General features: G+C 39.3%; 2 protein-coding genes across 2 annotated transcripts; both read left to right on the top strand.

The window, feature by feature from the left end:
• The first annotated feature begins 18,905 nt into the window (after window positions 1–18,905).
• Window positions 18,906–31,192, top strand: EPCAM (epithelial cell adhesion molecule). The gene is made up of 9 exons (XM_004436674.3): window positions 18,906–19,162; window positions 21,590–21,697; window positions 21,979–22,219; window positions 23,069–23,134; window positions 24,508–24,571; window positions 25,406–25,507; window positions 26,513–26,713; window positions 29,041–29,085; window positions 30,723–31,192. The coding sequence occupies exons 1-9, from the start codon at window positions 19,096–19,098 to the stop codon at window positions 30,762–30,764; spliced, it is 936 nt and encodes a 311-aa protein (XP_004436731.2). The 5' UTR covers window positions 18,906–19,095; the 3' UTR covers window positions 30,765–31,192.
• A 10,373-nt stretch (window positions 31,193–41,565) lies between these two features.
• Window positions 41,566–115,572, top strand: MSH2 (mutS homolog 2). The gene is made up of 16 exons (XM_004436672.3): window positions 41,566–41,811; window positions 48,423–48,577; window positions 51,909–52,187; window positions 54,052–54,198; window positions 56,907–57,056; window positions 57,539–57,672; window positions 66,993–67,192; window positions 84,919–85,028; window positions 100,849–100,972; window positions 102,475–102,625; window positions 105,086–105,183; window positions 108,270–108,515; window positions 109,609–109,813; window positions 111,031–111,278; window positions 113,098–113,273; window positions 115,129–115,572. The coding sequence occupies exons 1-16, from the start codon at window positions 41,601–41,603 to the stop codon at window positions 115,297–115,299; spliced, it is 2,805 nt and encodes a 934-aa protein (XP_004436729.1). The 5' UTR covers window positions 41,566–41,600; the 3' UTR covers window positions 115,300–115,572.
• The last annotated feature ends 11,793 nt before the right edge of the window (window positions 115,573–127,365 follow it).

Genomic DNA, 127,365 nt, shown 5'->3' with positions numbered 1-127,365 from the left:
TAACAGTGCTGCAACTGTGTAAGTGACTCACCTCACTACCTCTTAGCTGCTAGTTGTAGTCTAGCAAGTTCTATCAGCTGCTGACCATGGAAGTGGGGGATGGTGTTTGACTGTAGATTTGCTTTCTATGGGACTTTATATCATCATCACCATCACCACCACCACCACTACTATAACCTGCTACTAGTTCACCCAATAAATGCTCCACGGATTTGGAAATGTGGTCATTCTTTACCAATTCACAAGACTTCCCTGTAGACTCCTGGAAGTTCCCTTTGTTTTTTTTTTGTTTTTTTTTTTACAGAGAACCAACAAAGGCACGACATGTCCTCCCTCCCCCCTCCTATCCACATTGTTATTTCCTTCTTTCACTTCCTTCTGCCAGTTCACGACAATAATTCTCCCTCTTACTCAGTCCTCAATGACTGCTGATCCTTAGCACTAGGACAGGGGACAGCCCAGACTCCCAGGAACGTTATCAAGCTAGATACATAATGAGTCAGAATTGTATACAGTGATGTGTGTTCAGTGATGAACCACACATACAGAGATGTGTGGTTCAGCTGGACTATGACACTTGATAACTCACTCATCCTGAGTAGGAGTACCAATGAAATTAAGTTTGTGATATTTAGTTCATTCTTCTCACACACTTTGATTTTTCTAGAGATATCTCAGGAGTCTCTATTGGGATGTACAGGTATTTCCAAAAAAGGAAGCAGTCTCAGTGTGTATTTTCCCTTTTTTATTTCCTTATCATGCGATAGTTCCCAACCAGCAACATGAGAACCCACAGCGACAGTCCTGTTTGACTCTGTCCAGTTACCAGGAGAGGGAACTTCCTCACAATTGTATATGTATACTTGGTTGCTTCAGAGATGTCATTGAACATGAACACCGTCTGAAAAAATCTCTCAGGCTTCATCAGGGCTGTTGCCTACACTGTAAATGACCCATCATAAAGACCCCACCCCTCTCTGATGCTGATAAGGCTAAGGTTAAGGTCCGTCTCTGTTTGCCACACTCTATTTTCTTCTGTATAGGCCAGAATACAATCTCTGAAACCAACCAGTTCCTCTCTCAGCTGGCTCTAAGAATACTGTATTCTTTTTACAGTGTTGAATGGTTAAATCATACACAACATAAATGCCCGATACTTATTAATGATCATGACTCAATCATTCAGGTCATTATTAAACTGAGGCTGGTCACCCCATAGCGCCTACTTTACCATATGCTTCAAGAGACAGCACTTCCACCTCCCTCTACAAAGACTGCCACCACCACTACACTCTGCGGGAGACGGCAGAAGCTCCTTGACCTTCCTACTAACTACTCAAAATTCACAGTTTAGGCCGATTTCCCATCTCCCTCCAAGAGCCTGTCAGGCTAACCCCATCGTACCTCATATTCCCACGTACCTCAGTCACTGCCAAAAGAACAAGCCTTCTAGGTTACCCAACATCGACATTGGATAATCATCCCAGTACCCTTGAGTTCATCACCTAATCTGATCCAACCCCTCCCCAAACTCTTCCACTGTGCCCTTTGCAACTCCAGATTGGTCACCATCAAACATCCTGGTAGCCTCCTCTTCTCTGAACATTGCCTCCACCTCCCGGCAGTTAGGAAACCTGGTTGCCCCTGATTACTCGTCTCCTGAGCAGCCCTCTCAGGTAGAAGTTGTTTTTACTTTTCCCCTCATATCCCAGGCACCTCAGGGCCAGGAGGTGTAGTGGATGTTCTGCTTGCCATTTCCAAACCATTTCTTTACTTTCCTTCTTCTAAACATCCAGCTCCTTTGAAGCTCCTGTTCTCATCTCCTATCCTTTCAGTTCACTTACTCAAGAGTTCCATTGTTACAGTTCTTCAACCTTGTCTGACAGCCACTTCTTCTGTCTCCTTGTCTTCACTTCCAAACTCTGCTTAGGTTCCGTGGCTCAGCATTTTCATCCCACTTCTGCAAACACCTTCCACAATAATCTTGTCCTCTCTTCTGTCATATTGGCCTGGAATCTCCCATTCTGGTTGAACCCAACTCCCTACCCTCTCAGAGCCTGCACCCAAGCAGCTGGTCATTGCTGGAGAAAATCACACAATGTAGCTTATGGATTTCACTTTGAATTGGTGACACTAAACCTCAAATGAACACTCCACACTGCCTGGCAAATACTACCAAGTTTTCCAGGCAAGTTCATTTTCCCACTCTAAAACGGCTTTCTCATTTTTTCCTCAAAATCTCCCATATTGCAAAGCTTTAAGGAAAAATAGAATGTTTACATAGCCTCAACATATCTCCCTCAGAATATTTATTATAACTCTGATGGTTTTAACATATGTCCGCAAGTTCTTTTACATTCCTCCATTTAGGAGGTGGTGCTTAAGTTCCCTCCCCTTGAGTGTGGGCTAGATATGGTGACTGACTTCAAATAAATAGAGTATGAAAAGAAAAAGGTAGCAACTTTACAGTGGGAAAACCTGGCAGATACCCCCTTATACAAGTGATCCAAGTAATCCAATGATAAAGTATCCAAGTCATAAATCATGTTGATATCATGTGCCCCCTGATATGATTTAATCAGAAGGGCATAACCCCTCTGTGGCATTCTTCTCCCAAACCCATAACCTCAGTCTACTCATGAGAAAACATCAGACAAACCCCAACTGAGGGACATTCCACAAAACTGTACTGTACAAAAGAGTACTGACCAGTACTCTTCAAAAGTGTCAAGATCATGAGAAAAAAGAAAAGACTGAGAAATTGTCACAGATTAAAGGAGACTAAGGAGATAGGACAATTAATGCAATATGGGATCTTGGATTGGATCCTGGGACAGTAAAAGATCATTAGTGGGAAAAGTGGGAAATTCCGAGTAAAATCTATAGCTTAGTTAATAATGTGCCAATGTTAAGTCCTTTATGGTTACGTAAGATGTTAACACTAGGGGAAACTGGGTAAAGGGCATGTGGGAACTCTGTACTAAATTTTGAACTCTTCCAGAGATCTAAAATTATTTCAAAATAAAAATTAAAAATAATAACTCGTGTCTCCTCATCCTCATGCCCTCCTTTCAGTTGGTGACCTCACCTCATACATCCTTGATAAAATAAAAGTTTCAGAGAAGAACTCTTTCCTTCTCCCACCACCACATTAGCCAGTACACCTGCATCTGCCTCTGTCCTTCCATTAGAATAGGAAACGTGTCCCTGTTCTTCTCAAAGGCTAACCCCTCCACTCTGGGTCCCATCTCTCCTCCCTTTCCGTTTCTCATGGGTGTCCCTTCTTCATTTATTCCTCTTCTCTCCTCCTTTATCAATCTCCCCTCTCTTCTGGAACATCACCATGTAAACATATTATCTCTCAGATTAATAAGACTCTTCCTTCAGTCCTCATGTTTCTCATCAATCCCTTGGAAAAGAGTTTGCAAGAGTTATTTGTGTTTGTTCTCTCTTCTTCTTGATTGCTATTTCCCGTCAATTTTTCTCCACACTGGCCATGATTCCACTGAAATTACCAAATCCATGGACTGTTCTATGTCATCTTACTTGATTTCTCAGCAGCATTCAGCACAGTTGACCATTAAGTGTATTTTGAAAACCCTTTCTCTTGACTTCTGTGACACCCCTTCTCCTAGCTTATTCCTACTTAATTGGCCACTGCTTTTCAATGTTCTTTCCTGGCTCCTCTTCAACTCAACCCCTAAATGATGGGGTACCTTAACTTCCGTCCTGAACCCTTCTTTGTCTCTTCCTACACTCTTTCCCTAGTTACTTCATATACTCCCTTAGCTTTAAAATACTACCTTTACGCAGATGACTCCCCTATGAATTTAGACTTACGTATGCCACATCCTACATGACATCTCTGTTGGGATGATTAATGGACCACTTGGACTTTTTCCCCCAGGTTCCTTCCTCCCCTAATCTTCCCCTTGTCGGCAAATGGCACCATCATCCTCCACTGCTACTTAAGCTAAGAACCTAAGGGTCATCTTTGATTCCGCACTTACCCTCATATCTCACATAGGCATTAGTAAGTCCTATCTGCTCTAACTCCAAAGATATATCTCTTATGTATTGATACTTCTCTCCATCTTCACTGCCACTACTCTTGTCCAAGTTAGCATAATTTCTCACCTGGACTACTGCAATAGCCTCTTAATTCACCTCCCTTCTCACACTCTGCACCCTTACAATGCATTCTCTACAAAGCACCTAGAAGTAATCTTTTTACAATGTAAGTCGTACCTGTCGCCTGCTTCTCTCCCTACCTTAGAATAAAATCCAAACTTCTTACCATTCCTTAAGGCATTGCATGAGCTGATTCCTACCCTCAAGCCCTTCCCCTCTCAATCACCAAATTCTGGTCCCATAGACCTTGTTTCTGCTCTTCTAGCATACTTTGTGTACAGTCTACATTTTTCTATCATATCTATAGCAATATTGAATTAGGTCAAATATGTTGCTGAAATCAAGGTATGCTATTATTTAAGGCAGTAGTCTTAATCAGAAGTGGTACTGCCTTCCCCAGAGGGCTACAAATATATGAAGGCCTTTTGGGGTCATCCAAATGACTGAGTGGATTGAGTGGGCAATGGCTAATTTCCGCGAAATATTTTGAAGACTATCCTATCCAAAATTTGAATAATGCCCCATGTTGAGACACCTAGCCTAAGGCATTCTTGTGTCCATGAAAAGACTGTAACAAGAATGTTTATGGTAATTTTATTCATAATAGCCCCAAACTGAAAACATCCCAGGTGTCCATCAATAGGAAAATGGATAAACAAAATGTGGCATATTCATACAATTGAATACTGCTCAGCAATAAAAGAGAACAAATTTTCAGCACATGCAACATGATGAATCTCAAAAAATCATGCTGTGCGAAAGAAGCTTTACACAAAAAATTACATATGGTTTGATTCCACTTGTATGAAAGTTCTAGTGGGACCAGCTACATAATTTCCAAGGCCCAGTACAAAATGAATATGTAAGCCCCTTGTTAAAATATGAAGAATTTCAAGATTATTACCGCAGAGCATTATACCAAGTGTGGGGTCCTTCTAAGCATGGGGTCCTAGGTGACTGCATGCTCGTGAAGCTGGCCTTGAGTGCTAGAATAGGCAAACTAATTTAAGGTGGAAGAAAATTAGAATTGGGATTGCATCTGGAAAGAGCAGGGGTTGATTGGAAAGGGAAAAATAGAACTTTCTGGAAATGATGGTTATATTTATATTGACAAGAGTCTGTATCACAGGTGTACTCATTTGTCAAACTTATTTAATATTACACCAAAATTTTTTTCTTACTGTTTTTCTGTAAAAGAAAAAAAAACTCTAAACAAACACTGATCTCTAGTTAATGATATACATACTGAAGTAGTTAGAGGAAAAATACATACTGAAGTCTGCAACTGACTTGGAAATGCATCAAAATAACAAGACAGCTAGGTTGATAGATGGATAGGTATGTGATAAAGCAAGTACAGTAAAACGTAGGATATTTCAACACTCTTCTCTCAATAATTGATAGAAATAAACACAAAATCAGAAGGAATATACAAGACCTAAACAATACCATCAACCAACTTGAACACTCCACCTAACAAAATACTTATGCTTTTCAGGTGCACATGGAATATTCACCAAGATAGATCATATACTGGGTTATAAAACAAGCCTTTGTTGTGTGTGTGTGTGAGGAAGATTAGCCCTGCGTTTACATCCATTGCCAATCCTCTTTTTGCTGAGGAAGATCAGCCCTGAGCTAACAACCGTGCCCATCTTCTTCTACTTTATATGGGACACTGCCACAGCACGGCTTGACAAGCGGTGCGTCAGTCTGCGCCCGGGATCCAGACCTGCGAATCCCCTGCAGCTGAAGTAGAGTGTGCGAACTTAACCACTACACCACCGGGCCGGCCCCTAAAACAAGTCTTAATAAATTTAGGATTGAAATCACCCAGAGTTTGTTCTCTGATTCCACTGAAATTAAACTAGAAATCAATAACAAAACGATATCTGGGGGGCTGGCCAGTGGCTTAGTGGTTAAGTGCGCACGGGCTCTGCTACGGGCAGCCCAGGTTCGGATCCTAGGCACACACCAACGCATGGCTTGTCTGGCCATGCTGAGGCAGAGTCCCACAACAGCAACTAGAAGGATGTGCAACTATGACATACAACTATCTACTGCAGCTTAGGGGAAAAAAAGGAGGAAGATTGGCAATAGATGTTAGCTCAGGGCTGGTCTTCCTCAGCAAAAAGAGGAAGATTGGCATGGATGTTAGCTCAGGATGTTTTTTTTTGTGATCTTCCTCGCAAAAAAAAAAAGGTATCTGGAAAATCTCTAAATATTTGGAAATTAAACAACACACTGCTAAATAACCTATAAGTCAGTGAAAAATCATAAGAGAAACTAGAAAATATTTTTAACTGAATGATAAATATAACACAACATATAAAAATGTGTGGAATGCAGCTAAAGATGTGCTGAGAAGGAATATTATAGGTTTAAATGCTTATGTTCTAAAAGAAGAAAAGTCTAAAATTGTCTAAGCTTTCACCTTAGGAAGTTAGAAAAAGGACAGCAAATTAAATCCAAATAAATAGAAAAAAGGAAATAATAAAAATAAGAGAGAAAACAAATGAAATAGAAAACAGACAAGCAATAGAGGAAAATTAATGAAAACAAAAACTGGTTTTTTGTAAAAAGCAATACAATTCATAAATCTCTAGCTAGATTGGTAATTTTAAAAAAAGAGAGAGAGTGGGCCGGCCCCATGGCATAGCAGTTAAGTACACGTGCTCCGCTGCGGGCGGCCTGGGTTCGGATCCCGGGCGCGCACCGACACACCGCTTGTCAGGGCATGCTGTGGCAGAGTCCCACATAAAGTGGAGGAAGATGGGCACAGATGTTAGCTCAGGGCCAGTCTTTCTCAGCAAAAAGAGGAGGATTGGCAGATGTTAGCTCAGGGCTGATCTTCCTCACACACAAAAAACAAAAACAAACAAACAAAAAGGAGCAAACTTAAAACTCCCAATGGTCCTCATTTCCTAAGTGGCAGAAAGAAGCATTCAAAAAAATTCAGATTCCAAAATCGATTCCTTTAGAGATTCCTTGGCCAAAGCAAAAAGAGAAAAAAAAAAAAGAGAGAGAGAGAGAGAAGATACAAATTACCCATAACAGGGATAAAAGAAAAGACATCTCTACACATTCTACAGATATTAAAAAGATGTAAGGGAATATTATAAACAACTTTATGCCAATAAATTGGACAATTTAGATTAAATGGAAAAAATTTCTTGAAAGACACAAATTTTTTTTTTTTTTGTGAGGAAGATCAGCCCTGAGCTAACGTCTGCCAATCCTCCTCTTTTTTTGCTGAGGAAGACTGGCCCTAGGCTAACATCCATGCCCATCTTCATCTACTTTATATGGGATGCCGCCACAGCGTGGCTTGACAAGCGGTGCGTCGGTGCGCGCCCGGGATCCGAACTGGCGAACGCCGGGCCGCTGCCACAGCGGAGCCCACACACTTAACCACTTGTGCCACTGGGCTGGCCCAAAAAGACACAAATATTAACACAGACACAAAAAGAAATAGAAAATCTAAATTGCCTTCTGTCTATTAAAACATTGAATTTGTAATTAAAAATCTTCCTACAAAGAACCTCCAGGCTCAGATGGCTTCATTAGTGAGTGCTAACAAGCATGCAAGAAGGAAACAATAAGAAATCTACAAAAACTCAGAAATTAGAGGACAGAACACCTTCCAACTCATTTTAAGAGGCCAACATTACCCAGACAAAGTGACAGCAATTAAGAAAACCGCAGATAAATATCCCCATGAACATTGTTGCAAAACTCTTTAACAAAATATTAGCAAATATAATCCCAATTTACAAGAAAAATGGTACATTATGAGCAAGTGAGATTTTTCCCAGGAATGCCAGGTTAGTTTAACATCTAAAAATCAATATAGGGGCTGGCCCTGTGGCATAGTAGTTAAGTGCGTGCACTCCGCTGCTGGCAGCCCGGGTTCGGATCCTTGGTGCGCACCAATGCACAGCTTGTCAGGCCATGCTGTGGTGGTGTCCCACATAAAGTGGAGAAAGATGGGCACAGATGTTAGCTCAGGGCCAGTCTTCTTCAGCAAAAAGAGGAGGATTGGCATGGATGTTAGCTCAGGGCTGATCTTCCTCACAAGAAAAAAAAAATCAATTTAATTTGCCATAAAAATAAAGAAAAACCATACGATTATCTCAATAGAGGTAGAAAAAGCATTTGATAAAATTTAACACCCATTTGTGATAAAAACTCTCAGGAAACTAGAAATTAAAAAAAAGTTTTTCGACCTGATAAAGGGCATCCACAATAAAACCTGAAGCTAATACAACATTTAATAGTAAACAATTGAATGCTTCCTCCCTAAGATCAGGTATAAGGCAAGGATGTCAACTTTCATCATTTCTATTCAATATCATCCTGGAGATCCGAGTCAATGCAATAAATAGGATTTAAAAGAAAGAAGTAAAGGTGACGTCAGCATCCTGGAGGAGTGAGCCTCCCCCATTGAACTCTCCCCCTCTAAGACGCAACAAAAAGGACATTCATATTCCAACAGAAGCTATTCACAGAACACAGGGGACGTCTGAGGCACCCAGGCAGCTGTATACCCAAGGATTGAGGTGCTGGAATCTCCAGAGTAAGCAGAAGGAGGTAAGAGGTGCTCCCTTCCTTCCCCAAGGACTGCGACCCAGAGACTGAGACTGCTAGGCTCTCAGAAGAGTGGGAGGGGAGGCTCACCATGTGAAAAATGGTGCTCTCCGACACCCCTCACAGCCAGAGGGAATCCCCCTATGGAGGGAGCGGAACTGTTGCAAGGGTAGTTTCAACAAGCTAGTGCCTCAGGAGAGCAGAGAGTGACACCGAGGCGAGAAACCTCTGAGATCGGGGAGGGGACAGTAAGCGCCCCTCCCCCACCTGGCCCGACTGACTGGTGTGTCAGCACAGCAGCACTTCAGCTCAGCCCCGGCCCCAGAGGCAGCAGCCCCCAGGTGCCAGGCCCGACCAGCAGCGGGGTGAGCCTGCACTCCCGCACCAGAGGCAGCAGCAGCTTAGTCCCCACCACGCGACAGCCCCAGCTGCTCCAGCTGGACCAAGCCACGGCCCCAGCTTCCCCCACTCCACCGTGTCACGGCCCCAGATCTTTTGGCTGGAACATGCCCCACCCCCAGCTCCTTCAGCTTGACTGTCCCCCCACCCCCCGGCTCCAGCTGCCTCAGCTTTGCCTGTGTGCAGGCTCCAGCTGACTTGGCGCCAGCAACTTCGGCCCACTGTGCTCCAGTTCCAGCTTCTTCGGCCCACCACGCTCCAGTTCCAGCTTCTTTGGCCCACCGCGCTCCAGTTCCAGCTTCTTTGGCCCACCGCGCTCCAGTTCCAGCTTCTTTGGCCCAGTGCACTTCAGTTCCAGCTTCTTTGGCCCTGCGGTGCTCCAGCTCCTACTTCGTTGGCCCAGTGCACCCCAGTTCCAGCTTCTTTGGCCCAGTGGCACTTCAGCTGCAGCTGCTTCAACCCACCCACACCTGAGGCCCAGCTGCTTCGGCCTAGCTGCACTCCAGCTCCAGCTGTTTCCACGCTTCCCCCCCCAGCAGCCTCCACTCAGCCACACCGCAGATCAGCCAGGGGCAGACAAGAGTGCCCACGGATTGAGGCAAGCCAGAATACACAGCCCTTGACCCCCACCCAGAGGCAGCAAGAGGAGCTGTGACCATATATTTTCACTATGAGGAAAGGTAAGCCAACACCAACAGGCACCATGCAAAAATATTTTAAATCTCCAGACCGAAAGGAAAATGACAAGCACCCAGAAGTCAACCCAGAAAGCACAGAACTGTATAACCTTAACAACAGAGAATTCAAAATAGCCGTCATAAAAAAGCTTAATGAAATACAAGAAAACACAGAAAGACAATTCAGTGAAATCAGGAGTTTCTTCACAAAAGAGATTGAAGCTATAAAAAAAAAACCAATCAGAAATCTTAGAGTTGAAAAACACAATAGAAGAGATAAAGACAAATCTGGAAGCCTTAAGCACCAGAGCTGACAATATGGAGGAAAGAATTAGCAATACTGAGGACAGCAATGCAGAAGTGCTCCACATGGAGGAGGAAAGAGAACTAAGACTAAAAAGAAATGAAGAGGGCCGGCCCCGTGGCTTAGCAGTTAAGTGCGCGCGCTCCGCTGCTGGCGGCCCGGGTTCGGATCCCGGGCATGCACCGATGCACCGCTTCTCCAGCCATGTTGAGGCCGCGTCCCGCATACAACAACTAGCAGGATGTGCAGCTATGACATACAACTATCTACTGGGGCTTTGGGGAGAAAAATAAATAAATAAACAAATAAAATTATAAAAAGAAATGAAGAATCTCTCCGAGAAATATCCAACTCAATTAGGAAATCCAGCATAAGGATTATAGGTATTCCAGAGGGAGAAGAGAGGGAAAAAGGAGCAGAGAACTTGTTCAAAGAAATAATATCTGAGAACTTCCCAAACCTGGGGAAGGAGCTGGAAATACCAGTGAATGAAATAAATAGATCACCTAAATATATCAACACGAAAAGACCTTCTCCAAGGCGTATAGTAGTAAAGCTGGCAAAAGTCAACAACAAAGCAAAAATATTAAGGGCAACTAGTCAAAAAAATAACATACAGAGCTGGCCCCATGGCTTATCAGTTAAGTGCGCGTGCTCCGCTCCTGGCGGCCCGGGTTCGGATCCCGGGCATGCACCGACGCACCGCTTCTCTGGCCATACTGAGGTCGCGTCCCACATACAGCAACTAGAAGGATGTGCAACTGTGACATACAACTATCTACTGGGACTTTGGGGAAAAAAAAGGAGGAGGATTGACAATAGATGTTAGCTCAGAGCCGGTCTTCCTCAGCAAAAAGAGAAGGATTAGCATGGATATTAGCTCAGGGCTGATCTTCTGCACCAAAAAAATAACATACAAAGGATTTCCTATCAGGTTCTCAGCCGATTTCTCGACAGAAACTTTACAGGCTAGGAGAGAGTGGAACGATATATTCAAAATTCTAAAGGACAAAAACTTTCAGCCAAGAATACTCTATCCAGCAGAAATATCCTTCAGATATGATGGAGAAATAATAACTATCCCGGATAAACAAAAGCTAAGGGAGTTCATTGCCACAAGACTCCCACTACAAGAAGTGCTCAAGAAGACCCTCATCCCTGAAGCAAAAAAGAGAAAGGGGATTCAAAGTTTTGAACGAGGAGGAAAATAGGTTAACAAAACCAGAAAAATTGCAGTCCTCTATCAAAATAGATTAGCAAACACAATTATAAAACCAAAGATCAAGGGAAGGTAAGCACCAAGCATAAATATAACCTCATCATGTTAAACACGAACTCACAACACAAGAAGGAATAAGATGTGACAACAATAACATAGAAGGGGAAGAGGAAAGGGATTGAATCGACTTAGTGTAAGGGAATAAGAGGCCATCCAAAAATGGACTATCACATCCACGAGAGTTTTTATACAAACCTCATGGTAACCTCTAACCAAATAATCAGAACAGAATCACACACGATAAAGAAAGAGAAAACTAAGAGAACCCCCACACAGAACTACCAAACTGCATTGGTAGTCCGAAACACACGGGACAAGAAACAAAAGAAATGCAAAAGAATGGGAAAAAGAGTGATAAAATAACAACAATAAGCCCCCATATATCAATAATTACCCTAAATGTAAATGGACTGAACTCTCCAATCAAAAGACACAGAGTGGTGGGATGGATTAAAAAACAAGACCCAACAATATGCTGCCTCCAGGAAACACATCTCAGCTCTCAAGACAAACACAGGCTCAGAGTGAAAGGATGGAAGACAATACTCCAAGCTAATGGCAAACAAAAGAAAACAGGTGTTGCCATACTTATATCAGACAAAGTTGACTTCAAGATAAAATAGGTAATGAGAGACAAAGAGTGGCATTATATAATGATAAAAGGGACACTCCACCAAGAAGACATATCACTTTTAAATATATATGCACCCAATACAGAAGCACCAAGGTACATAAAGCAACTATTAACAAACCTAAAAGGAGATATTAACAACAACACAAAAATAGTAGGGGAACTTAACACCCCACTCTCATCAATGGACAGATCATCCAGACAGGAAATAAATAAGGAAATAATGGACCTAAATGAAAAACTAGATGAGATGGACTTAATGGACACATACAGAGCACTCCATCCAAACACAGCAGATTACATATTCTTCTCAAGTGCACATGGAACATTCTCAAGAATAGACCACGTGTTGGGAAACAAGGTATGCTTATATAAATTTAGGAAGATTGAAATCATAACAAGCATCTTTTCAGACCAAAATGCCATGAAGTTAGAAATCAACTGCAAGGAAAAAATCAGGGAAAGTGACAAAGCTGTGGAGACTCAACAACATGCTACTAAACCACCAATGGATCATTGATGAAATTAAAGGAGAAATCAAAGCATATCTGGAGACAAATGAAAACAAAAATACACCATACCAACTCATATGGGATGCAGCAAAAGCAATCCTGAGAGGGAAACTCATAGCAATACAGGTCCACCTTAAGAAACAAGAAAAAGCCCAAATAAGCAACCTCAAACTACGCCTAACAGAATTCAAAAAAGAGGAACAAACAAAGCCTAAAGTCAGCAGAAGGAGGGAAATAATAAAAATCAGAGCAGAAATAAATGAAATTGAAATTTAAAAAACAGTAGAAAGGATCAATGAAACAAAGAGCCAGTTCTTTGAGAAGATAAACAAAATTGACAGACCCTTAGCCAGACTCATCAAGAAAAAAAGAGAGAAAGCTCAAATAAATAAAATTAGAAATGAAAAAGGAGAAATTACAACAGATACCACAGAAATACAAAAGATTATAAGAGAATACTATGAAAAACTATATGCCAACAAATTGGACAATCTAGAAGAAATGGATAAATTCCTAGACCCTTACCACCTCCCAAAACTGAATCAAGAAGAAATAGAGAACCTAAATAGACCAATCACAAGTAAAGAGATTGAAACATTAATCAAAAACTTCCCCAAAAATAAAAGTCCAGGACCAGATGGCTTCTCTGGAGAATTTTACCAAACATTCAAAGAAGACTTAATACCTTTCCTTCTCAAACTATTCCAAAAAATAGAGGAAGATGGAACACTTCCCAACACGTTCTATGAGGCCAACATCACCCTGATACCAAAGCCAGGCAAAGACAGTACTAAGAAGGAAAACTACAGACCAATATCCCTGATGAATTTAGATGCAAAAATCCTCAACAAAATATTGGCAAACCAAATACAGCAATACATTAAAAAGATCATACACCATGATCAAGTGGGATTTATACCAGGGACACAGGCATGGTTCAACATCCGTAAATCAATCAATGTGATACACCACATTAAAAAAATGAGGAATAAAAACCATATGATCATCTCAATAAATGCAGGGAAGGCTTTTGACAAGATCCAACATTCATTTATGATAAAAACTCTCAGCAAGGGGCCGGCCCTGTGGCTTGGTGGTTAAGTGCACGCGCTGCGATGCTGGTGGCCCGGGTTCGGATCCCGGGTGCACATCGAGGCACCACTTCTCCGTCCATCCTGAGGCCGAGTCCCACATACAGCAACTAGAAGGATGTGCAGCTATGACATACAACTATCTACTGGGGCTTTGGGGGGAAAAAAATAAAATCAATAAAATCTTTAAAAAAAAAAAAAAAAACTCTCAGCAAAATGTGTATAGAAGGAAAGTACCTTAACATAATAAAGGCCGTATATGACAAACCCACAGCCAACATCATACTCAATGGGGAAAAACTGAAAGCCATCCCTCTGAAAACAGGGACAAGTCAAGGGTGCCCACTCTCACCACTTTTATTCAACACAGTACTGGAGGTTCTGCCCAGAGCAATTAGGCAAGAAAAAGGAATAAAAGGAATCCAAATAGGCAATGCAAAAGTGAAACTCTTGCTGTTTGCAGATGACATGATCTTATGTATAGAAAACCCTAAAGAATCCATTGGAGAGCGGGCCCCGTGGCTTAGTGGTTAAGTGCGCACACTCCGCTACTGGCGGCCCGGGTTCAGATCCTGGGCGCGCACCGGCACACTGCTTCTCCGGCCATGCTGAGGCCGCGTCCCACATACAGCAACTAGAAGGATGTGCAGTTGTGACATGCAACTGTCTGCTTTGGGGGAAAAATTAATTAATTAATTAATTAAAAAAAAAAGAATCCGTTGGAAAACTATTAGAAATAATCAACAACTACAGCCAAGTGGCAGGGTACAAAATCAACTTACAGAAATCAGTTGCATTTCTATATACCAACAACGAACTAACAGAAAGAGAAGTCAAGAAGACAATCCCATTTACAATTGAAACAAAAAGAATAAAATATCTAGGAGTAAATTTAACCAAGGAAGCAAAAGACCTATACAATGAAAACTATAAGACATTATTGAGCGAAATCAATGATGACATAAAGAAATGGAAAAATATTCCATGCACTTGGATTGGAAGAATAAACATAGTTAAAATGTCCTTACTACCTAAAGCAGTCTACAGATTCAATGCAATCCCAATCAGAATCCCAAGGACATTCTTCACAGAAATAGAACAAAGAATACTAGCATTCATATGGGGCAAGAAAAGCCCCCGTATAGCTAAAGCAATCCTGAAAAAGAAGTACAAGGCTGGAGGCATCACAATCCCTGACTTCAAAACATACTACAGGGCCGGCCCCATGGCTTAGCAGTTAAGTGCGTGCGCTCCACTACTGGCGGCCCGGGTTCGGATCCAGGGCGAGCACAGACGCACCACTTCTCTGGCCATGCTGAGGCCGAGTCTCACATACAGCAACTAGAAGGATGTACAACTGTGACCTACAACTATCTACTGGGGCTTTGGGGAAAAAAAATAATAATAATTTAACAAAATTTGTATGAAATCTTTACACTAAAAATGACAAAACATTTTAAAGAGAAGTTAAAGTGGGATCTAAATAAATGGAGAGATAGACCATGAACATGGATTGAAAAACTCCATATAATTAAAATATCAGTTCTCCCTAAATTGTTACATAGATTCAATGTGATCCTAATAAAAATCCCAGCAGGCTTTTTGTAGAAATTGACAAGCCTATTCTAAAATTTTTATGGAAATGCAAAGGACCAAGAATAGCCAAAACAACTTTGAAAAAGAACCGCAATGTTGGAGGACTTCTACTACTCGATTTCAAGACTACTGTAATCTAGACAGTATAGTAGTGAGGCAAGAGTAGACACAGATCAACGAAACAGGAGAGTTCAGAAATAGACCCCACACACATATGGTTAACTGATTTTCGATAGGTGGCAAGGTAATCTAGTGAGAAAGGGCAGTCATTTCATTGTATGGTGCTGGAACGACTAGCCAGACATATAGGTTAAAAAAAACAACGACAACAAAACCTTGACTCTTATATACACAAAAATTAACTTGAAATGGATCATAGACTTAAATTTAAAAGCTAAAACTATAAAAGTCCTAGAAAAAAATAGTGAGGAGAAGCCAACAAGAAGTGGGATGATAGCCACATAAACGATGATGGAGAGATGTGGGGAAGGAGCCATGTAAGAGAGAAATAATTGTCTTGTATAGTAGGAAATGAACAGATACCATGTGAAATTGGGGAGGAAAAACAGCTGAAGTGGTTGCCTCTGGAGGAACAGAAATCAGGATGGGGAAGGGAGCTCTTATTTTTTATTTTAAACCTTGTAGTAGGGGCCGGCCCTGTGGCTTAGCAGTTAAGTGCACACACTCTGCTGCTGGCGGCCCGGGTTCCAATCCCGGGCACGCACCGACACACCGCTTCTCTGGCCATGCTGAGGCCGCGTCCCACATACAGCAACTAGAAGGATGTGCAACTATGACATACAACTATCTACTGGGGCTTTGGGGGAAAAATAAATAAAACAAAATAAAAAAATTAAAAATTAAACCTTGTAGTACTATTTGACTTTCATACTATGCACATGCATTTCTTTGATAAAAGTAAAATTTTACTGTATTATTTTTAATTATAATAGATATCACTTAATAAACATCTACATATTAATGTACTAAACACTGTACTAAGTGCTTATTATGTAGTACTTTATATTTTATAAAAATTTCAAGGGTAGAAAGATATGAAAAAGGGTTTAGAAGGTTTGCTTTGGAGACAAAGTTAATTTTTTAAATGACAGATATGATGCTTGATAAAAATTATACACATATGTATATATATTAAGGTGGACTCTGACTATACAGATGCAAACTATTTTTATAAACCTAGACCAAACTAAGTAATATCCCCCACTCTGCAGAGAGTACATCCTATGAAACCAGGTTCTTTAGGATAGGTGAGAAGAATTAATGAACAAGTAGAATGAATACCCAATTGTTAACAATGATTATCTAGGAGAGGGGTTTGCTGGGTAGTGGTCAAGGAGAACTTTCATTCTCTATAATGTACTTTTGTTTTCCACTAATGCATTTCTCATGAAATAACAAAAATCTTAAGAACTAGTAGCCCACTATAGTAAACATTTACACATTACTTTTTTTTTTAGCCATCTGCAAGAATAAAACGCATCCCAATTAAGGTTTCTTTAAATTTTACATATACATACACTCTCTCCCTCTAAAATCTATGTGAGGAAACTAACTGTACTATAGGATATTAACTAATTTCTTAAATAGCACCCCTAATTGTTTCTTTTTAAGGAACATGATACTAATTTTTCTCCAAAGCTGTTTATATTTGTTTTGTTTTCTTTTTATTTAGAAGTATCCCTTAACATTCAAGAGAAAGTCATAACCAAAATCACTATTCTATACTACTATGTGCTACCCATTATATCTTTTCTTAAATAGTTTCTCTCCCTTTCCATCCATTCTCTGGCTTTGATGTTGGTTTTTTAATTGGGTTCTGAATTGATGGACTGCAGGAGTTTGGTCAGAAAAATATAAATACAGTTTTTAATCTTATCACACTTCTTTCTTAGTTAAATATTATCTATCAAACTGACTACTGTAAAAATTAAAAAACAACATCTGTAGAATTTGAAAATAATATTAGGAATATACTAGGGTATAAAATCTTATAAAAACATTAAGAAATGTTCTTAAATATGGCACTACAACTACAAAAGATTCACAAAGCATAAAATGAGAGTAATTTTGAGCAGTGAATGACAAACTGAGAAGGTGTTAAAGAGCAATAAAAATAAACAATATCCTGGATGTATACTCAGATACTATGAGTCAGAGATTAGTGTGGTATTTTGTCCTTTATTTAATAATCATGTTTACTCAATTCACTTTATTGCAATGAACAATTTAATAAACAGCTGTCAAGTTATAAGAAGATGAGGTTCTTCTTGATTAGGTAACAGACTTAGACCTGGAACTGGAACATTTTGCAAATAAAGCCACAATAACCAGTTACATGATTCTTGGGAAAAGCATGTGTAGTTTGAGGGCAGGCAGTGTGCAACTTCCTGAAAACATCCAAAATGTAGAAGAGAACAAAAATCTGCTTGCTAACTTGTTCCTGATTTAAAAGTATTATTCTTTTCACTTAAACAAATTGCTGAACAGATCACAAGGTTCCCAAAGTAGGTCTAGCAACTCAGATTTACAGTGTTAATAATACTGATAGGATTTCCTTAAGAAGTCAATGATGAAATAGTTAAACAGCATATGTAATGTCCAAGTAAAATTCAATATTATACAGGAATTTACTGTAACGATGTGACTATTTACATTAATCAACTGGCAACAGGAGAGTACCACACACTTATTACTTAATAAAAGCATAATTTTTGACGATATATACTTGTAAAAATTCATCAATTTAGTTGAATCCTAAAATTGCTTTTTCACCTTTCCTCTTTTGAAAATCTTCAATGATTTCTTAAGCAAAAAAAAAGCCTTTAAAAACAGGTTATAATGATATTACAGGTAACAAAACTGACATCAAAAACAGTACTTGAATAGTTATTAAAAGCTTCGAGTCATTACAATGATTTTAAGACTGTAATAACAGCGTGATGTAATTTGAATCCATTTGCACTGAAATAAATGATTGCCCTTCGTCTCTGCTTCCCTGTACTTTCGAAGGACTCATCAACATTGTTCTCTAATATTAATCAAAACCGGAATAATCTCAGTTCCCAGCGTTTGGCTCAATGGGAACACCTTTTCTTACATCTTCAAGCAATAAAAATGCTTATAAAAAAAAGGGAAACGAATTGAGAATAATTATAAAGAACAAACGAATTTGTCATCCTCCGAAAGCCAGGGAGACCTTTTTTTTTTCTTAGTTTCAAAGGAATACAATTAAACTGCCAGGTAAAGTTTAAAGGTCTTCTTTTTCATTGTGGTTCGCACGGTTCTCCCGCTTCTCTTTGTATTCCGTTTTAGCTTCCATCTTCCTCGTCCTAGTCCCCGCATTCTTGCCTCCAGTCCCCATTTTTTCAAGATGTCAGAGTCCTGCTCCTTCAGGCAAAAAGAAGTCGCGGCCCACCGCCCTTCCTGTCCCCACCGGCCGCCGCAGGAGGAAGCACCTGCGGGAGGGGCGGGGCGCCCCGGCGCACACCTGGGGAGGGGGTGGCTCCCAACGGCCGCGCCGGGCGTGGGGGAGGGCAGCCTGCTCCGCCCCCGCCCCCAGGCGGTGACTCATCGCCGAGAACCTGCGGGCAGAGGTGAGCAGCCCCGGGGCAGGGGCCCGGAGGCGGGGCCGCCAGGTCGGGCAGGTCTGCTCCGCCACGCCGCGCGCCCAGAGTGCGCAGTCCCTCGACGAGCTCGCACCGTCGGCCCGGCCCCGGGAGCACCTTGCCGCGGTCTGCTCGACGCAGCCCGGCGCGTCCCAGGCCTCGCGCCGCTCAGCGGGCTCCCGCCGCCCCACTCCGTCAGCACGCCCGCCCGCCCGCGAGCCCCCGGCCCGCCTCGCGCCCCTCTGCTCGGCGCGCGCGCAGCATGGCGCCCCCCCAGGTCCTCGCGTTGGGGCTCCTGCTTATGGTGGCGACGGCCGCGGCTCAGAAAGGTGAGGAGCGGAGTTGTGGGGTTGGGTTGGGTGGGGCCGGGGTGGGGGTGCTGGCTCTCGGCACCCGAGACGGGCATTGTGGGGCAGGGGCGGGCGGCGCGCTCTCCCACCCGGAGCGTGGCCCGCGCGGGCTGCCCCAGACCAGGCCCTCTGTGCGACGGAGGCGGCAGGAAGGCGCCCACTCGCGCGGGCGGGAGGGAGCGGCCGGGCTCGGGCGCTCTGCACCCCTCCCTAGGGAAATGGCCCGGGGCGGACAGGGAATGGAGGGGCCGCATCCGGCGATTCTTCGTTCTCTGAGTGGGCGCGGAGGGCCCGGGGCGGCGCCCGGGCACACAACCACGCCTGGGCACACAACCACGCCTGGGCGCGCCCACCTCCCCGGGCCGGGGCGCACTTGGGTTTCTGGAGTGGCCGAAACCGGCTGCGGCCGGGAGGGGAGTCTACGACGGCGACCTGGCGGCGGGCCCCGGATGTCGGCCTCCGGCGGGGACAGGTGGCCGCGGGAAGACTGCCAGGGCCGCTACGCACCTGCGCGCGGGAGAAAGTTCTCCTGGGCCTTGACTACGAGGCGTGTGGGTGTTTCTCTCTTCCAGGGATCGTATAAGTAACGCCAGGGTTATTGTAGGGAACCTAGAAATGTCGATAAACGGTAAAAAAAAAAACCCACAATCCCACCACTTCAAGAGAATCCTATAATTAATAATTGGGTATATTTTTGTTTTACACATTGCCCTAAACACTAAACACATAGTTATGTATCTTGATTTTTGCCTCCACTTCACATTTCGAGTTTTCTGTTTCCTTTAGTCTTGAAAAACACGATTCAATAGTGACAGAACAATGTGTAGCGTGGAAGGTCGCACCATTATCTAAATGTCGGGCATGTAGTTTGATTTCACTTTTCTTCCTCTGGAATAAACCTCTTGGCTTCGATCTCTTGATTTATTTGTAAGATCGTGGCTAGTAGTGAAGTGGCAGTTGCCCAAAGCTTTCTGGAAAGGCTTTTATACCCGCACCAACAGGGCACGGGCCTAACTCATGCTTTCAAAATAATGCAGTTTAATCAACTCGTGGTTTTCTAGCTTAGGTCTGGGGTTAAATACTTAATCTTAAATTGCTTCCAAGTGATGATAGCTGCTATGGGGGGGGGGGGAATGTTCAAAAAGTCTGTACCTAATTGGTCTGTTTTAAATTTCACATCCCTTGGGCATGAAAACTGCGCTTTGAGCAGGTATAGTGTAAGATTTTACTCTATTGCTGCATAGTGCTGCATGAGATTTTAACTCCTTGAGGACAGCCACTATGCTTTCTCCTTTTGTGACCCCAATATTCAGTTTGGTGCTGGACAGATTATATAGGTGTTTCATATTATAATTTAAACAGGGAAAAGTTAAAGCCAACTTGGAATATGAAGGGTCAATATAAAAATTCTTTGGTTTGTCATACTAATTTTTATTTTTAATGATTGCACTCTTAGCTAGACAAATAAAAGGAATTAGATGGGCTTGCCAATTTGAAGTTAAAATGAAATTTTGAGAGAGTCATATAACTGTTAAACTGACATCACCACCCAGAATGGGCAGCTTAGTATCACTTTCAAAAGTGGGTACTAGGAGTTTTTTTAATTTTTTTCCCTTTTTCTCCCCAAAGCCCCATTAGATAGTTGTATGTTATAGTTGCACATCCTGCTAGTTGCTGTATGTGGGACACCGCCTCAGCATGGCCTGACAAGCCGTGGGTCCATGCGCGCCTGGGTTCCAAACCGGGCTGCCAGTAGCGAAGCGCGAGAACTTAACTGCTAAGCCACGGCCTGGGTACTAGGATTTAATTTAGTTAGGAAACCCATAGGGAGAGGTGTCCCCAAATTCAATTGAAAGTATAATTTTTCTAATATATAACATAGTCCAAGGGTTGAATATGTTCCCATTAAGCCCAAAAGCAAGAATTTCTTATTAAGAAAATGGGGTGGGAGGAGGGGAGGGAATGTGAGTTATTCGAAAATCCTAGAATTGGAATTGTTGATTTTGAGGGAAAGAGTCAGTAGCTGACAGGCAAGGGTTTATCTTAGCAGGACAGTTTATCTCAGCCATATCCCTCATCTTAGAGGGAAGGAGCTGAGACTGGGAGTATCATAAACGCAAAGCTGAATATGATGTTCAGAGGGCTCTGTTCTTGGTTTTAAAAATCAAAATGGGAATGCGTGCACCCTCGACCATGTGTCTATATAACATATATGAACTATTTAACATGGTGTCTGCCACTCATTATAGCTGAAAAATAAAACATTCAGGACCACTTTTTAAGGCTTTGTGTCCCTGTAACTTGGGCATTATTGTCAGAACATAATTTAGGTAGGACACCAGAGTTGATAGTTGGATCCACATTTTAAAAGTGGATTTGTTTTTTTTTTTTTTTTTAATTTCCTAGAATGTACCTGTGAAAACTACAAACTGACCACAAACTGCTCTACGAACACGTATGGTCAATGCCAGTGTACTTCACTTGGTACACAGAATTCCGTCATTTGCTCAAAACGTGAGTAGAGTATCCTCACTGCCTTGGAACTTTATTTTGACTTACATTTCTTTAATTGACGTGTCTTGAGTTGAGAAGTGTTTCATTGGCTCAAATCTGAATCATGTGATTTTGTCAAAATTACTTCATATCTGAAGCTTCTTATAATTTAGAAAGTGAACATGGGAACATGTAAGTCTACAATAATCTTTGGTCCTTGGAGTTTGGAGTTAAATTAAATTTTTTTCCTTAAGCATAAAACTGCAGTTATTTTTCAGTTTGACATTAAGTTTTCTTTTCAGTGGCTGCCAAGTGTTTGGTGATGAAGGCAGAGATGACTAGCTCAAAGTCTGGGAGAAGAGTGAAACCTGAGGGGGCTATCCAGCATAATGACGGGCTGTATGATCCCGACTGTGATGAGAAGGGGCTCTTTAAAGCCAAGCAGTGCAATGGCACCGCCACGTGCTGGTGTGTGAACACTGCTGGGGTCAGAAGAACCGATAAGGACACTGAAATATCTTGCTTGGAACGAGTGAGGACCTAGTAAGTTGGGCTGCCTATATTACTTGTTTTCATGCTTTTCAGATTTGTTAACTTGAGTTTTGAATATGTAAAATGATTTCGTGGTTTAAAATTCAAAAGCTAGAAAAGGGTATACTGTGAGAAGCTGCGGTTTACCTCCATAGAACTGATGTCACCAGTTTATTCCATAACCTTCCAGAGATATTTTATGAATTTACTAGCAATATATTTTTTTCTCATTTAAAAAATTTTTTCTTATAGTATCGTACTAAACATAATTTTCCTTTTATATTTTTACTTAACACTGTTCAGTATTTTAAAGTTGGATTAGTGTTAAATGTATGTGAATAATTTAAGCTCTTTATATATTTGCTCATATACTATGTTTTAAAGTGAGATAAGGTTGTCTTCGGGATTATGTAATGAAAAGGAATGGAAACACACTCAAGCTAGTTTAAGCAAAAAAGATTTTATTGGAAAGGACTAGAAATTGCAAAGTTAAAAAGCCTGAGGCAGGCACTCTCCACTTCTGTCTTCTAAAGCCTCACGGTCACTTTTCTGTTGCTCTCAGTGCCTTTTTGTCTCCTCGCTTGAGCGTGGCCCAACATGACCAGCTAGGCCTTGACTTTATGTGACCTTGAGTGTTGTTGCCACAGGATCAATGTCAGAAAGGGTGTTCTCTCCTGGATGACTTCTTTATGAACGATGTGTGAGAGCCAAGGAAGAAATTAAGGGCGTGTCTATTGCATAAATCCTTTTTATGTTAATTCTACATAATTCCACTTGGGAATTTTAGTATTATCTTATTAGGAAAATAGTGTAAAAGACTGAGTCGTTATAGTCAAGCAATACTGTGTTTTTACTTTACAGCTGGATCATCATTGAACTAAAACACAGAACAAGAGAAGAACCATATGATGTTCACAGTTTGCAGACGTAAGTGCTATTAAATGCATCATATTTGGACAGTTGGTACTCACATCTTCCATCCTACACCATTAGAAAAACTAAGACAAATCCCAATGCTTTTTCATATTTCTGAAAAATGAGATACCATAAATAATATTTTTAACTTTGAAATAGAGTTGCAAGAATAGTACAGATTCCTGTAGTGCCCTTCACTCAGATTCACCAGTGAACATTTTGCCATATTTTCTTTTCATATGTGTATGTGTGTATGCATATGTGTATGTACTTTTCTGTATCTATCTAAGCACACATAAATATTTTTTCCCAGAACCATTTGAGAGCAAGTTGTAGAGGTTTGCTTCTTTACCCCTAAATACTTTAGTGTATCTTTTTCTAAGAACAAAAGGCATTCTCTTACATAACCACTGTACAGTTATCAAATTCAGGAAATTTAATGTTATATCATATTGTGCCTGTTTTCCCAATGTTCTTTGTAGCAGTTTTTCCCCCTCTGACCCAGGACCCAGTCTAAGATCATGCGTTGCATTTACTTGTCATGACTGTTTAGTCTCTTTTAATATGGAACAGTGTCTTGGCCTTTCTTTGTCTTTCATGACATTGATATTTTTGAGGAGTATGGGCAAGTTTTATAGAATGTCCCTCAAATTTGGATTTGTCTGATGATTCCTCATAATTAAATAACAGGTTATGCATTTTTAACAGAAACATTACTTAAGTGATCTTCTGTCCTCAGTACTTCACATCAGGGTGCACATGTAAGCTTGTGCCTTTACTAGTGATATCAGCTGTGGTTAAGGTGGTGTCCACTGCGTTTCTCCACTATAGGGTTACCATTTTCCTCTTTGTAATTAATAAATATAATCTGTGGACAGTTACTTGGATATTGTGTAAATATCCTGTTTCTAATCAAACTAGAACTCAACAGTTTTAGCATCAGTGGATGAGTCTAACCTGAATCGATTATTATTATGATGGTTGCAAAATGGCATAAACTTTTTGACAAGTTTGGTGAATGGCAATTCTAGACTTTGAGCTTTCTGCTTAGTTAAAAAGTAGTACTTATTGGGGCTGGCCCGGTGGTGTAGCGGTTAAGTTCATGTGCTCTGTTTCAGCAGCCCAGGGTTTGCAGGTGCAGATCCCAGGCATGGACCTATCCACTGCTTATCAAGCCATGCTGTGGTAGCATCCATATAAAGTAGAGGAAGATGGGCACAGATGTTAGCCCAGGGCCAGTCTTCCTCAGCAAAAGGAGAAGGATTGGCATTGGATGTTAGCTCAGGGCCAATCCTACTCACCAAAAAAAAAAAAAAGTAGTGCTATCTTAATGTTGTGTAGTACAAACACTTTTTTTTAAAACACAGATTTTTAATTATTTACAGTGCACTGAAGGAGGTAATCAAAAATCGTTATCAACTGGATCCAAAATATATTGCAGATATTCTGGTAAGATTTTTTTAGTAAATGAGCTTTAGAGGAAAGTTGGTGGGGCAATATGGTTTGGGTATGATTTTTGGTAGTGGTTAAGCTGCATTTGAGTAACAGTTTAAGCCCTGAACACTTAATAATGCAAATTCCGTGTTGTTTTCCTTCCACAGCCTTTGAAAACCCCAGTTTACCCTCAGAGAAAATGTGGTATCTCTTAGTATCCCTAATACATACCAGTCTTCTTACCCTGGAAAACCTCTCTCTGATTGCTTTTGGCACCTATTGACTTGAGGATGCTACCTACTCCCATCTCTGGTTTAAGGAGCTAGTCCTTAACCAGTTAGCCCTTCCTTAACTCTTTCAACGCTGGTTGAAACATGCTTGAATAGTGTGATGGAACTCTTTTAAGGCAGAAAATTGATGTCATTTTTAAAAGACTTTTTGGAAGGAATGCACTTTTTTGCTTCCTAAAAGTAGAACATGGTAAATGCATACTGCATTTTCGATTGCATTTCTTTAGCATTTTAGTTTTAAAGTAGTTCTAACTAAATAAGGTATGTTAATATCTTTTTTAAAAATCTTTTCAGGAGAAGGAAATTCTCTATTGAAAAGAATATGTATTGTAATTATCTTTGGTTGCATTACTGTCTGATTTCCCTTGGATAGATTTAAAAACCTCCCCAAGATTTTTAAATTATTTGTGATAAACTCAATTATCCACTAATAGAAGGGAACACTGATACATGTAGGTTACAGAAAATCAGACATTGAATATTCTGATTATTGAACAATGATATTTTCATGATTTTTATTATATTAATATTAATTTGTATTTTTCAAATTTCCCCCCAGTATGAGAATGATATTATCACTATTGATCTGATGCAAAATTCTTCTCAGAAAACTCAGAATGATGTGGACATAGCTGATGTGGCTTATTATTTGGAAAAAGATGTGAGTATAATCTTCCTCATTTTATTCCTGTGTTTAGAAACATAATGTTGTATATCATACCTCAATGGATTCAAGATCTTTCATCATCTTTTTCTCCCTTACAAATCAACCATATCTCTAACTATTCTCCAGGTGATTCTCATGCTATAATTAATTTTGTCCTCCCTGTCACTCACTTGCACCTTTCTTAGACACTTTTCTTACTTGTTTGTATATTTATGGCTTTTTATCAAATTGTTCTGCCTAGAATATGTTCTCTTATAATTATCTGTTACCTCCATGGTAGTTACTTAGTTTGTGTGTATAGCCTTCCCCTATTATAATTTCCATGAATAAGAGACTATATAAGAAATGCTGTGTAACTGGTGTGATTAAAATAGTTTGTTTAGGGCCGGCCCTGTGGCTTGGTTGTTAAGTGCGCGCGCTGCGATGCTGGCGGCCCGGGTTCGGATCCCGGGTGCGCATCGAGGCACCGCTTCTCCGTTCATCCTGAGGCCGAGTCCCACGTACAGCAACTAGAAGGATGTGCAGCTACGACACACAACTATCCACTGGGGCTTTGGGGGGAAAAAATAAAATAAATAAAATCTTTAAAAAAAAAAAAAAATAAAATAAAATAAAATAGTTTGTTTAAACTTTAATATATTATAGTGAGCTGTTTTCTGATGAAATCTGAGATTTGCTTCAAAATAATCTGGCCCAGGATAAGGCTAGGGGGAGGAAGGATAGAAGGAAGAATAGATAAAAAAATAAGATTAGCCATGTGTTTATACTGTTGAATCTGGATGATAGGTGCATGGGACTTCATTATGTTATTTCTACTTCTGTATGTTTGAAAATTTCCCATAACAGTTTTTTTTAAAGTTTCAATGTGTGAGATTGTTATCACTGAAACCATAAAGATTCTTGGAGGCAGTTCTTTCAGTATGTAATTGGCATATAATTCTATGTGGCCATGGTAGCTTTTCTTTAATATTTTAAATTGCTTTTCTCTTCTCAATATAGGTTAAAGGTGAATCCTTGTTCCATTCCAGCCCAATGGACCTGAGAGTAAATGGGGAAAAACTGGATCTGGAGCCTGGTCAAACTTCAATTTACTATGTTGATGAAAAACCACCTGAATTTTCAATGCAGGGTCTACAAGCTGGTATTATTGCTGTTATTGTGGTTGTGATACTAGCAATTATTGCTGGAATTGTTGTGCTGGTGAGTATAGAAAAATAAAATTTCATTTAAGGGTGTATTCTTTCAAGAAAAGGTGACAGTATGAAAAACTACATGCATGTTCCAAAACGTATTAATGAAACAAAATCTTTATTTTTTATAATTCTCTATAGTGAATGACTCTATTGCGTTTCTGGCCCCTTTATATAAAACAGTCACTTTACGAAACAAGGATACTAATCTGAGAAAAGCTTGTACTGAGCACCTCATAGGTCAGTTACATTGCCATCAAGCAGCAAAGGACCTTCAGTTCTCCTTCTCACTGCAGACAGTGCATTGCTCCCTCCAGGATTAGTGCAAAATACCTAACTCCCAAACTGTTCAGTGAAATGGAACAACAGAACACAAATTAAGGTTAGCATAGAAAAGAGTTAAAAGTGATAAATATGAAGCAACAATTCTAAATGAAAGATTAGCAAATGGAATTCAGCTGTGCTTCAGAAGAATGTATCACTTGAACAAGCAGGGTTTATTCTAGAAATACAAGGATGCTGCAGCATCATACCAACACAACAGAATTCAGAAATAGATCTGGGGGTGTATGGGAACTTATACGTTCAGTTCACTGGAATTAATGACACTTGTCCTTCCATCTGGAAGAAAACAAAAGTTGAGATCCTATTTCATGCCGCCAGGGCTGGCCATATTGGCCCATGTTGTGTGAATGGCACGTGCTGGAGCACAGCAGTGTGAACGAGTTGGGCAGTGCACCTGTGTTCAAACAAATTCCAGATGGATCATATTTAGAAATGTTACAAAATAAAACAAGGGGCTGGCCTAGTGGCGTAGTGGTTAAGTTCACACGCTCCGCCTCGGTGGCCTGGGGTTCGCAGGTTCAGGTCCCGGGCGTGGACCTACACACTGCTCATCAAGCCACGCTGTGGCAGCGTCCCATACACAAAATGGAGGAGGCTGGGCACAGATGTTAGCTCACGGCTAATCTTCCTCACAAAAAAAAATAAAAATGAAAACAAGTCTTAAAATTAATTTAGGAAATATTTGTACAACCTTGTGGTGAAGGAAACCAAGTCAGGCAAGAAATCTGGAATCCATGAAGGAAAAGGTATATCTCTGACTTCACTGGAATTAAACATTTTGTAAGGCAAAGATCAGTGATAGGCTGGGGGAAAATATTCATGGTGCGTAAAACTAAAAAGGTTATTATACATAATATATAAAGAGTTCCTACAAATTGGTGAGGCAACGAAAGAAAGAATGGCAACAGGTGTGGCTAGGTAATTTACAGAAGAGGAATCCCAGATGGCAAATAAGCACATGAACGGTCAGTCACAGAAAGCTGCTTGTCCTGCAGAGATGAAAGCACAGGTACACAAGGAAGCGCAGGCAGGGTTACGGACTGCAGCATCGCCAGTAAGGGTGAACCCGGAAACAACCTCGGGTGTGCATCTGCAGGAGAATGGATGAGTACACTGGTGTATCCATGCTGTGGAACAAAGTGACTGTGAAAAAGAATGAGTTCATGGGGCCGGCCTGCTGGCGCAGCACTTGGGTTCGCGCGCTCGGCTTTGGCAGGCCGGGGTTCGCAGGTTCGGACCCTGGGTGCAGACCAAAGCACTGCTTGTCGAGCCATGCTGTTGGGGCGTCCTGTATAAAGTAGAGGAAGATGGGCACAGATGTTAGCCCAGGGCCAGTCTTCCTTAGCAAAAAGAGGAGGATTGGCAACAGATGCTAGCTCAGGGCTGAACTTCCTCACACACACACACAAAAAGAATCAGTTCAGTGTATAGCTTTTGATCTGGAAGGGTTCCTATGATGTTGATACAGGCTGTGCATAGGGAGAAATGATATTGCATGATCCCATTTTTTTAGACCCCCAAAACTTAGTATCTATATGTTTTTATTATATATATGTTTTAGCATAGAACAAGCTGTAGAAGAATGCACACCAGGCTATTTCATTAAAGATTATTCATTGTTTTCTCGATGCATTTTTTTGGTTTGTTTCACTGGTTGTGGTAGACTTTTTTTTTTTTTAAGTTTAGTAGAGAAATTTTGAGAAATAATGTTTATGGGTATGTTTTAAAATTAAATTTTTTCAGATAGGTGTAAAACTTTGTATGACGACAGATGGTTACTAGTCCTATCAAGGTGATCATTTCATAATGTATATATGTCAAATCACTATGTTATATGCCTGAATTAATACAACATTGTATGTCAACTCTACTTCAATAAAAAAAAAGTTGTTCTGTTAGGAATTATGTCCATTAAAAGCATATATGTCAGTGTAGACTAACTTTTTGTTTGGCTAGCAGTCCTGAAATAATAATCATTTTTCTTCCATTCAGGTTCTTTCCAGAAGGAACAGAATGGCAAAGTATGAGAAGGCTGAGGTAAGTGGATTACTTAATAAAAAGGCCCTTGTTTAATCTCTTAGTCCTGGTAATCACTGTACCTTCCTAGACACTGACATGTCTCAGTTACACTGGAGTCCCTTTAGGGTATGGTCCTTAGGGTCTTAGGGACAGTTTTACCATACGCCCTCACCTAAATTCTCCTACATGAGTTCCAGGGCAGACCAGCTTAAATTGAATTCTGCCTCATAGAATAGTGGGGTAGGAGGCCTATGATTTTTATTTTAGAAAGTGTCAAAGATTTAGTGGAATCTTTTTAGAGAGATACTCTAGTGGATTCACATTAGAGAAACTCAGTGTGACAAATGACCTGCTTTATTGCCTCTATGCCAGTGAAATAATCATTAAAAATAAACTTAATTTACACCCTTAAATCTGTTGCATACTCAACTAGTCATGCACACTAGTGTGGAAACAAAGTGTGAGATTGTTAGTGTGTTTCAGTTACTTGGATATGAACACACTTGTTCCTGAACCCTATCAATAACATTTTCAATATACCCCCCAATTTTTTGTATGTTTATGCATTTAATTATAATTGTGTATGTGCTATTTACTAATATTGTACCAAATAACACAGAAATGGAAAAGAATGTTGAAAAAAATCTAATCGAACTGGAAAGTTCTAACATTTTCTTCCCATACCATAGTCCATCATCTGGCTTACCTGTTTGGTGACCACAGGTCTAGGGGACGGATTATCCCTAAACTGAATCATAACAGAAAGTTAGAATGACAATGTAGTGTTGTGGTTAAGAGCGATATAGGGCCAGCCCAGTGGCGCAAGCAGTTAAGTGCACGTGCTCTGCTGCGGCAGCCCGGGGTTCGCCGGTTCGGATCCCGGGCGCGCACAGACGCCCTGCTTATCAAGCCATGCTGTGGCAGCGTCCCATATAACGTAGAGGAAGATGGGCACGGATGTTAGCTCAGGGCCAAGCCTCCTCAGAAAAAAGAGGAGGATTGGCATCAGACGTTAGCTCCAGGCTGATCTTCCTCACAAAAAAAAAAAAAGCGATATAGATGTGGGTTTGCCGCTTATTAGCTGGGCAAGTTATTTAACTTCTTTAAGTCTCCATGTTTTCTTATCTGTAAAATGGGGCTATTAGCACAGACCTGTTGTAAGGCTTAAACAAAGTAATCTGTGTGGTCCCGTGCTTGCCACAAAGCAGAATGTTAGCCAGCAGGAGTAGTTGTCATCATCTTGTCTCAGTTCTGCCTGTGACTAATTGTGTGATCGAGGACAAGTCACTTAATTCTGAACTTCAACTTCCACACATATAAAATTAAAAGATTGATAATAGAAAATGTATTGGTTCTTCCTAGATGTAAAAATGGTATACATTCAATAAAAATCTTATCCATTCTTAAAGCTCTAACTTAGCTGCTACTTCCCCCTGTCACCGTGGCCATCTTATCTCTAAATAGCAGTTTGATCATGCACTCAATGTGTGCTTCCTTGTAATCTGTTTTTTTCTTTTAATCTTTTAATTTAAATAAGTCTTATAAATAGAAGAGAGTCATCTTGCTTTCCTCTTTAATAGTTTTTTAAACTTTTGAGAATGAACAAAAGATTGGAAAATAATTTAAAATTTTTCTCTCTTTTCCCTCTATTTCAGGTAAAGGAGATGGGTGAGATGCATAGGGAACTCACTGCATAAGGACTGTGATTTGAAGAGTAACTATAAGAAGGAGAATTAGCAAATAGACTCAGATTACAAATGTATGAGCATGGGACAACGAGAAGATCTTTGAGGACAACTATCTTGTTAGTTAACATCGTATATTTGTAATAGTGAAACCTGTACTCAAAATATAAGCAGCTTGAAATTGACTTTACCAATCTTAAAATTTGACCACAAGTGTCATATATATGCAGATCTGATATAAAACCCAGAGCTTGGACTGCATAGTTAAAATTATTTATGCATAACATTGAAGAGTGTGCATTAAATATGCTTCCATAGTAGAGTTTGAATGACTACTATCTCATCCATTTGTGATTGAAAGCTGCCTTTCTATTTACTTTGAGTCTTGTACATATAAACTTTTTTTTATGAACTATGAAATAAAACATTTAAAAACTGAATTTCCTAACTGAATCATTGAATCAAATTTCATAGTATACACATGAGATAGCAGGTTAAGAAATGCCCTGGATGCTAACTACAAATTAGAGTTTTACATGAGTGCTTCAAGTCATGTATATTCAATGTAAAATGTGTAACCTATAATATGTAACTTCTACACTGAAAAATCAATTTTATTCTGAATGAATGTAAGGTTCTCTTAGACACAGTAGCATTTTGGCAAACACTTATACCTTGAGGCTGAATTGATGGAGAATGTTGTGAACCATGAATTTTATGGTTGGTTGAGTTGGAAGCACCAGTTTTTCAGCTGCTTACATAAGGAGTAATTATGGTACAAACACATTTTATATGAAGTTAAAGTATCCTGAAATATTTTGCTTTTGATAAGAAATGTTTAAAAACACTATGAAAAGAACAACATTAAAGAAAATATAAAAACTAAATTTAAACATTTACCTATGATTTTTTTCCCTTCTGTAGTAGGCAGAATTCTAGAATGGCCCCCAAGATTTCTTACCCTTGATGCGTATATGCCCTATATAATCCCCTCGCCTAGAGTGTGGGCAGGACCTGTGAATATGATGGGCGGTCAACTCCCAAGATTAGGTTACATTATATGGCGAAGGTAGAGGGATTTTGCAGATGTAACTAAGATTGCTAATCACTTGACTGAATTAAAAGGGAAATTACAAAAGAGGGCCTAAAGGTAAATGACAAGCAGAAACAGCAGAAGCGCTCTCCTGTTAGCCTTGAAGCAAACTGCCACATGGAGTTTCCTATCAAGAAACAGCAGGCCCACTCTGGCTGCTGAGGGCCTCAGTCCCACAACCACAGGAACTGAATTCTGCCAGTCAGTGAGCTGGAAGAGGACCTCAGCTCTAGATGAGATCACAGCCTCTGTCGACATCTTCACTGCAGTCTTGAGATACAGTTAATGCTATGCCTGGACTTTTGACCCATAGAAACTGAGATGATAAATGTTCATTGTCTTAAGATGCTAAATTTGTGGTAATTTGTTATGCAGCGATGGAAATTAATACTGCTAGTGGCAAGTAATGAGAACTTTAAAGACAATAGGAATAACACATACAAGGAACAGCCACCCCCCCAGGGCTGAGACAGAGCACCCAAAGAAGAGACGCTGTCTACTTCCCCCCAAGCCCCACACCCTTGGCTGAGATCCAGACCCCGTGGGAGGGCATTGTGCCTCACTGAAGAGCAGAGAAGTTGCTGTGGTGCTGCACTGGCAGAACTTGTTGAAAATCTGCCTTGTGGAACTTGCTGGAAATCTGCCCTCTAGGGCAGAAGTCATCAAACTACAGCTGCAGCCTGGCCCACCACCTGTTTTTATACAGTCTGGGAGCTAAGAATGGTTTTGTATTTTTAAACAGTTGGGGGAAGAGATCAAAAGAAAAATATTTCATGATATGTGAAAATTGCATGAAATAAAAATTTCAGTGTCCATAAATAAAGTTTTATTGGAGCACAGCTATACTCATTTGTTTATGTATTGTGTGTGTCTGTTTTGCACTACAATGGCAGAGTTGAGTAGACGCAACAGACCTAATGGCCGGCAAAGCCTACAATATTTACTCTGGTCCTTGACAGAAAAAGTTTGCTGACCCCTGCTCTAGGATGATGAGGGAAAGCTGTTCATAGCGAGGTGTCCTACCAGACTCCAAAGGCACACACTAAAGCTACCTGTTATAGTGAAGGTGTGGGGAGAGCTGCTCCGGAAGCTGCTGGCTGCTGTCCACTGCAGGAGCAGCAGCGTGCTGGAGAACTCCGCCACCCATGCTGCAAGAGCCAGATGCTGGAGAAACCCTGGATGCTGCAGGAGCTGGGCACTGGGGAAGCGGCCAGTGTGGCAAGGGAAACAATATCCTTTCCTCTTGCGGTGTCTCTCCAGCGCCCTCTACTGATGAAGCTTCAGATCCACTTTTACAGAGCAGGCAAAAAGGGTGAATTTGGAGCTGAGAGGCAATAAATCAATATCTTGCATACTCTTCAACTCAATGCCCTCTAGTTTCTGTCCCATCTCTTCTAAAGCCACTCTTAAGTCAACACTGACCTACTAATTGCCAATGGCCTTTTTTCCCCAGTGTTGAATCATTTGATCTCTCCACAGCTTATCACCATGATGACTGCCCCATTTCTTACCCCAGTATGTTGCTTGCAAATTTTCTTCTTTGGCTTCACTCGCATTAGTCTCCCCTGGTTGTTTTCCTCTTCTACTGACTCTGAAATACTGATGTTCCCAGGACTTATCCGTACTTCTATTTTTCCTCTCTTTTTCTTCCTGGAGGATTTCATCATTCCCTTGCCTTAGTTACTATCTAAGCCTAGAGAATAACAAAAATACCAACCCCATTTCTCTCCTTCATCCTGAGCGCTATGATAAACTGTCTATGTTCCACTTAACTACCCTTGAACGATATCCTCATCCTCCTTCACAAACCTAGTTCATCTCTTGTATTCTCAGAATCAGTTAATGGCATCATCACTGTGTACCAAGTCCCAACTTCTTTTCTCTCTCTTACCTTCTCCATTTCCTTAGTCATTAGGCTCTGTGAATCTCCCTCAGGAATAAATGCTCCTCTCATCTGCCTTCTCTTGCACATTTTCACTGATCTCTTTGCTACGAATCTATTCCCTCTCTGGCTCAAATCCCACATTGCTCCCAGAATGATTTGACTAAAGTTGATCATAGCACTTTTATACAACATAAAATCTACCTCTTCCCCCTGCCAGAGGGGCACACAAGTCCTTTCAGTCTGGCCCTGCATTGGACACAGGGCCCTTTTGGCTGTCCAGCATTCCATCCCCTCTTCAATTTGGGGAGAATTCTCCTGTGTGTGGTATTGGTGGGAGCTGGTTCTCTACCTCCCTCTGCAGAAGTTGAAGGGCAGAGATCCTTCCTCTGCTCTGAGCATCCAGGGCACAGGCACCCCCACCTAGGACTTGGAATCTTGTGATAAAAATAAGGATGAACAGTTGAGAAAACACTTATGGGCAGTGGTGGGGTGAGACCATAAGAGTGTTCCAGGGGTAGCATCCCAGCCCTCAGGCTCCTGTGGTGTCATCTAGGCTCTGCCTGGCCTTCCTTGGTTCTTGCTTCCTCTCCATTGCCAATACCCTACTCCAGAACTTTACCACTTGCCTGAATTAATGTAATTTTTGGCTTCCCTAATATCAAGCCCTCCTCTCTCCCAATCCTTTCTGTATATTATTCCCAGAACAACTAAAAGTCTAGTCACAATCTACCTAATTTCCCACTACACTCCAATACATCAAATTTTGCTGCATTCAAGATTTTCCTTCCCACTCCTCAAATGTTCCTGTTCCCCTGTCCTTTATACTTTGCTTGGGTTTGATCATGCCTTTGTTTGTGTTCTTTCTTAAGCCTGGAATACCCTCTATTTAGTCAAGGCCCAGCTTAAGATCTCCTTTTTCATGAAGGCTTTCTTAACACTTTAGCCTCAGCTCTTTTTTTTTTTTTTGTGAGGAAGATCAGCCCTGAGCTAACATCCATGCCAATCCTCCTCTTTTTGCTGAGGAAGACTGGCCCTGGGCTAACATCCGTGCCCATCTTCCTCTACTTTATATGGGACGCTGCCACAGCATGGCCTGACAAGTGGTGCATCAGTGCACACCTGGGATCCAAACCCGGGCCGCCAGCAGCGGAGCGTGCGCACTTAACCACTATGCCATGGGGCCGGCCCCTAGCCTCAGCTCTTTCTCCTTTTTTCAATATGAAGGGGATCAGGATATGCCACCCCAAAATATGCCACTTTGGCATAAGGATTATTTTGAGCTAAAGGTAATTGAGAATCAATAGATGCAGCAAGAGTTCTCTGCCCTCCCCTTATCTGCCTCAAAGCAGGGCACAAATTTCCCTTTGTGAAGGTGTTTCCCCCTGTACCAGCAAGGGAAGAGCGACTTATCACCGAAATGGAGAGCTGACACTGAGACGACTTTGCGTTAACAGACCTCACTAAAATAGCCCTTATTTTCCGTTAGTTCTCCTATATATTTCCTAGTCATTTCCCCACAATTTGTCATCTCTTGAAGCCAAAACCCTCTTTCCTTTGTTAAAAGGGTATATAAGACCCCAAGTCTAACTGCTTCTTTGAGATTTACTTCTTTTGTTGTGAACTCCTATGCACATAAATATTAATAAAAATTGTGTGCCTTTTCTCCTGTTAATCTGTCTTTCGTCAGTTTAATTCACAAGTTCACAGTTCCTGAACTTAAGAGAGTAAAGTTTTTCCTCCCCAACAAACACAACACTTTTGATAGATACAACATAATCTCACAGTTCTTTCCCATCATCCTAAAACATGTCCCCCCTACCCCTCTGAAAATTCTTCCTTTCTTATCAAACTTTTTAAAGAGAACTAGCACATCTTATTTTCAGAATGAAATCTTCAATCCATAGAGCTTCTGTTCCCCACATCAACCAACCAAAGAGCTTTCTGAAAAACCAATGATTGGGCCAGCCCTGGTGGCCTAGTGGTTAAGTTCAGCCTGCTCCACTTTGGCAGCCCTGGTTCGGTTCCTGGGCATGGACCTACACCACTCATTCGTCAGTGGCCATGCTGTGGTGGTGGCTCACATATAAAAAGAGGAAGATTGGCAACAGATGTTTGCTCAGGGTGAATCTTCCTCGGCAAAAACAAACAAACAAACAATGACTTCTTCAGATCCTTTGCCCACTTTTTTTATTTTTTTTATTTTTTTAAATTTATTTATTTCCCCCAAAGCCCCAGTAGATAGTTGTATGTCATAGTTGCACAGCCTTCTAGTTGCTGTATGTGGGACGCGGCCCCAGCATGGCTGGAGAAGCGGTGCATCGGTGCGCGCCCGGGATCCGAACCCGGGCCACCAGTAGCCAAGTGCGCGCACCTAACCGCTAAGCCATGGGGCCAGCCCCTTTGCCCACTTTTAAATTGGGTTATTTATCTTCCTATTATTGAGATGTTAGATTCTTTATATATTCTGGATACAAGTCCCTTGTTAGATATATGATTTGCAAATATTTTCTCAGAAGAACATACAGAGCATATGAAAAGATGCTCAATATCATTAGTCATTAGGGAAATGAACATCAAAACCACAATAAGATAACATTCACACCCACTAGGACGGCTAGCATCAAAAAGACAGACAGTAAGAAGTGTTGGCCAGAATGTCAAAAAGTTAGAACCCTCATACATTGCTGGTGAGAATGTAAAATGTTGCAGCCATTTTGGAAAACAGTTTGGCAGTTCCTCAAAATGTTAAACATAGTATGTTAAACATACGTGTTATAGTTTAACATAAGGATTATAGTTAAACATATATTAAAAGTATGACTCAACAGGAGGCCAGCCCAGTGGTGTAGTGGTTAAGGTTGCGCCCTCCGCTTCGACAGCCTGGGTTTTGTGGGTTTGGATCCCAGGCACCGACCTACACACTGCTCGTCCAGCTATGCTGTGGCGGCATCCACATACAAAATAGAGGAAGATTGGCACAGATGTTAGCTCAGGGACAATCTTCCTCAAGCAAAAAGAGGAAGATTAGCAACAGAGGTTAGCTCAGGGCTGATCTTCCTCACCAAAAAAATAAATAAATAAACACTAAAGAAAACAAAAGTACGACTCAACAATCCCACTTCTAGATATATATATATCCAAGAGAAATAAAAACACATGTCCACATAAGAACTTGTAAATGAACATTCATAGCAGCATTATTCATGATGGCCAAAAAGTGGAAACAATCCAAATGTCTACCAACTGATGAACGGATAAATAAAATGTGCTACAGCCATACAGTGAAATATTATTTGGTAATAAAAAGGAGTGAAGTACTGACACATGTGTCAGTATCCATGACATGGATGAACTTTAAAAACATTATGCTACAGCCAGCCTGGTGGTTAAAGTTGGGTGCTCACTGCTTCAGCGGCCCGGGCTTGCTTCCCAGTCCAGGAACCACACCACCTGTCTATCAGTTGCCATGCTGTGGCGGTGCCTCACATAGAACTAGAAGGACTTACAACTAGGATATACGACCATGCACTGGGGCTTTGGGGAGAAGGAAAGAAAAAAAAAGAAAGAGGAAGATTGGCAACAGATGTTAGCTCAGAGTGAATCTTTCCCTGCCAGAAAAACCCAAAAAACAAAAACATTATGCTAAGTGAAAGAAGCCAGTCACTAAAGGCCCTATATTGTATGATTCCATTTACATGAAATGTCCAGAAGAGGCAAATCTATAGAAAGAGAAAGTTGATTTGCGGTTGCCAGGAGCTGTCAGGAGGGGGAAAGGGGAGCGACTGTTAATGGGTAAGAGGTTTCTTTTTGGAGTGACAAAATGTTCTAAAATTAGATTGTGGTGCTGGTTATACAACTCTGTTAATATACTAAAAACCATTGTATCATATACTTTAAATGGGTTAATTGTACAGTATGTGAATTATATCTCCATAAAGCTGTTAAAAAAAAAGGATTTCTTAATACCCAACTCCAAGGGCCCTTCTTAGTACTCTCTCTGAAACTGCAGCTTGACATGGCTGACAGCACTGTACTTATTGTCATTTTTTAGTAATAGAATAATGCAACTACATTACAAAAAATTTGGAAACTAGAGTGGTGGCAAAATTAGTGTTGAATATGAATTTCTCAAGGATATATTATCATAGAAAACTGAATTAACAATAATAATTTACTTTTAAGATTAAGTTAAAGCACGTTAAAACTTACTAAACACTTTTCCATATGTGATTGCTTTAAAATCTTAATTATTATTTCTTTAAAGAGCCTCTTTGTTAGGTACATGTGCTTTTTTGCCCAATATTTATTTTGATTATAAAAAAATAGTCATTTGATAATAGTCATTATGTGAATTTTGAAAATATATGAGAAAACTAAAAACAACCACGTTGAGGTAATGATTTTATTGCATCTTATCAATCATACCATGTCTTCCAGTTATATTTGAGCAAAATTCCTCTTGCCACTTAGTTTTAGAAATTCATAGTTTCCTATGTAGGACTGGAAAATATACAATTTCTATAAGACACAACTGTTTGACATAACTTTAGAAATTCATCATAAACATTTAACCCATGCACATGGCTTAAAAAAAAAAGATACTGTTACAACAACTTAGACAAATTGATTACAAGCACATGTCAAAGTTTTATTTCAAGTTTGTCTCTAAGCAGCCTAATTTAAAGGTCCCTCTTCTCAAAGACATTTTGTAGGAAAAAAGCAGGTTAGGATCATTGTTATTAGTCTGGATACAAAGTAAAGAATCTCTGGAATCATAGCTATCTTCTAAGTCCGGTTAAAAGTCACTGTCCTCTGCCAAGGCTGATAGTCCTCTAGATGAATTTTCTAGACTTTATGCCCATTAAAGTCTACCAGAAATGGAAATAACTTCCCAAAGGAGCAGCTAATCAAACTACAAAGCTCAGGTTTGAAACACATTTTCTTTCTCAGAACAAAAGGATATACAGAAAAAGCTCCCATTCCTGCTGCTGGCCCTAAGTCCCCCTGCCCAGGAGCAACCATGGTTACCAGTTTCTTTTAACAGGCTCACACTCTGGAGATCCACCTCTATCAGCAGTGTGCTATGCCCCTAAACTGGACAAATATTCTGAAGGTGGGGCGTCTAGCACATAGCCTAGAGTGGATTTTTTTTCAATCTTGTTCATCTTTAAAGACCAGAGAAAAATCCACTGCCCTCACCTAGATTAACCCAAACCCCTCCCATGAAGCCCTCCACCTCACTCCCTGTAAACTCTGTCTTTCTCAAATTGCCTTGAGAAGCTTATATTTTGACACTCCCTGTTGCCCTTCACAGTACCTTGAATTGTCCTCTAGTATGAGTCTAGGTCCTAACTCTCCAGATAGTATCAGGGCAAGTTTGGGCATGCTCTTTATTTTTAGAATTAATAGATTCAATTGATACACAAATAAATAATTCAATGAATAAGAGAGAGACATGGTCTGAGTGGGGGAAATGTGATGATAAACAATATAAAGGCTGTTTACAAAAGAATACAAAATATTTTCAAAGCTATTATTACCTCATTTGCTCCTCACATCAACCGTGGAGGTAGGTATTATTATTAACATGCTGCCTCTCTCTGAAGTCACTCTTTAGGACATGACATAGGAAAGGGGAGAGATGGGATGACACTCAAGGCCAGGTTATCATATAGAAGCGGTTATTGTGATGCACAGCTCATTCATTTACAAACATTTCCTGCACACCTAACACGTGCCAGGCCCTATGGCACACAGAGAGTTAAGCGTACAGAACTTGAAGCAAGACTGAACACCAGGGGCCAGCCCAGTGGCGTAGCAGCTGGGTTCACACATTCTGCTTCGAGAGCCTGAGGTTCGGCAGTTTGGATCCTGGGCACAGACCTACTCACTGCTCATCAAGCCATGCTGAGGTGGCGCCCCACAAAGAAGTGCTACGACTCTACAACAATGAGATACAACTATGTTCTGGGGCTTTGGGGAGAAGAAAAAGAAAAAAGAGGAAGATTGGCAACAGATGTTAGCGCAGGGCCGGAAGGAAGGAAGGAAGGAAGGAAGGAAGGAAGGAAGAAGGAAGGAAGGAAGGAAGGAAGGAAGGAAGGAAGGAAGGAAGGAAGGAAGAAAAAGACTCAACCCCAGCTCTGTCACTTACTACTAGCTCTGTGATCTTGGGCAAGTTACTTCGTATGTCCAAGTTTCAGTTTCCTCATTGTAAAATAAGAATAACAATAGTTCCAAACTCTAGAGCTGCGAAGATTAAAACAGTAAACACACGTAAAAGTAGTCACCTGACAGTCAATAAATCCTGATGAACATTAGCCATTATTATTAGCTATAAATAAATATAAATGCCCATCCGTGTCCTTTCCAGGTGTTTAGGAAGAGAGACAGGTGAACAGATATTTCTGAAACAATGCAGAAAATATTATAATAGAGATATGAATAAGGTGGTTCTTCAGAAGATAATGCAACTAATTACACCTGGGGAGACAGGGCAGGCTTTGCTGAGGAGACATTTGGGCCTGAGGACTGAAGCATTACTAGGAGTTTGCTACACAAAAGGCAGGGAAGGGCCATTCCAGAGCAGAGGGACAAGTTAGCGAAGGAGCCACACGTGTTGAAAAGGAAGGGGAAGTTTATTGCCCCAGGTCACAGAGTTGGGGTGAGAGGACGGAGCATTACCAGCTGTGGGAGATGCAATCAGCGGCAGACAATCCAAACATTCTCTGCTTCCGAGAGTATTTGAATTTTAACATGTAGGCCAGTGGTTTCTAAACTGAGCTGAGTGTCAGGAATACCCAGGGAGCTTTTTAAAAAGATCCCAAGACCCCACCTTCAGAAATTCTAACCCATTATTGGTGGGTGGAGCCGGGGAATGCATTCGGAAAGCCCCTGGGATAATTCTGCTGCTGAATCAGGGTTTGGGGCCGCTTCCATGGGGGAAGGGCGAGCCCAACAGGAGAGTGCAATACCTTTTTAAGGCAAGTAATTGTGCAGAACGGATCTTGACCTCCTTCAGGTCTTTGCTCAACGTTTAAAAATAATTTCAACCCCGCTCATCTTTACTTTTTACCTAAACACTTACCTTCTGACAGTTGACTTACTATAAACTTACTTACTCTAAGTTTACTTACTATATTGTCTGAATTCTTTCGTTAGAATGTAAGCTGAACAAAAGCAGTGGTTTTTATTAGGGACCCTCAGATCCTAGAAAAAAGTCTGGCACACAGTAGACCACATAAACATGTTTTTGAATGAATCAATCAAAGAGTGGACAAAATGAGAGAACTTGGCTACTAGGGAGCAGTATAGAGATTGTGGAGAAGAGACCTGTAATCTTGATGTTGGCTGTTTGCTTAAAAAGGAAAAGGGAGGCAGTTGGGGAGAGAGGAGCGCAGGTTTTAAAAACTACTGGGATAGGGAAGGAAGGCAAGTTTTCTTTGTTTTCAAGTTTCTTTCTGATTTCACTCCCATACTTCCGGGCACCTAATAAACTCGAAACTCGCCGGAACGTCCCACCTAGTCGCCTGCCCTAGCTGTCGGTTCACCTGGGTTCCACGCCCGTGCAGCCGAGAAAACCCGGAGAACTGAACTCCGTTAAGGATGGGCGCCTGCCAGGGTCGGCGCGCGACCTAGGCTCAAGCATGCGCAGTAGACAGAGTCACCAGCGTGCGCGGGAAGCTGGGCCGCGTCCGTGTATGATTGGCTGCCGCGGCAGACTCCCACCCACCGAAGCGCAGCGCTGGATGCTGATTGGGTGTCGCCGCAGAGGCCGGACGCCACGCGGAGGGCGAGGGAGGGGAGGCGGGAAACAGCTTAGTGGGTGCGGGGTCGCGCAGCTTCCTCAGGCAGGCGGTGGAGAGGTTTCGAAATGGCGGTGCAGCCTAAGGAGACGCTGCAGCTGGAGAGCTTTGCCGAGGTCGGCTTCGTGCGCTTCTTCCAGGGCATGCCGGAGAAGCCGACCACCACGGTGCGCCTCTTCGACCGGGGCGACTTCTACACGGCACACGGCGAGGACGCGCTGCTGGCCGCCCGGGAGGTGTTCAAGACCCAGGGGGTGGTCAAGTATATGGGGCCGACAGGTGAGGGCGGGGACCGCGCGGGCCCGGAGGTGAGGGACCCCGTGGAGTGGGCTCCTCTCGGGAAGTGGGCGGCCGGCGGGCTCTCGGGCGAGGACGCACGGGGGCGGGGACGTTGGTAAAGTCTCGTGGGCATCGCGCTCTGCGGCCCCTGGCTGGCCAGGTGGGGCGCCCGCCCCCCGCCCCCCGGCCTGCGCTGAGTCTGTCTCTCTGCAGTTGCCCCGGATCTGAACTCATAAGGAACACGTAGGGAGCGTTCACTACGTGCCAGGCCTTTTAATACATTCTTCTATTTAATTTTCCAGCAGTCGCGCGGGTCTCTGCTCCTCGGCACCTCGGCCCCCGTGCGTCTCATCACAAACGCCAACAAACCTCTATTACAAACGCCAGTCCAGGAGTGCAATTTAGAATAGAAGGGAGTAGGGGAGACCATTTTATGTCATGAGCGTGATTTTGCCCCGCTCCATTTACACCACTGTTTCAGCGCAGAGACCTGTAGTGGACTACTATTGATAGGCAGTGTGGCCAAGTGGTCAGGACCTCACACTCTGGAGCGAGATTGCCTGGCTTCAAGTCGCCGCTCCTCCACTTAGTAGCTGTGTAACCTTGGGCTAGTCGGGTGTGTCTGTGCCTCAGCTCCGCATTCAGTGCCTTCCGTAACCCCGCGCCCTCTCTCCAGCATCATCTCTGCTTGGAAAGCTACAGACTTCTCACCCTGTGTGAGCTAGATGTTCTAGGTGTTCTTTGTGTGTGTGTGTGAGGAAGATTCGCCCTGAGCTAACATCCACTGCCAATCCCTCTCTTTTTGCTAAGGAAGATTGGCCCTGGGCTAACTTCCATGCCCATCTTTCTCTACTTGATGTGTGGGATGCTGCCACAGCCTGGCTTGATAAGCGGTGCCTTGGTCCATGCCTGGGATCCGAACCTGCAAACCCCCGGCCACTGAAGCTGGGCGACAGAACTTAACCACTACTACGCCGACCTGGCCGGCCCCTCTAGATGTTTTATGTTGATCGTTTTCCTCCCTGGCTGGGTGGTGATAATGGAAGGAGCATTTTAGGGGGAGTAAGGAGTTGTGGGTTCTGGTCCTGCCTCTGTCCCATGCAGATGGGATGTTACTGACAAAAGATGTTTCATTGATTAGACAGACATTTGAGTACTGCCATGTCAGGTAGGGTTGTAGACGCTGGGAGAACATAGATGAAAAGGCAATATCCCTGCCTTCACAGAGCTCACTCTGGAGAGGAAGGCAGAAATAATTACAATTATAGGTGAAAATCTATGGCACTGTGCTCCATAACAAGTTGTTGAAGAGGCATAGAGGCAGGATTGCTCAAGACTGAAGAGGTGGTACTTGAGGGGCTAAATTCCACGGAGGCTTGAAGGACTAGGAGGTTGCTGGGGAGGGGGCCTGAAAAGGTAGATTGGTATTGCAGGAGCAGAAAAGGGTGAGTGAGGAGAGTGGCCCCAGGTGGGTGGAGTCAGAAGATGAAAGGCTTTTTATGTTGGGCTGAGATGTTGGAATTTTATGCTGTAGGCAATGAGAGGTCTGAAGAATTCAAGTAAAGATGGAGTGCCATGTGGGATCATTTTGGCTGTAGTGTGGTGGATGGGTTAGAAGGGGCTGAGAGTAGAGGTATTGGGGAGCAGTTAAGACCAGCCAGAGAGTTATGGGTGGCTTCATAGTTAGTGATGATCTAAGTTGCTTTCCAGTTTTAAAAGTGATTATGTGACTCTGGTTATTTAAGGCTAGTGCAGTTAGCTCTCTTATCTTTGTGTTATGCAGTTTAGAATAGTTTAAGCGTTTAATATTTATTTATTTATTTTTTTGTGAGGAAGATCAGCCCTGAGCTAACATCCGTGCTAATCCTCCTCTTTTTGCTGAGGAAGACTGGCTCTGAGCTAACATCTATTGCCAATCCTCCTCCTTTTTTTTCCCCCAAAGCCCCCAGTAGATAGTTGTTTGTCATAGTTGCACATCCTTCTAGTTGCTGTATGTGGGACGCGGCCTCAGCATGGCAGGAGAAGTGGTGTGTCGGTGCGCACCCCGGATCCGAACCCGGGCTGCCAGTAGCGGAGCGTATGCACTTAACTGCTGCGCCACCTGGCCGGCCCCTAATCTGCTTTCTATCTCTAGATTTGCTTATTTTGGACATTTCATATAAATGGAATCATACAATGTATGGTCTTTTGTGACTGGCTTCTTTGACATAACAATATTTTCAAGGTTCATCTGTATTATCAGGACTTCATTTCTTTTTATTGCCAAATAATATTGCATTGTATGGATGTAACATTTTGTTCGTCCATTTGTCAATTGATGGACACTGAGTTATTTCTTGAACCCATACTTGTAATTTTGTCTACTCACTCTTTCCTATTGTGCCAGTGAAGAGATGAGCCTTTGCTGTGGCCTGGATCCCATCCCATCTTCTCAGAGATGGCTTTCTGTTGATAATTTCCTTTTCTCTGTCTGCATCATTCTGTTGGCACTTAGACTTATTTACATCCTTTAGTTACTTTTCTCTGTCTTCAACATCTAGTGATACATTATTATAATAAAGTCCTGTGAGATGGGTTAGTACGTAGCAACAATTCATAGATAAAGAATCTGAGTCACCGAAAAATAAAGTTACTTTTCTTTTGCTGTCAGAACTCAGTAGGCATCTCCTGGAAGCCTTTCTTAACTCCCATATTAGGGGTACCTGGTTAGTTGCCCCTCTTAGGTGTTCCCTGCCCTGAGACCTTCTCCCTACCCTGGACACAGCATTTATTCTACTCTTTTCCTTGTGAACCCCAGCACCTGGCACAATACCCACATGTAGCATACACTTGATAATTGTCAGCTGAATGAGGGTGGGGGCTCCAGATTATTCTTGAAGAGAAGAATCTTGTACCAACCTGCGGTTCTTCCTTCTGCTATACCCCAGGTGGAGGCTGGGTAGCTTTTTCTTCCAGTTCCCTGAATTTTACACCAGGAGGTTAAGCTTACTTCCCAGCTAGTCAGACTTAAAAGATCCAGCCAAGCTCCTCACCAGGAACGTAGAGTAGCTGCACTTCAGACACTTGTCAGTAAATAAGACTCACAGCGCACTCTCACCCAGTGTGTCACAAGAACTCCTTTGAGAGAAGTAATATCTTTGGAGGATAGCCTTGGTGGTTGGGCAACTCCTCTGTAGATTAGTAATGGAAGTAGGGGAGGCCATGGGGTGGAGGGGAATCACCTCATTTGCTTCCTCACCCCACCCACTCTTAAGAAGTCACCACTGTTGTGAGCCTGTGTTCCTGTTGAATGTGTCAATAAAAAGATTTACCAATTGGTCTGGATCGCACTACCTAGGGCCAGGCAGATAACATGGATGTGCAAAATAGTCAGGTGTAAGTAGTAGGGAGTGGTGGGGCTTGTGGATCTGAGGGTGCTTGTTCCTCCTGTGATAAGCATTTAAATTCAAATGCTTTAAAAACCCTGTGCTGGCATGGCTTACTGGATTGATGATTTAAGAGCCCTTTTAGAATTATGCTAGACTGGTGTTTTTTTCGTCTCCCCGGAATTGTTTTTGCTGAGTTGGACTTAACCTTTTGCCTTCTAAGTTAAAGGATGGTATGAAACTCAGTGTTTTTGAAACTCATTGCCGTATATATTGGAAGTCGCTGACGATATTCACTGTGACATTTATAAGTGTCTCTGGGAGAAATTCCTCTCTGCTTTTGTATTAACTCTGGTTCATTGCTTTCCTTGAGCAAGTTGGGTTTTTTTTTTTTTTTTAACATTTATTTATTTATTTATTTCCCCCAAAGCCCCAGTAGATAGTTGTATGTCATAGTTGCACATCCTTCCAGTCACTGTACGTGGGACACGGCCTCAGCATGGCCGGAGAAGCGGTGCACCTGTGCGCGCCCGGGATCCGAACCCGGGCCGCCAGCATCGGAGCGCGCGCACTTAACCGCCAAGCCACGGGGCTGGCCCAAGTTGGGTTTTTTTGATGGTGTTTCAGCATATGGATAATTTTACTTATGTGGAATTCAACTAGATGGGCTGATAGGGTGACCAATCATTCTAGTTTGCCTGGAACTGAGAGGGCTCCTGGGATGCTGGACTTTCAAGACTAACACTGGGAGAGTCTTGGGCAAAATAGGATGAGTTGGTCACCCTATGTGCTAGATAATAACGGAAATTATTTATTTATTTTTTGTGAGGCAGATCAGCCCTGAGCTAACATCCGTGCCCATCTTCCTCCACTTTATGTGGGACGCTGCCACAGCATGGCCTGACAAGCGGTGTGTCGGTGCTCGCCTGAGATCCGAACCAGGCCGCCAGCAGTGGAGCGCGCGCACTTAACCGCTACGCCACGGGGCCGGCCCCAGGAAATAATTTAAATGGGCCTGCCATTTCACTCTGAGGTTCTGATCCTGAGTGAGTGCTTGTTTGGAGATGAGTCTGCTGCAGCCTGGATAGGCCTTAGTTCCCTCATATGCCTCTGGGAATGTGAGTACAGGCCTTGCTGAATGGGATTCTACAGTAAACATAATTCTCATGCAACTTGCTTTCTAAATGCAAGCTAAAGAAACAGCAGTCTATTCAAGTCTTAAGAAAATGTGGCAGTATTGAACTAATGAGTTGAAAACTCGTGGCCTACATAGTGTTTTGCTAAAAGTTTGAATTAATTTCCTATGTTTTAAAAATTGGGAGATTTCATGAAATAATTCAGGTTTTGAGCTTCTTTTGAAAAATCTTCACAGTTGGAAACTGTGCAGAAATATCCTTGCAGTACAGCAGTGGGTTGCAGACACACTCTGACCTAGTGTGTCCAGATCCTCCTTTAACCTGATGTGTTTTCCTTGTTTTGTCACAGTTCCCACCATTCTGTATGGTCTCTTTTGAAGCCATTTGCCGTCTGTCAGCTCCTTTGGCTTTCTTTGCTCATTTGATACCTGCCTGCTCCCTGTAGATATTTGTTTACCAGTCCTGGATTATATTGTAAGGAATGTTCTAGGGAATAACCTTCGAAAGGCAAGATTTGAGCCAGTTTTCAGGATGTCTGATGGTGGGGATTCTTGTCTAGTACTTAGAACTGCTGTATTGATGTTGGAAGTATCAGCTGTGTCTTGCTGTACTTCACATGATCTGTTGGTAAATTTAGGTTGAATCTTTCATAAGATCCACAATTGTCAGAATAATCTACAAGTATATCCTGGATTACCTTTAAGTGAATAATTGGTAGTACTCATATTATATGAAAATTGAGTTTTGGTTCCATTTGATGGTGTGGGTGATTTTATTTGTTTTGTAAAGAAATTGGTATTTGCAAATCACAGTTAAGCTGAGACACTATTGTCCATCTAAGATGGGTTCTCAACCTTGGCACTATTGACATCTTGGACTGAATAATTAATTCATCGTTGTGAGGGGCTATCCTCTGCATGTTTAACAGCATCCCTGCCTCTACCCACTGATTCCATTAGTCCGTGTCCCCTCTCTTCTCCCCGTTGTGACAACCCAAATGTCTCTAGACGTTAACAAACATCCTCTAGGGGAGCAAGATCGCCCCCACTTGAGAACCAGTGATCTAAGATGAAGACCAGAAAGTTTGAAAACTCTGTGTTGGCTGGATAGGGAAAATAGATGTGCTCATACTTTATGGATGGTAATGTTAATTGACACAGCCAACTAAGGGGGATAGTCTGGCAGTATTTATCAAAATTACATATATCTTTAGATAAAATCCAGTTTTAGGGCTTTATCTTACAGATACACTCACATGTTTGGAGTATGAAGCATGTACAAGCTTGTTCATGCAGCATTGTTGTAATAGCAGAGACTGGGCACAACCTTATATGTCCATCAGTAAGAGACTAAATTATAGAACATCTGTGGAGTCACAGGATTGTTTGCTGCTGTAAATAGAAAGACGCTGATTATGTAATGATGGAACAATCTCCAAAATATATTAAAGTTAAAAGAAAAAACAATAACAAGATACAGAACAGTGTGTAGTATGCAACTATGTAAACGACGAAAAATTAATGCTTTATATTTGCTTGTGTGTGCATAGACTGTTCGGAAATATATTCTATAAACTGATAACACGTGGGTGGTGAACTGGATGTGTAGGGGACAGTGGTGAAAGGGAAGTCTCCTTTTTGCTGTACCTTTTTGAACCTTTGAATTTTCAACTATGTTACTTAGAACATTTTGAAATGAATAATGACTAATTCATTTTCATGGACCTTTTGAAAAAAATTTAATTCTGTACAAATACTGTATAGTTATATAAGACTTTTATTCAAACTTGTGAAAAACAAATTATAAGAAAGGACAAGTAAGGTTAGCTGTATATGTGTATTTACCCATTCTTTTATCTTTGTATCTTCTCAGTTTTTTATTTTGATGCGTAAGCTCCGCAGGAGCAGCAGGCTGTGTCTATTCGCCATTTTATACCCTTCACCTACCAAAGTCCCTAGGACATGTAATAGGTGCTTGATAAACAGCGTATTGAATGAATGAATTACTGAGAGAACAACTAGCTTGGAGGGGAAGCATTGTGTTAGGTACTTAACACTTACTACTTCAAATCCTCAAATCTATAACATGTATTTTTAATGTTTTTCTGTAGGAGCAAAGACTCTGGAGAGCGTTGTGCTTAGTAAAATGAATTTTGAGTCTTTTGTAAAAGATCTTCTTCTAGTTCGTCAATATAGAGTTGAAGTTTTTAAGAACAGAGCTGGAAATAAAGCCTCCAAGGAGAATGATTGGTATTTGGCATTTAAGGTAATTATCTTCCTTTTTAATTTAGTTCTTAAAGAGTAGAAAAAATAAAAATGCAAGAGAATTCTATTCTGTGCTTTAATATTTTAACTAGGTTGTGATAGTAAAATGCTTTGAGAAACTTTAATATTCTTTTAGCATGTAGTTTTTTTTGTGTGTGTGAGGCACATGAGCCCTGAGCTAACATCCATGCCAGTCCTCCTCTTTTTGCTGAGGAAGACTGGCCCCGGGCTAACATCTGTGCCTATCTTCCTCCACTTTATATGGGACACCGCCACGACATGGCCTGTCAAGCAGTGTGTCAGTGCACGCCAGGGATCTGAACCCAGGCTGCCAGCAGCGGAGTGTGCGCGCTTAACCGCTACGCCACGGGTCCGGCCCCTAGCATGTAGTTTTTAAAATCACAGTTTAATAGCAATTCAGAAATTCAGTAGATCCTTACTATGAGTATGAATACTCTGACATTTGTCACTATCCCTGAAACCTAAATAATAGCCTTTACATGTAGTTGAATACTAGCATTAAACAAGGATTTGATTTTACTGTTTTTGAGGTTATATCATACAGGTTTATAACATCCCAAATATCTCATTTATACACATTTGTAATGTGTTTGTATCTTTGTATGTGCCTTTCTTTTCCATTAGATTGTAATTTTTTGTAAGTGTGGAACTTGGTTTAATGGTGATCATGTTCCTTGCTGTGCCTAGGAAGGCTTATTGATATGCATGCTTCTAATGCCTTCATGGAGATAGTACTGCTATTTTGTTTTATTCAATGACTGTCTTCATTATTAGTCTGTAAGGTCGTGTTTTTGTTTGTTCATACACAATACCCGTACAGAGGAGGTTCTCAATAAATACTGGAGTAAATTAATGGTTAAAATGTTGTTGGGGTGGTGAGATTGATTTTTGAAAGGGAATAAATGTGTGGTAAGGGGGACAGTACTCTGGGCTTGTCATCAACAGTTTTTATTTCTTTTCTCCTCTGTCCCTCTGGGTGACCTTGGCAGATTTCCTAACTTTCTCCTGTATTTGTTTCTCCATGAACAGTAAAATTAGAAGGTTTTTTTTTTTTTTTTGGTGAGGAAGACTAGCCGTGAGCTAACATCTGTTGCCAATCCTCCTCTTTTTGCTGAGGAAGATTGGCCCTGGGCTAACATCTGTGCCCATCTTCCTCTATTTTGTGTGAGACGCCTGCCACAGCATGGCTTAATAAGTGGTAGGTCCACACCCAGGATCTGAACCCGGGCCACTGAAGCAGAGGACGTGAACTTAACCACTATGCCACTGGGCCGGCCCCAAGAAGGTTTTTAAGATGCGTTCTGACTTGAAAGTCCTTTGAGTTTTTTCTGGTGCGGTTTAATACAATATTTAAACATTTGATGTTGGTGCTGCCTTAAGTATAATATTCTTCAGTCTTCGTTCCATGTTGCCCGCCTCCTTGTAAATGGAGACATTTACTGAAGATTATATCTGGAAAGATATAGCATTCTCCATTATGGAGTTTCCTGGGAATTTTCTTTGCTACCTTGACTGAGAAAGTGAGACTTAGAATTTTTAGCTTATGTCTTGAAAGATTTTAATAGGAAATTGAGGGTACCATAAAGTGATATTTTCTATCTCATCCTTCACAGAACTCAATTAGTAACAACACCAAAATGTGGAATCATAAGTTCAAGCGATTACCATGATTATCAGCCCATCACACCTCACTCCTCTATGTCATATCAGAATCCTTCAGGATGAATTCTTTTTAACTTCTACCTTTTAGGTCAGGGGAAAAAAATCTTCATATGTGTATCTTTATCAGGTTAAAAAGGTGGTATCTTCATCCTGACGTTTTAAGAAGTTCGGATCTAAAACTGCTGAAACGGATTTATCTTTCCATTTTTTAGCTTATTGATTTTATTATAAAGTATTAGTGATATTTGAAGTAGTTGATCTCTATCATTGATTTCTTTCCCATGTTCTCAGTAATAATGTTCAGAGCAGGAAAGGACCTTAGATACCATCTAGTTCAGAGATTAGTGGTCTTATCATTTTCAAGGACCCTCAAGAACCCAATTTTTAAAGATGTGTTCCGTAAACCTGTGCGTGTAAATCCAAAGCATGTGTGTGAAAATACAATGTTTACGTTTCTGATTGAGTCAGTACTTTTTTATTTGAAAATTAGATAACACTATTTTTCCATTTCTTTTTTTTTTTTTTTTTTGGTGAGGAAGATCAGCCCTGAGCTAATATCCACGCCAATCCTCTTTTTGCTGAGGAAGACTGGCCCTGAGCTAACATCCCTGCCGATTTTCCTCCACTTTATGTGGGATGCCGCCACAGCGTGACCTGACAGACGGTGCGTAGGTGCGTGCCTGGGATCCGAACCCCAGGCTGCCAGCAGCAGAGTGCACGCACTTAACCACTACGCCACGGGGCAGGCCCTCCATTTCATTTTTGATCCAGGTTTTACTCAACAGTCCATCGTTGTAGGATTTTCAGAACCATATTATGAAAAGACAAATAGTTATGATTATAATGCTAAAAACATTCAAGAACTATTGGTGGCTACTGGTTGCTTCAATTTGTCTGTCACTGTGCTCCTTTGGACTATGTGTGACTGTCTCATATTCCGTGCCATAGTCCATCACTTGCCCCAGAAATGCCTCATATTAACAGCAACCTGTCAGCTTCTGATCAGGTTGAAGTATGTAGTGTCACCCACTGACTTGACACAGGTTCAGCCAAAAGCAAAGAATCGTGACCCTTTAGTTAGCTTGGGCAGTCTTAAAGAGAGATTTGTAATCTTTTTGAAATAGTGAAAATAGGTCAAGGACCCTTTATTTGGAAATCACTGATCTAGAACAATCTCTGCGTTTTACAGATAAATATATTGATATAGAGAGGTGACTTTCCCAGCTCAATTTTTAAGCTAATAATGCTAGCTTTTCTATGTAGTATAGCTACTCAGTGAAAATACTAATAGGTACAACCAATAGGTAGTTTGGGTAGAAATTAAAACATACCGTTGATAGGATTATCTCTTTGGGTACCTTAATGATTGTGTGTATATAAACCCAGCAGCCAAATTTCAAACTGAAAATCGCTTTTGACACAATTACTTTTAGACGTGTCCAAGTGTTTTGAAAATAATTGGAAAAGTAGGGAGGATACTTTGTAGAAAATGTGGTAATAATAATTGGAGTATATGGTTATAAGCAATTATTTTTTTGTAAGAAAACATTTTGTTAATAAAAATCATCAAGGTTGGGTAATTTTTGTTTGCTAGTAAGATTTTAAAGTATGTTCAACAGTTTCTTAAAATTTCGCTTTTTTTTGCTTAGGCTTCTCCAGGTAATCTTGCTCAGTTTGAAGACATTCTTTTTGGTAACAATGATATGTCAGCTTCCATTGGTGTTGTGGGTGTTAAAATGTCTACGGTTGATGGTCAAAGACAGGTCGGAGTTGGGTATGTTGACTCCGTACAGAGGAAGCTGGGACTGTGTGAGTTCCCTGATAATGATCAGTTCTCCAATCTGGAGGCTCTCCTGATTCAGATTGGACCAAAAGAATGTGTTTTACCAGGAGGAGAGACTGCTGGAGACATGGGAAAACTGAGACAGGTAAGGGAATCAAGTCTAGTGATAGAGGAGAATCCAAGCCTAGAAAAACCTGTCTAATTAACATGATAGTGTTTTATTTAAGGAAAAAATAAAAGTAAAAATTTTTTTTTTTTGTGAGGAAGATTGGCTCTGAGCTAACACCTGTTGCCAGTCTTCCTCTTTTTTTTTTTTTTTGCTTGAAGAAGGAAGATTAGCCCTGTTAACATCTGTGCCAGTCTTCCTCTGTTTTGTATGTGGGTCCTTGCCACAGCGTGGCTTAATAAGTCGTGTACGTCTGTGCCCAAGTGGTGTGGGTCTGCACCGGGGATCCGAACCTGTGAACCTGGGCCACCAAAGCAGAGTGCGCTGGACTTAATTACTATGCCATGGGCCGGCCCCAAAATTTTATGTGTCTAATTATAATAATGTTTTATTTTGAGGAATCTCTTGGTGTTTATCTTTCACAGAAACTTTGTATCTTTAACAGGACTTCAGAACAAGCTATTTCTTGTTTAAGACTTGTTCTGCCTCAGATCTTCCCTCCCTCCCTCCTTCCCTTTCTTCCTTCCACAGCATGCCCTCTTTTTTTTTTTTTTTAATTTTTTTTGTGGGGGAGATCAGCCCTGAGCTAACATCCATGCCCATCTTCCTCCACTTTATGTGGGACGCTGCCACAGCATAGCCTGACAAGCAGTGTGGCCATGCGTGCCCGGGATCCAAACCTGGGCCGCCAGCAGCGGAGCGCACGCGCACTTAACCGCTATGCCACGGGGCCGGCCCCAGCATGCCCTCTTAAAGAGATCACAATTGATAAAAGGACTGCTTTCACAGTTGCGGAGAGAGGTGCTTTAGGGCCATTAAAAAAAAACCCTATTTAGCATGGATTTATCAAATAAATAAGATGCAATTCTTCAGGATTAGTTTTTGATAGTTTGAGTGGAACTTGAACCTCTTATTTCACTGATTCTTTTATTTTAACAAAATTCTGATTGTGCCATTTGTGTAAGTATATGGTTTATTTAGCTATTTAAGGGATGTTGTATCCCCCAAGGATTCTTTTCTTTCTGTGGGTTTCAAATACCATAAGAACTCCTTGAGATAACATCCATGCCAATCCTCCTCTTTTTTTTGTTTTGCTGAGGAAGACTGGCCCTGGGCTAACATCCATGCCCATCTTCCTCTACTTTATATGGGACGCCATCACAGCATGGCCTGACAAGCGGTGCATCGGTGCTCGCCCGGGATCCAAACCCGGGCCGCTAGCAGCGGAGCGTGCGCACTTAACCGCTGCGCCACGGGGCCGGCCCCCACAAGTATTATTCTTTTATTTATTTATTTATTTTTATTTATTTTTTTGTGAGGAAGATCAGCCCTGAGCTAACATTTGTGCTAATCCTCCTCTTTTTGCTGAGGAAGACCGGCTCTGAGCTAACATCTATTGCCAATCCTCCTTTTTTTCCCCCCAAAGCCCCAGTAGATAGTTATATGTCATAGTTGCACATCCTTCTAGTTGCTGTATGTAGGATGCGGCCTCAGCATGGCCAGAGAAGTGGTGCGTGGGTGTGTGCCCGGGATCCGAACCCGGGCCGCCAGTAGCGGAGCACTCTCACTTAACTGCTAAGCCACGGGGCCAGCACCACAAGTATTATTCTATTCAGAGGTTTTGCTGTTGGGACTATTTTTTGAAAGCTTTATGTGAACATAATTTTAAATTCCCATGAAAATTTAGTTTATAGATTTTAAAAATACCTGTTAATATGTATGTGTTACCAGTGTCTTGCATGTTGTATAAAAACTTAATGTGGATTAATAATTTGTCACTTTATATTTGTCAATGATAGTTTTCCTTTTCTCATAGTAATTTAAAATATTTCTTGTAAAATAGGTTATTCAGAGAGGAGGAATTCTGATCACGGAAAGAAAAAGAACTGACTTTAACACAAAAGATATTTATCAGGACCTCAACCGGTTGTTGAAAGGCAAAAAGGGAGAACAGGTGAATAGTGCTGTCTTGCCGGAAATGGAGAATCAGGTATGTGGACTACAAATGTGAATTTATTCTTAAACTATAATAGTGACTTTTCAGAAGGCTACTTCTATCATATATATCTCAAAGCCTAAACTGTGGCTCACTGATATTAAGCTTATTTTATCTATGATGAAGCTTCTGAAAAACTCAAGGAATAACTAGAAAAATTTAAACATAACCTTAGATATAATGTCACAGCATATATCCCTGGGGTGAGGGAGGGTTTTATTGGTTTCACATGAAAGAGCCTGATTACTATTGCTTAAATAGGTGAGATGGCATAGTGGTTGTAGGGGAGAAAAGACCTACCAAAGCTTTATAATGTACAAGCTGTGGGGTCTTTAATAAATTATTCACCTTTTTTTTTTTTCCCCCCAAAGCCCCAGTAGATAGTTGTATGTCATAGTTGCACATCCTTCTTAGTTGCTGTATGTGGGATGCGGCCTCAGCATGGCCAGAGAAGCAGTGCGTCGGTGCATGCCCAGGATCTGAACCCGGGCCGCCAGCAGTGGAGCATGTGCACTTAACCCCTAAGCCACGGGGCCAGCCCCTAATTATTCACCTTTCTGAGGCAGTTTCATTATCTGTTAAATAAAGTTAAAAATACCTGTCTTAAAGGATTATTGTGGGGATTGGGGAGTAATAAGGGTGAAAGTATATATAGCACATAATAATTGCATAATAAATATTACATTTAAACAGTTTGGCTCAAAAATTGGCACTGGTTATGTATGGTCAGTGGTAGAAATGAACAGTGTAAGTTTTTATGGGATTTTCGGTGGTTGAGGTTTATCTTTGAAGTGAGTATGCTTGAGACACGTATTTTTATGGTAAAATATTGGAAACTCTTGACAGGATATTGGTGGATCACTGATAAGTAAATTGAAAAATTCTGTTGTATATTTAAGACAGAACAAACTTAACTTCTTATAATTTTCAAAGTAGATTTCAAACTAGAATGAACTGAGACTCTTATGACTGTCATGATTTTGCAGTGATTGCTTATCACGTAATAGTTTAATCCTTATAAACTAAGTTTATCTGTTTTACTTTTTTGTGTATGACATAATCAAAAACCAATATGTATGAGCAGTAATCCCAATATTAGAGAAACTTATCTCTGTTGAAAATAGAAGAAGCTTTTAGGACTACTGAAAAGTGTGTTTTTTTGTGCCTGGTGGTGAGATAGCAGGAAATTCTTGTGACAGCCTTACACATTTGTTAGAGTTTGCAAGGGCAGATAGATGACTATGTTATCAATTAGGAAAAAAAGTACACTCATAGTGAATCTAGTATCAAGTATATTGTTTTTTGTTTTTTTTTTTTAAAGATTTTATTTATTTTATTTTTCCCCCCAAAGCCCCAGTGGGTAGTTGTATGTCGTAGCTGCACATCCTTCTAGTTGCTGTATGTGGGACTCGGCCTCAGGATGAACGGAGAAGTGGTGCCTCGATGCGCACCCGGGATCCGAACCCGGGCCACCAGCATCGCAGCGCGCGCACTTAACCACCAAGCCACAGGGCCGGCCCTCAAGTATATTGTAATAAGTAGAATTCGTCATTGAGTTATCAGTTTGATGTCCTGAACTTTTTTTTTTTTTGCTGGGAAAGATTTGCCCTGAGCCAACATCTGTTGGCAATCTTCCTTTTTTTTTTTTCTGAGGAAGATTGTCCCTGAGCTAACATGTGTGCCAATCTTCCTCTATTTTGTGTGTGGGTCACCATATGGCTGACGAGTGGTGTAGGTCCAAGCCAGGGATCCGAACCCGTGAACCCGGGCCACTGAAGCAGAGTGCGCCAAACCTAACCACTAGGCCACAGGGCCTGTTTTTGAACTTTTTTCTCTTCCCTCCCCAGATCCCCAGTGCATAGTTGTATATTCTAGTTGTAAGTCCTTCTAGTTCTTCTGTGTGAGCCGCTGCCACAGCGTGGCTTACTGACAGACAAGTAGTATGGTTCCATGACTGGGAAGCGAACCCAGGCTGCCAAAGCGGTGAGAGTGCTGAACTTTAACTCCTAGGCCATCAGGGCTGGCTCTGATGTCCTGGACTTCTTATTTTATGTTACAGTGAAAACATAGGCAATTTATTTAAACTTATTATTATTTAAATATACATGTAGAAAGGGCCTATATCATACGTGTATAACTTGAGTTTTTATAAATTGCAAATACCCACATAACCAGCATCCATGAAACAGAATAGTACTAGGACCTTAAAGACCCTTTTTATGCTTCCTTCCAGTCATTACCCCCACCAGGGGTAAGCCTGGTTCTTACCTCTGATGGTGTAGATTAGTTTGGCCTATTTTTGTGGTTTATATAAATGGAATCATATCGTTTATGCTTTTTTGTGTCTCTTTTGTTTAGTGTCGTGTTTGTGAGATTTATCCATATTGTTGTGTGTTGTTGTGGATTGTTTGTGCTTATATCTATTGTTGTGTAGTATTCCATAATATGAACATGCCAGATTTTATCCTTGGTGGGCATTTGAGTACTTTTGGCTATGATAAATAGTGCTATTAGGGTAAATTTTCACTTTCTAAAAATCTTTTTCTAATCCTAAGAGATTTACTTAAACTTTGATTTTTCTTGGTTTGGATTGGTAAGGAACGCCAAGAAAAATGATAGTGTTCAGAATTTATTTTCATTTTGCCATTTGTTTTTTAGAATTCTGGTGATAGCAATCTTTTATTTTAAATTCTTAATTTTAGGTTGCGGTTTCATCATTGTCTGCAGTAATCAAGTTTTTAGAACTCTTATCAGATGATTCAAACTTTGGTCAGTTTGAACTGACTACTTTTGACTTCAGCCAGTACATGAAATTGGATATTGCAGCAGTCAGAGCCCTTAACCTTTTTCAGGTAAAAAAAAAAAATACATGGATTAAAAATACTGAGTGGTTAAAAAATGTTTCCTTTGATATGTACTGAAGAATCTTATTAAGGAGCTTAAATATTTTGAAATATTGTTATATTTAGAATAGATAAGTAGTTGTGAATTACTATGTTTTTCTAGTTGCAAGTTATATAAATAGTATTTGTCCTGGCTTTATGAATAATTTTGTATATTAACAGCAGTTTTTAAAAATTTCTAAGAAGTTATGTCTAAAACTGCAGTCATTATAAAGTGGTTTTGGTTTGGGGAAGAATATACAGCAGAAAAGACAGATTAACAGGTTGAAAGTTTGATTTTAGGAAGAGGAACTTTTGTGCAAATTTCTCATTTAATATTTGAAGAATATTAAGTGTTCTTGTTCCCAAAATTATTTAATTATCTTGCATGGCATAGTAAGGTTTTCACTAATGAGTGTGCCATTCTTTCTATTTTATTTTTTGTTTACCAGGGTTCTGTTGAAGATACCACTGGCTCTCAGTCTCTGGCTGCATTGCTGAATAAGTGCAAAACCCCTCAAGGACAAAGACTGGTTAACCAGTGGATTAAGCAGCCACTCATGGACAAGAACAGAATAGAAGAGAGGTATATTACTAGCATACACTTTTATAAGCTGTGGGTAACTCCATATGATTATACCACTTACTTTAATATGCAAATTTGCACCTCTGTTTTAAGCATCTAACTGCACAGAGAGCTATGTAGTAATAGAGTAGTAATGATTTCGATTAAGTAACTTATTTTCTTAACTATGGTTTTTTCACTATAAAAAAGTAAAATTTTATTAGAGAGATGGTGGGGATATTGTTTAGGAGCATGAACTTTTGGGAACCAGAGTACCTTGGTTCAAATCATGGCCCTACCACTTACTAGCTGTGTTATCTTGGGCGAGTTACTCAACCTCCGTGTCGCAGTTTCTTCTTCTTCTTTTTTTTTTTTGGTGAGGAAGATCAACCCTGAGCTGACGTCCCTGCCAATCCTCCTCTTTTTGCTGAGGAAGACGGGCCCTGGGCTAACATCCGTGCCCATCCTCCTCTGCTTTATATGAGATGTCGCCACAGCATGGCCTGACAAGCAGTGCATCGGTGCGTGCCCAGGATCCGAACCTGGGCCGCCATCAGAGGAAGTGCGCGCACTTAACCACTACGCCATGGGGCTGGCCCCATCTTCACTTTTAAAATGACAATAATAACACACCTACTTCATAGGGTTGTTATGAGGATTAGATGATTTAATGTGTGTAAAGTACATTGAACAAGGTGTGGCACATAGGAAGCACTTACTCTTCATTATTCTGTGAAGGATTTAAGGCAGCCTAAACATATATTTCAGAAAATCTTTAAAATTGAGGAAATAAAAGAAAAAGTTATATAATCCTGCCACCTTAATATGATTAGCATTTGGGTGTGTTTTATTTGTATCTTTTGTTTTAGAAACAAGTTTTAAAACTTTCAAATGAAGTATAATATACATAAGAGCACAGATCCTAAGTGTGCAGCTTGATGGATTTTCACAAAGGGAACACATCAGTGTAACAACACACAAGTCAGAAAACAACATAACTAGCATCCCGGAAACGCCCCTCGATTTTCCTGCTAGTTATTACCTCTCCTCACTCCAGGAGTAATCACTGTCCTTCTAACATCACAGATTAGTTTTGCCTGTTTTTGAACTTTATATAAATGGAATCATTTTATGTAGTGCACTATGTTAGTCTTTTTAAACGTAGTTGTAATCCTAATATAGTTTTGTGTCCTAGTTTTTCCCCACTTATGCTTATATTATAATTAACGTTTTTTAGTATTGCTATATTATCTTCATATTCAGCGTTTTCAGTAAGTATATAATATTTTATTGAATGGATATACTTTAATTTACTTTACCTTTCTCAACAATTATGTTATTTCTAATGACCTTATTGTGTACCTGATGTTTTCCATTTGGCACATTAAGATTCATTGCCAGAATGGGTAAAAGAGGTTCAGTGTTTTTATGGCTTTAATGTTGTCAAATAATTCCAGAATTTATTGCATACCTGCTGAATACTCATGGTATACAAAACCATAATGATCTCTTGACTTTTTGGGAAGATGCCAGACAAACATAAAATAATGATCAGTATTGTTAAGACACCCTGCAAATAATTACCAAGCTAACTATTGATCCTGTGGGTTCTAAAGAGCCTTACAATAAAAATAACTCATGAGGTTAGTGAATTGTGGATATGCCAATATTTTATTGAAAATGCGGAAGTTGAAATGCTAAGGTAACTTTCTGAAACCAAGTTTGGGAAAGAAGAGTAGGATTTAGTAACTTAAAATAAGAAATAGGAAGGATTGGATATTTGCAAGTAATTAAGGCAGTTTACCGGTTTTAATTTTAATTATTTGTGAATAAGTAACTACATTTATATGTGTCAAAATTCAGACAGAACAGAAGGATATACAGTGATAAGTCTCCTACTCTTGTCCCCCAATTCCCAGCACCCCTTCCTCAGGGCCTCTATGTTGTACAGCTCAGGGAGACATTTCTTACTGTACTCTATGTGAATTGCCACCACTGCCTGGGGAGCAGCTGATCTTAGCAGTTTCCTTTGTATCCTTCCTTGGAAAGTCTGTGCCTAAACAAGCAAAAATTTATGTTTATTCTCTCATCTTTTAGTTTTTAGCCTTTTTTTTTTTTTTAAAGAAATACTGGGTAATTGAAATAACTCTCAAGCTGTAGGTCATTGGTTCTATTTTTAACTTTGGGCTTGTGGAAACAGAGAAAGTGTCAGTGGTCCCCTTCTGCCTTAACAACTAGGACATGCGTGTATTTATACCCTCAGAAACCTCAGATGTCATTTATATATTATTACCAGAGTAACAAGTTATTTAGAAGGCCGGATATCAAAATCAGATTTTCTTTTAGTTAGAGGGTAAATAAAGGTTACTTTCACAGGACATAGCATTAATTTCCAAAGTCTGGTGGTCTTACAAGGCTTATTTATTAGAAATAATGTTTGTGAAGTTGGCTTTATGACTCAGGATATCTGCTTTTCTGCTCCTGTAGGATAAGAGGAGAATATTTTCTCCTTTTTATCTTGGTGAGAATTTTTTTTTTTTTTTACCACCAAGTAGGAAGGCCCTTGGTTTTCAAGGCCAAATGCTGAAATTCCACAGAGTAGAAAGAAAAAGTTATACTTCTTAGGCAGGCTTTTGTTTGCCCTGTCTCCCTGTTTTGATTGCCCTTTCTCAACTCTGTATGCTGTGATAGCTCGTGCTTCCTTCCTAGTTTACGCCTTCTTGGGGTTCTCAGGGCAAATCTATGATCTCCCTCTCTAAGCATTTAGGATTGATCTTTCTTCAGGGTTACACATCCACTCAAATTTTTCTGTTTGTTTTTTTTTGGTAAGGAAGATTAGCCGTGAGCTAACATCTATTGCCAATCCTCCTCTTTTTGCTGAGGATGATCGGCCCTGCACTAACATCCATGCTCATCTTCCTCTACTTTATATGTGGGATGCTCCCCCAGCATGGCTTGATAAGCAGTGCGTAGGTCCGCGCCTGGGATCCAAACCCGTGAACCCTGGGCCGCTGAAGCAGAACGCACAAACTTAACCACTATGCCACCGGGTCAGCCCCGTTTTTCTCTTTCTTACTGTCATTGTTTTGTGGTAATTTCCCAGAAGGCAAGAGAATGAAAATCTCTTTACTCCACCCTCTTGCACTTGTAAGGAGTTAAAGTATGTAGCTATGGGGTGAATTCTGTTAAGGAAAGCAAAGCTTTTTCTTTTTCTTCTGTTTTTATTAGAGCCAACATAGGGACAGGCATGCCTAGATCTTTGAGTTTGGTGCATACATCTTGTCAAGGACTGTAGCCCATTGATAGATTCAGGAATAATGATGAAAATGAGATTACTTTTAAATTATTGTCAAGCGATTAGGAGGAGGATGGTGATAAGACTAGTATTTACTTTGTGCCTGGCACTTTGCTAAGCGTCTCGCATTCATCAGCTGTAATGCAGTAGCTACTGGATTTAAAGCCAGGCCAGCCTGACTCCAGAGCCCGTGCCCCTTAATTGCTGTACTGTATTTATTGCTTCCGTCAATTCTATTTAATTTGATCCAAATTGGATTTTATCATCAGAAAGGAAACATTATTTTGGCTTTTATTAAAGTTATATCCATGGAATCGCTTTATCTATTAGGCTGCTCATCTTTCCATTCACTAAAATCTATTTGCACTGAGATGACAAATACTTTTTAGCTAATGGCTTAAATACTGTATCTCCAATGAGAATGATATGTTATTACCTTTTAGGAGTGAGTTTTTAGGTATTTCTTCCTTTTCGTACTGTATCTACCAATCAAATTAGAAGTCATAAGAACTCAGTCCATATTACTTTTTTTTCAGTTATTTTCTGATAGGTCCCAAAAGTCCTCGTGTTTGCACATACACTAGTACTGTTACTTTTAATCTTTTAGGGTTTTTTTTGTTTTTCGTCTTTCCGTAGATTCATCTGAAGCCTTGGTAATTTTCCAATATTTCTTCTAAGTTAGAATTCTCTAAAGAACATCGAATATATATTAGCATATGAAATAGTTCACTCTTAAATGAAGTGGCTGGTGAAATAATTTGCATATGTTGAATTTGGTATTCTTATTGCTTTCTAGTGTAAAATTTTATTTCTTTTTATATAAACATTTATATATTAATATAAATTAATTTTATATAAATTAATATATTAAAATTAATATACATTAATATTTATGTTTATATAAAATTTAGTATGATTAATGTAGCAGTCTTATTAGAAACCAGTCTCCAAATAAAAGTATGGCTCCTATAAATTTAGAGATGGTGGTGGTGCTTATGTGATAGTATATCATGCTTTTTGAGGCAGTATACTCCTAGACTAATTTCCAGGTTATATTATCCTTTTGTACCAGGATATCTTTAGTTAGTAGTCCATATTCTGTGGAAGTGGAGGTCTGGAGGTTATATAATGAGTGCACTTTCTTTAAAGTAGTGAAGCATTGCTGTAGCTTCTGAGGAAGAACAGGAAGAAAGCGTTCACTCCACTGCTTTCCCACCACTTCTGAATCAAGTTTAGTGGAGACTCTTTTATTCTGGTCTCCGGGCTGATCTGCTATCCCCTTTGAATTTCATTTGACTTCCTATCCAGCCTGCACTGCAAAGGCAACTGTTTTTCCAGTGCTTTCATGGAGACCATAGAATTTCTTGCCCAGTTGGCCCTTTGTCATACGGGCCCCTCTCCTTAGCTTTCTTTCTCAGTTGAAAGTTGCTGGAGAAGGTCACACAGTGCTGATTGGGCCCATTGTACTTTCAAGCTATCTAGCTTTCAGTGCCACCTGGTATTACTTTTATTACATGACTCATTATGGTGACCAGTCCAAAATTTTTTACTTTACCTGAAAGCCTTCAGCTCCCTCTGCCTCTAAGCATGATCTCCTCTAAGCATGATCTCCTCTAATCCTTACAATCTTAAAATGTATCTGTATTTTCAGTCTTTTACTTCCTGGCTCTTTCTCAGAAGAAGAAATAATGCTTTTTCCTTTCCAAAGCCAACCTTTCCATTTTACCTCTGGTTATAGTTTATTCTTTTCCTTCGTTGCTTCTTTTTTCTTACAGTGCATCCTGTACTTTGCTCCTTTCAAGACTCTGCTGTTGCCTCCTCTTCCCTCCCTTCCCAAAATCCTATCTCTGTAAATCCCAACTATTCAGAATATAGGCATATGAAATACCCCAAGATGGTTTCCCAGCTACCATCGGAATTCCTTGCTTTTATCCATATCAATTTCATTGCATTTTGTATTTCATTTGTTACTCAGCACTAGCTGTAAGATGGAACATGTCCTTCTCCACTAGATTGAATATTCCTTGACAGCATGTTTCTTTCTTTTATATCTTGCCATACCTTCTCTTCTTTTTCAATCTTCTCAGGCCTAGCAGAATATCTGCTACTTAATGTATCAAATGAATGATTCTGACTGCATTAAACCATGTGAAGAACAAATAAAGAAGAGACTCAAAAACTTGTAATTGCAATTCCTTAGGTACCAGATTTGTTCTCAGCTGTATAAATATGTTGTCATGAAATTCCAATCAACTGTTCCTACATTGAGAAATCAGAGATGCTAGTTTTTTTTTTTTTTTTTTTTTTGTGTGAGGGAGATCAGCCCTGAGCTAACATCTGTGCTAATCCTCCTCTTTTTGCTGAGGAAGACCGGCTCTGAGCTAACATCTATTGCCAATCCTCCTCCTTTTTTTCTTCCCCAAAGCCCCAATAGATAGTTGTATGTCATAGTTGTACATCCTTCTAGTTGCTGTATGTGGGACGCGGCCTCAGCATGGCCGGAGAAGCGGTGCGTCGGTGCGTGCCCGGTGTCCGAACCCGGGCCGCCAGTAGCGGAGCGCACGCACTTAACCACTAAGCCACCGGGCCAGCCCAGAGATGCTAGTTTGAAAGAAAGGACAGAATGTTGATTTTAAGAATACCAAAACTTTCATGATTAATTTCATGATTTATTCTGTTGGAATTTTAGACACTGACCCTAAAGAATTATCTTGTATTCCAGTCAGTTTGCAAATTAATGTATCAAATTGTGTATAGCTGAGTAATTTTATTGAGTGGGATTGGCAAGTATACTATGTTATGCCAACAGTAACTTTTGGTACTTCTAAAATTGTGATGTAAAAGTGGCATTGTCATGGAAACAGCAGAGCAGTCTTTTTAAAAAATTTTCTGTTATCCAGAACATAAACTGACACTGTAATTATTTCTGAGATGGTGTACTGAATAGACTTGTGAAATTAGCAGTTTATTAGGCTTTTAATGATAACCGGACCAAAGACTGAGGGGGCTGTGTATATGTTACCTTGTGATATGTGTTTTAAAAGCTTTTTCATTCCCTTGCTGTTTTACTTCTTAATTCTCTTATTGGAACTTTATCCTCTTGAACAATGTTGATACTTATGATTCATTCTCTGGCCAATTTGAGAGGAAACAGTGATGATACTTGGAACGGGAAGGGAAGAAGCATAGGAAGCATCTTGATCAGAAATAACTTCTCTATGGATTCCTACCATTTACCTGAGAGTGGCCTAAGAATATAGATTTTTTAGGGAAAGAAGAGAAGAAGAAAGATGAGGGGGGGATGGGTCAGCCGGCATCTGGTTTCTTTCATCCTTTCTTCAACCCTTACACCTCTCTCCCTTCTTGCCCATGAGAATTCAGGGATTTCTTGTGATTGTGAGGATTCAGACTTTTCTCATAGTGTTGTATGCGTAAGAATCTCTTGGGAAGCTCATTGAAATTTCACAGCTGGGCTCCACCCCCCCCGGGAATTCTGTATTATCCACCTCCAAGTAACTTGATGCCGGTGATCTTGGAGCAAACTTGGAGAAGCCCAAGTACAGCCAGATGCTTAGCTAGGAAGGCCCAAATTTGCTTTATTGGATTCTGTGGCTGGGCTGCATCCATTGCTCATTTTTGTTTTGTTTTGCTTTTTAAATCGAGAGTATATGCCATAGAAATCTTTTCTGGATCAGTAAATGCCTAGATTATACGTGATGTTTGTTTATAGCCCCAGTGACTGGTTCATAATACAGACTTGTATTTTTTCCCACTAATCTGGCATTTGCTGTAACAAATATATCTACTGCCAGCTGCCTAGATATTATCTTGACATTCTATAGAGTTTTAGTTATTTTTCTCTTTATTTTCATCTTTTAAAAAGTGGATTTTTATTCAAGTGGCTTTGAACCAGTGGTTCTCAACCTGGGGCAGTTTTTCCCTCCAGGGGACATTTGGCAGTGTCTGAAGACGTTGTTGGTCATCACACTGGAGAGAGTATAAGTGGATAGAAGCCAAGGATGCTGTTGACCACCACAGAACAGCTAGATGAACAGACAATCATCTAGCCTAAATGTCAATATTGCCAAGGTTGAGAAATCCTACTTTAAATATGTATATGGTGGTTACGTGATGACTCTGAGGGCAGCATATTTTTTCCCTCATATAACATGTTGGATGAACATTTTGATGATGCAAGAATTGTAATTGCTGATGGAGAGACCAGTAAATAGTTAAGAGGTTTAGGAAGAAAATTTGTTTCCTTTCCCTGTTCCTGTGTAATTTGAGGGTTAATTTACTGCTCATATAGTTTACAAATATGAGGAAAATGGTTGCTTATCTGATAGCCGTCTCAACCTGGGACGATTTGCTGTGCCCATTGTCATTTTCCCTACCTTTGATTCTTAAAATTGACCTTTCAACTATTACTTCAATAACGTCTACTACACTGGTTTTCAGACTCCAAGCTGTGACCGAGTAATGGGTTGTGAAATTAGTGTAATGGGTAATAACAAGCATTTTTTTTGGTTTTTTTTGTGAGGAAGATCAGCCCTGAGCTAACATCCGTACCAATCCTCCTCTTTTTGCTGAGGAAGATTGGCCCTGGGCTAACATCTGTGCCTATCTTCCTCTACTTTATATGGGACACTGCCACAGCATGGCCTGACAAGCGGTGCCTCGGTGCGCTCCCGGGATCCCTAGGGCGCCAGCAGCAGAGCGCGCTCACTTAACCGCTACGCCACAGGGCCGGCCCCTTTGAAAAGTTAAATACAGTGAAAAAATAAGAGTGCATCACATATATTAAGAGTAAGTGTTGCTTTGTGACACTTATATTTTGTAGGGCGGGAAATTTCTTTTCTCTACTATCCTTTTAGATTATCTGGCTGGGGCCCTGTAAATTGAACTGACAAAAGACAGATTAACAAGAGAAAAACATAAGTTTATGCTTACACATGGGAACACTCAGAGATGAGTAATTCCACGGTTGGTTAGCATTTGGGCTTACATAGCATTTTAGCAAAGGAGCAATAAATTTTTAGAGAATGACAAGACAGAGGAAAAGGACTTTGAGTTCCTAGGGCTGCAAATTGTGGGAAGCCACATATTTGGGAAACTAGTGGTAGATAAAGGCTAGCTAGTCAAGTTTGTTATGTAGATTCCTCTGGCTGATAAGGGTCTAAAGTTGTCTCTGGTGGTTAACTTTTGTCCTTCCTGGTGAAGAAGGGAGGGGGGAATCTTTGTAAGTTTTTGTCCTGCTTTTATGCAAATAGGGAGAAGGCAGAGCTTTTCTTTTTTCTGCTGCTTCTCAATAGTCTTCAACTCAAAATATTCCTTCTGCCAAAGTGGCATGTTTTGAGGTGGCATGGTCTGCCGCCTACAATGTCTGTGAGTGTGCGTGCTGGGTCGTGATGTAAAAACGTATTTCTTCCTGTGGATTACAGGGAAAAAAATGGAAAGCCACTGATACCAGTAAATTGCAAAAACAATATGAACTGCATATTTTACAGTTCTTGAAACAGGCTGAGATTATATTTATTGACTTTGGGAAGCAATAAACTTATTTCAGTTAGAAATTTTTGGCTTTGTACTGTCATGAGGTAATTTTAGGATGCATTCTGAAAATTTATAAGACCGTCTGATGGAATAAGTATTGGATTTGGCAACATTCTTGAACTGTAATTCTGTTTCATTAAAGATCATTATTTACATGTGCAATAATAATGTGTTAGTAACAACATGTCCCAGTAATGAAATTCTTCTATTTAAGAAATGTCAATTTGATGAAAGTCAAACAAAATTGGGTATATTTCAGTATCTTATGATACCACTTAACTAAACATTAATTTGGTTATTAATTAATCAGAAGCTGCTTACATCACAATGTTATGGAGCTTTCCATCCTCTATAGAAAGCTGACATTTCAGAATAGATTAAGCTCCTTACATGAAATTTTTGAGTTCATTTAGTCGAGACTTATGTACTTGTTTGACAGATTTTAATTTTATACAAAAATATATAAGGTTAATTCTACTGTAATTTATTTCAGATTAAATTTGGTGGAAGCTTTTGTAGAAGATGCAGAGTTGAGGCAGAGTTTGCAAGAAGATTTACTTCGTCGATTCCCAGATCTTAACCGACTTGCCAAGAAATTTCAAAGACAAGCAGCAAACTTACAAGATTGCTATCGACTCTATCAGGGTATAAATCAACTCCCTAATGTTATACAGGCTCTGGAAAAATATGAAGGTAACAAACTGATTTTGTTTTTGTTTTCCTTCACTCTTAACATACTTAGCAAATGTGCTAAAAGTTGGTCTTGGTGACTTACTCTTTAAGTTTGTCTAATAACAGGTTTGTGTTGACCTATAGCTACACTGCAGAAGCTAGGAGTCATGAGACAACTTGGAATTTTTGCTTTTTAGAAATGGATGTTAGGATTACTGGGTTTTTAATAGGTTTATTGCACTAACACTGGCAGTTGAACAGGGTTCAATTGCTAAGAAGACTCACAGGACCCAGAATGACAGTGCTTACAAATCTACAGTTTATTACAGGAAAAGGACACAATCTAGCAGCAGCACTGATGAGGATATGCATCACAGCCAAAGGCTGTCATAGCAAGGAGGCAAAGAGGTGAGGTGCAGGTTCCTATTGTCCTTCGTTTTGAAAAGTCTGTGGTGAGGTGCACTTTCTCTCCTGGATCGGGGACCACCAGTGTGTGCAGAGCACCTTGGAACCAGGGAGCCTGAAATGGAGTCTTGGCTGGGCTTTTTTATATTTTGCTGGCCTTGTGGGCACATTCTTGTTCTATAATGAGCTTCTATACACTGCCCTCTGGGAGGCCTCCCTGAGACCAGGTGCAAATCATCAATCACAGAAAACAATGCTGACAAGCTGAAAAAACCTTCCTGAATATCCTCGGACCCATGATTACAAAACAGCACAATTAGTATGTTTCATGCCTTGATCAGGGCTCATTGCCCTGCAGGAACTTTAGGAAAACAGTACAAGCTAATTCTAGGCCTGCTGGTTAACCTTTCTGGCATACCTGTGAAAGTAAGTTAAGACAAAGGGTCTTGGTGCTCTCTAACAGTGGAAGTCACAGTGAAGTTACCAGAATAAAGTGCGCAAAGTCACATATAAGTTAATTAACAGTAAAGTTAATATACTATTGGTGGATAAAATCAACTTGCTCTGACAAGCGTGGTTTTGAACTTTAAGTGAACATAAGTTTCTACAACAAATATTTTAGTAATAATAGAATTATATGTCTAATACATAAAGCATTTTAAGTTTCAGAGTTGAAAATGAATATCCCTTAGAACTATTAAAACAAACCTTTCAATATTATGAGAAAGTTTTATCCTTTTGCAGACAGACTTAAAGAAACTCAACTCTAGGATGACAGGATGCAAAATACGTATAGATTTAATTTAAATTTTGTGGTAATCTTTTCCCTTATTTACCTAGCACAGTGTAAAAGATGGCTAAGTGCTTATCTTCTCAAAGTACCAGTGTATAAAAGTATTCCCATTATAGTCAAGGTTCCTCGTTAGCCTGATGAGACTTAAATGCCCTTGCATTTAGTTCCACTAAAGTGGAATTAAAGAAAATGGGTCTTTTTCCTGTTTCCATACTTCTGTAGTGTGGCTTATGCACCCATTTACCCTCCTTATGCCTCAATTTCCCCATCTTATAAATGAAGATGATCTTCTCTGTTTTTCTGATTCCATATCTTCTGGCCATTCCAAGAGGACCAACTGGAAACACAAGAGGATTGACTGGTATTAGGAGTATAATCAGGGTATAATTATGGAGATGGGCTCTCTAAACAATTCAATCTTACCATTATATCAGCTGTTTTGAACCTCTTCTCTCCATCTCTTCCCTCACATAGTAAATAAATATTTTTATATTTCCCTGAGAAAGGACTGGTATTGAGTTAGGAACTCCCTTAATTTTCTTTTTCCTTTTTTTTTTTTTTTTGGTAAGGTAGACTGGCCCTGAGCTAACATCTGTGCCCATCTTCCTCTATTTTGTATGTGGGACACCACCACAGTATGGCTTGATGAGCGGTGTCTAGGTCCGTGCCCGGGATCTGAATCTGTGAACCCCTGGCTGCCGAAGTGGAGCATGTGAACTTTAAGCAGAGGGCACAAACTTAACCACTGTGCCAGTGGGCCAGCCCCTGGAACTCCCTTAATTTTCTGTCCCCATGTCCCCACCCCCACTCCTTTACTTCTTATCCCCCACTTCCCTTTAATCTCTCTATTGGCTCTTTACCACAAAGTATTTTAAAAATAATTCACATCTATTCTTTTTTTTAAGAAAAGACATCCTTATCCCTTTGTTCTCTTCTTGTGCCACCTGTATCTCTCTCCCTCTTTCCATGCCCAGGCAAGTTTCTGCAAGCCTACATTTCCATCTTTCATTTGCTTGACTGGCTTCCAGCCCTGACCACAGTACTGAAAGGGCGTTTACTGGGTGACTGACGTGTTGCTAAATCCAGTGAACATGGTCTAGTTCTTATCTTACTGGGTTTCACTGCTGAGGTGGACAGTCTTTTTTTTTCTTCCAATTTTATTGAGATATAATTGACGTATAACATTGTATTCATTTAAGGTGTATAACATGATGACTTAATATTTGTATATATTGTGAAATGATCACCACAGTAAGTCTAGTTAACATCCATCACTATACATAGTTGCAAATTTTTTTTTCTTGTGGTCAGAACTTGTAGATCTACTGTCTTAGCAGCTTTCAAATATACAATGCAGTGTTTTTAACTATAGTCACATGCTGTACTTTACATCCCCAGAACTTATTTATCTCGTAACTGGAACTTTGTATCTTTTGACCACCTTCATCCATTTCTCTCACCCCCAATCCCCCACCTTTGGCAGTCACCAGTCTGTTCTATGAGTTTGGTTTTATTAGATTCCACATGTAAGTGAGATCATACTCACTTCTTTGTGTATTTGTCTCCTCTGTCTGACTTATTTCACTTAGCATAAAACCCTCAGAGTTCATCCATGTTGTCACAAATGGTAGAATTTCCTTCTTTTTTATGGCTGAATAATATTCTGATATATATGTATATACATACATACATATATATATCACATCTTTATACATTCATCCATTGATGGACACTTAGGTTGTTTCTGTTTCTTGGCTGTTGTAAAGAATGCTGCAGTGAACATGGGAGTGCAGATAATCTCTTCAAGATAGCAATTCCATTTCCTTCAAATAGATACCCAGAAGTGGAATTGCTGGATCATATCCTTCTATTTGCCTTTCTCTTAAGTGTCCCTCCACCTGCCTCCCACAAATCTATTTTTGACTATCTTTTCACTCAATATCAGGAACTTTAATGCTGGGATTCTTGAATAAATTCTTGGAAGCCTCCTGAAAGTTTATGCAAAATTTTGAGTGTATATATTTTTTCTGGGAAAAGGATCTGTAATTTTCATCAGATATCCAAAAGCATAGGTAAACTCACCCCACCTTCCATCGCCCCTCAAAAAAAAAAAGGTAAGAAATACTGCTCTGCATGTTTTTTGGGTAATCTTTCTCACTCCCTGGGATAAGCATGGAAGTTAGAAATTGGGATTGAGAGTAGCTTGGCTCTCTTCCTCAACCCTACTGCAAATGGGTAGCCTAATGTATTTGATGAGACTTGCAACAAGTCAGTAATTCTTTACTTTTTTGGTCTAACGCTTAAGTTATATAGACCTGTGAGAGGTTATAACATTACCTACATCAAATGCTTTGCGTTGTCAGTTTGGCAGCTGATGTCCAAAGTTAGATATTTGAAGTCACTCAGCCTAGAAAATATTAAAGGAGGAAAACTGTTCCAGGTGTTGTGGTGCCAAGAGCTGTGTTCTTTTCTTTCTGTAACATGGAACATTGGAGACTCTAGGGATGCCCTGGTTATTGCGAACCTAACTGACCTCTCAAGTTTTAAAAAAAACAACAGTATGGCATTTTGCAGAGTTCATCATAGCTCCTTAACCTACTGCTCTCATAGAGAAAGCCAAGAGTGGGGCTGATTTATGAAGGAAATAAACCAAATGCACTATCTTTAAAAGCAAAATCACAACTTAAAAGTTTTTTTTAATATATTAGTATATTGCTAGAAATTGAGTGTGTTCTCTTGACATCTTGTGATGTTTTTGGTTTTTGATAACTTTAGATTTAACGATATTGTAATGTTATTCCTGAAAAAAGAAGATTAAGTAAATTCAGAGACAGCAGAGGGCAGCAACAGTGTAGAAAGTAGATTTGCGTCAAGTGGTAAAAGCTCTACTCTAAATCATCTTTCTCCTGTCAGAAATAGCTATTTGAAAAATACACCTCACCTCCTTTATTCCTCATTTCTTTTAAAATTAAAAAGTTGAGGTGGGCCGGTGCGGTGGCTTAGTGGTTAGGTGTGTGCGCTCCGCTACTGGCGGCCCGGGTTCGGATCCCGGGCGCACACCGATGCACCACTTCTCTGGCTGTGCTGAGGCCGCGTCCCACATACAGCAACTAGAAGGATGTGCAGCTATGACATACAACTATCTACTGGGGCTTTGGGGGAGGGGGGGGAAGGAGGAGGATTGTCAATAGATGTTAGCTGAGAGCTGGTCTTCCTCAGCAAAAAAGAGGAGGATTAGCATGGATGTTAGCTCAGGGCTGATCTTCCTCACAAAAAAAAAAAAAAAAAGTTGAGGCATAAAATAATGGTATTCTGCATTTAGGACAAATTTCTTTTTTTTTTTTTTAATTTTTTGTTTATTGCAGTAACATTGGTTTATAACATTGTAAAAATTTCCGGTGTACATCATTATACTTCTATTTCTGCATAGATTACATCATGTTCACCACCAAAATACTAATTAAGGACAAATTTCTGATAGTGCTTAAAATAACTACGCTAAATATCTAGATTATTTTGTTGATTAATTTTATTGTAACAGCTATCATACTGAGATACTTAACCCTTCCCTCTCCCCATATCCAATTAATCATTTGTTTCTGTTTTAATATACTTCTTTTTTTTTTTTTTTTTTTTTTTCATTTTAATTTTTTGGTTTATTGCAGTAACATTGGTTTATAACATTGCAAAAATTTCAGGTGTACATGATTGTACTTCTATTTCTGCATGGACTACATCATGTTCACCACCAAAATACTAATTACAACCCATCACCACACACACGTACCGAATTATCCCTTTCACCCTCCTCCCTCTCCCCTTGCCCTCTGGTAACCACCAATCCAATCTCTGTCCCTATGTGTTTGTTTATTGTTGTTATTATCTACTACTTAATGAAGGAAATCATACGGTATTTGGCCTTCTCCCTCTGACTTATTTCACTTTGCATTATACCCTCAATGTCCATCCATGTTGTCACAAATGGCTGGATTTAAATCGTTTCTTATGGCTGAGTAGTATTCCATTGTGTATATATACCACAGCTTCTTTATCCATTCGTCCCTTGATGGGCACTTAGGTTGCTTCCAAGTCTTGGCTATCGTGAATAAGGCTGCAATGAACACAGGGGTGCATGTACCTTTGCAAATTGGTGTTTTCAAGTTCTTTGGATAAATACCCAACAGTGGAATAGCTGGATCATATGGTAGTTCTATCGTTGATTTTTGAGGAATCTCCATACTGTTTTCCATAGTGGCTGCACCAGTTTGCACTCCCACCAGCAGTGTATGAGAGTTCCCTTCTCTCCACATCCTCTCCAACACATGTTGTTTCCTGTCTTGTTAATTATAGCCATTCTGACGGGCGTGAGGTGATATCTCATTGTAGTTTTGATTTGCATTTCCCTGATAGTTAGTGATTTTGAACATCTTTTCATGTGTCTGTTGGCCATCTGTATATCTTCTTTGGAGAAATGTCTGTTCAGGTCTCTTGCCCATTTTTAATTGGGTTGGTAGTTTTTTTGTTGTTGAGATGCATGAGTTCTTTATATATTTTGGAGATTAAGCCCTTATCAGATGTATGGTTTGCAAATATCTTCTCCCAATTGTTAGGTTGTCTTTTCGTTTTGTTGATGGTTTCCTTTGCTGTGCAGAAGCTTTTTAGTTTGATGTAGTCCCATTTGTTTCTTTTTTCTATTGTTTCTCTTGCCCGGTCAGATGTGGTGTTTGAAAAGATGTTGCTAAGACCGATGTCGAAGAGCGTACTGCCTATGTTTTCTTCTAGAACTTTCACAGTTTCAGGTCTTACATTCAAGTCTTTAATCCATTTGGAGTTAATTTTTGTGTATGGTGTAAGGTAAGGATCTACGTTCATTTTTGCATATGGCTATCCAGTTTTCCCAACACCATTTGTTGAAGCGACTTTCTTTTCCCCATTGTATGTTCTTGGCTCCTTTGTCAAAGATTAGCTGTCCATAGATGTGTGGGTTTATTTCTGGGCTTTCGATTCTATTCCATTGATCTGTGTGTCTGTTTTTGTGCCAGTACCATGCTGTTTTGGTGACTATAGCTTTGTAGTATATTTTGAAATCAGGGAGTGTGATACCTCCAGCTTTGTTCTTTTTTCTCAGGATTCCTTTAGCTATTTGGGGTCTTTTGTTGTTCCATATGAATTTTAGGATTCTTTGTTCTATTTCTGTGAAAAATGTTGTTGGAACTTTGATAGGGATTGCATTGAATCTATAGATGGCTTTGGCTAGTTTCCCTCCCCTGGTCTGTGTATCCTCTTCAGTAAACCCAAAGTAATCTTTCTTGGCACATCTGATCGTGTCATTTCTTCTCCTTCAGTTCAGAACACATTAATTGCTTTCCTTAACTTACAAGAAAAAGCCCTATTCCTTTGCACGAGCTGGCTGCTGCTTCCCTGCTCAGCTGCCCCTATATTCGTTCACTTTCTGCCTCAGTGCAGTAGTTTCAGTCTCCAGACATGCTCTGCCCTTTTATGCTTTTGTGCATGTTTTTTCTGTCTTAAATATCCTTTACTACCTTGTCCATGTGATGAACCCCTACTGATATTTCCAAGATTGAGCTCAGATGTCACTCTTTCTGGGAAGCCTTCTCTGGCCTTCTCATGCAGACTTAGAGGTTTCTTTCTCTGGTTTCTATAGCACCTTGTGCTTATGTCCCTTGCTTTTTTAACCCTAAATAACATAGTAAGTTAGTCTAATAAATAATCACATTTTTGGGGCTGGCGCCATGGCTTAGCGGTTAAGTGCACGCGCTCTGCTACTGGCGGCCCGGGTTCGGATCGTGGGTGCGCACCGACGCACCACTTGTCTGGCCACACTGAGGCAGCGACCCACATACAGCAACTAGAAGGATGTGCAGCTATGACATACAACTATCTACTGGGGCTTTGGGGATAAAAAGGGAAAAAAACCCCAAAAAACCAAAATAATCACATTTTTTATTTGATTACTTAGTTTCCTTCTAAATAGAAGATAAGAATATAAAAGCAATTAATTTGGCATTTCTGGAAAGGAATCTGCTTTACTAATTTAGCACTTTTTAAACTTTAGCCTGTGAAGCTACTATTTAAGATTTGGTTGGATTTTGTATTTTGGAAATATTTTCTTTAAATTTCATCTGTCAGTTTATAAAAGCAACATAAATTATAGGTAATTATCATAGCATCCAAAGATAATCATTATTAATATTTTGGTATATGTTGTTTCAGTCTTGAAACAAAATTATATAGTTAGTTCTGCTATAACACTTGTTTTAAAAACGTAGATCTGTTCCAGTGTGGTTGATATGTTAGGGAACAATGTGAACATAATGTGAATTTTGCATTGCTTATGCACAGTTTTGTCTGTAGGAAACAGTAGGTGAAAGCAGAAAACTGCCCCCAGCTGAACTGAGCAGTGTAGGAATACACAGAATGTATAAAGACACAACATGCACATGCATCTCAGATGGCTGCCAGTGACCTCAGTGCACTGTGTGATATGCACCACCGTCATTCACATCTGGCGTTGCAACTTTGCACCCCATTTCAGACAACTCATCGTTTCACAATAACTCACAAGCTGCAGCCCTACAGAAGTCCACCTCCACGAGCAAACCTTAGGTCTTTTGCAAGGGAAAGTGCATTATTTATTGTAGTGTTTATGTATTTCTTGACCATTTAGTTTCACATATGTAAAACTGTGCAGCTGTTTTTATTAGATTCCTATCTTTTTTTTTTAATGTGTCACTGATGAAATTTCTGAGTGTTGTGCCCTAACCTCATTTTTCTCATAAACTCTGTGGTTTTATTGCACAATTGTGCATAGTGCTGTGGTTTGTAGGGATACTTATCTTGCGTTATAAAAGTACTGGCTGTATGCAAAAGTGTGATAGAATATATTGGTGAGGTAAACATGTATATAGTACTAATTGTCACTTGCCATAATTTAACATCTATCGTTTGACATTATTTTAATTAAAGATTATTCAGGGGCTGGCCTGGCAGCAGAGCAGTTGGGTTCGCATGTTCTGCTTCGGCGGCCCGGGGTTCACTGGTTCGGATCCTGGGCACGGACCTGCTCGCCGCTGCTCAGGCGGTGCTGGGGTTGCGTCCCACGTAGGAGAGCTACAACTCTACAACTATGTACTAGGGCTTTGGGGAGAAAAAAGAAAAAGAGAAAGATTGGCAACAGAAGTTAGTACAGGGCCAATCTTCCTCAAAAAAAAAAAAAAGATTATTCATTATTCTTTATAACTTATATTTAACTAACATCTACTGTTGTTTTAAAGTTCCGGGAAATTGAAACTTCAAAGGTTTGTGTACCTCTCTGGCGTTTTTATTTTATTTTATTTTATTTATTTGCTTTTTGTGGAAGATTATCCCTGAGCTAACATCTGTTCCCACTCCTCCTCTTTTTGCTGAGGAAGATTGGCCCTGGGCTAACATCCGTGCCCATCTTCCTCTACTTTATATGGGACGCCGCCACAGCATGGCTTGACAAGCGGTGGGTCAGTGTGTGCATGGGATCCGAACCTGCGAACCCCGGGCCACTGCAGTGGAGCGTGTGCACTTAACCGCTGTGCCACCAAGCCAGCCCCATTGATTTTGTTTTTTTTCCTGTTGGTAGATTCCTAAAACTAGAATTTCTGGGCCATGCTATGCATTTTTTTTCTTTTAATAATGAAAGTAATAATGTAAATGTCAACACCCAGTTTAGCTCTGGAAGAGTAACTACTTTTAATTTTTCTTTTTAATCCTTCTAGACTTTTCCCCTCTGGTCTGCATTTTAACAGCAAATTATATATTGACAAATTACTTTTCCAGGAAGGTTGTACTAATTTACAGTTCCAATCATAAGGTTTACAAGAAAATTTCTTTGCATCCTCACACCACTATTCGCTTTTTATTTTGGTGGTTAGTTGGTACATTTTGTTGGAACTGTTTAGTGGGATCTGGGTACAGGGTCATTTGAATGGAGTGACAGAGACGTGGCAATAAATATGACCATTGGCCCAAGAATATAATTGTAACGTGAAATCTTTTATCATTGAAGATGAAGATTGAAGATAGTGAAAGTGATGATCTAAGTAGTAATGGGAAGAGAGGAAAGAAGACATTTAAATTATGGTCTACCAAAAGATAAGATGAAAAAATTGCTATAAAGTGATGGGTGAGAGGAAGGACGAATAATCTTATGAAGTTGGGACTAACACGGGTATAAAATGGTAGTCAGAAGCAGTGGAATCAGAAGGAAAAGCATAGAAAAGAAAAGTACTGTTTTGTCAGAATGACACTAGCAGTAAAGGAAAATGAGGGGTGGTGTCAGAGAAAGTATTACTTGCAGATGGGGGAAGCAGGGCGAGTGGCTGTGCTTAACAAAGGGGATGACATGACCAGAGAATCTGAAAAGAGAGGTTGAGTAAAGGAAGCGAGCAAGGGCCATAGGGAAGGGTAAGAGGCCAATACTATAGAGTGGCTGACAGCAGCGAAGGAATAACAGGCAGCTTGTGTTGAAGGTCATTATTCAGAGTGATTGAATTATTTTTGTTTTTACTATGATTCACCTACACTTCTACTGTGGGCCTCTTTGCTAATTTGTTGGATCCAGTCTGGTATTTGTGTGAATACTGTAAACTTTCATTAGTGATATATTACCAGTCTTTTTTCTGCTTACATGGATTTTTAAATCTATTTCATAAATAGAAGGGTCAGATCAAGTTTAATTATACTTAATAAAACATCTAGATTGGAATTAATAATACAAAGAATTTACATAAAATTAGTCAAGAGAATGTGAACACAGAATAAATTGTTTAAAATCTTTGGTAATCAGAACTCATGTCCTTTTATTACTGACTACCAAAATATTTCATAGAATGAAAACTGTTGGGGTCAGCCCCGTGGCCTAGTGGTTAAGTTCAGTGTGCTCTGCTGTGGCGTCCCGGGTTTGGTTCCTGGACGCAGACCTACACCACTCAGTTGGCAGCCATGCTGCAGCGGTGACCCACATACAAAATAGAGGAACATTGGCACAGGTGTTAGTTAAGGGTGAATCTTCCTCAAGCAAAAAGAGGAAGATTGGCAATGGATGTTAGCTCAGGGCAGATCTTTCTCAGCAAAAAAAAAAAATGTTAATACTAACTTTATAATTAATTTAGACTTCAGGTTGATTTTCTCAGTCATATAGACTATTTGGAAAGTCAGATTCAGCAGACTTGTGACTAGTACCAGGTGTTGGATCTGATGTTAGTGTCAGGAGGGCATGTGCAAGGAGGTGCCTCATAGCTGCTATCCAGAACTATCCTATAGTTCATTCTGATTTTAGTGTTCATTGCTCATTTAACCTGATTAGAAAGTCTTAGTGTCTTTTTCTTACTTATTTGGCCAGTCATTTCTAATTACTTGTCACTTATTTTAAATAAAATGTAAGAGGACCGGCCCCATGGCTTAGCGGTTAAGTGGGCGCACTCCGCTACTGGTGGCCTGGGTTTGGATCCCAGGCACTCACCGACGCACCGCTTGTCTGGCCATGCTGAGGCCACGTCCCACATACAGCAACTAGAAGGATGTGCAACTATGACATACAACTATCTACGGGGGCTTTGGGGAGAAAAAAAAAGGGGGGTAAATAAAATGTAAGTGATTTGAGAGAGAAGACAGTTACCAGTAATTTAAGTGCAGTTACAGTCAATTTACCTAGCAACCTCAACTTTGCTAGACATAGATAGGTCTAGGAGAGGCTTCTTTTGAGGTGGGAATTGGGGGTCTGTGGCATAGTTGGTGGCTGCCGGTGGTGGATAAGGCATTGCAAGCACAGATGCCTAAAGGGGCCCAGCAGGTTAAAGATAACAAGAAGCAGAATGGTGGGCTAATATTCTGATGAGCTAGGGACCTCACGGTCTGACTGAGGTGGACTGCTGCTAGTCAGACCATCAAATTATCACCTTATGGGAATTCTGACCAGGGATTTCCCATATGATCCTGCGTTTCAATGTCTAATCTGAATTCCTCTCTCTGAACTCTTAGTGTTCTCTATCTTAGTAAATGGCCCCATCATCTACTCATCACTTTTGACTTCTTTCCTCTCTGTCATTGCATTCCCTCCATCACCAAGTCCTGTTGATATCACATCATAAGTATTCTTCACCTTGGACACCTTTCCATTCCCACTGCCAGCTATAAGCAGTCCAAGCTGTAATCATTTCTTACCTGAACTACTGTCAGCCTCCTATTGCTCTTGCTGCCTCTTGTATTGGCTCCCTCTAACCCATTCTCTTTGCTCCAGCCAACTGTCTCTCTCAAATATAGATATAAATGTGTCATTAGCCTGCTTAAAACCCTGCAGCGGTTTTTCACTGTCTTCAGGATTAAAGTCTAAACTGGTTTAAAAGGCCCCTCATAAATTGTTGCCTCTGCCTATCTCTTTACCCTTTCCTTCCTAGTACTCATTGCCAGTGTTTCTCAGACTTTTTTGACCATGACCCACAATATGAAATACATTTTCATTGTGACTTAGTGCATACCCGTGGGTGTGTATACAGATATACACTGTATATCTAAAAACTGAAATAATTATATAATAAATTCTATAAAACTAAAACAATAGACAATACTTACTACTATGTACTTTGACATTTTCTGTTTTATTTCATTGAAAAATGCTAAGATTTACTAACTTTTATGATGGAGAAAGGTCTGCAAATGCAATTTGTTTTTTTGCATCAATCCAAGTGAACTTGAGCATCCACCAGATATCACATACACTGCACACTTTCATCTCCAGGCCTTTGTAAGTGCTATTCCTTTAGACTCAGACATCTATCCCTTTCTGTCTCACCCAGCTTTGTTCTCATCTTTGAATTTCACCTTAAAAGTCATTTCTTTGGGAAAGCCTACCTTGTTCCTACATTTGGGTACATTCCTGCCCTGGTTGTGTGTTTGCAAAGTACCCTATATTTCCCTGTCACTGTATTTTTATACCTTCTTTATAATTAGTTTTTTAGTGGCTGTGTCGTCCCCTCCCTCCCCCAAGAGTGTACAGCATATGCATGAGGAATGAGTGTTTGGTCCAGTCCAATTTCTGACATGTAGTAGTCACTCAGTAACTTCTTTTGGGAGAAAGAAAAGGTACCACTTAATGTAGGAGAGAGAGTGTGAATTAACATTCGAAAGAGGAAACTGAAAATTAAGCAGTGTAAGAATGGGAAACTACTTACTGATGAATGGTTGTGCCAGGAGTTCAAGATGCTTTGTCTTCCCATTGTTATTTAAGAGATCCTGAAAGCTTTCAGTGTTCTGTATTTTACTTGAGTCTCTATACTAATAAAGGCCCGTTAGCAAAAATTGATTAATTCATTGCTTATATCATAACAAAGGACTAGTATCCAAAGGCTGTTACAGAAGATAAGGAAATAGAAGCAGAAATAGCAGGAAGGTTCAGCAAATACTTGGAGTACTCACCATGTTCCTGACACTGCTAGTTGCTGAGGCTGTGATAGGACGCAAAAGCAAAGCTCGTCTTTGCCCTCAAAGAGCGAGGGAAACATATTAAACAAGTAATTACACAAATAAAAATATAATTTTAAAAAATTGAGATGTAATTGACATATAACATCATATTAGTTTCAAGTATACAGCATAATGATTCTATAGTTATATATATTGTGAAATGATCACCACAATAAGTCTTGTTAACATCCATCACCATACATAGTTAGAAATTTTTTTTTCTTGAGAACTTTTAAGATTTACTCTTAGCAACTTTAAATATACAATACAGTATTATTAACTACAGTCACCATTTTGTACGCTGAATACTCCAAAAATATAATTTTGACAGATTTTATAAAAAGAAAATTCTGAAGTGGTATATCAAGAAAGTACAACATTTTATTTTTTGGTAATGCACACGCCAAAGCAGTTTTCATTGATATTTTTGCCATTTGCAAATTAACCTTTCTAAATTCACTAAAGACAGTCTCCTTAGTATTTCTCTTAATCTGTGAATAAGTGGCATGAACATAGGTAAGACGGCGAAAATAAATCTCAGAATTAGTGTTAATAAACCAGTTTAGGTTTAGATTTAGAAGCTGGCCTGGGCAGCATTCCAGGAGTATATCTTAATGAACCACTTAATGCTTGATAGACTTAATGTGCTATCCTGAAATTTGTTCTAATTTTTATCATTGTAAATGACGATGAAGCATTTAATGGTGATTAAATTATGCTCTAGGTGGTTATAGAAATGTAGGTACTTAAGCTTATTAACCTAAACATTGCAACAGTTTATGAGACACACAGCGTTCTTAAAAATGAATTCTTCAAGGAGTTATAAATGAATCTTTAGGGGCTGACAATGAATCTGGAGTATTTACAAATATTATTTAATGACTTGATTACTTGGAAATTTTAATGCATTTAAGAAGCTAACAGTTATTTCCCTGTGTGATCTCTAGTATCTTTGCTGGATGAGTGTTGTGTATATCAAAGCTAATGACCAGTGATCGATAGATTCATCAGTCCCTTGCTCCCTTCCTTCATAAAGTCATTCATTCAACAAATAGTTATTGATTACCTGCTTTGTGCCAGGCATTGTTCTTGGAGTTATAATGGTAGATATGACAGCTAAGGTCCGTCTTCTTATGGAGGTTCTGTAATAGTGGAATGGTAGAGGGAGACAGACAGTAAAATAAATGAGCAAGAATTTCAAATAGAATAAATACAGTAAAGAAAGCAGAATATATTGATGTGATAGAGTGACTTGGCTTAGAGCCAGGGAGACACTAGGTCCGGTGGACCGGTGGTCTGGTGGTCAAGGAAGGCCTCTCTAAGGAATTGCTGTCTAGGATGAAACTTGAATGATGAGAGGGAGCCTACTGTTAAGATCTGCGAGGAGGCTAGTGGGACCAGCTAGTGCATGTGCCTAAGGCTGGCATGGGCTTGACTTGTTGAAGGAGTGAAGGAAAGCTAGGGTGGTCAAACATAGAGAGAGAGAATCAGGGCAATGTTGATAGGAGTGGAGGCCAGAGAGGCAAGGTCTAGAGGGTTTTAACATTTTTTGTCCTGTGGACCTTTTGGTTTCTAATGAGACCTGTGAACTCCTCAGAATAGTGTTTTTATTATTTTTTTGTATGTGTGAGGAAGATCAGCCCTGAGCTAACATCCATGCCAGTCCTCCTCTTGTTGCTGAGGAAGACTGGCCCTGGGCTAGCATCCGTGCCTATCTTCCTCTACTTTATGTGGGACACCACCACAGCATGGCCTGACAAGTGGCGCCTCGGTGCACGCCCGGGATCCGAACCCAGGTCGCCAGCAGCGGAGCGCACGCACTTAACTGCTACGCCACAGGGCCTGGCCCCCAGAATAGTGTTTTTAAATGCGTAAAATAAAACAGAGTTACAAAGGAAACCAGTTATATTGAAATACATATACCAAAATATAAAACAAATTCTTGATAAATGTCCTTTTTATTAATGCAATAAATAACATGATTTGAATGAAGCTCTACTACCTTCTTTAATTTTGAACTAATGTGAGTTTAAGTGATGTTTCATTATCCCCAAAAACTATGATATGAAAATATATCTGGGATTTTGATTGGTGACAAAGACAGAGATACTGGTATTACTACTGTGGTTTGTTGACTGCGTTAATAATGGAAGGAAATGCTAGATTCCAGTTAGAGGTTAGGGAAAATGAAGATGGAATTTACTTCTCTTTTATGTTTATGTACTATTCTGAATTCTTCTATGTTTATGTACTATACTACCTCAGACCCCCAAGAATCTGGGGTCCTTGGGTTAAGACCCTGGGATAGATCTTGTAGGGCTTTCTAGGCTGAGGTAACTAGTAGAGAATGGAATTTATCAAAACCCAAGTGGTGCCCATCAGTTGAGGAATGGATAAATAAAATGTGGTGTATCCATACAATGGAACATTATTTGTCAATAAAAATGAATGAAGTGGTCATGCATGGTACAACATGCATGAACGAAGCTTGAAAACATTATAGTAAGAGTAAGAAGGCAGTCACAATATCCTATGATTCATTTATATGAAATGTCCAGAATAGTCAAATCTATAGATACAGAAAGTGGATTAATGGTTGCTTAGGCTTGGAGGAGAGGCAGGAGGTTGGAGGGAAATGGAAAGTTTCTGCTAATGGGCACAGAATTTCTTGTTTCTGTTGGGGGGCAATGACAGTGTTCTAAAATTGATTGTGGCGATGGTTGCACAAATCTGTGACTATACTAAAAGCCATTGAATTGTACCCTTTAAAATGGAGAATTGTTTGGTATATGAGTTATAGTTCAATAAAGCTGTTATTTTTAATTAAAAACCATAATCAATTGGGAAGAAGCACCCTAGTTGGAAATTGGCAAATGAGACTCAATACAAATTACAAATAGGGGAAGGAATTTAAGATGCTAGTGAAAGCTTGGAGAATAGGGAGCAGGTGAGTGCAGAAGGGGCTTTATCGAATTTGAGAAGAGCTGCAGCAAGATGGGCCTGTGTGTTTGAGAGGCTAGAGGACATGTTGAGGATGACAGCTTCTCAAGTTTATATAGATATTGCTGAGGTAATACCACATGAGTATTCTTGGAAAATCTTACCTTCTTCAAAGTCATGTGCTAGAAACATAACAGCTTATAGAAAAAAATACGGTTAAGGTAGACCTCAAAATATATGAAAATTTTTAAATAATTACTAACAAAAGCATTAACAAACTTTAATAAAAATAGTAGCCTACAGGGGCCAGCCCGGTGGAGCACCTGTTAAGTGCGTGCCCTCCACTTCGGCGGCCTGGGGTTCGCAGGTTCAGATCCCCGGCACACACTGACGCACCGCTTGTCAAGCCATGCTGGGGTGGTGTCCCATATAAAGTAGAGGAAGATGGGCATGGATATTAGCCCAGGGCCAATCTTCCTCAGCAAAAAGGAGGAGGATTGGCGTCGGATGTTAGCTCAGGGCTGATCTTCGTCACACACACACAAAAAATAATAGCCTATGTAAATCTCCATTGCATTCGCACCTAGCACCGAGCATGAGGTGACTCTTTGCAGCCTTAAGTCTGGGGCTCTTGTTTTCTCCTTTGAGATACTCTTTGATGGCATTTGCTTCTAATAAAAGGTCAGTTTCATCAAAGTTAAAAATCTAAACCAGGGTATAGAATTCAGTCAAAAAAATTTTGAAATATGGGCAGATATTTTTGTACCCTTCATCTTTACTCAGCTTTTCCACATATCTTAACATAGTGGAAAGTACAATGGTCATTAAGCCAACTACTCTGAGGTCTTCGTATATTGCTGAGCTTACTCTTTAATTGTGTGAAAGCTTGCCCTTGATCACTTCAAAACATTAATGGGCTGGGGGAAAAAATAATGGGTGAACCAACGCCACCTCTGTGCTTTGCTGCCATCATCTCCTGATTTACCAATAGTACAGGAGCTAATGCAGAATAAAGAACCAGGCGTTGTAGCACAACAGACATTATGTGGGCAAAGTGTTGTTTATAGACTGTCTAAATAATGTTTCACACATATGTACTATTTTATAAATATGTGTAGATGCTGTTGTGATTAATAAAACATGAATTCTTATCACAATTTTGCTGACTTCATAGTAGTTTTCCATCATTTTCTCAATCAAGAGCTACTGATATTTCAGGGAAAGGTTGGGAACTATTGCTTTGGAGTGAAATGCATAGTGCTAGAGATCACTTACAAAATTCTTCCAAGGGAATTTATTGGAGATCAGAAAAAAAAATCCTTACGTTATAACCAATAATAATACATGGTAACTGTTGTTGAGCTTCTGTTAAGTGTCATGCACTATACTAAGTGTTGCGTATTGCTATCTCATTTATTCATCTTCTGGGTAGCTATTGTTATTACTCCCATTGTAATAGACAAGGAAAAGGGGGCTCAGAGTAACGTGTGCCAGATCACAAAAGCCAGTAGATAGCAGAGCTGGGATTGGCACCCAGGTCTTGGCTCATGCTTTTCACACTGCAGACTCTGTCGCCTCACTTACTCCTTCTCACAAAGTTCCCCAGCATGTACTCTTAGATAGTATCAAGCAAAGTTCCAGTGTAAATACTTGGCTTGATTTAACCTCTGGAACACTGTATTATTCATGGAAATTAGGGTATAAGGTAAGTTAGAGGTACATATTTTATTTTAATGACTTTGACTTGCGGTTATTAAATCTACAAAGAAATGCAATTCATTTAGTTCTAATTGGTCACGTTTCCGCATCTCTAGTTTCCTTATGAAGGAGATTACAGACAGGCAGGAGAGGCAGTGTTTTATAATAGGAAGCTTTAGGTGCCAGATGTCTTCCTTTCTATAAAATAAATTAAATACTAAACACATTTGAATTAAAATACCTGAGTCAATAGTCACTTTGGAGACCTGCTGCGCTATTTGTGCTTATTGGATCAAATGATGCTCATTGTCACAGCAGAATGTTTATGATCTGTAGTCTTGTGTTTTTAAAAATAGGACCTTTTTATGTATTTATTTTTCTTTTTGCTTTCTTTTAGGGAAACATCAGACATTGTTGTTGGCAGTTTTTGTGACTCCTCTTATTGATCTTCGTTCTGATTTCTCCAAGTTTCAGGAAATGATAGAAACAACTTTAGATATGGATCAGGTATGCAATATACTCTTTAATTCAAGCAGGAAAGTATTTTTTAAAAGCAAAGGCACATCAGAACACTCAGATTTCTCTTTTTAGTATTTAATTTTGGCACTTTGTGAGGCACCTTTGAGACAGCAGATGTAAGATTTAAGTGATAGATGGGAAAGGTTTTTTTTTAATAACTGATTTCAGTGGATGAAAATGAAGAAAGACTAACAGAGGAAATGAATCTGGGCATAACTGACCTGGATAAAGGAAATCTCATAAATAAAACATTTCACATATGCAGGCTGAGTTTCGTTTTATTTAATTTCAAGAGAGAAGGAATAGTATAGTCACTGAAAAAGCAGAGAGAAAAGAAGTAAATATGGAACACAAGAGAAGACACTTCTCTTTTGTTTATTTTCCATGTAGGGAAGCTCTTTGGGGGAGGAGGTTAGAATATGTGTGTATCTCCTAAATAGTTGTTGATATAAGTAAAAGTTAACCATGACTCTAAATACTGTTTTGTTCCAAATTCTTGTTGGTTGAGAACATTTAGGGTTTAAGTGATCTATATCCTCAGGTCTTTAACAATTTTAAACAGTAATTTATATATAAAGTGGGAATAGTTTCTGAAATAGTTGAAAATATGCTTATATGAATATGAATTTGAAAGCAAAATTTATGAAATGGTAAAGTTTTGTGTGTGCTAAAAGTGTTTATAGAACAGATTTAATATGATGGGGCCATTGAATGTAGTGTTTTTATTTATTTATTTATTTTTTTCCCCCAAAGCCCCAGTAGATAGTTGTATGTCATAGCTGCACATCCTTCCAGTTGCTGTATGTGGGACGCGGCCTCAGCATGGCCGGAGAAGCAGTGCGTCGGTGCGCGCCTGGGATCCAAACCCCGGCCGCCAGCAGCAGAGTGCGCGCACTGAACCGCTAAGCCACGGGGCCGGCCCTGAATGTAGTGTTTTTAAATTATGTTACTTTAAAAAAAATATTTTGAAATTTTTCCACATTAAATTTACTGTTGAAAATGAACATGCAGGGCCGCCTCATGGCTTAGCGGTTAAGAGTGCGCGCTCCGCTGCTGGCGGCCCCGGTTCAGATCCCGGGCGTGCACCAACGCACCGTTTCTCCGGCCATGCTGAGGCCGCGTCCCACATACAGCAACTAGAAGGACGTGCAACTATGACATACAACTATCTACTGGGGCTTTGGGGGAAAAATAAATAAATAGATATAATTAAAAAAAAAAAAAAGAAAAGAAAATGAACATGCATGGGCCTGCCCCGTAGCTTAGCGGTTAGGTGCGCGCGCTCCGCTGCTGGTGGCCCAGGTTCGGATCCCGGGCGCGTACCGATGCACCGCTTCTCCAGCCACGCTGAGGCTGCGTCCCACATACAGCAACTAGAAGGATGTGCAGCAGTGACATACAACTATCTACTGGGGCTTTGGCGGGGGGCTGGGGGTGGGTATGAACATGCAGGGAATATGTGCTCACATTATTCATATTAAGGTAATAGTTTGGTTTGCTAATTGTTAGATTCTTTGCATTCTTTTTTTCTTTTAAATTTTTTTGTGAGGAAGATCAGCCCTGAGCCAGCATCCATGCTAATCCTCCTCTTTTTGCTGAGGAAGACCAGCTCTGAGCTAACATCTATTGCCAATCCTCGTCCTTTTTCTCCCAAAGCCCCAGCAGATAGTTGTACGTCATGGTTGCACATCCTTCTAGTTGCTGTATGTGGGACGTGGCCTCAGCATGGCCGGAGAAGCGGTGTGTCGGTGTGCGCCCGGGATCTGAACCCAGGCCGCCAGTAGCGGAGCGCACGCACTTAACCGCTAAGCCACGGGGCCGGCCCCTCTTTGCGTTCTTTAATGACAGGATTTGTTTGAGTTAACATTTGTCTTATGTGATGTTGATTTATTTTGTTTTTACTGGATCATTAACTGAGGCTTAAGGAAGTTAAATCCCATTTACTCTGTGCTCTTTGGATTTTAGAAGTACATGAGTATGTGTTTGTATAGGTATAAATGCTTCACTTTCTGGTAATATTTTGTTAGTGATTGGGCAATCTTTTCCATTTACTTGTAGGTTAAGCAACCAAAAAATTTGCATCGTTCTCCCCTTGGTTAGGAAAACTCGTATTTTAGCTATTGTTCCCTCTGTAATGTTGCTATTAATGGAGTGATTTTAGGTGCACAACTTTTAGGTCAGTGGGAGGCAGAAATACTATTCAGAGACATCTGGACACCAAGACCATCACCACTCCCCGGCAGCTGAGGATGTGGTCTTATCAGTGATTGGGCAGAGTTGGATATTTGTAAACATTCCTTTAAATGAAAGCATAGAAGTGTAGTTCTTGATGGTTAACAAAAACTCTCACCAAAATAGGGAGGGACAGCAGGAATTGTCACTACAGGTGTACACACTTGAACCCAGAGGCCAGGCAAAGCTTTGCTGAAATTCTATAGTTGATTTTGCCCTTTATGGCAACCCTTATTCTTCTAACTTGCTATCTCTGCAATGTTATAAACCAATGTTACTGCAATAAACAAAAAATTAAAAAAAAAACAAACAAACAAAAAAAAAAAACTTGCTATCTCCTTGCCCCTTAATATTGTGGGTTTCAAACTTAAGCATATATCAGAATCACTTGGTGGGCTCCATCCCTGAAATCAGATTCTTTAGGTCTGGGGTGGGGCTGGAGAATCTGTATTTCTAACATGTACCCAAATGATGCTACTTGTCTTGAAATCTACTCATTTAATAGGGTAGGAGTGTAGTCGTCTCTCACAGTGAGAAAGACTGATTTCTTTCCAACAGTTTGTAGGCTGCCTGAAATGCTGCACTCTTGGGCAATCATTGGACAATATTTGGACAAAAATTGATTTGTATAGTTGAGAATGTTTAAGAGTTTCTTAAAATTTGTAGCTCCTCCATCAATGTACAGATCCTCTATCAAAGATCCTTCTGCAGCTATCTGGGCCATCACCTTCCTACATTCACACCTGCCCAAAAGATGCCCAATGTTCTGCCTTTTAGGACCACCCTCTTCCTCTCCTCCTCTCCTACTTTTGGACAATAAAAGCTGTCTTCCTATAATAAACAGTTTATTTTCATTATACACAGGATATTAGCTGCTACTATGATAATTACTAAAGGCAGCAGGATGATAAAATCTTGGATACTTTTACTTTATATTATGCCTTTTCATTTCCTTTCTTCCTTTCCCTCCCTCCCTCCCTTTCTATCATGCAATACTTTGACTGTATAGATCCAACCCTTGGGTTTTTTTTCTGTTTGACAGCAAATAAACCAAAACATTTCCTCACAAATGATGATGTACCATTAATGATTTAATGGGCTCTTGTTTGTGGTTTTCATTTAATGTGCTAATGGGTAGTTTTTCAAAATGATATTTAAAATACCAGAATATAAATTTTTAAGTGTTTTTCTTTATTTGATGCTTTTCTACTTATGTAACAGTATTAGAGCAAGTGAAACAAAATGATACAAAGAAGTATAGAGGCAAAGGTGACCGTCCTCAATAGTTCTCCTTCCTTTTTTTCAGATAAACAATGTTAACAGCCTGTTATGCTTCCTCCAGTTCCACTACACTAACTTACCCTGGGTTAAGGAATATTTACTGTGACTGTAAAATAGTAGTAAGTGTTAATTCTTGAATGATGCTATGGGATTAGCATGTTGTAAGAGATTTTAGAAGTGTCTGGTAAGAGTGTGGATTTTGGGAAGATAAACAGTGCAATTATATTGATATAGACTGGAAAAGAAGAGGTCATTTGTCTTAATTTCATTGGTGTCACTTTAGATATGACAAGCCCTGATTTCTTAATCTGAAAGTAGAACCTTACGTAGTTAACTTTAGGGGAGGAGAAACTTTTCTTCTACTCTTCTAGGTTTGGTGTTTGGAGGCCTGCAAATAAAACTGACAAAAAACAGATTAGCAAGAGAACAGATTTTTGAGGTCACAGAAATATGTGACTCAAAGAGGTTGTTAGAGTTTAAGGCTTACATACTATTTTAGTAGAGGAAGGGGAGGGAGAGAAAGGGCACTTAAGGGAAAGCAAATAACTTTTAGTAAGATAAATGAGCCCTTTGGAGAATAGGTGGGGGAGATATAGTTTTATCTTCCTTGGTTTTGAAACTCCCTGGGAGGGGATTTATGACAATTGAATTCTTTTGGGAGGCTCTGCTTTTAGGCAGATTAGGGAGTTCAGAAAAACAAAGTCTGTTCTCAAATGCTTTCATCTTGAAATAATTTGTATTCCACAGTGGCATATTCTGGACCCCTTCAATGTTAAGTACTATGCCAATAAGACATGAGTTGTAGGTTTCCTTTATTTTTTCCCTTCTGAATAGACCATTTGAGATTAAACTTAATATCAGTTAGGACTTTATTTTGCAGGTAACCTAAAACTCGGTACACCATGGCTCATGAAATTAAAAGTCTTAGAGATACAGCTCATTCATGCCGTCCAAAGGACCTAATTTCTTGATCTCTTCTATATTTCTTCTCTCTTTTGTGATTTTAATTTCAGCCTAAGGCCAGTTCCTCTTTTGGCCCTAGGATGGCCAACTACCAGTAGCAATTCATGCAACATTCTAAGAAGAATCCTGCAGTTTGCCGAGACCATTTAAGCAGTGATTGTGGCCAGGGAAATAGAATGTGATAACTGGCCTAAGATAACCAGGGGCAGGTTATTCCTGTAGTTGGAAGTACAGTAACAGCACTGCTGGGAAGCGGGAAGGAGGAGGGAAGAGAATAACTGTTGTATAGATCACCAGATACTGTCCTGTAACTACAGGCGTTCATGCTTTATAGTAGGATAACTGTCTTCTAAACAAATCAGATTCCTGGTTAAAACCTGTTCTAGATTCTCTAGGGAGTTGACCTAGTATAATATCTTCTTTATTCTCAGTTACAAACCTTTAAACTTGTCTCAGGTTATAAGAATTCAGCCCTTCACTTTCATTGTAGATATTTGTAATGAATTGAGGCATTTAAATTACATGACTCAGAACCACTTTGAGAAAATCTCAAGAGGCTATCAGTTGTTCGTATGATTTCTGAAAGCCTCACTCATGTTTTCCAGCTGTGCACTGTGTGATGAAGGGAGCAGTCATTGACATGAGTGGTTGTGTTAATTTTCTTTTTTTCCCTAGGCTTAGCTTTGCAATTAATGCTTCAGGTGTTTTTGTGACTGCTTTCCATAAATCTTTTAGAAAGATTTTCTATTTTTGAAGTAAGTGTAGATCAAAACCATATACCAAATGTAAATGTAGATCAAAACCAAAAAAAGGCAATGATTTTTCACAGAAAAGTAAGCAATTTCAGTTAGATTGGGTGATTCAGTGAGATGTATTAAATTTTTAAATCTTTCTATATAGTATTGATCAATACAATGACTACTTTATCATATAATATTAGTTTTCACATATAGTTATTATTGATATTTCATCTATTATTAGAAAAGTAATAATGTTAGATAAGTTTTATTGAAAATACTGGGAAAGAAAAAATTAAAATAATTTTTATAAAGCCACAATTGCACAATCCTGATACAACTATATCATTATTGTATGAGTATACGTAAGTTGTAAAGATAGTGTATATAAATGCTGTAAAATTTTTGTTCTTGGAAACGAAAAAGAAATACAAAAAAGAGGAAGTATTCATATTCTCCCGACTAGAATTATTAACTCTCAAAACATGTCAACATTTTTGCTTATAGTTATACTTCAAAAACAAAACACTCTTGTTGTAAAACTGATACCTATACAAAGCATTCAAACAAGGCAGAAAGGTAGAGAGATGAAAGTTTAAAATGTCCCCCACATCTGCCACCCAGAGATAACTGTATTAACGTTTAGTCTTATCACCGAACCAGGTTCATTTTGTGTCACACGGCCAATCATCGCGATGACAGGTTTGCAACAGAGAAAGGGTCTATTCACAAGGCAGCCAAGCGGGGAGATGGGAGAACAAATCTCAAATCTGCCTCCCCAAAAATGGGGATTAGGGACCTTTATGGGATAAGGGGGCAGGGTGGTCTGAAGTGTGGGGATAGATGATTGGAGGAGAGAAGAAGTGAGGTAATCAAGGATCTGGGCAAGCGTAGTCAAGCTTCATGGCTCTTCATTGGACGCATGTTCACAAAATGATGGCATTACCATGATCTCAGGGTGGAGTTTTTGGTTCCCTGATGTCAGGAGTTCATCTGTGGGACACCTGCACAGGCCCAGTTGGTGGGTTGGTGGTCTCAACCAGCCTGAACTGGGCAGGGGTAGACTTTTAGTTCCTGAAAAACAGCTCAGGCATCGTTACCATGGTGACCCAAGTGTCAAGGATGTTATCTGTGAGGAACCTAGTGGGAGTTGGATAATATATTACCTGAGCAGCAGAGCTACCGATGGGTGTGTGAGCAACTAAAAGCTACATAACTACATAAAAACTTTAGTTACTAGCTGCCTAATCATAAATGGCCAACTGTCCACCAGTTTCAGTCTGCTGTCTAGTATGGGCAGTATTGAGGGTTTTGAAGACAGGTGTTGAAATTTTGTGTTTTGTCCCTTAAAGTATTGTCCCACTCAAAATGCCACTAGTGCCCCCATTGAGAGACAGCTAATGATCTTTTTGTGGTTATATACAGACAGATGATAAATTAGAGAAAGGAGCTCCTACTGTAGATGTTACTTTTATTTTATTTTATTTTTGCTGAGGAAGATTCGCCCTGAGTTAACATCCGTGCCAGTCTTCCTCTATTTTTTAGTACGTGGGCCACCAGCACGACATGGCTGCTAACAGTGGTAAAGGTCTGTGCCCGGGAACCAAACCGGGGCTGCTGAAGCCAAGTGTGCTGAACGTAACCACTAGGCCACTGGGGCTGGCCCTAGATGTTACTTTTAAAAGGATTCAACTTAGTGTTTTTCAGTGTAACAGAAAAAAAATTATGGAAGGGACAGTTGAACTTCAAATGAATGATTTTTCACCACAAGAGAGGGAAAATAATCTAAAAAGAGAGGTTAAAGAAACGAAATTAGAAAAATGTGAAGCTATTGGAGATTTCTTTGAATGACATGTTTCAATTTTGGACGGTATTAATTCCCTGCTGTGAAAGTTGAGCACTTACCACTCTTCTATGTGCTTCTACCTCTCCTCATACCTCTTGGTTATTATTAATAGTTATATTTTTATATTGTCCAGGTCTAAAATATGCACAGTATGTCTGTAGCCTTAATTTCAGTTTCCAGGGTTGTGTAATGTTCGTGTTTGTATGTAAATGCATTAAGTGCTTACCATCAGTCTTTTTACCACGGCTTCTTCATTCCTGGGTTTAAAGTTTTTGATTTCACTTTTATTTGGCTGGATTTGTTTTTCAGGTGTTTTGGGTGTTTTTTTAAAGAAAGGTTGATAGATATTATAGTCCTTGAATTATTTTCATGCTTGATAAGCATATCTGTCTTTTAGCTTTATTCTCAAACAAATCTTGATTATTAAATTTGCACCTTTCCTAAACTCTGAGGGTGATACACTACTATCTTCTGACATTCAGTATTAATGAAATGTCTGTTACCACTTTGATTTACCACTACCCTCCTCCCCACCCTACATTCCAGGTGATTTCCTTTTTCTGCCTGGATGCCTGAAGAATTCTTCATTCTTGTTCTCTTTCCTTCGCTCCTTTGCCCTCTCCCTTATCTTTCCTGCTTTCACCTTCCCCCTTTCCTCTGTCTGGCCCCCTGAGCCATTACCCCTTCTTCCCTCCCCTCTTTCCACCCTTTTTCCTTCCTTCCCCCTTCTTTCTTTCTACCTGCATCCTTTTTCCCATTAGTTTTTCCACCTCCTTTTCTTCCTTTTGGTGTATTTAAAAGTTTTAAAATTAATTATAACATAATTGTCATACAATTACCAATATAATCAACACTTGTATACTCACCACAAAGTCCTGTTTGCACACATCCCTCCACAGAAATACGTGCTGTCCTGAAGTTGGTGTTTGTTATTTTAATGCGTTTCATTACCGTAATAAGTACTATTTTCTATTTCTTTTTTATTTTTATTTATTTATTTGTTTTAATTTTATTTATTTGTTTATTTTTTTCCCCCAAAGCCCCAGTAGATAGTTGTATGTCATAGCTGCACCTCCTTCTAGTTGCTGTATGTGGGACGCAGCCTCAGCGTGGCTGGAGAAGTGGTGCATCGGTGTGCACCCAGGATCCGAACCCGGGCCGCCAGCAGCGTAGCGTGTGCTCCTAACCACTAAGCCACGGGGCCAGCCCTATTTTTTATTTCTAAGCTTTATAAATAATATTGTGGTATCAGTATTTTGATTGAAATTGCATTTAACATATGGATTAACTTAGGGGAGAATTGACATTATTACAACATTGAGTCTTTCTATTCATGAACATTATTTGTATCTTTCCTTATTTTTTTCCTTTCCAATGATTATCATTTTTTAATTGAGATGAATTTTACATAAAATCAACCATTTTAAAATGTACTATTCACTGGCATTTAGTACGTTCTCACTGTTGTACAACTACCACCGCTATCTAGTTCCAAAATATTTTCATTGCCATCAGAAGAAAACACATACCCATTAGTAGTCACTCCCTTTGCTCTTTTTCCCCGGATGCTGGTGACCACTAATCTACTTTTTGTCTCTATGGACTTGCCAATTCTGGACATTTCTTATAAATGGAATCATATAATGTGTGGCCTTTTGTGACTGGCTTCTTTGACTTAGCATAACGTGTTCAAGGTTCATCCGCATTGTACCATTATCAGTGCTTCATTCCCTTTTATGGCTCAGTAATAATACGATTGTATGGGTGTACCACCTTTGGTTTATCTATTTCCTTGTTGTTGGACTTTTAGGTGGTTTCTGTCTTTTGGCTATTAGAATAGTGCTCCTATGAACAGTCACGTAAAAGTGTTTGACTACCTGTTTTCAGTTCTTTTAGGTATATACCTAGGAGTAGAATTGCTGGGTCATGTGGTAATTTTATGTATAACTTTGAGAAATCACTAAACTGTTTTTCAAAGTGGCTGCACCATTTAACATTCCCGCCAGCAAAATAGGAGGATTCCAATTTCTCCACATTGTTGCTAGTACTTGTTATTTTATGGTTTTTCTTTTAGTAGCCATCTTAGTGGATGTGGAGTGGTATTTCATTGTGGTTTTGATTTGCATTTCCCTGGTGGCTAATGACGCTGAGCATCTTTTCATGTTTGTTGACCATTTGTATATCTTTGGAGAAATGTCTGTTTAGATCCTTTGCTCATTTTTAAATTGGGTTGCTTGTCTTTTTGTTGTTGAGTTGTAAGAGTTCTGTATGTATATTCTGGATACTGGACCCTGTTTCTGGGAATTATGTATTTCTTTCTGGGTTTTTCAATTGCCAAAAGTTGTTCCTAGTGGTTACTTATTATTTTTAAAAGCACTGCTGCATTTGCAGATAAACTCCCTGTTTATTTTTAATGTAATTTGTTTGTGCCTCCCACAACACTTCTTCCTGTCCATAGTTTGTTTTTTAGAGAATCAACTTGTGACTTTTTAAATCCTCTTTTGTATCTTTGCTTTCTATTTCAATAATTTCAGTTCATATATATATAATTTTTTTTAAAATCTGTTTTTGGTCTTTTTTCAACCTCTTTAGTTGAGTGTTCACTATTTTTCCAGCCTTTTCTTTTTCAGTAAGCATTTAAGATTATACTTTTCCTTCTGTGTGTTGCTTTAGCTGAATCCATCCCATACATTTTGAGAGGTACAGTTTCTTTATTTTATTCATTTGTTCTTCACTTTGTCATTTGTTTAGGAATAATTTTTTAAATTTCCAAGCTTGGTATGTGTTAGTTTAATAGACGTTCTCCATATGCTTGAGGATCACGTGTGCTCCCTAATGTCCATTAGATAAAGCTTTAGTTGTTTTGTTCACTTTGTATGCTTGCTAATTTTTGATCTCCTGAGTAACTGAGAGAAATGTGAATTTCTCCATGTAGTTCCATCCATTTTTGCTTCATGTGCATTGAATCTTCGTCATTCTTTAGTGCCAGTATCTTAGCAATGCTTTTTTCCTTAGATTTATTTATCTGATAGTAAGAGAGTTGTGCCAGAGTCCTTTTTAGTTTTTTACATGGTATATCTTTTTCCATCCTTTGTGAGTCTTTATGGTTTAGGTAAAAAAGCTTATAGCTGGATTTTACTTATTTTTAAATTTGATCTCCTTTTTTTTAAGTGGCAATTTGGTTTTATTTCTATCAGATTGTTTTGAGATTCCTATTCTTTTTGGTTTCTCTTACCCATTCTGTCTTTCTTACTTTTATATTGATTTTGCCTTTCTCTCTGCCCATCCCCCATCCTATCACACATGTGGTAGTTTGGAAATTTTTCAGAAATTAAAAAAAAAAATGTAGGGGCCGGCCCGGTGGCGCAAGCGGTTAAGTGCGCGCGCTCCGCTGAGGCGGCCCGGGGTTTGCTGGTTCGGATCCCGGGCGCGCACCGACGCACTGCCTGGCAAGCCATGCTGTGGTGACGTCCCATATAAAGTGGAGGAAGATGGGCACAGTTGTTAGCCCAGGGCCGTCTTCCTCAGCAAAAAAAGAGGAGGATTGGCGGATGTTAGCACAGGGCTGATCTCCTCACAAAAAAAAAAAAAAAAAAGTATATACTTTAACTCATCAAAGTCAAAAGCCTATCAGTATCTTCTCACTTATCCCCAAAAAATACTAGGGTCTTAGGATACCTAAGATCAGATTACATTTCCTCATTATTGGCTGGTATTGTAGTTCTTTTTTACTCATCAGATTTCCATTCTGTACAGTCAGTGTTAAAGTTTAGATTTGCCCACATGCTTACCGGTTTCTTTGCTATTCATTCCTTCTTCCTGGATATTCTTTATTCATTCCTTCTTCCTGGATATTCTTTAGGAGTTCCTTTATTTTGGGCGTCTGTTAGTCAGGTTTTGTTTGAAAATGTCTGTATTTCCCCCTTGTTCTTGAGGGGTGTTTCCTCTGGGTGTACAGTTCCAGGTTGACGGTGTTCCTTGGTGTCTGTGAGATTGTGTTGTGCTGACCTTTGGCTTGCATTATTATCGATGTGTAGAAGTTCTGGTTCCAGATATTGATTCCTTCTATTTCTCTGTGTCCAAAAATGGGTTTCTTTTTATTTTTCCTATTTGGATTTGCTATGTTTTCTTAACTGGAGAATTTATGTCTTTAATTGGTTCTGAAAAATTATCAATCATTATCTTTTTGACTGTTGTGTTCCTTCGTTCTCTTTTTCTAGAACTGTGATTGGACGTATGTTAGACTTTTGCATTCTTTTTCTGCCATTTGTCTCTGCTGCTCTCTGTGATTACTTCATATGTTCTAATTCACTGAGCATCTCTTCAGCTGTAATATGTTATTTAGCCAGTCCATCGGGGTTTTTTTCCACCAATTATATTTTTCATTTATAAAAGTTACTTGGTTCATTTCTAACTCTGCCTAGTCTTTTTTCTGAAGTAGTATTCGTTCTTTGCTCATGTGTTCCATTCCATATTATATATCTTGAAACATTTTAAATATACTTAATATTCCATATCTAAAATTTCTTGGGTTTAAAGCTGCTCCTTGTTTGTGCTGTCTTTGTTGTTGTTGTTGACTCTTACTCTTGGCGGCTTGCTTCCTTATCTGTTACATGTGTTTAGATTATGAATTCTTGTTTAGCTATGCAAATCATACATCCCCCCAGATAAAATTTGCTTTTGCTTTTGCCGTATACCTCACAATGTAATTTACCTAGGAACACTTTTAAGTTAATTTGTCAGCCTGGAGCTTTCTAGATTTGTTAGGGCAAAGATTTAGCTGCTAAAAAAGAAACCCCAAATAAATAACAGTGGCTTAAACAAGAAGAGAGGTTTAATTTTCTGTCATAACAGTGTGGGCATAGCAGCACAGAGCTGGCAGGGCAGCCTCGCCGTCTCTGCCGCCTGGCTCCTCCCTTGCTGCTCCAGCACCTTGGGGTGTGGCCTTCATCTTCAAGGCCTGCTACCTTACCTTCATCCCAATCAACGGGAGAGGACAACAGGGGAAATGGAGCACACTTTCGGGAAATGGTACACATCATTTCTGCTCACATTCTGTGGGCCAGAATTTAGTCATATGCCCACACCTAGGTGCAAGGGAAGTTGGAAAATGTATTCTTTGTTCTTAGTAGTTATGTGTCCTACGAAAAATTGTCAGTTCTGTCGGTGTAGAAGGAGAGAGTGATGGAAATGGCCAACAACCAGCAGCCTCTTTCACTGCCAACACAAATAGCAGACATTTGAAATCCAAACCCCAGTGAAGGCGGGCTTTTAGTCACATATTGTCAAAGAGGAGATTTTGCCCCTACCTTCTCTTTCCCAGGGCCTAGGCTGATAGAGGCAGGTTTCCCTGTTGTTGCCATTTATCACGAGGTAGGTTTTTAAAATGGTCCCCCTGGCCTGGCTTTATGCTGGGCACTTTACAGGAACTCAGACCTCTGGTTTTCTGTAACTCACCTATACGTTTATTTGAAAAAATGCTTATATTTTATCTGATACTTCTAGAGTAGTGGAGTTTTTTTTTTTTTTTTAAAGATGTCTAGTATCGTCCATATTTATTTTCCCCTCTCTAGTTACTTTTATCTCTATCTCTCATGTGAATTCTCTATGATTATATTAATTTTTCTGCTATGTCAATACAGGCAATTTGATTCAACAGTATCTCTTTTCTTTGCTATGTTGTATTTATTTGTATTTTAATGCTATCATTAGAATCTAACTTCCTTTCCTCGTTCTTTTTATCTCATTTCTTGATTTCATCATCCTATGTTGGAGTTCCAAGCCTGAGTTTATTTTGTTCTGTCTCCTATATGTAGTTGCGTGTAATGGTGTGTGTGTTTCTGGTGCTGGGTGGGTGATATTGTTGGAAAGATAACTATTAGAGGTCATGTGTGGTATTTGTTAGAATACCTCAGTTCTGGGTTAGGATACTTCCTTGGGTGGTATATTTTATTATCTCAGATTATTTGGGAGGAGTGATGCATTGCTGAAGGATACCCAATTTGGTGTGTGGCCCTTAGAGTATATATTTTAGTAAGTTGGAGCCCAGTTGCTCACTTTCCCTTGTTTCACTTGGGTCTCCCCAGCAGCGCTTTCGAAACAGTATTCTCCCATCCAAGGAAGGAAAATCTAATGATACCCATTCATCTTTCTTCTCTCCAGATTTGGGATTATTAGTGAGAATTCTCAGGGTTTGTTGGCTCACTAGTGGGTTTCTGGAAGGTGGGGTGAGGATAGGAACTTGGCCTGGGTCTGCCTCACTTCTCTTAAGTTCATCGGAAGAAGCAAGTTCTGTAGCAGTGTTGATCCACCATTGTAGCGTTATTTTTACCCCTGGAATAATTGTAAGTCTTGGTCCTTGTTTCTAGATCATCTTCGTTGTCTGTTTAAATAACTGTATTATTCCGTTGATGTACCATTGTGGTTTTGCTGTAACAGATAAATCTGCAGAGATTTTATTCATTGCTGTGTTGCTTTGCTTCTGTTGCATTATTTCCTTAGATTGAATTCCTCGGAGTAGAATTGCTGTGTCAAAGAGTATAACAAATATCTGAGTCTTATTGCATATTGCTTTTTACTTTTTTAAAGGTTATAACAACTTAGATCCTCACCAGAAATGAATGAGTGTACTAATTTCACTGTAGCCTGATGAGTATTTGGTGATGGGTTTTTTTTCTTTAAAAAAAAAATAGCTGTAGAATAATATCTTAAGGTTGCTTAAATATTCATATCTTTTATTGTTATGGAGCTTTAGCATTTTCTAATGGGTTAGTTTACTACTTATTTTCTCATCTGTGAGTTGTATGGTTTTATACTTGCCCATTTAATGACTTTGATGTTTTTCTCATATATGCAAACAAGTGCCTTTATAAAAGAAAATATTACCTTTATATTTTTACATTTTGCAAAGCTAGTTTTACAAATTTTTCATGTTTTTAAAAATTAGGTTTATTCAAAAATTTAAATTTTAATACATAATTATATCTCTTATTTTGTTGGTTTAAGTTGAGAAAGTTGATAAATTTTTTTTTTGCTAGCTTTCTATAATTTTATTTTAATTCCTTATTTTTATGGTGTTCACTTGGTATGTGAAGAATGTGTGGGTAGCAATTGGGAGGAATTTATATCAATCCCACTTATTGAATTTTTAAAAATCGCCTTGTTTTAGAAAACTCATATTACACTTTTGTATATAATTCTTTTTAATAGTTCTTAATGTCTATGAGGATAAGCTTCATTCTTTTTAAAAAATATTCTTTTGCGGCTGGCCCGGTGGCATAGTGGTTAAGTTTGTGTGCTCTGCTCTGGTGGCCTGGGGTTCACGGGTTTGGACCCTGAGCACAGACCTACACACCACTCATCAAGCCATGCTGTGGTGGCGTCCCACTTACAAAATAGAGGAAGATTGGCACACGTGTTAGCTCAGGGCCAATGTTGCTCACACACACACATAAAAAATTCATAATTTGTCTCTCTAAGTTTTACTTGTTTTGTTTCAAAAAGGGATTCCTATTGGACAGTCACTCGGAATGAGTAGATCTTTTTTTTTTTTTTTAATTTATTTATTTATTTTTTTTTTTCCCCCAAGGCCCCAGTAGATTGTTGTATGTCATAGCTGCACAGCCTTCTGGTTGCTGTATGTGGGACACGGCCTCAGCATGGCTGGAGAAGCGGTGCATCAGTGCGCGCCCGGGATTCAAACCCAGGCCGCCAGCAGCGGAGCGCGTGCACTTAACCGCTAAGCCATGGGGCCGGCCCATGAGTAGATCTTAATATTTGATTTAGTTATCTCTTCATAGTTTGCCTCTTATCAGTTCGTGTAAGTCTTCTAATAAGCAGTTATCTTTATAAAAGTCCTATATAATTAAGATTTTGTTTCTAAATATTTTGTGTATATTTTTACCATTGTAAGTGAGATCTGTTATTCCTTATGATTTCTTGCTGGTTATTACTGGTAGGAATTTAGGGAAACAAAGTACTTAATAGTATGGCTTTTTTTTTTTTATTTTATTTTATTTTTTACTTTTGTGAGGAGATCAGCCCTGTGCTAACATCTGCCAATCCTCCTTTTTTTTTTGCTGAGGAAGACTGGCCCTGGGCTAACATCCGTGCCCATCTTCCTCCACTTTATATGGGACGCCGCCACAGCATGGCTTGCCAAGCAGTGCATCGGTGTGCGCCCGGGATCTGAACCAGCAAATCCCGGGCCGCCTCAGCAGAGCGCGCGCACTTAACTGCTTGTGCCACCAGGCCGGCCCCAATAGTATGTTTTTAAATCATGAGATTTTGATGAACTTTCGCTTTGAAGAAATAAAATACGGGGGGTTTTTTTGAGCTAACTTGGAGATTCCTAAGATGGATCCTTGGTTTGGGCAAAAACTACCCATTCTGTTATAGACTTTGAACATTCTTTAGTAATGTTTAGGAAAAATGTTTTGAACGTTATTTTCATTTACATTTTTTCCTGAACAATGAATGCTATTAGTGACACATGCATCATTAGCACTATGTCTATTTCATATGAAAAATTTTTGTACATCTAGAGCTCTAAGTTCCTAAATAAACAGAAATTTACATCTCTTATAAGTAATAAACTCCTTATAGTTGTGACTGAGTAACTTATGGGTAGTGAATCATTTAACTCAAAACATAGGTCAAATTTAAATTAAATAAATAAAAGAAAGTAACTTGCTTCATGATTTCCATCTTTACCTATCATTTATAAAATTGAGCTACTCTTTGTTTATAGGTGGAAAACCATGAATTCCTTGTAAAACCTTCGTTTGATCCTAATCTGAGTGAATTAAGAGAAATAATGGATGGTTTAGAAAAGAAGATGCAATCAACATTAGTAAGTGCAGCTAGAGATCTAGGTAAGAATGGGCCTTTGGAGGTCTGACTAATTCTAATGTCTACATAGTATTTGCACTAGTGCCAGACTTACTTTCCTAGAAGACATAATTGATTATGCCACTTGCTTGTTTAAAGTGCCATCCCCTTTTTCTACAGAATAAAATTACAAACACTTAAAGTTGACATACAGCATACTTTACATTTGGAACTTCACTTTCCTTTCTAGACTCATCATCTCTTACTAACTCCCCCAACCCCAGGATGACCCCACATTCCTGCCAGACAAAGCACCCAACAGGCCCCTTTGCATCATGTCTTTTATAAGACCTGATTTAAATGTCACCTCCTCTATAAGCCTAATTCTGCTATGAATAGTTCATTGATATGGCTTTGAGTTCCCATGCACTTCATTAATACCAACTTTTTTTTAATGTCTACATTCCATACTAGATTGTTAATTCTCTAATTAGTCTCACACTGTTCACACTGTTTTGTTCTGAATTTGTAAACCCTTTTGTTCTGAGTGTCTCACATGTGTGTTGAATGAATAAATAAGTCTTAGTATGTTAGAAGATGCCTCAGGGCAGTATTACTTAAACTTTTGGAGAATCTGATGACAGTTACGGATCTTCTTCCCAGAAATATGCCCATACCTGCATATACAAAAAAATTCACAAATAGTTTCCATGGAGAGTCCATATATGGACTAGATCATAGATTTAAGAATCTTTGCCTTGAAGAATATTAAAATTTACCCTTCTCGTTTCATAGCTCTCTCTACCTTCTCTCCATAGTTCCTTTTCCTACCCAGTCAAGTGAGGTCTGTCGTTAGTTGTTTGCTGTTACTGACATTCAGTAGCTATGCTGTAGCAAATCAATTTGTAGATACTATCTCTCCTAGTTTGTGGTCTAAAGATCATAGTGAAGAATGAGATGAGGAGAGGACAGACTTATAAAAACTCAAAAATATTAGTTGCATAAAGTCTAGCTTGTTTTGTGAAGTTTCCTACACTTAGAAAATATATGTCCTAGTTTTTTCTAGTTTCATTGTCAGAGTCTCAAGTTTTTGTTTGGAAAGTGTATTTGTTCACTTTAATTATACTCTGTGTCAGTTCCAGAGAAATCCCTTCGTTAACTAAAGAACCCTCATGCAGAACTCAAAGGCAGGGGCCATATCTTATCCACCCCCAGGCCTCCAACATCAGACCAGTGTGTGCTGCCCAAGGCTGGTGCTCTGCAGCCTTGGATGGATGGGTTTACCCAGATCGTGCTTCCACATCAGAAGCTACCATTAATTCGCGAGTTTAAGGATTTTATAGATAATCCTTAATTCATGCAGTTTTTGGGTGAAGTGAAGTAGGATTTGAATCTTTTCTAGTTAGATTATAATAATTTCTAGCATGCTGTCATGTAATAAAAGTATGTTTTTCACTTTTTAGATTTAATTATTTTCAACGTTTTCATTGGAAAAATGCCTACAGATATCTATGACATATGTTTTCTTTTTTTCGTGATCATGAAGGCTTAGATCCTGGAAAACAGATTAAACTGGATTCCAGCACACAGTTTGGATATTACTTTCGCGTAACGTGTAAGGAAGAAAAAGTCCTTCGTAACAATAAAAACTTCAGTACAGTAGATATCCAGAAGAATGGTGTTAAATTTACCAACAGGTTTGTAAACCTATATTACGTTGTTAAACCTTCAGTAGTTCCATGGAACTAAATTATTCTGTGATGAAATGTGAATGTTCTATGTTAAGGAAGTTTTTACCTTATTTATTGTTAATTGATATAAGGCATAAGGTAAGATTGAAGCTTTATTTTCTTACAAGAGGTTAGTCAGGTGTCCCAAGACCACTTGTTAAATAATCCTTCTCTTCCTCTCTGGCTGGAGTGGTGCTTTGGGTCTGTTTTTAAGATTATTCTTTCATATATCTCTCTCACCATTTTTTTGTCAATATGAAATAGATGGTATTACATTTATTTTATATTTTCCATATCTATTAGAATTAGTTCCCCCTCAGATCTCTGCCTTAGTTATTTTTACTTTTATTTTTTTCTTTCCTTTTTTTTTTTTTTTTTTGTGAGGAAGGTTGGCCCTGAGCTAACATCCATGCCAATCCTCCTCCTTTTTTTCCCCCAAGGCCCCAGTAGATAGTTGTATGTCATAGCTGCACATCCTTCTAGTTGCTGTATGTGGGACACGGCCTCAGCGTGGCCGGACAAGCGGTGCGTCAGTGCGCGCCCGGGATCCGAACCCGGGCTGCCAGTAGTGGAGCGCAGCACTTAACCGCTAAGCCACAGGGCCAGCCCCACGTTTATTTTTTCTAAGAAAACTTTGCTATCATTTATCAAGAAAAAAAATTCTTCTGGTATGTCAATTGGATAGATTAATTTAGGGAGATATCTACCAGCCTTAATGAGGCCACTCATTAGGTTACAGTTTTTTCTTTTTTGGATCATGTTTCACGTTGAAAAAAAATCTTACCAGTTTTTTGTGCCTTTTCCCTCGCTGATGTTAGGAAGTTCTTTAGGCAAATTATTCATAGGTGAAAAACGAATTATTTTAAAATAAAGTTTCTGTGATTGGGGCGGGGTGATTTGGTCCTTTCTCCTGTACTGTACTAGAACTTATGGCTGGCCTTACTCCCACCCCTCTTGAATATTCCCAGTACCTTACAGGTAGCTTTTTATGATCCACTTTTATCCATTTATTTAACGAGTATTTTGAGTGTCTATTATGTGCAGACATTATTCTAGGTGTTCAGACACCCCAGTGATGAAAACATTCAGTCTATTTAGTTTGTTCCTTGTAATAACTCTCTGATATAAATAGGACAGGTGTATTTCTCTCATTTTTTAGATGAAGCAGCCAAAACTCCAGTTCCCCAGGATTAGACAACTAGTAACACTAGGTACTGAAACCTAGATCTTCTGTTGCCAAATTTAGTAGTAGTTGTTTTTCCACCACACTATATCCCTGATTCTAGAAATATATGTATATTTTTGGCTTAGCTAAGACAGAACTTTTGGGGTGTTGTAATCATTGAATCATCCATTGGTTAGTTACAACATATATAAAAGAGATTGAACTGAATGACCACAGTGATTCCAAAAGTTGTGAAAAATTCGTTCATTCATACATTTTTGTCAATAAATTGAATGCTTGCTATATATCTGATTCTGATCATATAATTCTCTTTCTTAAAAAAACTCCACTGTCTATCTGTCAACCAGAAAAATCTAGTCTTTATCATGACCTACACATTCTGGTCCCTGCCCACTGCTTTTGTTTTTTGCAGCTCTTCCCTTCACGTAGCAGTCTCACCTTTATAATGGCTTTGCCTCTTGCTTTTCTTCCTGTAATTCTTTCCATTTGCCTGTCTCATACTAGTCTTTTTGTGCTACTTGCCTATGTACTGTTCTTGAGCTGTGTATGTGTATTATGCCACTGGCTAATTCCATCCACTTCACAGTTACTGCTTTGGTTGACTGATGCCCTTCTCCTTCCGATAAGTACTTCCCCCTCTTTCTCGTCTCCTCTGTGAACCCTCGTCTTTTTTAAAATTTTGTACCTTTCTTATGATACCAGTGAATATTTTTTTCTTTACTTTATTCTCATCTTTCTTCAGCATTTTTTAATTTCAACCTATAATTTTCATTTTCTCTTTAAATTACTAATTAAGATTTAGCTTTCAGACATTTTCCTTACTTTGATAACTTTCAGTATCAAAAGACAGTTATACTACAGTAAGGAGAGAAACTGTGTGATGTGTTTGTGTGTGTGTGTATGTGTATTTTAAAAGGGGTGATGGCCTCTCCTAAATAAGGATGAAAACTTATTCCACTTAAATATTTTAGAGAAGGTCACCGATCAGAATTTTACTCAAGGGAGTAATTGTTATAGCAAGAATTGTGCCAGCAGGCTATTCCAAACAGCATAAATGTTAGTACACTGAATTCCAGCCACATCTACCCCTAATGAGTTGCTAATTTTCTACTGATATTTTCATTTTAATTATTGTTTTGATGCTTTATAGGATAGATACTCTGGATATATATTTATGTAGTGCACATTACCTCCAGTAGATGTTTTAATATTTTTAATAATACCATTATCTTGATTTGCAGTAAATTGACTTCTCTCAATGAAGAGTATACCAAAAATAGAACCGAATACGAGGAAGCCCAGGATGCCATTGTTAAAGAAATTGTCAATATTTCTTCAGGTAAGTTTAATAGAACCAATAATACATTAAATATTCTGAATATGATCTGGTTGTTAGTACTAGAAAGAACATCAGGATATTTGAAGAGTGGTTTTTCAAAAAGCTCTTACTCACTGTGACTGTTTATTATGTTAGGCTACTTATAAAATAATGCATGCTGTATTGTGGTAGGAAAAGTAACTGGAAATTACTCTTGTATATAGAAAGATAAGCTAGTGCAGGCTAAGGAATGGGAATACCCTGAAAAACAAAGACGTGCAGAAAAGCACAAAACTTACTGTAGTCGTAACAAGGAAAAGAAACACCAAGGGCTACAAGGCACTAATACCTTAGATTATATATGGGCTCATACTTTCGATTATGGAAATAAATACCACTGCAAAGCAAATAGAAATTACACGAGGCAAGCCTTTTTGAGTTCTATGTGCCATTTTATAGATTTTCAGAGTCCATTCTAGAGGCACTGTTTGAGATGGTTGTCTTATAACTGAAGAGACACATGACTGAGCACTATGGTATCGCCCTTAGCATGAATGAATGTATGTTTAGCACAGGGTAGGTGCGTGATGTGTGAAGCTGGAAGGCTTTGCCTATCGTCATGTGTATTTTGACTGTAACCTTCACTGTGCCCTTTGAAAATATACCAAAGACCTATTTTAACCAAGTGATCAAAGTTGGCATCACCAATAATGGGACAAATAACATATGTATGCTTCCTGATGTGATTCACAGAGGACACAATATCATCTATGTAGTATTCTTGACAGAAATGTTTAACCTGATTATTAAGAAGAAGAAAAATTAGATAGATTGTGAGACATTCTTTTTACGGCCTGAACTCTTTAAAAATGTCAGTGTCATGGAAGCAAAAAAGGAATCTGTTCTAGGTTAAAGGAGACGTAAAGAGACAGGAAAGTCAAATGCAGTGGACAATCCTTGATTGGATCCAGGACTCAGGATTGGAGTTGGGGAATAGCTATAAAGGAATTGGCAAGGTTTAATATGAGATAATATGGTATCGGTGTCAGCATTTCTTGGCTGTGTATTGTGATTAAGTAGGAGGATGTCCTTGTTCTCAGGATATGCGTGTTGAATTATTTAGGGGTAAAAAGTCATTTAAAAACTATTCATGTATAATTCTTTAAATTGTTTTACTATTATGAATTTTCATAGTAAATCAGAAACATAAAATTTAAAGAGTTTTAATACACTCTATGTATTGGTGTTGATGAATGAGATTTGTAAAGATTACATTTTTGCTTGGTGGTATCAGATAACTGTAGCATGATAATCTTCTAGATGAATTATGTTCCTGAGCCTAAATTGCATTTTTAAGAACTCTGTAAACACTATATTCAAACTATGAGTCTTCCTCACAAAAAGTAATATTAACTGGTATTCATTAAGCACCTACTAGGTTAAAACTGCTAGGTTTTAACATTTAAATTGAAGGTTTTATATTTGGAATCACCTTGAATTTAAATGAAACCTCTTCTTGGTCTAATATACACATTATAAACTATCTTTATTTAAAAATGTAATGAAGCATTTTTGTAGTTTTCTATCTTGCTGTTAAATCAGAAAAGGTGATGCTGTTAAAAGCCAGATGATGTGATATACCATGTATAAACTTATTAATTAAGAGGCTTGTGGGTTTCTTTTTTATTATGAACCTATTCTTGTTATGTTAGAAATTTTTTGAGTTTTAAAGTAATTATAGTAAATAGTCCACTACTATTTAAGATAGGACCACCAGACAAGTCATGGCAGTAGCTTGTTTACAAACTCCTTTTGGTAGAAGTTTCTTTAAACACTTGACTACCTGCATTAGAGTGTGGGCTTTACTTAGATGGACTGAACTAAGACTGTCCTGAAGGCAGCTTTGAAGTAGCTGGTAAGAAACATGTCAATCTATGTGTTCTTAATACAGGTTTATTAATACGGCAACAGGTTTCTGTTGCTACATGATAGGGTAGTGTGAACTCTTCCCCCTTCCCCCCCTTTTTTAAATATATGTTTGGTAAAACAGGAATAAGTTTAAAAGTGGTGAAACAGAGAATTATTTGTATTTGGCCATTCATAAGTTAATTTTTATTTTCAAAACATTTTATCACTTTTATGGGGAACAAGGGAATCAAAGATGAGTCAAGTTTCCTGCCATTTTATTAAACTCATAATTTTGTGTTTTTCTAAAATTAAACGCTATTCTCTTGAATATCCCTTGAAGCTTTTTGACACATTGATGTCTGCTTGGTAGTTCTACGTGACACGTGGGTCTGTTAGACCAACCCCTCCAACCTATTAATATTTTAGAATCTATTTTGAAAATTTTCACCATTTTTATTGCCAAAACATGCTTTGCCTAGCATGTGTCAGGGACTTTTTAATGTACATAATAGCTTCTAGTTTTAATACTCTAGCAGAGAAGAATCTTGTTGAAAGTATTTTAAGTGACAATTATGGATCTAAAATTATGCTAAAATTCAACTGCATGTGGTACTGATGGAAAAAAAAGCTCAACTAAGAGTCTCACGGTCAGGTTTATACATGCATAGGCCTTGACTTAAATTAGATCTTTGTACCTGGTGTTTGCATGTTTCTTATGATAATTATGAAATGCCATTCTGGTTTCAGACTCTTAAAATTTAGAGAAAGGTGTGTCTTAAAATCGCAGGTGTGCCTCATATTACTGCCCCCTGCTTTTCTTACCTTATCAATGTATTATGAAAGCTTTTCCTTTTTAGGTTTTTTTTTTTTTAAACCTCTGCTTCATTTCTTTATAAGCAGCTGTGTGCTTTTATATTTTAGTGGATTTTGGTAAGGGAAGGCATCACACTTTCTCTATTTTTGAAATCTGTCCATAGTAGGGGCAGATATAGCAACACATTTTAGCCTCATGTTGAGTTTTAGGTGTTCCTTTCAAGTTTAGTTATGGCAAACTTCTGTTAATTTTTTTTTTTTAAGTATATAAATTAGGAAATGGATTTTGAATTCCCAAATGGGGGAGTTATATTTATTCTTCTAGCTCCTTATGTGTATTTTTTTATTATTCAATATTCCTGTGTCTATCTTCTGTTTTTATATAGGCTATGTAGAACCAATGCAGACACTCAATGATGTGTTGGCTCAGCTAGATGCTGTGGTCAGCTTTGCACATGTGTCAAATGGAGCACCTGTTCCATATGTACGACCGGTCATTTTGGAGAAAGGACAAGGAAGAATTACGTTGAAAGCATCCAGACATGCTTGTGTTGAAGTTCAAGATGAAGTTGCGTTTATTCCTAATGATGTTCACTTTGAAAAAGATAAACAGATGTTCCACATCATTACTGGTAAGAAAAAAAAACAAACCTATTTTATGGGCTTTTTTGGGTAATGTTTCCCTTTTTTTATGTTGGAGTGGAAAATATATTTAAAATCGATGAAGAAAATCCTAGTCCCTGACATTAGAAAAAGAACATGTTATTCATACTAGTTAGTAATATATTCACATTTAGATTAGAGGGACGATTTGGAAGGGAAGAAGAAACTTATGAGAGAATATTGTGTCTATGTGAAACTTCTGTTCCAGGGCTTCAGTGCATTTAAAAATGAACATCCCTTCATCCTCAAAGTTTACCTTTGAGCCAGACCTTTCAATGGTGAGGTCATTGAAGGTCAAGCAGAATTGGCTGCTGGAATGACCTCGGCTTAGGGTAGCAATTCTTTGAAAGCCATAGCACTATATTTGAAACTCGAAAAAAGTAGACTTGCTTATAGACTAACATAGGGTGTCTCAAACTCAAGTGTTTTGAGAGATCTTAACCAATTCTAGAAAACAAAAGTAGAGGTGGGGTAGGGGTCTTTGGGCAAATGTATTTGGGGAACAGTCAATGATTGTATTCTATTTCCCCAAATGGATTTTCAAGTTGTTCATATAATCTAACCCAGACAAGTAAATTGTACGTTTTCCAAAAGCCAGGGTCATGTCTTAAGGCTTTAGGTAGAGTTGAAGTGATTTGAATGATTTGACCGTACTGATCCTTTCACTAATAGCGCCATTTATTAATGAGTTTAGTTAGTTATTCAGTTAGGCCTGTTTTTCGGATTTCATGAAGTTATCCTGCAGCCAGCTCTATGAACTGTGGGAAAATGTATGGTCTTTCTAGGCCGTAGTCAAATTATAGCTAAGGTATATTTTTCATGGGTCCTCTTGATGAAGGGTGCAGTGTAGGTTTGTTTGAAGAGAAAATAGCATTACTTCAGGGAGTAGTGTGGTCAGTAACTTTGTCCACATCTTTGGGCAGTGTGTAGTTCTGCTGCTTGTATACCGGGTCATATGACCTAGGTGATTAGTCACCAATGTGCAATTTAGGGCTAGCAGTCAATTTATTATTAGGAGAAATAAATTAATAATGTTGCTTTTTGATATAATTTCTTTGATAGGCCCCAATATGGGAGGTAAATCAACATACATTCGCCAAACTGGGGTGATAGTGCTCATGGCCCAGATTGGGTGTTTTGTGCCATGTGAGTCAGCAGAAGTGACCATTGTGGACTGCATCTTGGCCCGGGTAGGGGCTGGTGACAGTCAGTTGAAAGGAGTCTCCACATTCATGGCTGAAATGTTAGAAACTGCTTCTATTCTCAGGTGAGTGCATTTACCAGTCCCCTGAAAATGGAACTGAATGTCCCCATCCTGTGTAAGAAGTACCTTTGCAGATTCATCTATAAAACATACAAGAACTTTTATCTAGTTTAATAGTTCTCCTGTGAACTTTATATATTTTATATCATCTTAAAAGGGTGATTGGTGCTAGTTGTGGAAAGCTTCTTTGACTTTTAAAGTTGTCTTCTTAAGGCTTCTGCTGGTTGTTCATCTTATAAATCTCCCCCACTACCATGCTTTTGCTTACACTGTTCACACTACCTGGAATGGTCCTTCCTTGCCCTTTACCCTAGTCCTTTCCAATCTTTAAAGGCTCTAATGACAGAAATTCTACTTCTCTGATGATTTTCCTTGTCACGTGAGCCTAAGGTCATGGGTGCTTCTCTGAACTCTTGGACATGTCTGGTTTTTATTTTAGAGGTTACTGAAATCTCTTTATTTCACTTTTTAGGAACTTCTTTGAAGGCAGGGAGGCTATGCCTTCTGTTTCTTGGTGTCTTCTAAAGTATTTTGCATATAGTACATCCTTAGTAAATTATGTGTTGATTATTTTTTGTTTGTGGGGAATTATAAAAGCAATACAAATGTTCTGTATAGTAATTAGTCAACAAGTTAATATTCATAACTTAAAAGATTAAAGAAATAAGCAAAGGTGTCAGTGGCAAGTCACAGAAAAAGAAATAAATGACCAATAAGCACATGAAGAACTGTCAAATTCTGTAATTAAAAAAATAATCTCCTCCTTATATTTGGTTAAAGATGAGAAAAGAAAAAATGCTAATATCTTGTATTGGAAGGGCTGTGGCGGTCACACAAGTTTACATGACCACCAGCCATGTATGTGGGTGTCCGTATCATCACACCCTTGTCCCATCTTCATGCAGTACTGTTTTTTAAAATTTTTAGCTGATTTGATTGGCAAGAAATGAATGGTAGCTGCTTTTAGAAATTCTTTGATTATGTGTAGTGAGATTGGTAATCTAAAAAATATTTACCATTTGTTTCCTCTTCCATCAGTTGTTCGTGACGGTGCCCATTTTTCTACTGAAGATTTAGTGCGTTTTATTGACTTTGTTGAATTTCTTTATATATTAAGATAAGCTGTTTTGTTTGTGGCACATCTCTCCCATTGTCTTCATTTTGTTTTTTGCATTACAACATTATTTTATGGGAAATTTTCATGTAATTATGTGTTTCAGGTCTGCGACCAAAGATTCTTTAATAATCATAGACGAACTGGGAAGAGGAACCTCTACCTATGATGGATTTGGGTTAGCATGGGCTATATCAGAGTACATTGCAACAAAGATCGGTGCTTTTTGCATGTTTGCAACCCATTTTCATGAACTTACTGCCTTGGCCAATCAGATACCAACTGTTAATAATCTGCATGTCACAGCATTAACTACTCAAGAGACCTTAACTATGCTTTATCAGGTGAAGAAAGGTAAGTGTATACCACTGGTGTACTGTAAATTCAGACTGTGACAATAGGAAACTTACTATTCTTGAAATCATCAGTAATTGCCTTATTCTAAGTTAGTATGAATTATTGATGTTTTTACTGAACACGTTTACCTCTTAATTCAGTTTGGAGGCAGAGACATGGACCATTATCTACATTTCTGTGTCTCGTAGTAGGACTGCTGATTCTGAAACAGTCGCAGAAAGAATTATCTATACTCTTGAATATCATTACAGAGGGATTTTGTACTACCTCCCATGGGGAGTACATTTTCTTGTCTAATTAGCTACTTGATAGTAATAATAAGTTTCTGAAGTTTCAAGGCTCTAGCTATTACTGTTTAATAAACTACTTATTGTAGTTATCTGATTGTATTTTTAAGGATGTGTTATATAAACAAGTTCATTTAAAGCTGGCGTTTACAGAAATCCTGAAATTGTTAGTAGTTATCACACGAGGAATGACTTATTTGTTGGCATTTTATTCTTTCAGGAAAGTTTGTCGTTTGTGGTTCTCACAGCTAATCAGATTACTGACTTGGTGAAATTAACATACTGTAAAGTTTTTATTACTTAAACATTTCACCAGTCATCAGAATAACTTTTTAAGATGGCTTTCTTATTTTCCATGAACACATTTTTCTGCATCAGTTGGTTGCACATTAATGAGATTTTTTTTTTTTTTTTTTTGGTTCTTTTATCCTTTGTTACTAGTGCTTCATTGGGAATCCTTTTGAGTTACTGTGTTTGCGTTATTATTATTATTTATAGAGAATATAGATGGATACTTTTAGTTGGACCTGGCATTTAGCATGAAGTTGAGGTTTTGCTTTTAAATCTTTGTATTTTGTGTGATATAGAAATGGGTTCAGAATGTAAAAAATGAAGTATGGAGAAGATAGGACTAAGTTCATCCTGTGGATGTTTATCAAACATTTGTTTCTATTTTATTTTTATTTATTTCTCTTAGTGGTGCAAGTATCCAGCTCCAGAATGCGTGGGATATATAACTAGGCTATATATAGTTGATAAATAATTAAGGCAAAAATGGAAGCTCCATAATAACTATGAGCATCATTTGTATTAAACTTTTGGAGGGAATGTCTTAAGTCAGTTTATTTTCTGCAAATGGGCATGAAGATAAGCTACCTAGTCTATAAATTTACTACTGATTTGGGTCAAATTCTGTTTTCATTTGTTTGCAGTAGTTTAGAATCAGAATCAGATTACATAAGAATGGTAAGTAACATTTGTAAGAAAAGTATTTTAAATATTTAAATATATTTGTCCAGCCAATTTTCCAGAGTCACCATCTCTAGAAAATGATGTAGGCAGATCCAGAGGATAGACCATTCACTAATAATATGAGTATATTTTGAATTAAATGCTCCTCCTAATTAGTGACAGTTTTGCGTTGATCTCTTTTTTTCTTAATACTTGAGTTTCTCCCTTATGAAATGAGAAAACCTCAGAGAGAAATTGAGTTGATTAATTTTTCTGCAGATTCAGATATTTGTCTAGGCCTTTGAGGATTATCTGTCAAGCTTTTCCTCTGCTATTTTTATTTTTTCTACTGCATTTGTCCAGGATAAAATGCAGCACTGTGTGCCAAGTCATAATCACTTTTCACTGGAGGCTTAATTAAAATTCCTTTATCTAAGTTACTCTGAAACATTTGGCTAATGTATTTGAAATAATACAAAATTAAGTTTGCTAATGACAAGGTGAGAAGGATAAGTTCCATTTACATGAATTGCCGTCTCTTCCCACCTTGCCCCTCACACCCTCCAAATTTCTTGTAGGTATCTGTGATCAAAGTTTTGGGATTCACGTTGCAGAGCTTGCTAATTTCCCTAGGCATGTAATAGAATGTGCTAAACAGAAAGCCCTGGAACTAGAGGAGTTTCAGAATATTGGAGAATCACAAGAATATGACGAAATGGAACCGGCAGCAAAGAGGTGCTATCTGGAAAGAGAGGTTTGTCAGATTGTTTTTGTAGTTATTTAACCTCTGTATTGTTACGTATATCGGGTCACCAAGATGAGTTATTTTTTCCTTAATGATCTAATGTGTATTCATTGATCATTCGTTATTGGCTTTCACTTCCATTTCTTTGCATGGCAAAGAATCCATCTGTATCGTTTTGATTTCTGCACTACGTAAATCTGCATGATCAAAGATAGCATTTCAAGTACCATATTTAAAAAGTAGGAGGATAGGAATATTAGTGTAGGTTTAAAATAAGTAATTCAAAGGAGTTGGAGATGTCCAAGCACATCTTTGATTACTTCATAAATGAACAAATTAAGTTCAGTTAAATTGCATATTTACTTGGTGCTTAGTTAAGATGATACCAAAGAAATATAGTTTCTGTCCTCTAGTTTAGAATCTAGTTAGAAATAAGAATAATGAATACATGATAGAGAATAAAATGGTGTATGACAGATGTTTACTCAGGAAAGCTCTCTGGGCAGTATGTTTCAATTCTCATGGGAGAAATTGATCTTATGTTGGGCCTTCTCTGAGTGAGGGTGAAATTTAGATGTTTGCACAGAAAGGTATAAGCATCTGCCAAAGTGTTTTTTAAAACTTAAAGGATTATTCTCTGTAATAATGAAAATAAAAGAATCATAATTCACTACTGGGTCCTGGCAACATTTACTATGGTATGCATTGTGACAGCTTCTTGTCACATTTTTAGCTATTACCCAGTGAATTTTGTTGTTGTTTTTACTGGAAGGATAGATGATTGTTAAATAATAGATGATGTGTTTTGTTTTTGAGCTTAAAAGGTATGGTTTTATCTGTTGTACCTTTACAAGCAGGAGAAATGTATTTTAACTGTTAATAGCTTTTAAGTGTGGAAGGTTGCCATCCTGAATATGAAATGGTCTTGGTATCAGCACCACAGCTAACAGTAATTTGGGATTAGATAGGCTCTTTTATGTAATCTCTGGTTTCCAATTAGAAGAGAAGCCATGTACTTCTGATAATAGTAATTACAATGTATTTTGATAAAATTTTAAGCTAAGGGAGACAATCATAGCTATTGATATTAGTCTAGATTTTATCTTTGAGAAAAAGTATACTTGTTATTTAATAGAGAAGTATGTCTTCTTTATCTTGTCATTTGGATATCTGCCTTTCACCTTTAAGGTATTTACTACCAACTAGCTCCCTGTGTGAAAAGCAGACTTTTTAGTTCTGCTTCATTTGCAATAATAAAATATTTACATAGTGCTAGCCCTTTGCCAGGCACTGCTCTAAGCACTTTATACATATTAACTCTCTTTAATTTTTACAACAGCCCTGTGAGGTTGGTAATATTATCCCCATTTTATGGATGAGGAATGTGGGTTAAGGAATTTGCCCATGGGTCACATGGCAAGTAATAACCATGTTCTTTAGAATGGCAATTACTGGGCAGTAAAATAAAAGAGAAACATCCTATGTGTACGTATGAGTATTAAATTTTCGATGACCGTGCTTTACAGTATTTGTAAACCTTGAGTTCTTTTTTCCCCAGAAGACTAAGTTTATATATCAATAATAAAAGCTGAGGGATTTGGGAACCACTAAAGTATTCAGCCCCTTTGTCATTAGCAGCTGAAAATATGCTAAATATCATTTTAATGATTTGCTATGAAGAAATATGGTCAAGTAAGGGCTGTGCTACATATTTCAGATAGTGCACATGTACAATTTAAAGAATGTTCTTTAAATATTGGGTGGCGTGTTTAGATTGAAATTTAGTGAAACAATTCACTACTATTTAATGTGACTTTAAAATATCTTTTCTAAAAGACTAATGGAATGTTCACATGTTTTTCAGCAAGGTGAAAAAATCATTCAAGAGTTTCTATCCAAGGTGAAGCAAGTGCCCTTTACTGAAATGTCAGAAGAAAACATCACAATGAAGTTAAAACAGCTGAAAGCTGAGGTGATAGCAAAGAATAATAGTTTTGTAAATGAAATCATTTCACGAATAAAGGTTACTGCGTGAAAAAATCCCACCAATGGAATGAATATAATCTTGATAAGCTATTGTCTGTAATACTTTTGTATTGTTTTATAGTAACCTTTTTTCATAGTGTTGGCAATTGATGCTCATGGATATCAACTTAAAATATTTAGTAATACTTTGTTCTACTTGAGTGCATTTTCAAGATCTTTATTTTGAAAAAATGAGAGCTGTAACTGAGGAATACTTAAATGGACGTGGGCAATAGTAGGCACTATGTTGAATTTTATAAATAAAATTATGTAGTTTATGGAATTTGATATGCATCGTATTCCTTTGTAATAGATCTTCTACACGTATTTATTCCCAAATGGTATGGAAGAAACAGTAGCCCAGAGACTTTGTAAAGGCAAAGGATCTTAAAGCTAGAAGGAATCATGGAAATCATTTTCAGTGATTGTCCACAGTGTCCATCTGTTGGCAGGAGCCAGCTTGGCTGCATACGCATTAGTCAAGGAGCTTATAAATCCAGAGTCCTCGTGTGATTCTCCACCCCTTCTGCCATTCTCCCACTCCCAGTTCGTGGTGAGACTTAAAAATCTGGATTTTAACAAAATCTTTTCAGATTGGGAACCCTGATGGTCTACTTCTCTTATTTTACAGCAAAGCGATGGAGAGATTAAGAGTTAGTGGCTGGCCCTGCTGAAAATGGGGGCGGAGAAACACAGTCTTCAATAAATGGTGATGGGATGGTGGGATATTCATACAGGAACAAAATGAAATTGGATCCCTGCTCCACATCATATATAAAAGTTAACTGCAGTGACTTTTTGACCTAAATGTACAAGGCAAAACTACCAAGCTTTTAGTGTTTGGTTTTATATAGTTCCATAGAAAATAATATAGGGAAATATTTTTATGAATATTTGGGAAATATGAAATCAGCTTTGGAAAAGATTTCTTAAGTCAAAAACAGCATCCATAAAGTTTGACACACTTAGCTATATTGAAATTAAAAACTTCTTTTCATTAAAAGGTATCACAAAGTGAAAAGATTAGATTCATAATGGGAGAACATATCGGTACCACATAAAATGTCAAAGGATTTACATCCAGAATATATAAAGAACTATAAAATCACTAAGAAGACAACCCACTTAAAAGACAAAGGATCTGAATAGATATTTTTCTAAGGAAGATATGCAAATGGCCAGTAAGCACATGAAAAGATGCAGGATGTCATCAGGAAAATGCATATTAAAACCACGGTGAGGGGCCAGCCCCATGGCTTAGCAGTTGGGTGCATGCGCTCTGCTACTGGCGGCCTGCGTTCGGATCCCAGGTGCACCGACCCACCGCTTGTCCAGCCATGCTGAGGCGGCATCCCACATACAGCAACTAGAGGGATGTGCAACTATGACATACAACTATCTACTGGGCTTTGGGGAGAAAAGGGGGAAAGAAAAGGAGGAAGATTGGTGATAGATGTTAGCTCAGGGCTGGTCTTCCTCAGCAAAAAGAGGAGGATTAGCATGGATGTTAGCTCAGGGCTGATCTTCCTCACAAATAAATAAATAAAACCACGGTGAGCTACCACTTCACACCTGTTAGGATAGCTAAAATTAGGCTAAGTGAAATAAGTCAGATGGAGAAAGACATACTGTGATTTCACTCTTGGAAGATAAATACAGACACACAGAAGAGATTGGTGGTTACCAGAGGGGAAGGAGGGTGGAGGGGAGGGCGAAAGGGGTCAAGTGGGAGATTCGAATGGTGACGGCAACTAGACTTGGTGAACACGATGTAGTCTAACAGAAGGCGAAATACAGTGATGCACAACTGAAATTTATGTGATGTTATGAAACAATGTTACTTCAATTTAAAAAAAGGGAAGGGGCTGGCCTGGTGGCACAAGCAGTTAAGTGCGTGCGCTCAGCTGCGGTGGCCCAGGGTTCACTGGTTCGGATCCCGAGCATGCACTGACGCACCACTTGTCGGGCCATGCTGTGGCAGTGTCCCGTATAAAGTGGAGGAAGATGGGCATGGATTTTAGCCCAGGGCCAGTCTTCCTCAGCAAAAAGAGGAGGATTGGCAGATGTTAGCTCAGGGCCAATCTTCCTCATAAAAAAAAAAAAGCTAAGTATTGATGAGGATGTGGAGAAATTGGAACTCATACACTACCTGTGGAATTGTAAAATGATGCAGTTGCTTTGGAAAAGTCTGGCATTTCCTCAGTTACCATATAACCCAGCATTTCCATTCCTAGGTATATATCCAAGAAAATAAACATGTCCACACAAAAACTTGCTCACAAATGTTTATAGCAGGGTCATTCATAATAGCCAAAAAGTGGAAACAACCCAAACGTCCATCAATGGATGAATGAGTGGCTATACAAAATGTGGGATATCCGGAATAAAGGAATATTATTTGGCCATAAAAGGAGTGGAAGACTGATATATGCTACAACTTGGATGAACCTTGGAAACAGTGAAGAAGCCAGTTACAAGAGCCTACGTATTAAATGGTTCCATTCATAGGAGTCCAGACTAGGGAAAGCTGTAGAAACAAAGTGGATTAGCAGTGGCATAGGGGTTGGTGGCCAGGGAATGGGTGGCTAGGGAGGTGATAATTAAAGCGTATGGGGTTTCATTCTGAGATGAAAATGTTCTAAAACATGATGTTTGCCCATATCTGAATATACTAAAAACCATTGAGTCATACACTTTAAATGAGTGTATTGTATGGTATGTGAATTATAGCTCAATAAAACTTGTTTCAAAAGAAGTTAAGGGGCCGGCCCCGTGGCCTAGCGGTTAAGTGCGCGCGCTCCGCTGCTGGCGGCCTGGGTTCGGATCCGGACGCGCATGGACGCACCGCTTCTCTGGCCACGCTGAGGCCGCGTCCCACATACAGCAACTAGATGGATGTGCAGCTATGACATACAACTATCTACTGGGGCTTTGGGGGCAAAAAATAAATGAATAAAATCTTTAAAAAAAAAAAAAAGTTCAGGCACTTTACCAAAGAGGAAATCTAAGTGGTCCATACATGTGTAAAGGTCTTTAATCACCAGTCAGAAAAATGAAAATGAAAACCATGCTGGGTTACCCTTCCCCACTCCCACCCCCTCCCCCCACCAGATTGACAATCATTTACAGTGTCACAATGCCAGTGTTGGTGAGGATGTGGGACAACACTGCTAGTGGCAATAATTATCTAGTCAAGCTGAAAATATGCACATGACCCAGCAGTTCTGCTCCTAGGTGCATACTCTAGAGATGCTTGTATGCATTGTGCATACAAGAATGCTTGTGATAGACCCAAACTGGAAACAGTAGGCCCAAATTGGAAATTGGAAACAACCCAGCTATGGAAATGAAACTACAGCTACACAAACTAACATAGAATCTTAAAAGCAGTAAGCAAAAGGAATGACAGAGAAGGAATAATACAGGTTTTTCCTATTCCCATGAAGTTGAAGAACAAGTAAAATACCGTTTCATGGTGCATTCATACTTGGGGTAAGACTATCAAGAAAAACAACATGAATATTTATTTTTATTTTTTAAACAGGATCATTTATTTTTTTTGTGAGGAAGATCAGCCCTGAGCTGACATCTGATGCCAATTCTCCTCTTTTTTTCTGAGGAAGACTGGCCCTGAGCTAACATCGTGCCCATCTTCCTCTACTTTATATGGGACACCGCCACTGCATGGCTCAACAAGCAGTGCATTGGTGTGCACCTGGGATCCGAACTGGCGAATCCTGGGCTGCCGCAGTGGAGCGCGCACACTTAACCGCTTGCGCCACCCGGCTGGCCCAACAAGAATATTTAAATCAGGAGACTGTCTAGGTGTGTGGGTGTGCTGATCGGGAGGGGGCTTCTAGTAGGCTTCTGGAACCCTACAGCATTCTGTTTTTTGACCCGAGTGGTGGTTATGCGGGTGCTTGCTTTATAATTATTAAACTATGCAATTATGTTTTAAGCACTTAAAGTTTGGTATGAGAACAAATGAAAATTTAAGACCAATGAGCCCTTTAAAATGCTTATCTTTACTTACCATGCTCTTTTTCATTATCATTGATACTTTAGAGTGAGTTACATCAGTTTTCCTTTTCCAGATACCAAAAGCTTGGGAAGAAGGCAAACTTGCAAAGGAACAACTTATTAATGTGGTAATTTTTATTAGTTTACAAAATCATTTAGTTACTTATAAGCGGAAGACTTTTTTTATATCATTCAAAAAGCAATTTTCAAATTCCAATGAAATATTTCATCCTCTGGCTAGCTATGAAATAGTGTTTTTAGATGGCTGCACAAAATCATGTCTAAAATGGAAATCAGTCCTTGATTTTAGTTGTTAGGGCTACAAGACCTGGGGGGAGGGGATGTCAATGTTAAGAAAACACGTAGTCTATCAAGCTCTGATAAATCAGGCTGCTTTCATTTCTCTAAAAGAGACTTTGTTTAGTTCTAAGATGTTCTTGAAAATGAAAAAACACATAATAGACCTGTTTAAGATGTTTCAGACTTAAGCTTTGCTTATTACATGAATAGGCTAATGAAGCAACCAGGCTTTCAATTAGAGTCTCCTTCCTTTTGGAATGGTGGATGTAAAGCAAAAGAAAAACTAATTTCTGACCCGTCAAAAGACAGTTGCATTTTAAAATTGTAATGTGGTTTGGCTTTTTTTTTCCACTCCGACATGAACTTGGGTAATACCAGAATAAAGCCGAATATATAAATATTATCCAAGATTTAGAACTCAACCATACTGTTATCATGAAATCTGTTGCCCACAAAACCACGTTTCTGGGAAAATACATGATTTTTTGCAGTTTTTAACAGCACTAAGAATCCATCCAAAGATGCAATTGTTTTTGTAATTAACTTGATTTTTTTTCCTTAAATTACCGTTTTGAGGGTAAAAATTGTAGCAGAACAGAAGAAAGATGATTTAGGATAGATATATTTAAAGAATAACTTTTTCCCCTTAAAATCTCAATGTTCCACATACTAAGCACATCCTGTTAGACTTCTTAAGTATTAAATGCATCTTCTATCCTTGGTCTTTCTGCATTTAGCTTTTTTGGAAGTTATGTTTTCACCACAGCATATGGTAGGAGCTGGTGATGCAGTATTGAGTGGCTCTTTAGGCTTGTTAGCTACATTCTGTTGATTACAATGGTGTGCAGAACAGTCAGAAGAAAAACCAGTGCCTGGTCTGAAATAAATTAAACAATGTTAATCAACTTATGGGGAAGAACAAATGAGTAAAGAGAATTTTCATATACGAAGGAAATCTCTACTATTGCCTTCCTAGGCTCAGTGTGTTTGAGGTAAGGAGATAGGGCGTGGCCAGGAAAGATGATGAAAATGCCCAGAATGATACACATATTTTTAGACTAAAACTTAAAATAGTAGCTTCTGCCCGAGGTTCTCCTCCTTCCTCTTTCCTTGATAGATAGAGCTGCTGCTCTCTTATTGTTCTGCTTCAGAATTTGCCTATCTGGTCAGTTTTCAGATGTCTGTGAACATTCTGGTACAGTGCTAGGGTATCACAGAAGAAGTTGCCCCTTGTAGACAAGGTCTCATTGCTGGTAGCAATGCTTCCTCTTCTCTGAGGAGGGAAATGGGGAGCCCTCGCTTTGCCTTTAACACAGCTGCTTCCCCACCTCCCTGGAAGCAGTGTTTCATGGTGTCAGACAACACCCAGAACACGGTCCAAATTCAATGTATGTTGGCATATTTTCGCTTTGGCTTGTGGTTTGTCCAAACAGAAGTGCCCACACACATCTTTCATACGGCTATGTGGGAAATTCAGCAGTGGCATGAACAATATGGTGATGACGGGATGTTGGGCGACCTTCACTGGATCTGATCTTATTTCTAGACTTGGTGACTAGAAGACCACACTGCTGCTGCCTTTGGTTCACCTCAAAGAGGTAAAGAGAAACTATAAACTCCCCAGGTGGTTAAATTTAGAAGGAAGGAAAGTTCTGTCACTGGACAATTTCTTATTAGTTCTAACAAAAGAACAACGGCAATGAATACCTTGGTGTTCAGAATCAGCAGGTAAACACAACCAAAGCAATTAACTGTATTATCACACTATTAGTACTGGGTTTATTTCCTAGAATTTTGTTGACACTTATCAGTTATAATTAGCAGTCAGTTTAATTTTATGAATAATCATGAATGGAGATAGCTTAAAACCAAATTAAATATAGTTAAATCTAAGACAATGCAACTATTTTCAGTTCAGCCGCTGATGTGAAATTTTAATATGCATTGTCCATCCAGCAAGATGTATTGTATCCATTTTTTTCTTCATATAATGATCAGGACTTTGTATATATTATTAAATCTAGTGTGATGTTTGTTGCTCAACATTGTCTGGCTCAGCCAAATCAATCATGAAAATGACTTTCCACATTGAATCGTTAATATTACAATGTGGATGAACAATTTGGCAACGTTAAAATACTTTCTGAGTATCTGAAAAGGACAAGCTTCTGTGCTGGGCTCCTCAAAGGCTCCTCCTCCTATACAATCCTAAAAGGTAGGCACTTCTGTTACCTGCGATTCACAGATGAGAACGCCTAGGCTCAGAGGGTCGGTACTTTGCCCACCACACAGCCAGTAAGAAGCAGAGCCAGGATGTGAAAGCCAGCAACGAGTCTCTAAAATCTGTACTTTTTTTTCTTTCCATTTAGAGGCTTAAAATATAGTTAGGAATCTGAGATGTACACGAGTGATAAATTTAATCTTTCTAAATATTATTTAGTGTCAAAATGAGTGGTGTAGGCAATGCAACAGGAGTTAGGGAAAATGGAGCGAGGTGTTGTGCAGGTGTTAAGAAGTATTTCTAATTCGGTTGTGGAAGCTGCTATGTGGACATAGCAGGAGGCATCCACCTGGGGTCATGCTGGTTCCTGGCTACTGCAAAGCTGCTGTCGGGGCTTATTAACCCAAAGGAACCTGAGCAGCTAAGAAGCTGCATTCTTTCAGAAGCTCACCAGTCACCAAATGCTGACATCTAATTAAGTGATTGCATGGTACCCTGTTGGAGAAAAAATTTTGTTTAAATGAGAAGAGAGATGGTCACTAGAAGCTTGCAAAATGGGGAGATGGAATTAAATGTCAGCAGTGTTTGGAGCAAGACACTGAAGCTGGTGTGCTCAAATGTTCTGACCACTTGACTTGGAGGTTATGTATGTTCTGTCTTAAGGCAGGAATGTTTTATCTAGCCTGAGGAACAACTCTGAGGTTCTCTCCGTCACTCTGCTCTGAATATGTGCTTAGTGAGTAAACTGATGACTGAGGCTGTGCAGGGCAGGACACATGGTTGAGTTGAAGTGAGTGGCACGTGGTGTATCCAGGAGGCTGTTTGAGTTGGGTTAGTCCTTGCTTCACCACTCAGCTGTGTGGCTTGAAACTGCACCTCCTTTGGTTTTTTCCTCTTCTGTAATTTAAGGGAGTTGGATTATCCTAGTTCTCAAATGCCACACCTTCAGGGTTAGGCAGGTGCGGGTACACAGAACAGTGGCGTTAAGGTGAACACCCCAACCGAAAAGCATTCAAAAGTTTAAAAACATTGCTGGACGAGAAAATGTCCGCAGGTCTGATTCTGTCCAAGGGCTACCAGTTTGTGTCCTCTGGGGCAGTCTCTAATATTTCATGATTATACGAAATGATTTTCTCATACATGCTAAAAAAGACCTCCAGCCTCTGTTAAGTTAGTCTACACCAGCTTCCAAATAGCCCCCCTTGAGGTGGTCCCAGCCCCCATCCCTCCCCCTTCAGGTCCATGTTAATAATCTAGCTCAGGGCAGGCCCGTGGCTTAGCAGTTAAGTGCACGCGCTCAGCTGCAGGGGGCCTGGGTTGGGATCCCGGGTGCGCACCAACGCAGCAATTCTCCCACCACGCTGAGGTCACGTCCCACCAGCAACTAGAAGGATGTGCAGCTATGACATACAACTATCTACTGGGGCTTTGGAGGAAAAATAAATAAATAAAATTATAAAAAAAAAATTAATCTAGCTCATAATTCTCTAATCAGCAACAGAGCATTTTGCTGCCTGTGTGTGTGTGTGTGTGTGTGTGGAAGATCAGCCCTGAGCTAACATCCGTGCTAATCCTCCTCGTTTTTGCTGAGGAAGACCGGCTCTGAGCTAACATCTATTGCCAATCCTCCTCCTTTTTTTTCCCCCAAAGCCCCAGTAGATAGTTGTATGTCATAGCTGCACATTCTGCTAGTTGCTGTATGTGGGACCCGGCCTCAGCATGGCTGGAGAAGCGGTGCATTGGTGCGCGCCTGGGATCCAAACCCAGGCCGCAAGTAGCGGAGTGCGAGCACTTAACCGCTAAGCCATGGGGCTGGCCCTGCTGCTTTATTCTTTATTATTAGCTGTGATCTTAGCCTCCAAATATGTTGAGGCTTAGAAATATTCATTCATGATACTTTCCCTGAAACCTTTTTGGTGGCCCCTTCACTAAAATCAGACATGGAGAAAAAAGACCCAATGAAACCCAAGCAGGTAGAATGAGGGAGGACTTCCGCTTACCTGAGAAAGGCAAGGTGCTTAGACCAAAGCAGCACTTCCAAGCCTCTCTCAGCTCCATGAGCTTAAGCCTAGGTTTTGGGGAGAGTGGGGGTGAGGAGATGAAGAAGGCTGTGTCTTTCAGAATTAGTTGACTTAAGTAAAGTAACTTTCAAGATTGAAAAACAGTAGCTTGAAGCAAACCTAGACAGGAACCAGGTGGAGGACGGGACTTCCTGGAAGGATGGACACAGGTAAAAACGGAACGAATGGACCTGCTGTGTTTGAGTGTAGTGAGAGGAGTCTGGGGTTGAATTAATAATAGCTACAAAGAAAAAGCAATTGGGAAGAAAGGGAGGTGGGATTAACTCCAGGAATATCAAAACTTTATTTAAAAAAAAGTAAATATCATGATAGTATACTGCCCACCTCAACTGTGAATTTTACTCATTTAGTCATAATAATTTAAACACCAACAAGTGAAGAAAAATAGTAAAGAAACGTACTGTATTTGGGGTTGGAAAGGGTGGAAGAGAGGAAATCTGCCACTATTTCTGTAAGATAATGTCTAAAATCGGAAAATAAAGAAATAGCAGTTTAAGCATTTTATTTAAAAATATGGAGATAAACACTCGAGGATTCTAAAAGAGCTGACAGGGGCTACCTCTGGGACAGTGAACAGGGCAGCATTGAGAAGGGGACTGCTGTTTCTTATTATAAACTTTATGGTGCTATAATTTGATTTTTTGAAACTAAATTTACTGCTTTGATAAAAATCAATTAAATTGAAAATGAATACAGAAAAAGAAACTGTCTAAAAGTTTATTTAAATAGTGGTATTATAAAAAGGATCCAAATTGGAAAGGAAGAAGTAAAACTGTCACTCTTTGAGGGTGTCATGAGTCTATGTATAGAAAACCCTAAAAAATCCACCAAAAAACTATTAGAAATAATCAATGAATACAGTAAAATTGTAGGGTATAAAATCAACATACAAAAATCAGTTGCATTTCTATACACTAACAACAAACTAGCAGAAAGAGAAATCAAGAATACAATCCCATTTACAGTTGCAACAAAAAGAATAAAATACCTTGGAATAAATTTAACCAAGGAAGTGAAAGACCTATACACTGAAAACTATCAGACATTATTGAAAGAAATTTAAGAAGACATAAAGAAATGGAAAGATATCCCATGCTCATGGGTTGGAAGAATAAACATAGTTAAAATGTCCATATTACCTAAAGCAATCCACAGATTCAGTGCAATCCCAATCCCAATCCCAATGACATTCCTCACAGAAATGGAACAAAGAATCCTAAAATTTATATAGAACAACAAAAGACTCCAAATAGCCACAACAATCCTGAGAAAAAAGGGCAAAGTTGGAGGTATCACACTCCCTGAATTCAAAATATACTACAAAGCTATAGTAATCAAAACAGCATGGTACTGGCAGAAAAACAGACACACAGATCAATGGAACAGAATTGAAAGTCCAGAAATAAAACCACACACCTATGGACAGCTAATCTTTGACAAAGGAGCCAAGAACATACAATGGAGAAAGGAAAGTCTCTTCAATAAACGGTGTTGGGAAAACTGGACAGCCGCTTGCAGAAGAATGAAAGTAGACCATTATCTAACACCATACACAAAAATTAACTCAAAATGGATTAAAGACTTGAATGTAAGACCTGAAACTATAAAGCTCTTAGAAGAAAATATAAGCAGTACACTCTGACATTGGTCTTAGCAGTTTCTTTTCCAATACCATGTCTATTCAGGCAAAGGAAACAAAAGGAAAGATAAACAAATGGGACTACATCAGACTAAAAATCTTCTACATAGCAAAGGACACCCTCAACAAGACAAAAAGACAACCCACCAACTGGGAGAAAATTGCAAATCATATATCTGACAAGCGGTTAATTTACAAAATGTATAAAGAACTTACCAACTCAACAACAAAAAAATGAACAACCTGATCAAAAAATGGGCAAAGGATATGAACAGACATTTTTCCAAAGAAGATATACAGATGGCCAACAGGCACATGAAAAGATGTTCAACATCACTATTTATCAGGGAAATGCAAATAAAAATTACAATGAGATATCACCTCACACCCATCAGAATGGCTATAATTAACAAGACAAGAAATAACAAATGTTGGAGAGGATGTGGAGAAAATGGAGCCCTCATACACTGCTGGTGGGAATGCAAACTGGTGCAGCCACGATGGAAAACAGTATGGAGATTTCTCAAAAAATTAAAAATAGAAATACCATATGATCCAGCTATTCCACTACTAGGTATTTATCCAAAGAACATGAAATCAATAATTTAAAAAGATATATGCACTCCTAGGTTCATCATAGCACAAGATAGCTTGGCTACTCACAATAGCCAAGATGTGGAAGCAGCCCAAGCACCCACCAACTGATGAATGGATAAAGAGAATGTGGTATGAATATATAATGGAATACTACTCAGCCATAAAAAAGACAAAATCATGCCATTTGTGACAACATAGATGGACCTTGAGGGTATTTTGTTAAGCAAAATAAGTCAGAGAGAGACAAACACCGTATGACTTCACTTATATGTGGAAAATAAACCAACACATGGATAAGGAGAACAGATTAGTGGGCACCAGAGGAGAAGGGAGTTGGGGGAGATCAAAAGAGGTAAAGGGGCTCATATGTATGGTGATGGACGAAAACTGGACTATTGGTGAACACGATGCAGTCTATACCAAAACTGAAATATAATGATGTACACTGGAAATTTACACAATGTTGTAAGCCAATATGACCTCAATAAAATAATTAAAAAAGAAAATGAAAATATTTCCAGGGTAACAGGCAAAAAAAAAAAAAAAATAGTGATATTATTCACTTTGCATGTTGACACTTTAAGAAAAATCCAACAAACACAATGTCATACTCCTACCCCAAACAAACTGCATTGTAACGTAAGGTCCTTCTCTTGGGGAGAATCTAAATTGTCAGTCTAAATCTAAAGGAAAAATCTGTCTATCTTAAGTCAAGGAATATCCAGTATCATAAAATATCTTCAAGCATCCTTAAAGTTGTGATTATAGAGAATTTACTATTAAAGATAAACCATACCAAGGCCTGGGTGTGTGTGGGGTAATGGGGAGTGATTGCTAATGGGTACAGGGTTCCTTTGAGGGCTGATAAAAATGTTCTAAAATTAGATCATGGTGATAATTGCAAAACTCTGTAAATATGCTAGAAACCACTGAACTGTACACTTAAATGGGCAAACTATATGGTATATAAATTATATCTCAATAAAGCTGTTAAAAAATAGTAGTTTATTTATTATTTATTTTTCCCCCAAAGCCCCAGTAGATAGTTGTATGTCATAGTTGCACATCCTTCTAGTTGCTGTATGTGGGACGCAGCCTCAGCATGGCTGGAGAAGCGGTGCATCGGTGCGCGCCCGGGATCTGAGCCCCGGCCGCCAGCAGCGGAGCGCGCGCACTTAACCGCTAAGCCACGGGGCCGGCCCGAAAAAAATAGTAGTT

This window comes from Ceratotherium simum, chromosome 11 (genome assembly GCF_057802395.1).
Source record: "Ceratotherium simum simum isolate JZ-2026a chromosome 11, ASM5780239v1, whole genome shotgun sequence".
In the NCBI taxonomy this organism is placed as follows: Eukaryota; Metazoa; Chordata; class Mammalia; order Perissodactyla; family Rhinocerotidae; genus Ceratotherium; species Ceratotherium simum.
This window is presented reverse-complemented; position numbering and strand designations above follow the sequence as displayed.

Excerpts from the sequence above, each read along its gene's own strand:
- EPCAM (XM_004436674.3), top strand. The coding sequence starts at position 19,096 with ATGGCGCCCCCCCAGGTCCTCGCGTTGGGGCTCCTGCTTATGGTGGCG. Across the intron at positions 21,698-21,978 it reads TTCCGTCATTTGCTCAAAAC|TGGCTGCCAAGTGTTTGGTG; the intron begins GTGAGTAGAGTA and ends TTTTCTTTTCAG. Across the intron at positions 23,135-24,507 it reads GATGTTCACAGTTTGCAGAC|TGCACTGAAGGAGGTAATCA; the intron begins GTAAGTGCTATT and ends AATTATTTACAG.
- MSH2 (XM_004436672.3), top strand. The coding sequence starts at position 41,601 with ATGGCGGTGCAGCCTAAGGAGACGCTGCAGCTGGAGAGCTTTGCCGAG. Across the intron at positions 48,578-51,908 it reads ATTGGTATTTGGCATTTAAG|GCTTCTCCAGGTAATCTTGC; the intron begins GTAATTATCTTC and ends TTTTTTGCTTAG. Across the intron at positions 57,057-57,538 it reads GAGCCCTTAACCTTTTTCAG|GGTTCTGTTGAAGATACCAC; the intron begins GTAAAAAAAAAA and ends TTTGTTTACCAG.